Source organism: Natrix helvetica (assembly GCF_964273705.1).
Source record: "Natrix helvetica genome assembly, chromosome: 1".
Lineage (NCBI taxonomy): Eukaryota > Metazoa > Chordata > Lepidosauria > Squamata > Natricidae > Natrix > Natrix helvetica.
The window spans coordinates 248,825,584-248,969,762 of NC_138548.1; the positions used below are offsets into that span (position 1 = coordinate 248,825,584).

The 144,179-nt window shown below is 40.4% G+C and overlaps 3 protein-coding genes and 1 long non-coding RNA gene across 7 annotated transcripts in view; 2 read left to right on the forward strand and 2 right to left on the reverse strand.

The window, feature by feature from the left end:
• Positions 1-570: 570 nt before the first annotated feature.
• QRICH2 (glutamine rich 2) lies at positions 571-64,633 on the reverse strand (the record flags this gene model as incomplete). The annotated part of the gene is made up of 24 exons (XM_081963212.1): positions 571-769; positions 5,342-5,470; positions 5,872-5,959; positions 9,103-9,262; positions 12,829-13,032; positions 15,025-15,126; positions 15,367-15,432; positions 19,753-19,874; positions 24,508-24,672; positions 25,580-25,654; positions 29,683-29,805; positions 32,245-32,490; positions 35,139-35,253; positions 37,621-37,721; positions 40,780-40,874; positions 42,314-42,488; positions 42,629-43,084; positions 43,229-43,522; positions 43,626-44,306; positions 44,706-46,109; positions 49,056-49,157; positions 49,965-50,036; positions 52,416-52,520; positions 63,947-64,633. 24 exons carry the CDS (start codon positions 64,631-64,633, stop codon positions 639-641), a joined length of 5,898 nt encoding a protein of 1,965 aa, XP_081819338.1. The 3' UTR covers positions 571-638.
• A 13,405-nt stretch (positions 64,634-78,038) lies between these two features.
• PRPSAP1 (phosphoribosyl pyrophosphate synthetase associated protein 1) lies at positions 78,039-104,024 on the reverse strand. Of its 3 annotated transcripts, none has more exons than XM_081944058.1 (11): positions 104,015-104,024; positions 102,632-102,743; positions 98,678-98,730; positions 97,009-97,075; positions 91,803-91,975; positions 90,416-90,531; positions 88,026-88,081; positions 85,210-85,355; positions 83,858-83,928; positions 82,725-82,871; positions 78,039-79,949 (listed from the first exon to the last, which is right to left on the reverse strand). In XM_081944058.1, the coding sequence occupies exons 2-11, from the start codon at positions 102,712-102,714 to the stop codon at positions 79,791-79,793; spliced, it is 1,071 nt and encodes a 356-aa protein (XP_081800184.1). In that variant the 5' UTR covers positions 102,715-102,743; positions 104,015-104,024; the 3' UTR covers positions 78,039-79,790. The 3 variants fall into 3 exon arrangements, with proteins under 3 accessions (XP_081800184.1, XP_081800183.1, XP_081800182.1); XM_081944057.1 differs by lacking the exon at positions 104,015-104,024 and adding an exon at positions 103,232-103,848; XM_081944056.1 differs by lacking the exon at positions 104,015-104,024 and having other exon boundaries at positions 102,632-103,850.
• A 46-nt stretch (positions 104,025-104,070) lies between these two features.
• Positions 104,071-107,495, forward strand: LOC309387543. Its single transcript, XR_014174621.1, has 2 exons — positions 104,071-104,359; positions 105,473-107,495. It is a non-coding gene; the product is annotated as an uncharacterized lncRNA (long non-coding RNA).
• A 31,907-nt stretch (positions 107,496-139,402) lies between these two features.
• SPHK1 (sphingosine kinase 1) overlaps positions 139,403-144,179 on the forward strand; it is a 42,754-nt gene continuing 37,977 nt past the window's right edge. Inside the window, exon 1 of one of the 2 annotated variants that reach the window (XM_081937918.1) lies at positions 139,403-140,133. In XM_081937918.1, the coding sequence (XP_081794044.1) occupies positions 139,719-140,133 (415 nt within the window). In that variant the 5' untranslated portion in view covers positions 139,403-139,718. The remainder of the gene's footprint in view (positions 140,134-144,179) is intronic. The other variant, XM_081937917.1, reaches the window with a different exon arrangement.

The window sequence follows — 144,179 nt, forward strand, 5'->3', positions numbered from 1 at the left end:
GAAGAGTCTCGAGGATTTCTGAGCTTTCCAGAAAATCCTCAATGGATGCAAAATCTGCAAATATGTAGATATTTACATACTGATATTAAGCCACCCATGAAAGGCCAGAAGGCAGCCCACTTCTGAGATAGAGATAGATAGACAGGGATGATAGGCCCAGTCTCTCTTTCTCTTTACACAGCAGAGAAAAAATTCTCCGACTACACAAATGGCTTTCTTTTACATGGCCATTTTTATATCTGACTCAGACACAAAGCAACAAATAGAAAAGGGGGACAAGCTTATACTTAAAATCAACTATTCTTTAGCCAGTTTATATAGAGGATTTTGTACTAAAGTTGAACTTCTCGTGGATAAAATGAATGAACTGCAAACTCAATGGAACAATGCAGAAGGAAGCCCCACCCCACCAGACCCCACCACCTTCTACACCTACCCCTGCTCCACCCACTAGCAGATTCCTCCAGGGACATTACCATAGGAAACAGCAGAGACTGCAAACACTATGGGCATAGCCAGAGGGCCAAGGGTCCATGGCAGCAGAAGACTGCATCCTCCTCCTTTAGAATACTCTTTATTGTCTAGCTTCATCAGTGAGAACCACATTCTACGCGAGTGCAAAACTGGCTCCTCTTGGGTTAGGTAGACTGTTCATCAGACCGTTGTCTCGAGGCAATCGTCATTCGGACCTCAATTGTTTCTCTGTCCAAATTTCCAGGCTCTTCCGAGTTCCTTAACGGAGAGGCAGACTTGTCTGTTATTGATTTAGCTGAAACACACAAAACAGCCACATCCAATTTACTGTCGGTCTTATAAGAAGTGGCTGAGCCAATCGGCAGAGTCCATTTTCCCTGTACAAACGTCTTTCCTTCCCGTGATTCCTAGGCACAAAACCACCTTAATTTGACATTTTCCGGTCCCTGCCCTTAAATGATGAAAGAAGAGACTTCAGTTTGGCGTCTCTAGTTAAACCTGGCAAAGCCTCTGGTCTGAAATCCTGAAAAGCTTCTGCTAGTCAGAGGAACCAAACAGAGTGAGAAGAAGCCCTGAACTGACGAAAGAACATTTCCGGGCATCCCAGACTTCCTAGGGTGTCATTCTGCTTGCAAGCCATTTTAACTACTCTGCCGCACTTGAAACTTGCCTGTCTCTTAATTCCTCTGATGATCAGTGATTGAACATCTATTTTGGTTTGAAAGACATACTTGAAGATTTAACACACAGGGAGTCCCTGACTTACAACAGCCCATTTAGTGACTATTCAAAATTACAATGGTAATTGTAATAAAATGACAGGATCCTTTTCCAGTTACAACCTTTGCAGTATCACCATGGTCCTGTGATCCAAATTCAGATGCTTGGCAAACAAAGGTAATGGGGGAAGCCAGACTCACTTAACAACCGGGTTGCTAATTGAACAACTGCGGTGATTCACTTAACAACTGCGGCAAGAAATGACGTAAAACGGGGCAAAACCCATTTAACAAATTCTCAGTAACAGAAAATTTGGCCTCAATTTAGTGGGTACTACACTCTAGTGTGTACTTGGTAAAAGGTAAACATCAGATTTAGCTTGGGCTTAAATAGGGTAGGAAGGAAGGCTGGTTGCCAGATAAATGAAACACGAATCATGCCTACCATTCTGCCCATATCTTTGACCATGTGATTCTCACTGCTGGAAATCTGTATACTGTATGGGTAGTCCTTGACTTACAGCCATTTGTTTAGCAACCATTCCAAGTTACAATGCAACTGAAAAAAAGTGATTTATGACCAATCCTTGCACTTATGACCATCGCAACATCACCACGGACACCTGATCAAAATATGTGCATTTGGCAACTGGCATATTTTTTCGATGGTTGCAGCATCCCTGGCTCATGTGATCACCATTTGTGACCTTCTCAGACAGCTTCCAACTTGGATGCTTGGCAGCTTGTTTGCACTTATGACAGATTGCCAAGTGCCTCACACTTATGTGATTGCTATTTGCAGTCTTCTCTGCTGGCTTCCATAGAAAGTCAATGGGGAAGCTGGCAGAAAATGTTGCCAGCTGCTGAAGAATTCACACACACCCCATTCATAAGGAGGGGGTAAAAATCCTTCATAGGGCTACACAAACGAAGCTTCAAAATTTGTGATCCCCACTTTGTTTCCCCAGCCCAGCGTAGCAGTTCCCTTCTGTGCACAGAGGGATAAGGATATAATCTAAAGATTATGAAGATGCCCACTTAATTTCTCCAGCCCTGCACAAGAGTTCCCTTTTACACAAGGAGAGGATGCTAACTCATGTGTTGGGCTGAAGAAACAAAGCAGCATTCTTCATGATCCCCCAGTTCATTTCTCCAGCCCAGTACATGAGTTCCCTTCTACACAAGGAGGAAAGAGGAACCAGTGCACTGGGGTGGAAAAACAAAATGCGGATTGCAAATATCTCCACTTGGTTTCTCCGGCCCGGTGCATGAGTTCCCTTCTGTGCATGAGGGGAAGCGAACATCTGTGAAGGGCTGCCGAACCAAGGCTTGGATCTACCACAGTAGGTCTTTTCCTGCCCCACTTGACACATCTTTCTCTTTGTCTGCTTAATGATCACAACTGGGAGGGCTGGGATTGCGGTCATCGAGCAATGTGATCACATGGATATCTTGCTCAACAATTGAGATTTTGATCCCAATTGTGGCTGTAAGTTGGAGACTAACATAATCCTCTTTAGCTGAATATTTTTCATAGCAGAGGTTTTTTTGTGTAAGGTTACATTAAGCTTCACTGCCATTCATCTAGTAGTTTTAATATTACTGTCTATTAAAACATGGATCAGATGTCAGAAATACTTGTCAATTTCATTTTGTGAGCCTCTATAGACCTGCAATTGCTGTCACCTTCTCTTGCAACACACAGAATCCCTCTATTGCTGCAACCTCTTTTATTTTTAAATGGCATCTTAAGGATGATGCCATTTAAAAGATGCATCAAAGTTGAAAGCCTTGTGACTAGCAATTCATGTCCAGTATAGTTCTCAGAAGGAGCTGAGATTTCCTGTGCTAAAGCTGCATTTGTCCTTTCTAGCATGACCAAACCAAGTAACATAAATGAACCCAAATGATAGTCAGATCTTGTTTCTTGTTCTCTGTGAGTGTCCTATTTCCCAAATGCTGCATTTATAAAACAACATCTATTTATATAGTAAGATCTGTACAACCTGATTTACACTTAATGTATTTTTTATATGAAGTAACATCTGAGAAGCAAACTTGTGTTGGATGTTTAGCATTTGTGGGCAAGCTATAGAAATCCAAGTTTCTCATTAGCGTGCTTATTTTCCCTCTTTCTATTCGAGATAACATGCATTTGCTTTGTATGTTCCAATGTATTATCAATCTGTTCCTCCAGATGAGTTGGATGACTGCTGCCATATTGGGAGAGTAATCCAAACATCTGGAGGACATCAAATTTAGGAAGATTGTTATCAGAGATCTATTATCCTTCACATGTAATTATTTGTGAACCAGTCCATATTTAACCAGTATTCTACCGGATCTTTCTTGAATACAGTTAATAATAAAAAGTATGACCAGGCCATGCTTGAAACAGTGCAGGAAATAAATTTTCCAAGATTGAATATAGGTCAGTCACTGGGTCTCTCAGTTACTGGGTCGCTCTCTACTGGAATCTTTTCTATTTCATTAGAGAGAAGTTCCTTGAAGATGGACTCCAGCACGAGTCTGAAAACTTGGAAGAGTAAACCTCTGGTCCCGGTTACCGACCCAGATTCAATCTTGCAACATTATCCTGGGACACATATAATTGCCTTCATTCGTGATAAATTTCTCCATCCTTATCTGGGAAAGGTGAAAACACTTCAATGGCAGGTTCTGTTCTTTTTCTACATTAGTCACTGGGAGCATTGTTTTGGAATGAAAAATCACCATAAATTCTGGAAAGATTCTTCAATCAGGCTGCTGCAGTGTGATTCCTTAATGACTTAAGTTTGCATTTGCATCTCAGATGTGACCATTCAGCACCTCAGTGCTACCAAGGGGAATTCTCTATAATGGACAGATGGGTTCGTGGCCATGAAGACTGCAAAGAAAGGTAGAATCACTCAGCTGGGAAGAGTTTTCTCACAAAAACAATAAAAGGCCTACTGGGCGTGGAACAGCTCATCAGTTCTTAACTACCAATTTCATTCCCACTTTTAAAAACATTTTTGAAAACAGCAGCCTTCCCCAAAATGATATCCTCTACCAGTACTGGATCGCAGCTCCTGTTATCTTCCGTTTTGAAGCTTTGGGATAAAGCAGTTATTGCAGTCCAACAGAGTTGGAAGGTCAGGACAAGGCTGGGAAAGTATGCTTTGTTTCTGTCCGGCCCATAAGGGACTCTGTACTAAAGAGATGATGTCCTGAAGACTTTCTCATGCCTTGCAGATCCACTGCCTACATGAATCATAGACAAAAAGAGGGGTTCCTGTGACTGGGTTTCTGCAGAAAGGCAGAGGCTCAATGCTTAAGTAGGATCTGGCAGTTTCCTGGGAAACTAACCTCATCTCTCATGGGAAATGGAGGAACATAAACATACTAGTGAAAGCTGCAAAAGAGAAAGTTGCAGTCTGGCTATTACTGTATTTTTCAGAGTATAAGACGCATCGGAGTATAAGACGCACCAAGGTTTTGAAGAAGCAATTTTTTTAAAAAAAGTAGGTAGGTAGATGGATAGAGAGGGAGAGAAAGAGAGAGAAATACAGTAGGTAGGTAGGGAGAGAGAGAGTAGTTAGGTAGATAGGTAGATAAAGGGATAGAGAGAGAGAAATAGAGAGATAGAGAAATACAGTAGGTAGGTAGGGAGAGAGGGAGAGTGTGTAGGTAGGTAGGTAGACGGATAGAGAGAGAGAGTACTTCAAGCATAACAATTTACTTTTTTTTTAGTGAGGACTGTATTAAATTTTGAGTTTTGGTTCACCTCAAATTTGGAGATTTCACAAATCCCACTTTCACCTGGCTATTATCACTGCCTCATTGTTCAAAATTTTTAATTTTATGAAAGATCACTAATTCAATAGCTCTTTGCTTTTCTCAAGGAGATCTTGTGAAGTGTAATTCTGTCAAGAAAGGAAAGGTTGTTTGGAGTCCTCAGCAAGTGTTACCTGTACAATGCCCATCCTACAGTGATAAAATTGAATACAGACCATCTCTCAGGAACTTCCTTTGAGCATCATCACTGCTCTGCTTCCCTCGGCAATTATTTCATAAACAGTTCAAGGAAATACTCTCTAAGAATTTCTGGGTGGGCTTCAGGCATCATTTCCATTTCTAATCAAGCTTGATTCAGGATTGTAACATACCTGACATGTTGCCCAGAGACACTTTTGCAGTTTGGGGGCGAGCAGGAAGGTTGGCCAGGTCACTGAGCATGGGGTGCTGCTGCCTCTGTGAGGAAGACCGAAGGAGCTTGCTTCTTGTTCTTGGGACATCTGATAAAAGAAGTGTGAAGGGAGGCATCAATGTTTTGGACACAGATGAAGTTACATCCCATAGCAACTCTAAGAAATCAAACATGCCCACCTGTGAAATTGCTGTGTGTGTCTCAGGATCAATTCCCCACCAGAACAAACACAGAGATCTGCTCGTTCTATAGGTTGGCCTTCTTCCACCTGAATTCCTCCTAGTTTAACTACAACTGCTGTAATTTCTCACTTAAGATCATGATGTCTACAACATTTGGGAATCAAAAGGCTCCAAGTTGGGGGATACTGCTATAGACATTATTACTTGACAGGAAAGTACAGTGCCAAAATACTTCAAAGTGCCTGGGATAAAGAGAAAGAATTGACTAGTCTACTCAGAGCATCTGCAAATGGAACACAAAACTCACATTCTTTTCCAGTTATTGATGGAAGATGTGTATCCATACGTCCTTTGTAAATATGACCATCAAGACCCAGTATATCTACTTCTTCGTGCTGGAAGTAAATGCAAACACAGAATAAATTTCAGCTGAACCTTGCTCAAGGTTAACCACTTTTTACAAGGGTTTTTACTTGTAAAGCTGAAGAAAGCTTGAAAACCACACTCTGGTGACCGGATAGACTGTTGAAACTTAGAAATTGGATTTTTTTTCCTTAAAAAAAATTCACAGGCAAAACACATGTCTTGTCCCTAATCATTGCCGCCTCCCATCTGCTGCCTCATTTCCAGTTCTGGAAAATTGGAAGAGGCATGTCAGGTTTCTCAATTGCCATTCAGAAAGCCAATTCTATTAAACTATACAGAGCAAAACAAGGGGGGATTTATGCCCCTTGAAGTAAAAAGATACATGCTACTATTGGGGACTCTACTTGTGTGGTGGCAGGGCAGGAGCAAACATGGAAATCAAAGAAGTGTGGCTTAGAAATTAATTGAACTTATTGAATATTTCAATTCATTGTGGTCCAATTTTGTTTCTGAGCATAATTAAGCAAGCCGATCCCCTGTTCTCTTGTTAACCTGAGGGTTCTATTGAGTGATCAGCTCCTTCCACACACAAAGGATATGCCAGTCACAATTTTGGAATGTCCCTGACAACACGGGGGGGGGTTCAGCCAAATGGTTCAACTTCAAAACTTTCTCCAAAGAAGAAACTGCAATTCCAATTGTAGGAACAATCACTTTGCCCTAAGTGTTGATGTGGAGAATTCCATCTCCGCAATCCTAAATTGCCTTGTTTCCTTTCTTTCCAAACTTCTCACCTAGCAGAATCCTCCTCTGACAATCGCCAACTTAACTTTCCCCTCCTTCACTCGGGAGTAAAAAGCTAATGCCTCACAGTGGAATGCTGCCTGGCATATAAGGTAAGTGGGATGAGTAGTGTGTGCTGCACGAGGTCACAAAAACACAGCGAGGGGCTGTAATCAAGAAAGCACCCAGTAGATTCATTTTCACTTTTTCCAATCTGCAACCTCCCTCAGAATTCTTAAATTACATTTCCCTCCATCTCTAGCTGACACAAACATGGGGGGAATGGCTGCAGGATTTGTAGTTATACCATGTGTGTGTGTGTGTATCTATACATGTCTGTGTTATACCAGATGGGAAGGTTTTCAGCTGCAGCTAGCATTATTGGAGTCAGAACAATCGACTTGTATTAGCATGGATGACTCTAGCAAAGATGGCCAAGTTGTGTTATCGCATCTCTGCTAATGGAGGGGAATAAAAAGAAATTGCAGAGGAACATGTGGCTAAAAAGACTTTTGTTCTTCAGTTGCTTTTGTATTATAGAAATCTCAAGAGACAGGTAACAAAGTATATCCATTATCTCAAAGAAAAGACCAAACCACCAACCTTGAAGTTAAGAGCCTGAAAGGGTAGACTCTGAAAAACCCAGTGATGTTGTTATTGCTGCTATTCAGAAAGGCATTATATTCTTTCTTCTCCAAGTGCTTAAATAAGGCGAGAAATTGTTGTGAAAGACTGACAACCTTGTCTGACCAAACAGTTGGCTGGCACTGGATTGCATTTCTCACTTGCTGCCCAAATAGGAAGCCTTGGAAATTTCCCCTTCATGTACTCTTCTGCTTTCAGTATTGCCGGCTAGGGTCGTTCATGTTTGGTTTTTTTAAAAAAAGAATCCTACACCCTGTTCTGCCCCTTCCTATTCTCCCTCCAACACAGACACAAAAGAAAAGCTGATGAATCTTGAAATAAGCTCCTGAAATAGACCTGTTCTGATTTTCTCCAAAAGAAGCTAGCAAAACTTTTTAGCAAAGCATCTGTTAGTGGGGCCCCAATTCTCAAGGAAAAGAAAATGTCTCCAATCACAAGGAAGGACTGAACAAGAGATTTCTGTTCAGATGATCTGCAGCAGACTTTGTATTCCTTCATCCTGCAGTATCTTCTTCCATTACACTATAAAACTGCCAATTTAGGTTCCTTTAGGAAGACGCAAACTCTGTCATTTTTAAAGCAGAAGCATTAATATCCACTAGCTAAACGATATTGCTTTTAATGGGCCTAGCGTAAGTATGACTAGGTCTCCATTCAACCATCGGTTAAAACAGAAAGGGTAACTGTGGACATGAAAATGACAACGTAGCCTATACGTAATGCAGCGCAGTTCACAATGCCCCATATACTCTACTGTAGTCGATGTAGACTGTATCTAAATAGAATGAGGTCTTGAGGGAGGTGCTGGTGGAACCACGCCTCAATTGCTACAAAAGAGGCAAATTCCATGCTTAATACAAATAAGATTTATAGGGCTCCCACCCTGAGGCACTGTAAGAACATAAACAATGGACAAAGAACACCTGTGGTTTAACCCTGCTGGGCTTTTTCTTACATTAGGCAAGGGCTGGGTAGGCTACTATCATCTCTGTATTGCTTAATTACAACCATCAACATCTGCCTCCCTTGTCCAGTCAGTCTAAAGTTGCTAGGAATTGTATTCTAGCAACATCTGGAAGGCCACCAGTTCCCTAGATCAATAGCAGACTCTTCCCCAGGTGTATCAAAACTTAATGGCTAACAAATAACCTCAAACAAGTTGCATCCTGCTCGTGGAATGAGCACCTCGGGAAGGGAAACTGTCAGGCACTAAACGACAAAATGTCAAACCTGTACTACAGGTAGTCCTCGACTTACAACAGTTCGTTTAGCGACCGCTCAAAGTTGCAACAGAATGGGCCGAAAAAAGCAACTTAGAACCATTTTTCACACTTACAACCGTTGCCGCATAACCATGGTCCCATGATCAACATTCATATGATCCCCTTTTGTGACCTTCTACAAGCAAAGTCAATGGGGAAGCCAGATTCACTTAACCACCAGGTTAGTGACTTGACAGTTTCAATGATTTACGTAACAAATGCGGGAAGAAAAGCCATAAAATGGGGCAAAACTCACTTAACAAATGTCTCAACAACAGAAATTTTGGGCTCAGTTGTGGGTCGTAAGTCGAGGACTATCCATATTTACACCTCCTCTTAAGAGTTCCATGCCCCTTTGGAGGGCAAATCATGCAAAGGAGTTAAAGGCAGTGCTTCAAATGTGATTGTCCAGCTATAGGTCCGTGCCAATGTCCATCCACTCTCTCCTGCTCTCTCTCTCTCTCCACCTGGCTCCTCATTACCTTCATCATTGCCAGCATGGTGCTTTCCTCTGGCTGGATAGGGGGAATACTCTGGCTGAACTGTTGCAGTTTCACATAGCGTCTGAATGGATGGGTGAGGGTATGGCTGCCTCCACAGTGCCGAGGTACATTCATGTAGCTAAAGTCAGCCTCCGGAAGTCTCTCTCTGTGAAGAGGTAAGGACCCATAATTCACACGAGGCAAAGTCCAATAGCCCTGTGATCCCAGAAACCCTCCCCCCCCAAAACAACTGCTTTGTTTCTAAAAAATTAGATTCATTTTGGGACATTAGCAGTCGAAGGGAGGGCAAGAGAGGCACTGCAATTAAGAATTAGGACCAGAGGTGGTATTCAGCAGGTTGTGACCAATTCTGGAGAAATGGTAGTGGACATTTTGTGTAGTTTGGAGAACTAAATACCACCTGTACCATCTACTCTCTGCCTCCCGAGTCCCAGCTGATCGGGAGGGAATGGGGATTTTGCAGTAACCTTCCCCTGGAGTGGTGAGGAAATGGAGATTTTACAGTATTCTTCCCCTGCCATGCCCACCAAGCCATGCCACACCCACCAAGCCACGCCCACAGAACTGGTAGTGAAAAATCTCTCTCTCTTCCCTCCGTCTCCCTCCCTCTCTCTCTCCTGGAGGCAGCGAAGATGAAAAGCGGGCCTGTTTTTAGCCTCCTGGGGCATCTGCGCACCCCGTTTTTCACATCCCCCACCTTGAGAACCTCTCTGAAGGCCAAAAGCGGGCTAAAATGGCCTGTTTTTCACCTCCCCCACCTCCAGAACGTCTCTGCAGGCCACCAATGTTGGCCTTACCTTCCAGTTCAAGCCTGCAGAGCTTGGGAAGGTAAGTCCTGTGCTTGGCCGAAAGATGGAGGCCGGTGGGTAGGCGGGGCAGCCTCCTGCGTGGGCTAGATTAATGGCTTTGGCGGGCCATATGAGGCCCGTGGCCGTTGTTTCCTTGCTCTAGTGTAAGGTTTGGGGCCTATTTGGTGTCATGAGTGATGTGATAAGAAGTCTTTTCCCAGGCTTGGACATGTAGGAGTCTCAAACGTGTCCTATATGATCACGAGAAAGAACCCAATAAACTGTCTTTTGTGGTCCTAAGAAATAAGACCGGGACAGCAGCAAAAGGAAATAAGACACAGAGTTTAGATTAGTTTTGTTTTTGAGCAGGCTCTGTTATGTTTGCCCTTTTTAGAAGTGAAAAGGAAAGTCTTGAGGGGGGGGGGGATAGATCCTCAATTGGGGCTCCCAACTTAGAGTTTGCTAAAAGGATGGGGATTAGAGAATCAGACTTTTAGACCTTGATTCTTCACAGCAAGAAAAGTGTCCTAAGATCTCCATAGGTCCCCTTTCTCATATCCTCCCATTATGGCATCAGAAGTGCCACAATATCTAGAACGTGGCTAAATCTTCCAAAATGCAAAAATGGACAATGAAACCCACATAATATTTTAAAATGGTCTCATTCTTGCGAGACAGTTAATACAACATGATATTTTTTTGTCCTCACATAGGAAGATGTGAAATAGCAGCTATTTTTAATGCTAAGGTCTGTGAGGTTTTGCAGTGGAGCCCATTGCTGGAAAAAATAGATGGATGGATGACCCCATTTGCTTTCTTCAAGTCACAAGTCAGCTGTTTCAGAGCTTGGCTCTCTCAACAGAGACACAGCCCCAGTCTCTACCACTTCACTCTTTCTCTCCTGGTCCAATCCACCCATTTACTGCTTGCTAATCATATAGGACTCCCTTTTGGCCTATCCCTTTTCCTAAAGACACCAGGAAACATTAAGCTTCTCCACAGAAACCCTGGGAACCGATTCAGTGAAACACTTGGTAGAGTACATGACAGCAGCCTGCTGGAGCATCATGTGCCTTGCTTCTGCCTTGGAGGACAGGAAAGCACATAAAACATATGGAACAAACAGAAAGTTATTTTCACAAAGCCACTCTGGAAAACAGTTTTCTAGACAGAAAGCAGAATTTCAAGTAGGGAAATAAGACATGCAGCAGTAGCAGGGTTAAACTAATATTAAGGTAAAGCAGAAATGCAAGTTAAATTGCAAGGTTGGATAACAAGAAATTTGATTACAAAATTCTTGTATCTCACTATAGACAAGAAGTCTAGTCTGAGCCAGACTTAAGCCTAAGCTAGTTTGGACATTATTTTCAGATTTGGATTTGCATGTATAGGAGCCACTTTATAGACATCACCGAATACATTGTACCCTGATAACAATCAAGTCTGACTTGTTTAGCAAATCTGTGAAGTTTTGAGCCTGATTTGGGATTGCAAATGATTACCCAAGCAGCAAGTCCAACCACTAAAAGGCTCATTGTCTGATTACAAACCTACAAAAATGTAAAAGAAGCACATGAAAAGATTGCTTTAGGGTATGGCAAAATTCCTACACAGAAGAAATTTATGTAAATATTTCCTGCTAATTTCGTGATGCTAAGCATACATATGGAATGCGTGGCTTCCTTCCATGTATACAAACAGAGATGATGTACATACAAGTTGAGATAAATTTCTTAATGGAAGCTCCTTTGCTTTATAGCACTTTTTCAGTGTACGAAATATAAAAGGGAATAGAGAATCTTCTCAACAAATAAATCCTTCCCATCAAATTCCAGAAATTGTAATTGCTTACAGCTTCCTTTTGCAAACCTTTCCTCACTCAAATAATTTTATACGGTTATCTAATTTAAATAGAACCCTAATTCCAAGGTCTGAGTAAAAAGTCATTTCTTGGACACACTTAATCAATTCAGCTTTAAGCAAAAGCCAAGGAATTACTGGCCCCCCCTTCTAAATCAGGGATCCCCAGACGGGGGGTCTGTGCCCAGTACCAGGCCATGGTCCATTGGGAAGTGGGCCATGCAAATGGCAGATGAATGTGAAAAGCTCTATTTGTGCAAGCGGCTTGAGTGAAACCATCCCTCCGTCACTGCTGGTCCACAGAGTGGAAAGGTTGGGGACTACTGTTCTAAATCATTTTAAAAATGCAAATATTTGCAATGCAGAAAGTGGCACCATTAGCTTTTGTGACCTGGGTTATCATATACTCTTTAGCCAGCATTGCAGTATTAAGGCAGATGATTGCTGCACAATATTTCCAAATTGATTCAGAAGAAATGTTCTGGAATGCATGAATGCTGTAGAGCACTTGCCTGCAATTCATTAAAGCATCTATGTTTTTTTCCCTAGGATTGGATAACTCCTGGAAAAGCACATAGCTGCTTTAATGAGTCACAAGCATTCATATATTCCAAAATACCTCATGTGAATCTGATGAAATGCATTGGTTAACTCTAAATTGAAGGTGGTCTTTTACCGTGTCCGATTCTTGGCCTATAAGTTGATTTGTCCAGATTTATCGACATTCAGGTGGGATATTCAGAGCTCGTTGAGAGAAACATCATCATGTACTTCTTTAAAATTGTTATTCCCTTTCCAATGTGCTGCTTTTATAATTTCCTGCCCTCTCTGCTTTCCTGGTAAGTTTGGAATAGGAGTGAGGCATGACTGGCTATAAGTAGGCAGAAATGAGTCTATTGTTCACCATAACAGTGCTAAGGAAGGGCAGGGCAAAGCTCCTCTGATCTTCTGTTTTCATGAGTGAAGCACCGGGATGATAGATTGATCAGAGACCTGCTTTGTTTTCTATATTTCTGTCTAGCAAGATGAACAGTTTGCTTTATCCCATAATCCCTACCGTTTGCCAAAAGGGCTTGAGCCAAGATACTGGGACTGCAGGGCTTCCCTGATCATCTGAGCGTTGACCCTGGCAGCTCCGCCATAATGACTCTGCACCTTCTGTATGTCCATGAGCATCTTGGAATGGATGCGCCGTAACTTGTTCAGACTAGCACTCTTCTCCAGGGCATCAAAACGAACACCCGGTCCTAATTTCAAATTGCTACAATACAGAATAGGGAAGAGGTAGGAAGAGGAGAAATGGATGCAGCCAGTGCCAGAGCAAGGAGACAGCAACAGCCAAAGAGGGAGGATGGGTGGGTGGAATATGTTGTTAAGCAAGGCACATGCACCCAACATCTTTTGCTAGCATTCATATAACAGGCAGCACTGAAATCTACACAGTGGTGCAGAATACATTTGCCATAGATAACTTTCTGGGGACCACAAACCTCCCCATTCATATACATGCTTTCTATTCTCACACATACCATGTGGCCCCTTGCTCTATCTCCCATGTGCATACAAGTCACAACAAATAAATTAGCACCAATGGGAAGATTTATTTCCTAATTCTCAGGGAAGGGGAATCAAGCAGGCTAAGGCACTGGAACACTCTAAAACACACATATGCCACGGGGCTTTTTAAAAATGCCAGCTACTGTTCAAAACAAAATTAAAAGAAGATTAGATAGATGGATGGGTGGGTGGGTGGGTAGATAGATAGTTTGCATGAAGAAGGGAGATGAAGGGAGGCTATTGGAAGGGTCCTAGAGGCCATTTTCAGCTAGGAGTTCCCTGCCCTTTATTAATATAGAACTCCATAATCAGCAAGAGTGAATTAGATTTACACAACTATGAAGAGACTTTAAAGTGAATATTCTTCCATGGATTCATTCAACTAAGATGTATGCTATTTGATCCAGCCATAGGTTTTTTGGAAGCAATTCTACAGATATAAGAAATCTAAGAAATGAAGAGACATTTTGCAACTAGATGTTCACTTCCCATTTTCTCCACTGCCATTGAAAATTTTACAGCAGTAACAGAAAACATTTTAAATTTCACTATAGATAGTCCTTGACTTACAACCAGTGGTGGTATTCTACCAGTTCGCACCGGTTCTAGTGAACCACTAGTAGCGTTGAGCAGTTTTCCCCACCCACCCACCCTTTCCCTTTCCTGTCCTGTATTTTCCTGTTTTTTAGCACAACGATTGTCGCGTGTCAGCTATTTTATTCACCAGTGCTGACATAGAACTTAAGTTTTTAAGCTTAAAATGGTAGGTTTTTGAACGCTGTTTGCACGCGCATTCACCAAACCGGTTGTTAAACCAGTTGCATCCCACCACTACTTACAACTATCTGTTTCACAATTGCTTGAAGTTACAGTGGTGCTGGAAAGGGTGACTTATGACCAGTCCTCACACTTACAGCCATCACAGCACCCTGGTATTGCAATTGGAGTGCTTGGCAACTGGCTTGTATTTATGATAGTTATAGTACCCTTGGAACACATGAACACATTTGCAACTTTCCTAGCCAGTTTCCAACATGAAAACTCAAAGGAGGAAGCCAGATTTGCTTAATGACTGTTTAAGCAATCTAGGAGGCACAATGGCTCAGTGGTTAAAGATGCAAAGTTTGTCAGCTGGAGAGCTGACACCCCAGGTTTGAAACCCGAGCGTTGTGCAGTGAAATGAACTCCCATTCCTCCCATGTTTAAAAGCATGCAAATGCAAGCAGATAAATAAGTACCACTTCGGTGGAAAGATAACAGTATTCCATATACCTTTGGCATGTAGCCATGCTGGCCACATGACCACGGAAATGTCTTTGGACAACGCTGGCTCCTCCTAGTCTAAGAAACAGAGATGAGCACCATCTCCTAGAGTTGGATATGACTGGATAGAGAAAACTTTTACCTTTAAGCAATCATTCCTAAAATTGGGTATGGGCACCTGATGACTCACTTAATGATTGGATCACTTAGCACCAGAAATTCTGGTCTCAACGATGATTGTAAGTGGACTACCTGTACATAACGAAGGTTCCATTCCAAGAACATCATTCAAGCTGAATGGATACTTTGTACTTGATATATTCACTCCTCCCTATGGATTTCTACTCCAAATCTCTATCACACTCAGTTCCTGAATACAGAGATGAAGAAACTGCAAGAGAAGAAAATACAGAAGCTCCTATCTGCATTTTACTTGCGGTTCAGTTGCCTGATTTGTTCCATTTCATAAACCATATACGGCCGGAGGGATTGATGAGCAGGTAAACCTGGAACAGCTGGGAGAGTCGTAATTCGCCTGTCAAGATAATACGCAGACCAGATAAATAAAGGAGGATACAGAACAAGTGAAAGAAGAAACAGCAGCTGCTCCTGGCCTAACACCTTACCAGCATTTTATTAGCTCCTCAGGAGATAGATGGACATAGGCAGCAACTTGCTGAATAGCTGAATCTACTGCCTAGTAGAGGTGCTCCTATACTTGGATCTAAACAGATTGATTACTGATCTGATTTGAAAGCGTCAAACAAAGACTTACGGGCCAGGCACCACCATCTCTAAGGGTCGGTCACAAGAAATGCAGTGGAAGTGAGCCAGAAGTCTCCTGTTTGAGAACAAAAAAGAAATATCAAATCAGATGGGAATGGAATGGTTGGAGTAGAGGGTAAAAGATATGTTTGGCAACAGCAGGAGCATGCTTCTTTTTTTAAACCAAAAGGCCACAGAGCGGGGGATAAACGCAGCCTAGCATGTTTATATCATGCAGAGGCATTTTTAACATACCCATCAAACTGAGTCTTTATTTCCACAACAAACAATTCCACTTTAAAGAAGCCAAGTAAAGTAAAACAAACATTCATTCGGCAAGGATTCAGAGTTCAGTTGACGAAAATTCATGAAAGCATCGTGGAAATTCTCGCCAACTATATGTTAAAAATGCCCCTGGGGAGTGTTGAACTATGAAATTGCTGCAGTATCAGGAATTACAGCATATTCGAAGAGGAGAGGGCAAGACAAAGAAACAGGCGGGGCTGGGACTAGAGCTACATTTGACTTTAAATTATATTTTATTCAATTAGTTAAATGCAGTTAATAAGATTACTCTCCGTGCATTTAATAATTCCCCCATACCATCTTAAAAATTGCAATAGTAATTTTGAAAGGGGTCAGGGGATCACAGGAAGACTTTAGAGGGAGGACATCTGATACAAGAGCCTCAGGCGGTGCACCATGGGTAAATGCAGTTACTATGAGGGAGAGAATAAAAGATGTCCCTGAAAGGATGTAAAAATCTGGCCACTGTACAGGTAGTCCTCCACTTAGGACTCTAATTGAGCCTGGCCGTTATGTTCTTAAGTCAAGATGGTTTTAAAGTGGGTCACCATGTGATAGGACTCATTTTTACCACCATTTTGGCAGTTGTTAAGCAAATGCAGCAGTTGTAAAGCGAACCCATTGTTCCTTATTTTTTTCTGGCAACTGTAAGTAAACACCGGTTTCTTGAAAAAAAACCACCATAAATCGTGGTCAGGTGACTGTGGGGTGCTGAAAATGGCTGTACGTATGGGCAGGTTGCCAAGTGCACAAAATGTGATCCCGTGACCACAAGAGAGAGAGCAAAGTCAGAACTTCAAAATCAGGTCATGTTCCTTTTGGGGGGGGGGGGGCTGGAGTGTCTGTTGTAACTTCAAATGTTTGCTAAGCGATAAGTTGAGGACTATTTATCTCCACAGCCAGTGAGCTGCAGATAAAATAGCATCATCCAATTACATTTGACTAAGGAGAGATTGCAAAAGGATTTCATGAATGGAAAGATGATCTGAAATATGATGATAGTTTGTTTGGGCTCAGAAAAAGAAAAAGGGAGGGAGAGAGAGAGAGAGAGGGAGAATTTCCCTCTCCAAAACAAGGAAGATTTTTTTTCTCTTCAATTTGGAGAACTCCAGACAAATCCTTTATGGGGGAGCTGTGTGGGGTGCTTTCTCCTTCCTGTCCCAAATGCAGTGAACAAGATCATTAGCTTTCTTCCACCTCCCTTTCTACATAATGTTTGATCCACTCCAAAAACCCAAGTACCAACCATCCACAACATTACCAGCTATTAAAAACGATAGTGGCAGTTGTTAAAGTGATCATCTCTTCTAGATCTGGGGAAATTGTAGCTGCTCAGATGTTACTGACCAACTCCCAGGAGCTCTCCCAGCATGGCCACTTGGGAAGAATACGGGAATTAGAGGTTAGCAACCTCGGGGAGGCCACAGATTGTCTATCCTAGACCCAGCTCTGAGCTCATTCTTGCTGTTTGGGAGCAAAGAGATTTCCAAAATAGTCGAGACTACATCACCCTTCACCCTCCTAGTGGCCACCCCCTCAGATTGGATTTCAGCTCCCATCATTCCTTTGGGGGGGGGGGTGGCAAAGTCTAATAATAGATTTCTCACAACTTCGTGTGAAAGCAACTGTTCTTGTAGACTTTCAAAGTTTGCTTTGACAAAACAAAGAGGGGTCTTTCCCGCCATACTGTACCAGCTGCATTTAATCCATATCTGTTTTCTTTCCAGGATCCAATCTGGGTTGGTCACTGGGACCAGAGGTTTTGTCCTCTGGGCTTTTGGGACTCATGCTGAAGCCCATCCTCAGGGAACTTTTCTGTGACACAAAGAAGTTCCCTGAAGTTCCCTCTAGCATGAGTCCAAAAGCTCGGAAGACAAAATTTCTGGTCCTGGTGACCAAACCAGATTGGATCCTGCAACATTATCCTGGGACATGTATATATATTTGCCTTCATTTGTGTTTAGTTTCCTTTTCCCCCTCCTTTTCATTGAAGACCGACTTATCCACTGCATCACTGCCTTGCAGGTTCCTTCTGAGGAAATAAGATCGCTATGGTGACCTTCCTATCCCAAACAGGACACACCTTCACCTAAACCCTCACAATATGCTCAGGGATGGGATGCGGGACCCTGACTCAGGAACTGGCACTGTCCCCAATGCTGCGTGAGACAGATCTGAGCAGAAGACATTCCAAGCCCTCCTTTTCTATGAAAAATGTCCTCAAGAGAAACTCTCCCCAAAGTCCAAGGGAAACATGCTTCTTGGCGGCCAGTGCCTCCGCCCCCACCCCCTGTGTTTGCATCTTATTTCTTCATGCCTTCACATATAATATCTCTCTGATTTAATTAAAGGAGTTCAAAGCAAGACGCCAGGACAGGCAGGACAACTCCTGGGATGCAATACAATACAATAGTAGAGTTGGAAGGGACCTTGGAGGTCTTCTAGTCCAACCCCCTGCCTAGGCAGGAAACCCTATACCGTTCCAGACAAATGGCTATCCAACATCTTCTTAAAGACTTCCAGTGTTGGGGCATTCACAACTTCTGGAGGCAAGCTGTTCCACTGATTAATTGTTCTAACTGTCAGGAAGTTTCTCCTCAGTTCTAAGTTGGTTCTCTCCTTGATTAGTTTCCACCCATTGCTTCTTCGTTCTACCCTCAGGTGCCTTGGAGAATAGTTTGACTCCCTCTTCTTTGTGGCAATCCCTGAGATATTGGAACACTGCTATCATGTCTTCCCTAGATAGGTAGACAAAGACAAAGATGCCAAGATAGGTAGACAAAGAGATTCTGCTGCATCTTATACAATGGACACTTAGCATAGGAGTTAGGTGTATTATCACCTAAGAGTATGTAGCAGGAAATGCTGATTTGCACTGCTAAAGTAATCACATTCATAGCCGCTTCCTCCTCCTCTCCCCCTTGTCAATAAGCTGTGCCAAATGGGTCACACAAAGCACAAGTGCCCTCTGGTGGTACAACAGAGTGATTGCAGCTTGCCATTCTAAATGAAAGGACTGCAGGTAATCCTCAATTTATGAGCACAATTGGAATCCGAACTCTGGTTGCTAAGCAATTGTTAAATGAGTCACGCTCAATTTTTCAACCTTTTTGCCATGGTCATCAAGTAAATCTGGCTTCCCTCATTGACTTTGCTTGACTGAAACCCGCAAACGGCCATCACGGGTGCCCGGGATGCTGCAATCATCATACATTTATAAATATATGGTAGTTGCCAAGAATATGAATTTTGATCATGTGGCCAAAGGCACACTGTAATGGCCAGTGAGTGCAAGGACCAGTCATAAGTTGCTTTTTTCAGCGTTTTTGTAACTTTGAGTGGTTTTTAAAAGAATGGTCGTAAATCAAGGATTACCTGTATTGACTAGGGTGAAAGTCTGGGAAAGCAAGTAAGAGTTCAGATAAGTGTTCTGTAGCTCCAGGTTTGAGGGTAACATGTGTCCGGCTGTCATACTTGTTAGCAAAGAAAAGTGTATTCTCTTTCAAATAAAGCTCAATTCCTGATTATGTGAACATATCCCTGCAATTTTTCTTGACCACCGAATGGAAGATGGTTGCCTCTATTTTATTCTGGGATGGTTTCCAAAACTTACCTATAATCCTGAGGTTTCCTATCAGCATCAATTCCAAACACTAACCCCTCTAAACTGGTGATTTTTTGGGGGGGAGGGTAGGCATAAATATTGTTATGTTCATGGCAGTGGCTTGGAAACATTTATATTTTCTGCAATAGCTCTATTTTTGTTGTTGGACTGGGGTGGAGATGGGGAGCTTCCTTTAATTTTCTCAAAATGCACCAGGTACTGGGAGATGCTGAAGGGAGATATAAATGATGACTCAGCAGATTGACATTCTCCTCAAATAAAGTGCCTTTTGGCTCAATGTATGCAGTATCAGGGATTACAGGCTGCGTGCAAAGATCCATGGATGCATTTCCTTTTCTTATTTTTAACCGTACCACGAGTGTAGGATAGGAAGTAAACGGCTGACGGCTGTTGCCGCTGAACATCTGCCCACTCTTGTACTGGGCTTTCTTAATGCTACAGCTGTCTTTCTCTAGCCTCTCTTACCTTCTGATCCCTGCAGCCTCATCGCCTTCATCTTGTGGAACTCTTTGCTTCAACTGTTTCCGAATATCTTTCCAACGATCCTCCAGCTGCTGCCTGAAGGGATCCAGTTCCAAGCGGTCCAGCTGTTCAGAAAAAAAATCCAGGGATTCTGGGGCTCAAGGCAGTGAGACCAAGGCTGGATTAACTGTCACACCGTGTGCAATACAGACTCACAGGGACCTATTAACTTCAGGAGAATCCAAATAGCAATGTGGGCCATTGCTCTTTCCTGAAATATGTACCTATAGGTACCTATCAACTCGTAGCAACAATATTTTTGCTTTCAAGGAGATATTTGTTTGATATGCGAAGGAAGAGTTTTACTTCCAACGCAGGGGCAAAGTTCAAGCACGGAGTAAAAAGTTTGAAGAAATATGCAGTTGAGTTGGAAAAAAAATAAAAGAATAATGGGACTCAATTTTCATCCTTGAAATATTTGAAATTCCTCAGCTTTGAAAAAAGGGCAGCTAAAAGGAAACATGGTTGAGACATAGAGAATCAAGCATGGCCTACAGAAAATGGAGAAGGAAAGATTTTTCTCCTCATCTTGCTCTTTTTCTGCTCTTTGCATAACTTATTCTGAAAGTGAAATTCAGACACTTGGCAACTGACTCATATTTATGATGGTTGCAATGTCCTGGGGTCCTGTCATCACTTTTTGTGACCTTTTGACAAGCAAAGTCAATGGGGAAGCCAGATTCATTTAATAACTGTATTACTAACTTAACAAATGCAGTGATTCACTTAACAACTGTGGTAAGAAAGGTCATAAAATGGGGCAAAAACTCACTTAACCACTGCTTCAGTGAGCAACAGAAATTTTAGGCTCATTTGCGGTTATAACTTTTTAAGCGACCATTCAAAGTTACAATGACACTGAACAAGGGACATTACAACTCCTCCTTAGAGTTCCAGACCTTGCAGCAAGCTGAGGCCACATGACTGCATTTCCTGCCAGCTTCCCACAAGAAAAGTCCAATTGAAAATCTGGCAGGAAGTCAGAAGTTGTGATCACACATGAGATCCTCACTTAATGAGCCATGTGATCCTTGTTTAACAACAGCAACCAGAATCGCTGTTTACTGCTGGGGTTAAGTGGCATGGTCACATGACACCATGCTTTACAACTGCACTGCTTAGCAACCGTCCCAGCTCCAATTACCGTTGTAATCTAGGACTACCTGTAGACAGAAGGTAACTCTTTGCACATAACATAATTAACCAATGGAATTGATTACCATGAACTTCTCATTGAAACCACTAGGATATATTTTGCACATGTTAGGAAGGACATGAAAAGGGAATGAAGCAAAGTATTTCATTCCTTTATTTGCACATAGACCAGCAGCTTAAGGCAGACACACTGATTTTTATTTCAACATTGCCAAGCTTGTGGAACAGAAGACCGTTGTAGATCATCTTCAAATCTCTCTTAAGGAACTAGGTAGTGGAAACAGCAGTGATGTCAAAAAGCCCACAGGCAAATATAAGAAGTCTGGGAGCTAATGTAGGCATTAGGTCTTGGCAATCACTATTCCCTAATAGAGGACAAGCCGGCAATGGCTCCTGGGCTGTAGAATCTGACATTTGGGGAAAGTGGAGCACTTATGGAGTGGGTTAAAATCAAAGGCAGGAAGACTTCAAACACATTCAGCAAACAGAAAGGAGGACATCTGCTGTTCTGCTGGCACCCTGTTCTTCGTATTGTGTGGCAATACAAATTTGGTGCTGTTCTCTCTATAGGCTTGATTCTTTAAAGAACATACCCTTTGCTGGTGCTATATCAGCATGAAGATAAAACAATGTAACATAGATTTTCCCCCCCTATCATAAAAATCAGCAGGCATCCATTGCCATGTATATTTTATATGCTTCAAAGACTTATCCATGATTTAAAATGGAAAAAAGATGAAGAAGGAATAGCTAAAAGCAAAAATGTTTCTCAAATACAGAAAGATATAATGAATGCTGTTAGTATAAAATGCCTTTAAGTAGTCTATTTTTACTTTTCTCTTATTTCCTGCCTTAATTAACATTGCCTAACTCCCAACACAATAGCATAACAGATATGTGTGTATACATTTGCATGACCAGTACATATAATATTAGCCAGAAACAGTTAACTGGCTTCTTTTGAGGGCCTGAGCACAAAAATAAAATGTCAGCTTAAAACTTCTGTGCCTGGGATCAGCAAATGGTTACAGGAAGGATTTATCTAACAAGTTAAACAGGCTGTCCTGAACTGGGAGAATCCTTATCTAATGCTACTGCTATTTTCTTGTGCACATACCAGTATATGGGAAGCTGATTCTTTAACATTAGTTATGTCAGATCTTTACATTTATCAAATCTGGATCTCATTCCTTTCCTTACTTTTCTGCTGTGTCAGTGGCGGATTTCTGATCCTTTTCAGGAAAACTTCCTTAAGAATGGACCAGATAGTTATTATACATTTCTTCCTTGAGGCTTGTTGATACAAAACTGTGAAGAAGTCAACTATTGAACTTTGTTTAGGTCCTTAGTTTGCATAAGGGGAGATTTATCATTGGTATGATACTTCCCCCACATGTTCAAGTAATGCTTTCACTGCTCCACAGGTTGAAGCTTGTTTTGTTTATTTTAAGAAAAGAATACAGCCCTTTCCAAAAGAAGACACCTAGACCGGCATTAAACATCATTAGAGATACGTGAATAGGAATTATTGCAATCCTCTGCAATAGTTCCATTGGGTAGATTATGTCGCCTGGAAACAGTTGCTCCTTGAAACAAGCGTCTCTCAGGACTCCATTCTGCCTGCAGCGCTCTTATCAATATGAATTTGCCAGGGGAGATAATCAGGAAATCTGGAGCTGGGTGTTATAACTATGCTGATGATATCCTTTTTCTCTGTAACATCTTCAGGTATTAGTCAAGCTCTATAGTTGGTAATGGCTAGATAATGGACAGTAATAAACTGAAACTGGGTCCAGAGTTATAGGTTCAGAGAGGTGGGTTGAACCACCTTAGTTTTCTAGATTGAGACAATAACGAATAGCACCTTTCATTAGCTTTGGCTGACGTACCAATTTTGGTTGATTCACCAAATTCACCCTTAAATGACGCATATTAATAACTTGATCCCTGTGACGTACTATGTATGTGGCTGCTTTTGTATCTATCCTAGAAACTTCAGTGGTTCAGCACTCACCAGTTAAATCTGTCAGGAAGAACTCAAAAGAACCACATTATACCTGTGATAAAGACATTGGACTGCTTACCAATTTGCCTTTGGGTGAAGTGTGAAGGGGTATTATTATCTTATTATCTTTAAACCGGTATATGATTCAGTTCCAGCTTCTCTGAGGAAACACCTCTTACAAGATTCCCCAGCCCTATCCACTCCTAGAGATTATTTTGGAAGTTCATTTATAATTGCTTAGGTCAAGTCTTCTCTCTAGCCCCTCAATTCTCTGGAACACATTCCCTGCTGGGTTATGGGACGTAACAGCTTTGCTTCCTTTCAAAAACACCTAAATACACCTTGTAAATGGCTTTTAATTTTTATTGCTAGCTTTCCCTAATGTCTTGAATTTTAATTCCAATGTTACATCTTACTATAAGCTACCAAGGGACTTTGGTAGTTGGCAGTACAATAAGTTTAATTAATTAATATATGAATAATAGATACGTGGTTGATTTGTTTCTATATAGTTTTTCCTTGGTGTTCATACCACAAGAGGTTCTTAATTCTTTTACTTTTTTTCTAGATTGTGATTTTATTAAATTTTTTCTCCTGTGCTTTGCATTTCTTTATATTACTTATTTACGCTGGGATCATATTTTCTGCACGAAAGCCTTCTACAAGGAAGCAGAGAGAACGGCTGATAGAATTAGTTCCAGAAACATTTCATGCAAAGAGGTATGGAAAACACTAGCGGAATTGTTCCTATAAAGCTACTCTTTTTATTTTACTGCTCCTGCCTTTCTATTATCCATGCTACAAGTAGTTTATGATAGAAAAATTTTCAATGAAGCCTCATAAATAGTAATAAAATTAACACTTTCTTATTATTTTTGTAGAAACAGGATAAGCAATTAGAGCCAAAGAAAGAATAAAAAATAACAATGTAAATGAAGCAAAAGACAGGAAACTAATATTCTTGATTTGTTGCCTACACAATAAAAGCATAGGCATTGAGAAGATCTCCCTGCAGAGGCTTCTTTGCCACTAGAGAAAAGGATCTATTTCCCCCTTTTCTTGTCATAGCTCATATGGCAGGAGTAGCTGAATAATTGGAGGAAAATAGAGGGCTCATAATTTTCATCTCAGTTTGTTTACAACCTCTTTCAGCTTCCTACTCTCTAGTGGTAGTGAAGCCAAATCCTCAAATTCCCAGCCAGAGATGTTAATTCCCAGTGCATCTGGGAAACACCATATTGGGGAAGAGATGTGTGTGTTAGTGTTCTTTAGATCAAAACCAGAATTTTCACTGTGTCTAAAAACAAGCTAGAAATCAGAATGCAGACATAATGTGCTTCACATGATGTGCTGGTTATAGGGGAAAACACAAGCAACATATTCTACCAGCTATACGTGTTGCTGGCCAAGGAGAAAAGGACCAACATGTCTCTAAGGTGCTTAGCAGCCTCATTGCACATCACAATATGGACCACTAGCACAAGTACTTCTCCTGCTGACAGGATTGCAAATGGCTAAAAAGGTTACATCTTGCTTACCTTGGAGTCCATTTCAATCAAGAGTTTGTCCAGCATTTTCTGCCAGTCTTGTTCTTGCCCAACCATCTTATTGAGCAGTTCCTGCATCATCTTATGTAGCTGTTCTGTGGTGGCATCAAACTGGGTACGACTGACCTTTGCCGCAAGGGCAGTCTTATCGGCTTTCTGAAAATGAAGAGCAAGGACAGCGATAGATCTTTGGTCTCATTGACATCTGAGGATCTCTCCCTCTTCTACCTTCCAGAGCCACAAATTACATGAAGTCCAAAATAGAACTACTGCTACCAATCTCAAAGGATGGTAAATACAAGTAATCTTCAGTTAATAACCACTCATTCAATAACCATTCAAAGTTACAATGGCGCTGAATGAGAGGTGGTTACAGCTAGGGTCTCCCAGCAAACCGATGGACAGGTGATCACAATCTGGGTACTTGGCAACCAGCTCACAGTTACGATAGTTCCCACATGATTTGTGACCTTTCCTGCCAGCTTCCCAGGAGCAAAGGCAATGGGGGAAGCCAATAGAGAAGGTCATGAGTTGCTTGGGCAAATCTTCCCCACTTGGATACTTTTCCTGATCCTTGCTGCACCTGCATACCTCCACAGCCATTCATACACTGGCCAATCCTTTCTTTCTTTTTTTCCAACCAACCCAGTAGCAGCCATTTACCTGCCTGCCAGCCTGCTTGCAAGCCCCTAAAACTTGCAAATTCCTGCTGGCTTCCCCACTGACTTCGGTTGTTGGAAGCCGGTAAAAAGTTGTGAGGAGATGCTTGCTTAACAATTTACAATCCTTGCTTAACAGTGGCAACTGGGACTGCTGGGATTACCATCACTAAGTGATGCATTCACACAACACTGCACTGTACATCTGCATCACTTAGGAATGGAAATACCAGTCCCAGTTGCCATCGTAACTCAAGGATTACCTGTATTAGGATCACCATTCAAAACAGAGTATAAGCTTGCTATTTGTGACTGCCCCACAAACTCCATTTGTAAATAAAACTTTCTCAGGAGTTCCCCAAGTATTCTATATCCATTGTATGTCAGTAAGTCAAACTGCTTACCACATGGATTTCCGTCTCTAGGGAATCTTTGTCAACTTTTTCATTTTCCAGTTTCTCCAGTGATTTGTACAATGCCTTTAGAGAACACAAACCAAAGTGAAATGACATTATTACCAACCAAAAACTCCTATAAGTTTTATCATCACCACTATTTTTACAAACAATCTGTAGGCTTAGATATTGCCTATATTCTACCACATAAAAGAGATATTAACATTCTCTAGATGATGTAAGGACACATCCCTGTTGCTTTTGGGCAACACTATCGAAGTGGGCTTGACATTTCCTCCTTCCAGGATGTTTTTTCAACTTCCTAGCCTTGTGCTGCCCCGCTCCCCAACCCCCACATATAGCAAGAATCTACAGTTGTTTGTTCAACTCCCCCTCCCCTCCAAACAGGTCCTTGGAAAGCACCCCGTTGCACAGTTCAAGATTTTGAGTTCAGCATGGCAAGAGTCACTGGGTAACCAAGTCCAATGGGAACACACAAAGTCCAGGAAAGCAGTCCGCGAGTCGAACGAGTTAAGATATACGGCATGAGCACACAACGCACAGAAATAGGCACATTGCTGCAGGAACACTCAAGTCCTCAGGGTGGGATTAAGTAGGCAACACCAGTGTAGTCTTTCATGAGAGGTAAGGCTGTGTCCTCATGAGTAGTCTAGCTGACCAGTGTTGTACCTATCTCCTCTCTGCTTTAGGTATCCTTGGATCAGGAGGAGGTATGGACTCCACTTCCTCCTCATTGCTAACTGGTGGCCACTGCTCCCGGTCTTTGCCTGGAGCCTCCTGGCCATCTTGCTGTAAAACTGTGGCTCACCTCACTCAGCCTGAGCCTGTGGCTCATCCGATTGACCCAGCTGAGGCTGCTCCATCAGGTTAACGCTCCCTGAGCCCCGATCCTGACCAACACTCGGCTCTGTGCTTTCCTCTGCCGACTCAAACTCACCCTCTTCTTCTGAACTCGCGTCTGGAGAGGGATCCAGGGGCAGATCCATAACATAGTTTTAAAATCCCCTAGTGGTTGATTCCCCATTCAAGTAGTCCTATTTTTCTGTAGGTACTCAAGATGTAGCCAAAATGGTTTCAAGATGCCCCAACAGTTTATATCTTTCATATCCTGTTAGTGGTTATAGTGTACACCAATTTCAAAAGGCCTGTGTTTAACCAGTGATGTCACTGAAGTAAACAACATTCATGTGATTCTGGTGTCATCAGGTCATGACCCCTGCTGGATATGACATGTTTAATCTAATCCCATCAAAAAGAAGAAGAAAAAGCTGCTAGTCAAGCCTAGAGTGAATGATTAACTTAACCCTAGCTCTAATTCTATATGGATTCAAATCAAAACTATCTTCTGTTATGTTGTGTCTGTTACGTTATTAAACAAGTTATTCTTTCTGTCTTTCTGTCCTCTCAATCAAAAAATAATTTCACTGAACCATTTCAATCCCAGATTTAAGCAGATCAGTCCATCAAGTTGGCATTGACATGGGCTGTCTGTTATTGTTGGTAGCAAAGGCAAAACCCACAACAATAGTATTTATCCTGGCAGTTTTATCTGTGGCCTTTGACACCTTTCATCACAAAAGTTTAACATCTACTCTAACTTCACTGAAACTGAATTGGGCACTTACAGTCTTATATTTCCCATCATATTTTTTCTGTTATTTCTGTCTTGGGTTTTCAATCCTTTCCTTTATCAGCGAGTGTCCCTCAGAGTTTGGTCCTAGTCCAAATTTTATTCATTTCTGATACTTCGTTTTCATTTCTTCTTTAAAGTTTAGCTATCCTATCTCTGCTGATGACAGTCAGGTGTATTCCTCAACCCCAGTCTTGGTGTGGAGAATCTATTGTGGTCTTGCCTCTCCAAGCGCCTGAAATGTCCAGCTGGATGTATTCTCCCCAACCTAAATTAAATATGGACAAGGCTGAACTTATTGTTTTTTCACCCTGACCATCCTTTCTTCTGCCTTTCACTTTTTGAGACTACCAGGTACTGATGTATCTGCTGGCATATAAGATCTGGACTTCTTAGCGATGTTTCATCAATACAATTACAAAATCTTGTCACTTTCACCATATGAGTATCCAGAATTCCATCCATTTTTTTCCTAAGCATTTGCTTCATGCCTTGGTAGTGTCTCATTTGAATAATTGCAACAGCTTTTTGGCTGATCTTTCCAAATCTACTCTCTGCCCTTTGGTTCAAGTCCAGAAAAAGGCAGCCCATGTGGTCCCGGACCTCCCTGGAGTCACCTTTATTTCTTCCTTCCACCAATATTTATATTGGCTAGATCTTCAGAAGCACTAAAAGTTTAAACAGCTGGTGCTGATTTTCCAGGCTGTGTGTATAGGAACACCTACTTATTTGAACAACTTGGTAACAATTCTTGCTTCTGTGTGCTTAGTTCAATCATGCAATCAGGGGCACTAAGTTTTCCCTCAGGTCAGAGTAGTTGTCTCACATCTAGCTCCTTCTCGTTGGATTTGACTCCCCCTTAAACTATGTTTGGCTTTCAGCCTCCTCAGATCTAAAATGAAATGCTTTTTTTCTTTCAGTGGCTCAATAATACTCAATACTGATTTCAATTGCAGTAGCCTTGGGATTGGATGTTTTAATAATTGTTGTCTTTTGATTTTAGTTTATACCATTGCTTACTTACGTATACTGCTTATACTTATGCTGCACTAGGTATACTATATCCCCTTAAATACTAGCCACATGTATGTCAGAATAATATTTTTCTGCAACAAAAAGAAAGCTATAAAGAGACAAGAACTTCATGCCTTAATATTTACATCTATCTATATATTATTAAGACTCTCATACCCACATCATTGGGCAACAGTTTTTGAACCAAGATACCTCAAATGGTCTAACTTAAAGAATGAGTTAAATCTGTGACTCATGATTCGCATAGAATTGAACTTTGGAAAATTCTTATAAAACATTTCCTGACATAAAAATGATCATAAAACAGTGTACGACATACTACAAAATTTCATAGGACAGTTCCTTCACTGATGTTTGATAGTGTTATATAGTTCAACATGGGTTATTTTCAAGGCAGATATACCTTTGAATAAATTCCCAACTTTTCCAATGAAGACATTACATTAGTTCTGTTGTTGTTGAAGACACTGAAGAATCTGATAAGGAAATATTTCTGAAAGAATGACCCAATGGGTCACAGGTTGCATAGAATAAAATTCTCGTGTCTGATTGTTTATAAACTTCAATTGGGCAAAATTGTTATAAGGCAACAGTTTTCAAAACATTGTATCTTAAATGGGCTTAATTAAAAAATGAATCCAAAATCCAGGACCCATGAGTCCAATGGGACTGAAATTTGGCAAGGTTGTAGTCACTTCAGTGCTCATGCACTGCTATGCTACCACACATCCATGGTCAACTGTGGTCATGTGATCATCCTTTCCAACATTGCCTGCCAGCTTCCTACAAGGAAAGTTAGCTGCTTGTGGTTATAGGTAGTCCTTGATTTACAAAATTTCATTTAGTGACTATTTGAAGTTACGATGGCACTGAAAAAGCTGACTTGCAACCATTTTTCACACTTATGACCATTACAACATCCCCATGATTACATGATTAAAATTCAGATGCTTGGCGGCTTATATTTACAATGGTTGCAGTGTCCTGGGATCATGTGATCACCTTTTGTGACACTCTGATAAGCAAAGTCAATGGGCTAACCAGATTCACTTAACAATTTGTGTTATTAACTTAACAACTAGAGTGATTCACTAACAACTGTGGCAAGAAAGGTCAGAAAATGAGGCAAAACTCACTTAACCAATGATTCACCTAGCAACAGAAATTTTGTGGTCAAAAGTCAAGGATTACCTGTATTCTGTTTCTCTGTTTAGGTAAGGAAATATCTCTGAAACAATGACCCTATGGAACACATGTTATCTACTATTCCTTCTTTCTCGGCTATTCTGGCTAATAACTAATTTAAGCTTTATTATACAATCTTCAGCAAAAACAGAACTGATATCCACTGCATTCAGAACAGTTTCCAAGAATTTCTTGTCATTTTCTTGATCCCACCTGCTAACTTTGACTCAAAGTTACGTACACTGATCTCTTTCTGTTTCTGGTGATGATCTTCAACAAGATTGCCAGTAGTGGCATTCAGCTTCTCACAATCTTCTTGGACTTGCAGGATAGTACTCTGGATTTGGTTGAGCACCTCTTCATCCTGATCGGAAAAAAGCATGAATACTAAAATTAACAAAAAAGAAAAAGTGACGGCTTTATTATCCCCCCTGTTCTATTTTTCAGAGTTCAAGCTTCTGCCTTTGGGCAACTTGGAGTAAATAATGAAAGCTCAATCCATCTCTTCATGACAAATAGGGAATCCTGCAAAGAAAGTTTGCTCCAAAAGTCACCGGGAGATATTTTATTAGACTATAACAAAATAAACTCAAGATATATGTGGAATAACATAAATGGATCTTTATTATATAACAGGCCCAGACATTGTCTACAACCTGGGCCCTGGTTTATTTTTACTCATGACAATCAGCTGATATATATATTTTGACTTCCCATTAAAAGGTTGGAAGAAACAAAATGGGAATCCCCTTGACATAGTAATAGAAGATAAGATTCATATCCAGGACACTGACATGCTCTTTGGGTACGACTTATTCTCACAACTTTTAGGATTAGATTTATATGTGACAACCTAAAAATCACACTGGTCTGAAACTGAGGGAAACTCCATTGTTAAATGCTCTGCCAACATCCAAGTTCAAGAAGCACATAATACTAAAAAGTAATTATGTCAGACTGGGGTTCCTGCATTCAACCTTCAAGGCACCCTTGGAAGACTTTCTAAGAATAAGAGAGTAAAATAGAAGTTCACAAAAATGCAAACAAAAAAAAGCCTCTGTGTCCTTGGAAATAGGCTGCTTGAACAGACATGTCTGCACATAGTTCTAAAAGACTGATACTGTTTTAGAACAAAACCAGAAATCTTGTATAAGGCTGAAATTTGTGCCACACGTTCTTCAACTAGTTTCAATTAAAGATAAAATTGGAGACAAATCAATGGGACAAAAGCAAAGCAAAGCATAACCGGCTTACTAATGGAGTATTTTAGGCTGCAATTCCGAATATCAACAATCTTACTGAACGTCATGGTGTAACATACGTTTTAAGATAAGCCTGGCCAAGGACATGAGACTGCATGAAGTTAAGTTTGGATTCTTATTTTTAAAAAATGAAATTGTGTAAAAGTATTCAGTTTAGTCCGGAATAAAACAATATACTTAAACCCTAGAAATGATCCTTAGAAAGCAATTTTGGGAAGTTGGGAACTTACTAGTTTCAGTGGGTAAAATATTAAAACCACCTGAAACAGGAAGACACTCATTAGGCAGAGTATGATATTTATAGTTCCTCTTTAGCAAACTACCAAAAGTAATTTCTATATCAACAATATTGCAGTTGTTGTGCTGTTATCATGAAATATGAAGTATGTTTAAAACAGATCTGCTTCCATTTCCCCCACACAAGAAAATATGCAACATGTTGAACTTGTGACTTCTTGAAAAAGCCTCAAAGGGAGAAACTACTTAGAAAGCCTCACTAGTTACAGCCATGGCTGAGATTTATTAAGAAATCATTGTTTTAAAAGCATAGCTTAACATGATGTATGGACCATGTCAGTAAATAATGTGATCTGAAAGGTGAATGAATCTGCAAAACATTTCCCTCCCCACTAGCAAGCACACAGCCGTTGTCGTTGGGGTAAAAGCTTGTGATAAAGCTCAGAGGGAGAGACTACGTTCTGCACACAAAAGCTCCCAGATTCAGTTCCTGGCTTCTCCAGGAACAACGGGCAAATACCTACTATATTTTTCGGACTATAAGACGCACTGGAGTATAAGACACACCATGATTTTGAAGAGGTAATTTTTTTTAAAAAAGTTTTTGCACTCTACAGGCCTCCCAAACCCTCTGCATGCTTCGTTTTTTGCAAAAAAAAAAAAGGGGGGGAGGGCATGCAAAGCTTTGGGAGGCTCTTAGAGTGCTCGTGGGGGAGACCCAAAATGAGCAAAACCAAGCAAAAACGGGCTGTTTTTTTTAAAGGGGCAGGCAGAGGCTTTGGGAGGCTTGTAGAGTGCTCCTGGGGGCTGGGGGGGGGGGGAATGGCATGTTTTTCTTGTTTTTTTTCCATCCCCAGCCCTCAGGAGCACTTTGCAAGCCTCCCAAACCCTCTGCACTTCCATTTTTGCAAAGGGGGTGGGGTTTTGGTAGGCCAAAAATGGTGTATTCAGTGTATAAGACACACCTAGATTTTCACCCTCTTTTTTGAGGGGAAAAGGTGCGTCTTATACTCTGAAAAATACGATATATCTGGCACTCTTAGAAAACATCACCAGGCAATACTGAGCTAGACAGATCATCCACACCTTTACAAAGATCCAAAGGGTTAGGCTTCCCAATCCAAATTGTGGCCCAAAGCATATCAATATTTGTCCATCTTGCAGAGGACTACCATGTTCTTGGTTTTAATTTAATTTAATTTAATTTCCACATCACCCATCTCATCTGAGTGGGCAGTTTCCAAAGCTATCCTGTTGAAAACTGAAAAGAAGAGCAGCCTGAGCCATCTTCTTTCTGGGCTTACCTGACGTAGCTTGGGTTTCTTCGTTTTGCTTTCTGCCTGCCTCAACATGAAGTTGTTGACTGAGTCCTGCAGCTGCTCGTAGCGCTTGAACAACTGGCTAACCTTCTCACTGACATCTAAGCTGCAGGCTGCACACGTGCCTTGGACTTGAGCTGCACCAGACTCTGGGGTGGGTGGCATGCTCATGGACAGCAAAGTTGACGAGGATGACATCATGTTCTCTATGACAGATCTAAGCTTGTCTAACTGTGAGCAAGTGAGAAAAGCAGGAGTTTGGTCTTTTGAAAAGGAAATCCTAGTTTTCATCTCTAACATATAGTGGTGACAGGAACAAGCTCTTAGTTGGGTCTGCAATGGTCAGATTTCACAGACCTGGGACATGCACAATAGGAGTTTTTTCAGGGAACGGGGGAGGGAGACCTCTGTTAGTCCCAGAGCCCTAAATTGTATTCGGGTCTTTTCCCATGTAAGATTGAGATTGTCTTGGCAACATTTCGGCAAGATCTCACTTGCCATCTTCAGGCTGCTGTCGGCTAGGCTTAAAATGCGAACAGAGCTGCCGTCTTTCTGTAAATCTTGGTGGGAGGGGATGGGGTGCTCGTTTTGTTTCAGGAAGTGGAATGATTGGTTGTGTGGTTGTATCATGATTGGTAGATTGGTGCTGATTGGTGCTGGCTGTGTGTGCATTGTTGTTTTGTATTGTAATGGCCTGGGTGGTGGGTGGTGTTCGTTTGTTGACTATATTTAAAGTTTCTAGAACTTCCCTGAAAATAAATCCCAATTCCAAAAGTCAGCTTCCACTGATGTTAATGAGAGTTTCCCACACAGATTTTGTCCATGGGAGAAATAGGAAATAATAGAAGTTGGGGAGTGATTTAAGACTTAGTGCAGGGAAGAAAAGGTCTGCTGCTACCGCTGAACCCCCCAACCCCCCTCCCACTACAACAATGTGGAACCTGAGCAAAAAAAGTTTTGTAGGCAGCTAGAAAGACCTTCCAGTGGGCAAGGTTTGACTCTGTTTAACAGGTCTTCTCCCATAGGCATTTGTAGCCAGCCACGATGACACCCAAATGATGAAACATGTATTATGGTGTTATAAAGTAAGCAATTTTTCCACTATATTACTGGAGAGGGGGAAATGGGGGTTCCCCACCAGACTGAACTGAATATCTAAAGGATAGCCTCAATTTGGCACTCTCCAGATAGGCTGGAGAACAATGTCCACTTCCCTTGATGGCTAAGGTTAGTAGAAGTCATAGCTTACATCAGTGGTTCTCTGCGGACCCCTGGGGGGGCTGCAATATTGTCACAGAGGGTCCACAAAGGCTCAAAAAATGTTGTGTTTAATGGTCTGTGGCTGCAAAAACTATTCAGTGGGTCCATGGTGAAGAAAAGGTTGAGAATCACCAGCTTACACCATTTGGAGAGTGCCAAATTGGATGCACTAGCTATAACAAACCAATATGTTTTGCAAACAAGCAGGAACAAAAACGCCTGGCTTCTTGTTTCTTTGATATGAAGACATTAGCAAATGAAGCAGTTACTCAACTGGGAGCTACAGATTATCCTCCTGCTAATGGCTGCAGCTCAAAAGCTCATTCAAGGAATAACTCCATGGGTTTGGTTCTAAATCAAGAAATAAAGGCTCTGCAAGGCAACAAAGGGCAGACTAGTTGGGCAGGAATAACCACAACACTCCAGCCAGAGGTTTCTTTCTGAAGCAGAAAAAGAGGCAAGGACCTATTTGATAAACTTTGTTTTCTGTATGATTGTAATCCTGTAAAGTTAAATGCCAGTCCAGAGATTAAAGGAGGGAAAGCTGTGTCAATTTCTTTAAATTATTATAAAAATAACATTCCCCCTTTGCTGAGCCTTCCCACAATTTGCCTATTTCCATCAGTTGTCCTTTTCAACCTCCTGATAGTACAAGTTACAAACTCATGGAGGGCTCCAGATTCCAGGAGCTGATTCTGAGCCACATCTCTCAGTTAGAAGCTACTCATAATGTAATGGGACTTTGGGCATGTTGTAGATGAGCTGAATCTAGTGAGGTAATCACCAGGAAAGCATCATTATTCCTATATCTCGTTACTGCTAGCTAATTGTTAATTGCAAGATGAATGCTGAGCTGAAAATCATTGTTCCTGAAATAGAGGCAGCTTTGCTTCATTCGGGTCTTATTTAGAATTGCTTGTGCCATCCATTCATTTTCTATTGGAAAAGCATCTATGCAGACCCCATCAAATTAGGAAAAATTCCAGGGGCTATTGATGGCCAGGAACAAAGGAAGGTAAGACCACAGCACTGTGATGCTTTTTTCAAACTGTGTAGTTACTCCTACACATTTTAGACTTTTAACTCCTCAAACAGAACTTGATTTAAATCTCTGGATATGGTCAGACAGTGCATACATGTCAATTACTAAGTTAGGTATTCAGGAAGCCAGTAACTCTGGAAACTAACCATGGTGCCTGCATAAACTAAAGCAAAAGATGAAACATCAAACTTGGTTTTCAAATCTTGGATTGGCTCTCAAGCCTGATTTTTTGTGTGTGTTTACTTCATCTCCTGTTTATATTTCAAAAGCTACTCACTGTGAATGTGTGGACAACATTGTGAGTTTTGTCCACACTCCTGACTCATTTATTAGCTTGCAAGTTCAACATTCTGGTCACTAGCTAGAAAAGTCATCAACCAATTCAACACATTTTCATTAACAAAGGATTTGTCCATAATGTGTAGGAATAAATACAATTTCTGGAAAGGACACAGCAGTCTTACACACACACACATACACACACACCATGTTTTTCCCAGTTACTTGGGTTCTTTGTTGTTGTTTAGATTAGCTAAAGACATTGTGATCGCAACACATCCTGAGTTCATTTGCTGACCTGCTCCTGGAGGTAATAGGCATTGTCTGTCATCGACTGCTCCAATTTGGCTTTCCCCGTATCTTGTTTCTGTCTCAGTTCCTTTAGCTCTTTCTCTATATCTTGCACTGTTGCTCTGCACCATAAAACCAACAAAAAAGAAGTGTCACTCAGCAAATTATTTTTTCTTTTGGAGCAGATGACATACATATGTGTACTTTGTCCACTACAGAAATTAATACATGGTTTCCAAATGTAATCCTGAAGCAAGGGTAGATCGGCAAATTTGCCTTGTTTCTCCCCTTCTCTCGAGGCTCCCTGCAAATAGGATGGAGGTGTCCTTAACGGTTTAGCGATGTTCACCTGGAAATGCAAAATGCTTTCTATAAAACTGCGTGGGGAAGTGAGCAGGGCAGATCATCTGCAGGTTAGAAACTGAATCAAATAGTACCTCCACAGGCTTTGAGTCAGAAACCCTTCTTGATTTTTTAAAATCTTTTGTTTCTACAACTATATCACAGGAATCAATTCCCCATAGCAAAACACCCTCTACTGTGATAAGCACCTGGTCACAAGAGCCACATGGTACGATCTGACCACCACAGTTCCTCCCATTTGGGGGCCAAAAGAGAGGGAGCTATTGCTCATGCCATAACTACCTGGGATAGCAGACCTTGTGTAAACAGATCTTTATGCTGAATATACTTGGTAAAATGCATGATTTCTAATAAAAAACATTTTCGCATTGTACCTGCATATATGCCACCCAATGTAGTCAAAGTTTCATAATAACATACCACATTTTGGCTCAGTTACATGTTGCTCTGAAAATGGAAGTGAGCAACATCCATGAATTTCATAATCTAGGTTTGGGGTTTCAGTTCAGGAAGCGTACCAAGCAAGGAAACCAGGGGGTGGCTGGAAAAAAAAATTATGTGACTGGAATAAAAATTCCCTTGCTGATCTCAACTAAATTCCAAACCTGGCTCCAATTTCCCCTCTCTAAAAACTTTCATTTCTCCCCTCACCCCCATGGAAGCCCTTATAGAATGTGCCTTTAAATGAGAAAGAGCCCAGTAGAATAGTTGGCTTCACACATCAGAATAGACCGCTGTGTTTCTTTGTAGTTTACATGCTATCAACTAAACCAACTAACACTTATTCTGTAAGCCATGGTTAGTTGGTTATTTATTTATTTGATTGATTGATTGATTAATGTACCACTCTTATTTTGTAGAAATAAATGTTCCCTTCTACTATTTTTCTTCAACATCCATGCCTAAGCCAGAACTAGAACTCCTGATCTCCCATTTTCTAACACACTTTAATCAGAAAGCCCATTTGTGTATTACAACAAAAGCACAGGCTGTTAACATATTCAAATCCATTTTCACACTCTGCAAGGTATACTAACAGTTTTATAACTGACTTGCTATATTTAGTTTATTTTCAAATATGTGAGCACCACTGAATTCTTATAATGAAGGACAGCATGGAAAAGTTTAAAATGCTGCTTTGGTACCATTAATCGATAATGCTAAAAATTACACTACAAAAACATTGCTTACGCATCACTTCTCTCCAAGGCACCTGCAGAGAATGTGTAAAAAAAATCCTAATAGTAATTGTGGCTACACAACCAAAACTCTGAGTGGAGAATCAATCGAGTGATTCCCATTTGATTATTTTGACCTGTGGGCACTCTTGCAACCAGCATCATCAAGGGTTTTATTTTGGCTGGTTTTGAAAAAGCAACTGAAAAGGAGACCACTTCCAATATCTTTCTGAGAAAAAAAATATAGATTAAAAAAATCATTAATATATGTTTTCTCATGAATGGAATTGAAATCTCTGCTAGACAGGGCTTTTCTGTTTGTATCAGTCAGAAAAGCCATAGGAAAAACAATGACATCCCCCCCCCCAAAAAAAATCAAAGAAATATGACATCAGAATATTTGATAATTGAGAGAGCCAAATAGTATAGTGGTTAAGACTACAGGCTAGAAACCAGGAGACTCTTAGTTTTAGTCCTGCCTGAGGCACAAAGTCAGCTGAGTGATCTTGGGCCAGTCACTCTCTCTTAGTCTTAGCAAGGAGGCAATGGCAAGCCACTTCTAAAATCTTGCCAAGAAAACTTCAGGGACATATCCAGGCAGCACCAAGCATCAAGACTAATTCAAAGCATCTCTGCCCCAAATCGGCAACAAAGCATCAAATTAAGTTTGAAACAGCTTTGTGCACTTTAATTTAAAAAGTCATTCACTTCGTTGGAAATGATAATTAGGTTGAGGTGTGCCATGTACTTTTGTAACCTTTTAATATTTTCTTACACAGTTTTTCAGAATAAAGATCTCTTTTCCTCTTCTTCCAATAGCAAGCACAATATGCATATGATAGATTGTCTGCCATTACTATATTTAGCAAAATCTTAAGAGCATCAATGAAACAAACATGCTTGGCCCATCAGCAATATCATCTGTTCCACTGCTTTTTAGTCTTTTACCTGAGATAACCAACTTGCAAGGTGATCTGACTAGCTCCCTCTATTTTCTCTACCTCGTCTCCCAGCGGTTCTCCTTCAATTGCATTCTGAATCCTCCTTAACTAGAAAGGAAAAGTAATTTTTAGAAGTCAGGTTTGCCACAAACAACTGGAATTACAAAACTCCTGTATGGAATAAAACATCCGGTGGGAGAAAAGGGGCAGCACAGCTTTCTTTATTGCAGTGAAGAGGTATTGAGGCAGATAAATGTATCAGACTCCTCATAGACTCAATTTGCCTATGTAGAAATAAATGAAATATTATAAATACTCGAGGTCGGGTAAAGCTTTGGATTTGATCTAAAATAGATGCTTTCAGATCTCAGCATCTGTCTATGATTTATTAAAGGAGTTGTGCAGGATTGCTGGACTGCGAGTGAAGTTTCTCTGTAGCAGCAGCAGCATGAATTTGGAAGAGTCACATAGCTGATTTAATAAATTTTTGACTGATGCTGTGTTCATGTTCCAGTGCGTTTCAAAACACCTTCTCTGAATCAGAACCAATGCACTGCACAGCTCCACAGAATACAACTGTTCCACAGCCAGGCAACCTGTAGATACAGTATGTTGGATTACAATTCTTAGAATGGCTAGTCAGCAAGGGAATTTATTCCTAGCCATCTGGGAGGACATCCAATGAGTAAAGGATGATGGTGACCTATTCTAGAATGCCCAACAGTTCAAATACATGCAAAATGCTTAACTACAAATTAGAATCACATGCTTCCAATTCTGCTAGACTGAAGATACAACACTTCCATAAAAGTAGTTTTTTACAGCTCCCCCAAGTTTGGAACCAATCTGCAATCATCTGCCAACACAAGAGTCAGCCAGTGTTCTTTCTCTTTTCCTTGAGGTGACTGAGTGACCAGAAATACCTAACCCCATCTCATAATCCAATCAATGTCCATTCCCACCCCTTAAAGTATTATCAGTCTCAAAAATATGCTTGCTTTCACTTTACATAAAAAGAAAATAAATTGCTAGGATTCCTTTCCCTGAAATTCTGTAAGGGAAGTTATGACCAGCATATTTATTTTTTTAAGACTAGGAAGTGGAGTCAGGCAAAATCTCTTGCCAAAGGAGAATGGATTATCTGCAGTGGTGTAATGAAAAATGCCAGCCTTGCTGTGATATCTAATAAATCTGTAATGGTAAGTGAAAATGACCTTCGGAGACAGGGAGAAGAGCTATGGCTTAAAGTAGGAGTGTAAACTTGTGGCGTCATATTGTTGTCATGTGACATATCGCTCCTTTTTTCCACTTTGCTAAACCGGGGGTGGACATGGCCAGCATGTGACGCATCTTGCCCATAGGCCACAAGTTTGATACCCCTAGCTTAAACAATGGTAAACAAAATTTGAGACTGAGAGAAGGAAGGGTGGTGAAAGCATTTCAGAAGGGACCTCCTTAATTTTGGGAAGAGCAAAGTGAAGAAAGGGAGAGTTACTTTCAGGCTTGCAAAATTATATTAACACAACCTTTCAATTAAGGCAGAACTAATAATTATAGCCATGCTTCTTATCTGGGCTATCTTGGAATGCTAACAAAATCAGAGCAGTTAAAAGCAAAGATGAACTAACCCAGCTCTCCAAAGCAGATAACATAAACAGATCAATCAGGTTTTAGGGTGAATATTCTCAACAGTTTTCATTTGGAATAAAATGGAATATTTATATAGCCTGTGACCTGCAAGGCCCAATGGGAAAGCAAAGAAAGTGGAAAATTGGACAAGGCAAGACCAGCTGCCATCTGTCCTCAAAGTCTCACTCTTGATGCCCAAGGGCAACAGCAGAAGCCAGAAAAGGAAGGCGAAAATCAAATATGTTGTTAGATGACCTATGCAGGAGATTCCAGCTTCAGTTTTGGCATCTCCAGGCAAAGCTGGGAAAAACTGAGAGTTGCTTCCAAATGGAGCAGACAATATTAAAATAGGTAAATTCATGATCTCGCTCAGTATAAGGTCTTATTAAAAGGACGTAATCACTTAACATGCAATTTCTACTAGACCAATATTTCTGGCTAATCTGCTCTGACTGAAATGCTGTTTGAGCATTGCAACTTTGGAAGAAGCTGTCTAGTACAGGATTAATAACCAAAAAAGAGGCTAATTTTTAAAAGAAGGAGCCGTAATCAAAAGCAGCATCTGGCTGCATAGAATGACATCACATCACAAGGCACTGAGGCACTGCAGAAGGGGTGGGATGGCTTTCACAAAATCCCTGCAATCAAGTAGCTTTCTCTGACATGCTGTAGTTGAGTCATAAGCCCAGTCCATATTTTTAGAGACCCAAAGCTTGAACTGATGATCACTGCAATATCTTCAAATAGTAATCAGGATTTGACTTGACATATTCAGCAAAATGCTGTCTGTGCTTGGTCCCAAAACCAAACATTTAGGCATAAAAACACCTCACCTTCCATTAAAAGGGGTCACAGTTCAAGACTGGATAATAAAGCCAAAAATAATTACAGGGAGCTTCATAATATATTTAGGATAGAAATTGATCTATTGATTACAGATACAATATCCTTTAAAAAAATATTGTAACAAAAGATCCCATTAGTTTTAAAATAGAATTCAATGTAATATGAATCAATTACAGATAGTCCTTAACTTACGACTACAATTGAGCCCAACATTTCTGTTGTTAAGTGAGACATCTGAGTAAGTTTTGTCCCATTTAATGACCTTCCTTGCCACAGTTGTTAAGTGAATCACTGCACTTGATAAGTTAGTAACCTGGTTGTTAAGTGAATCTGGCTTCCCCATTGACTCTGCTTGTCAAAAGATGGTGATCATACGACCTTGGGACATAGCAAGGATCATAAATATGAACCAGTTGCCAAGCACCTGAATTTTGATCACATGATCATGGGGATGTTACAAAGGTTGTAGCTATGAAAAATGGTCATAAGTCCCTTTTTTCAGTGCCATTGTAACTTTGAACAATCATTAAATGTACTGTTGTAAGTCGAGGACTATCTGTACTCAATAAAGCACTTTAAACAGTGAGTCATTCAGCTGCAGCCCATGTTCTAGATAGCCTTCTAAAGCACCATCTCCTTAGAAAATCTGAAAACAGCCATTCTCACAGCCAGATGCTCCTTCTCCACTTACCACCTCTTTCTCAGATTTGAAGTCTTCTTCCAAGGAACGCATAGCATCAAGTTTTTCTGACAGATTAGGTGGGATGGTAGCAAAGGTCTTATAAACTATCGAGAAATAAGGAGGAAAGAAGCAATGAATATGGTTCAGGTAGATCTTGCAACAAAATAATATATAATCAGCTAGGCCCAGGCCCACTGTCCCATTCCCCATCTTTTCAAAGTTCTGTTTCCTTTCCCACCTCTGTTTCAAAGTAGTAGCATTCTTTATGATTTCAGAACAGGTTAAATCTTACAGCTCATCTCGATAGCCCTAGAAATATAATTTCCTCCCATCTTTGAGATGGGAATAAGGCTGGTAGTGAACTACTTCAGTGGTGGGCTGGCAATGAGACAAAAGCTATGCTGTGAGGCCCCATCTTAGATAAAATGTTAGTGCAGTGTTCCCATAAGCAGCAGGATGGATGGAAGAACTGGTTTTGGGGCTCCTTTCCTTTTTATCAATGAGATTCAACCCTTTAAAAGGATCCTGGCCTTTTGTGATTAAAAGACGCTGACCTCACCTCCTTCTGCTCCCACAAAATATATGCAATGATATATTTGATTGGAGATGACAATTTTGCTTTTCAAAAAATATCGCAAAGGTGCTTTTTAAAGAGGCAACTGGACTTTCTGGTTGCTTCTTGAAAAAGCACCTTTGGGACAACCATGACCTGGATGACTGAGAATCTCCAGACACTTCAAAAATACTTCAGCAATCTATAGGTCAGTGATGGTGAACCTATGACACGTGTGTGAAAGGTGACATGCCACAACACCTTTGAGGATATACCAGTGTTTACCAATACCCTACGTTTCTCAAAAACACACCCCATTCTTGTGTGATTTTTGGAGGCCATGTGAGAATGGTGTGCGCTCCTGTATAACCTCCAGAAGTTGCCTATGCTCTTGTACAATCTCCAGAGCACTCCAAAATGTTCTGAATGGGGAGTGCTTTTGTGTGGTTTCTGAAAGCCGCAGAGGCCATGGAAGAGCATTGTCCACTGCCACTTCAAGAATGAAAGCCTTGGGGAACCAGGAGCAGCTTCACATAGGCCGCAGGGGCCTGTCAGCAGAAAGAGATCAGGTAAGGTAAACAAGGCATGGCAGATCCCAGGAAGTGCCATATTGCTGGGGCAACCGTGGCGATTTTGAATGGCAATGGGGGTGCTAGGGCTGAAGTCAAGGCCCGGGCCTTTATTTCAGGGTCAGCCTCAGCCCTACCACTGAATGCCGCAGTTTTGGATGGCTAAATGGGGCAGGGGAAGATAATTGCTTTTCTTTAGTTTGGGGTGGGAGGTAGGACAGGATGGCATGCCAGCAGAGTCAAATTAGGCATTTCCTGAATTTTTGACATGCCCAGCCCAAAAGGTTCACTACTACTGCACTTGTTTTATTGATCCCTCCCTCTTCTTCATATGTGTTCTTGGGGTATCAGATGAGCTTCAAGGAAAGAGGTATATATTATGACACGAGGTGAGGGGGTTACATATATATGCAGTCCATACGTGCATCGGTGAGGAAGTCCTGTAGCCTGCGGAGATCAGAATGGCCACATTTGTAGTAGTCCAGCATGGCGATCTGGTCTCTGAGAGTTTGGTAGAGGTCATTCAGCTGGGAAAGGGAGCGCAGGGCATCCAGTGTCTCCGCATAGCGAGTTGGAGCCAAATTGGTCAAAGGAGTCTCAGAATATCCCATAGGAGTGGTGGAGGGGAAGAGGGGTGCAACTCCAACCCCTAGCATAGGGGGCACAGTTAATTGGCCTGCTGGTGCAGCAGGTAAAGCAGGAGGTTGATATCCAGGTGGAAAAAGCCCAGGCCCACCAGGCTGGCCAGGATATCCAGTTGGGGCTCCAGGATAGAATCCAGGGGCACCAGGATATCCAGGTTGTGTCCCAGGTAATGCTCCAGGATAGACTGGCTGAACCCCAGGGGCACCAGAATACTCTGCCTCAGTCCCAGGAGCACCAGGTTGGGCCCCAGGAGCACCAGGTTGGGCCCCAGGAGCACCAGGTTGGGCCCCAGGAGCACCAGGTTGAGCACCAGGAGCACCAGGTTGGGCCCCAGGAACACCAGGTTGAGTCCCAGCAACACCAGGATATGGAGCTTGAGCCCCAGGTGGCCCAGGATAGAGCCCAGGTACACCAGGATAGGGGGATTGGGTTCCAGGAATTGCAGGCTCGGCCCCAGAAACAGCAGGCTGGGTTCCAGGAGCCCCAGGATAGGGGAATTGGCCTTCAGAAACTCCAGGTTGGGCCCCAGCCACACCAGGCTGGGTCCCTAGAACACCAGGATATGGAATCTGGGCTCCAGGATAGGCTCCAGGTATCCCAATATAGGGTGGTTGAGCCCCAGGTTGGGCCTCTGAAACCTCAGGATATGGAGCTTGAGCTCCAGCTGCCTCAGGATATGGAACCTGGACACCAGGTGGCCCAGGATAGGGGCCTTGGGCTCCAGGACCTCCAGACAGGGCCCCTGGTGCCCAAGGACCACCAGGCTGGGCCCCAGGTGCTCCCGGATAGGGTGGTTGGGCTCCAGGACCTCCAGGCTGGGCCCCAGGTGCACCAGGATAGGAGATTTGGCCTTCAGGTCCTCCAGGCTGGGTCCATGGTGCTCCCGGATAGGGTGCTTGGGCTCCAGGACCTCCAGGCTGGGCCCCAGGTGCACCAGGATAGGAGATTTGGCCTTCAGGTCCTCCAGGCTGGGCCCCAGGTGCTCCTGGATAGGGTGGTTGAGCCCCAGGACCTCCAGGATAGGGTGCTTGGGCTCCAGGACCTCCAGCCTGGACCCCAGGATAAGGGCCTTGGGCTCCAGGACCTACAGGCTGGGCCCCTGGTGCTCCCAGATAGGGTGGTTGGGCTCCAGGACCTCCGGGCTGGGCCCCAGGTGCTCCTGGATAGGGTGGTTGGGCCCCAGGCCCTCCAGGCTGGGTCCAAGGTGCTCCAGGATAGGATGTTTGGGCTCCAGGAGCTCCAGGCTGGGCCCCAGGTGCTCCCAGATAGGGTGGCTGGGCTCCAGGAGCTCCAGGCTGAGCCCCAGATACCTCAGGATAAGGGATCTGGGCTTCAGGAGCTCCAGGCTGGCCCCCAGGTGCTCCAGGATAGGGCGGTTGGGCTCCAGGAGCTCCAGGCTGGCCCCCAGGTGCTCCAACATAGGGTGGTTGGGCTCCAGGAGCTCCAGGCTGGCCCCCAGGTGCTCCAACATAGGGTGGTTGGGCTCCAGGAGCTCCAGGCTGGGCCCCAGGTGCTCCAGCATAGGGTGGTTGGGCTCCAGGAGCTCCAGGCTGGGCCCCAGGTGCTCCAGCATAGGGTGGTTGGGCTCCAGGAGCTCCAGGCTGGGTCCCAGGTGCTCCTGCATAGGGTGGTTGGGCTCCAGGAGCTCCAGGCTGGGCCCAAGGTACCCCAGGATAAGGGCCTTGGATTCCAGGAGCTCCAGGCTGGGCCCCAGGTGCCCCTGTATAGGGTGGTTGGGCTCCAGGAGCTCCAGGCTGGGCCCCAGGTGCTCCAGCATAGGGTGGCTGGGCTCCAGGAGCTCCAGGCTGGACCCAAGGTACCCCAGGATAAGGGCCTTGGACTCCAGGAGCTCCAGGCTGGGCCCCAGGTGCTCCTGCATAGGGTGGTTGTGCTCCTGGAGCTCCAGGCTGGACCCAAGGTACCCCAGCATAAGGGCCTTGGGCTCCAGGAGCTCCAGGCTGGATCCCAGGTGCTCCTGCATAAGGTGGTTGGGCTCCCGGAGCTCCAGGCTGGACCCAAGGTACCCCAGGATAAGGGCCTTGGGCTCCAGGAGCTCCAGGCTGGGCCCCAGGTGCTCCTGCATAGGGTGGTTGGGCTCCAGTCTGGGCCCCAGGTACCCCAGGATAAGGGCCTTGGGCTCCAGAATCTTCAGGCTGGGCCCCAGGTACTCCAGCATAGGGTGCTTCAGCTCCAGGGGCTCCAGGCTGGGCTCCAGGAACCCCAGGGTAATGGACCTGGGCTCCAGGTGCTCCAGGCTGGGCCCCAGGTGCTCCAGGCTGGGCCCCAGGTGCTCCAGGCTGGGCCCCAGGTGCTCCAGGCTGGGCCCCAGGTGCTCCAGGCTGGGCCCCAGGTGCTCCAGGCTGGGCCCCAGGTGCTCCAGGCTGGGCCCCAGGGGCTCCAGGCTGGGCCCCAGGTGCTCCAGGCTGGGCCCCAGGGGCTCCAGGCTGGGCCCCAGGGGCTCCAGGCTGGGCCCCAGGGGCTCCAGGCTGGGCCCCAGGTGCTCCAGGATAGGGTGGCTGGTCTCCAGGAACTCCAGGCTGGGCCCCAGGTGCTCCAGGATAGGGTAGTTGGTCTCCAGGAGCTCCAGGCTGAGTCCCAGGTGCTCCAGGATAGGGTGGCTGGGCTTCAGGAACTCCAGGCTGGGCCCCAGGTGCCCCAGGATAAGGGCCTTGGGCTCCAGGACCTCCAAGCTGGGCCTGTGGAACCCCAGGATACAGAGCTTGAGCCCCTGGTATACCAGGATAGGGAGCCTGGGCCCCAGATAGTCCAAGATAGGGAGTCTGGGCTGCAGGATATGCCCCAGTAGCTCCAGGAAAGGGAGCCTGGGCTCCAGGTGCCCCAGGATAGGTCCCAGGTGGTCCAGGAAAGGGAGCCTGTGCTCCAGGTGCCCCGGGATAAGTCCCAGGTGCTCCAGGATAAGTCCCAGGTGCTCCAGGAAAGGGAGCCTGGGCTCCAGGTGCCCCGGGATAGGTCCCAGGTGTTCCAGGAAAGGGAGCCTGGGCTCCAGGTTCTCCGGGATAGGTCCCAGGTGCTCCAGGAAAGGGAGCCTGGGCTCCAGGTGCCCCAGGATAAGTCCCAGGTGCTCCAGGAAAGGGAGCCTGGGCTCCAGGTGCCCCAGGATAAGTCCCAGGTGCTCCAGGAAAGGGAGCCTGGGCTCCAGGTGCCCCAGGATAAGTCCCAGGTGCTCCAGGAAAGGGAGCATGGGCTCCAGGTGCCCCAGGATAAGTCCCAGGTGCTCCAGGAAAGGGAGCCTGGGCTCCAGGTGCCCCAGGATAAGTCCCAGGTGCTCCAGGAAAGGGAGCCTGGGCTCCAGGTGCCCCAGGATATGCCCCAGGATATGCCCCAGGTGCTCCAAGCTGAGGTCCAAATGGTCCTGGAACCCCAGCAATGCCTGGCTGTGCTCCAGGGACCGCTGCTCCACTTGGAGCCCCTAGTGTTCCTGCCTGAGCCCCTGGTAATCCAGTTGGTGGACTTGGGCCTGTTCTCTGGATAGCAGTGCCAGGCTGAGTTTCTGGAGTTTTGCCTTCTGGTGAGGTCGAACCAGTTGGAGAGTATTGGACTGGACTTGTATGCTAAAAGAAAAATGGAAAGGGGAATAAATTTAATAACAGGGGAAAGACAAGGAAAAAAACATTATTAAAGTACTACATAGGAGGCAAGATTAGCTATATTTTTTAAAGTGCAATTTTCTTTCACTCACAATATTATTATAGCTCTAAATGATTAAACAGTGCAGGTGCATACTTAGAGAAGTATGGATTTCAGATAGAATTTGGCATGGCTTTTGATCCTTGGTCACAGATGCATAAAACTGAGGGTTCAGACCAAGAAGCAGAGTCCTTGATCAGCCTGGCTTACTAGAGCAGTCCCTTTACTACAGCCTCACTCATTTTTTGCAGAGCTGTTGTGAGAATAAATTGCTACCCTAAACTCCTCAGTGGCAAAGTGGAATAACGATGTGAGAAGATGTCTCTCAAGCAATATATTTTCATGTCTTTAATTTACCCAAAGCTAAATGGCATAGTAATAGTCACACCAATCAAAGAATCTATTGATTTAAATAGGTGACCTTTTCTCTAAACTATCTAGAAAACTTTTGAAAGGGCAAGAAAATTACATCCCCAATGAAATTCTCTGTAAATGCTCTGTTACTCAGTAGTATCCATTAAAAGTCTCCATAAACTTGTATATATCCACAACATAAGTTGCATCTGAACTGATGATAGAAGGACAAAGTGCATTTATACACATTCATCTATACATTAATGTTCTCCGTATAATAAATAGTTGTCTTTGAACTCTTCCCTCAAGAAAGCAAACATAATTTCTAGATATAACAGCAACTCAGTAGGATTATTTTTATTGAGGAATATAGCAACTATAGAAGGATATACTTTTACAAGTAAAATGAGCAATAGAGAAGGAGAATTAACATTGTATGGTTTAGCACTGTATAGTTAAAATTCAAGAGAATACGCTTGATGATACCATAGAAAATGCTTGAATTAAAATAAGATGGGAAAAACTAAACCATGTTTAGGGAAGAAAAGCCAAATGCATAGGTATGGAAGAGGTTTTATATTGCTCAATAGTAATAACTGCAAGAGGGATCTTGTCCTAGTGGACAATCAGTTAAATATGCACCAGCAGGGTGTTGCAGCTGCTAAGAAAGCCAATACTGTCCTAGGCTGCATTAGAGAGGTTCAGAATCAAGAGTATATGAAGTGTTAATACCACTTTATAATACTTTGGTAAGACCATACTTGGAATATTACATCAAGTTTTGGTTACCATGATAATAAAAATATGTTGAGACCATTGTAGAAAGTGTGCAGAGAAGAGCAACAAAGATGATTGGGGGTCTGGAGGCTAAACATATGAAGAATGGTTGCAGGGATTGGGTATGTCTAGTTTAATGAAAAGGACTATGGGGAACATGATAGCATGTTCCAATATATAAGGGGCTGCCACAAAGAAGAGAAGGTCAACCTATTCTCCAAGGGACCTGAAGGCAGGACAAGAAGCAATCAAAGGAAATAATCAAGGAAAGAACCAGCTTAGAAGTAAGAAGAAATTCCTGACAGAACAATTAATCAGTGGAATAATTTACCTTCAGAGGTTGTGGGTACTTCAACAATGGAGGTTTTTAAGAAGAGATTGCACAATCATTTGTCTGAAAAGGTATAGGGTCTCCTGTTTGGACTAGAAGCTCTCCAAGATCCCTTCTGCTATTCTCTTATTATGTAATAATGTTGTATATACTATTGCCTGACCAAATAGGAGATGAAACTTATGCTTCCAAAATGAAAATTGTAGTTATTTTAAAGAAACACATAGTAGTATTGATGAGGAACTTTATCCCAACACTTGGGATACAGATCCCAACATCTGTAGGGAGATGGACTCCATCTAGTATGGTCCTTTCAGGAAATTACTGGTTTATCTTTCAAAGGGAAGAAGACAGGAGGATAAAATTTCCTCAACTTGATATTAACCATTAGGATTATTTCACTGGGGAAATTATAGTATATTCTGGGGAAGTTATAAGATATATTCTAGGGAAAGTAATTATAAATGAATGAAAAAGTAACTCAAGTTGAGAGGAAGAGCTTTAAAAAACAGCATGCATATAAGCAGTATAAAGGAACTGATTACTATGGGGGGGGGGGGGAACGGGAATTGTAGAAGTATGGAGAGATATAAGGGAAGGTAAAGGTCAGACTAAGCCAAGATTGATAAAGAATTCTAAAACCACAAAAAGTCTTTTTTTAGGTATAGACAAAACAAAAGAAAGAGAAAAGAATTATTGCAGCAACTGTTGGATAAAAACTGCAAAAAGTACCCCATCCCTTAAAAAGGGAGATAATAAAATGTGAAAAAAAACAAAGCAAAAAAACGAACAAACCGAAAACAGTTCAGTTCCTACTTTTGGTTCAGCCTTGACCAGCAAAAGCACATTTATTCCTTCACGCAAATACAAAGAGCAGGTTAAAGAGGTAGGGTTGAATGTTGAGACTGATAGAAATATATTAGGGAATATCTATTTCTAATTAGTTTAAATGTCAACATCCAAATTAATCTTATTTTAGAGTATTAAAGCAATTTGCTGACAGCCAGAGCAAACCATTATGTATTGATATGAGATGTCTTGGAGAAATAGTGAAGTGCCAATTGACTGGGAGAGGACAAATGTTGTCCTTTCATATCTCTCTATAAATTTTGGCCATTATACTGTACTTACAAATTGTTGGATGAATAATATGGAAGGTTCCTTCTTTCTTCAAGAATTAAGGAGGAGAGAGAGATTGCACGGCCCATGTCTGATAACTCTTTCATATGAGAAAGAGCAATTAAATTTGTAATGTACAAGAAAATAGGCAACAGTATCAAATATAAAACTTATTTTGGGATTTTTTCTTTCTCCAAATGTGGTACAAGTTGATAACCTATATTTATTACAGCTTATTTTTGCATGAATCCATTATGGAAACATGACATTCTAACTAAACCATACTCACAGGAGATGGGCTCTTGCCCTTCACAAGGATATCTTCAAGAACTTCCCACCGTACCATTTCCTCTGGAGATGGGAATTGGTTTAACCTTCTCTCTAAATCTTTCTAGAAAAGAATCAAAACCAAAATATATGAAAATCATCCTCTCTGTCCCATACATTGTTGACCATCATTCCTTTTTAATTAGGAATTTGGAAGCCCAGGGAATTACTTTAGATAACAGCATCAAATTAGGAAGTAAATCATCCAGCAATTAGGTGCTCCAGGACTTATTGTCCTTTTCTTCTCAGTTCCTTGTTCTTTTTTTGTTAAATTTAATTTAAGACCATCAGCAGGGATTATCATCACAGACATCCCTGAAAGCACATATGTCATGATGTCATGACTCAAATATGCAACACATACTTTTGTCAGTTGTAATAATGAAAATGGCGCCAATTCCAAAATCATATCATCGGTACAATGACATCATAATAAGAGAAAACATGGAGAAGATTATCTGAATGAATGACAGTCTTGCTTTGTTAGGACCTGCCAATGTGCTGGGACTTTGCCCAAAAAATGACTATGTAGCAATTCAGAGTGCTGTAAACAGTGAACCTGGAGATCACAAACAAGATGTGGACTTTCTCATGCCATTAATTTGCTGCAGAAGCACTGGAGGGTGCTGTCACAGTTCATCTGCATGAACTCTGGCAGCTTTCTATAAAGTGAACCTGATAATGCAAGAGAATAACAATGCCAAGCTTGTACACTAAAAGAGCTTCAGACCAGGATGAAAGATATACTAACACAGAGCAACTGGGGCAACTAGATAAACTGCTTCAGATACTTCAGATTCTACACAATCACCGGGGAGGGTGTGTGTGAACGTGTACAAAAATTACTTTTCTATAGAAGGTAAGAACATACCAAATCGTGATCCAAGCTACTCTGATCACTCAGGCAAACATTTAAACGATCATCAAACCCACGAGGATCTAGCTGCAAAATGAAATAAAAGCTTGGATTACCCTTTTTATTCAAATGTAAGATGTGATTATGAATAAGTACTAAACATGCCATAAAGTAAGTTAAATATCACACAGGGAAAATTCAAACAAACAAAGAATTGCTAAGTCAAAGTAAGTGGCTCTGGGGGCCATTTTTTTCTCTAATAAGTTGTGGTGGGGAGAGTAAACATCTTCAATCCCAGAGTGCAAAGAAACAAAAACAAGCACAAGGAGATAAATTGGTCTCAAGGAACAGCTCTAGAGTACAGTTCATTTAATATTACTCAAAAGTATAAACAACTACCAATATAAATAGTGTCTAAGAATATAAACAGTTCCAAGCAGGGTGTTATTTTTCTGTAAAATTATAATGTTCAGGTTTGATAAATTCAATATTGACAGATAACATGGGAATATTTTAGGCATTGCTCCGATGACTCTCATCACAATTGGTATAACAACAAATTTCTTTTTCCATAAGGGTTCAATTTTGATCTGTCAGTCCCAGTTTTTGTAAATTTTTTCAATTGTTTTCCCTCAATCCTACCGGTAGTATTTCTGTTATAGTGAACTAGACTTTCTTCTTTTCAAGAACTATTTTATATCAACCATGTTATGAACAAGATGCATGTCTGTTTGGATCTTAAAGTCCCATAAAATTTTAACCTGGTCATTTCCCAAAACCTCAATATAATGGTCCCAGACATTTTTACTATAACTTGTGGCAAAAGTTTCTAATAAATAATTTAAAACTCTGCTTGTAGTCACTTTGTAAAATTTTGCTGCAGCCCTTGATCACCAGAAAAGCAATATTTTCACCTTCATGCAATTAGTTGACATACCTTAAACAGCTAAAATAAAGCCTCACTTTCCCTTTTTTTATGCTCCTGATCTTAACCATGTGGATTTTTAAAATCCACTTTTTTTCAGTATCCTTCAAGTATTGGCCATTCGTTTGTCCTTCCAATTAACAAATTCATTTTCATTTTTTTTTCTAGATTCAGCTTTCACCTTTGTCATTTTCAAGAGCTTTCCTTGACTGACTTCTTTTAGCAAGGGTTCTTGGCTTTACTTACAGCCAATGACTGCCACATGTAGTCATTATTATTATGGTTGGTCCCATAGTCAACCAAATGGTTAGACTGGATTTTGCATTTTTATTCACCCCTGGGGTTTTTCCCAAAATCCTGGAATAGGCAGATATTATTCGATGTTGTTAAAGGTGGTATTGCCCAAGGCGCTTATTGTTATTGTTATTGTTGTTCATAGTACTATTAATTAAAGTACTATTTATTACATTATTTTCATAAAATAAATATTTGAAACTCAGTGAACAATATGAAATTTCATGAAGGAGGGGAGGAACTGAAGAGTTTGGGGGTCTCTGACCTACAGTTGTTCCAACAATGCAGTATTGATAAAATAATTTCTTTTCAATTTTCAGATAAGGAAATTGGGCACTTACACACACAGACACAGACACAGACACACACACACCTGTTTAGGGACTTGATCATTCAGGGCTGTTGTAGGACAGCTTATGTCCCTCACTACTTTTGCCAAAATGTGCATGTATACCCTGTCCTAGTAATTTCTGGAAAAATCATGAACTCAGTGGACAGGTCGTCCTTGACTTATGACCAAAATTGAGTGCAAAATTTATGCTGTTAAGCGAGACATTAATTAAGCGAATTTTGCCCCATCTTACAACCTTTCTTGCCACAGTTTGTTAAGTGAATCACTGCAGTTCTTAGTAACCCGGCTGTTAAGTGAATCTGGCTTCCCTATTGACTTTGCTAGTCAGAAGATCACAAAAGGAGATCACATGATCCCAGGACCCTGCAACCGTCATAAATACAAACCATTTGCCAAACTTCTGAATTTTGATTACGGGGATGCTGCAATGGTTGTAAGTGTGAAAAATAGTCATAAGTCACTTTTTATCAGTGCTGTTGTAACTTTGAACGGTCACTAAATGAATGGTTATAAGTTAAGGATTACCTGTACTTCTTTGTATGAATTGGCCCCCTGTGATTTCAGGTGTAAAAAACAAAACAAAGCATTTGAACTGTTGCTCCTACCCTGCTTTGTAAAACTTTTATTTTTTGTTGAAAAGTAAGAGAATTCAACCTACCCTTGATCTCTATGTAGGAATTAAGCCCAATACAGCTGTTCCTTATATGTGTTTACATGTGCATGAATGTGTGTCTTCATTTGGAAGTGAGTGCAGGCAGTACCTAGCCATACTACCAAAGTGGTAAAATCTAGATCCCTGAGGTTTTAAGAAAGAGCTAAACAACCAAGTCTTGAACATATGCAGTCAACTCCCAAAGGCTTGCAGGGCCAACAGAGCAAAATAAAAGCTGCTTACCACAGCTAAGTGCTCCTTGATTTTTTTTACTTCATCCTCCAAGTTGCTTGTGGCTGATTTTCTGTTGCTAGTCTCATCCACTAAATCTTGTAACACAGACATAACCTACAAAAGGAAGAGAGAGAGAAAGTGAAAGGTGAATTTATTCACTCCTCTAAACCATTGATTAAGGATGATCTCCAGTTTAGCCCCTTGTCTGTCTCATGTTTCTGAGGTCTGAAACCAAACAAACCTACTATGGGAAATCTATGCTTAGAGCTGACAAACTAACCATAATTCAAAGCACTTGATAGGGGACTGTATGAAAGAATGCTTTTCCTCCAAGCTAAACTGCAGCAAAAGAAGGAAAGGAAGTCAGGAAAATGCAGATTTTTATTCTTAAGGAAAAATGAATGCATTCTCAGGAGGAATCTTGGTTTCTGTATTGATCATTCTTTGGAAATTAATGTGAAGTTACTGAAGGCATCAGAAAGTATTCCACCAAATGCTAGTTTTGAAGGAGAGGCCTCTGATTCCTCTCCAGAATCAAAATAATTCTTAACCAAATAAGCAGAGAGAATATTCACAGCAGCAACATATTTGAATTAAGTTCCCCGAGTTCCCTCTCAGTCAAAAGGGAATAAACACCAATAGGTGTTTCTCCCTTAGGGGAGAACAGAATGTTCCAATTGCGGTAACAGGTCTTGGAGGGAGAACAAGGAAGCCACTGGCAGCTGAGACCAACAACATTCACTGAAGATGAATACTTCCATCCAATGTAATCTTCAAATAGCCCCATCATACATTGTTGTTGTTGTTGTTGTTGTTGTTGTTGTTGTTGTTTACTTTATTCATTAAACATGAAACTCAGCCAACTGAACATTCAAAAATGCATTACAAATACCAGTGACTGGTGCTAAAGGTTGATACGGTTTGCTGCCAGCTTCCTAGGTACTAACCAAGTACCTTCTTAAAATATAAGATGTTCCAAGTAGCGCAGTTTTTTGCAGTTCCACTGGTGTTATTGCAGGAAGCTGCAATTTGTGGATGTATCTTGTAAAATTCTTGGACATGGTGCCAAGTGCCCCGATGACAATAGGTATCACTGTTACATGCTTCATCCATAGCCGTGTAGTTTCGATGATCAGGTCACGATATTTCATTATTTTTTCTAGTTGTTTTTCTTCAACTCTGGCATCTCCAAGAACAGCAATATCAATAAACAGTTCATTTCGGCCCTCTACAACAGTGATCTCTGGCGTGTTGTGCTCCAAATGACGATCTGTTTTTATTCGAAAGTTCCACAAGATCTTCACCTTCTCATTTTGGATAACGTTTTCCACTTTATGTTCCCATGACTTCCTGGATGCAGGTAAATCATATTTTTTACATAGTGACCAGTGGATTAATTTAGCAATTGGGTCATGTTTAGCTTTGTAATCAGTTTGTGCAATTTTGCTGCATTCACATATTAAATGTGAAACAGTTTCAACTTTGCAAAGTCGGCAGTTTGGGTTGTCAGTGGATTTTTGTATCTTCGCATTCATGGCATTAGTTTGTAGTGCTTATTCTTGAGCAGCCAGTATTAAACCTTCCGTTTCTTTCTTGATAGTTCCCATCTTAAGCCATGTCCATGTCAAGTTGTCATCACATTTTCCTTCAATGTTTTTCAGGTGCTGTCCATGCAAAGCTTTGGTTTTCCATCTATTTAATCTGTCATCCAGCTGTTTTTCCTTATATTCTGCCTTTGTTTCTGTTGTTTTTATGCTGTTCTCCGTTTTCACAGCCTGCAGCAATTTTTCTGTACTTTGGTTCACATAATCATTCAAACTTCGTTTTTCTTCTTCTACAGTTTGATGGATTTGCAACAGCCTCCTGCCCCCTATTTTTCTTGGCAGGTACAACCTGTCGATGTCACTTCATGGATGCATAGCATGGTACATATTCAAAAGTTTGCATGTTTTCCGGTCTTAACTTTTTCATTCTCTAGAACCTTCTCAACCTGATGTTCCCAGTGGTTTTTGCTGTACTCAAATCCAAACTTCTGGCACAATTTCCAGTGAATGATTTAGCAACTTGGTCATGGCATTGTAGGTAGTCAGTTTGTGAAATTTTGCTGTACCCACTGATCAAATGGTCAACTGTCTCATCTTTCTCATTACAGAGGTGACATTTGCTGAATGTTTGCCTTCATGCAATTTGTGGCTAAGGCTTGTTCTTGAGCTGCCAAAATAAAGCCTTCTGTTTCTTTTTTCAGTACTCCTGATCTTAACCAGTTCCAAGTTAGTTTTTGGTCAGCTTTGCCTTCAATACTTTTCAAGTTTGTTCAATACTTTTCAAGTATTGGCTGTGCATAGCTTTGCTTTTCCAATTTTCAGCTCGCTCCTCAGTTACTTCTTTCTTGTATTCAGCTTTCGACTTAGTTGTCTTCAAAAGGCCTCCTTTATTTACTTCCTTAATCATTAGTTCTTCATTTTTCTGGATGTAGTCATTCAAGCTGTGTCTTTCTTCTTCCACAGTCTGCTTTACTTGTATGAGTTCTCGACCACCCTCTGCTCTTGGTAGATATAATTGGTCAACATCACTTTAAGGGTGCAAGACATGATTCATTGTCATAAGCTTCCTTGTTTTTCTGTCCAAATTGTCCAACTCCATCAGGATCCAGTCAATTATTCCTGCAGAGTATCAAATCACAGGTATAGCCGAGATATTTATTGCTTTTATGATGTTTCCTCCACTCAATTTGGACTTTAATGTCTTGCAAATTCGTCAAATGTACTTGGCTGAAGTTGATTCCTTGACTTTATTATGCATTAGATCAGAGGCCTCTAAAATCCCCAAGTACTTATAACCTTCTTCTGGTTTTACTGCCCTTATCATTTCTTCATTCTCAAGTTCTATTCCATCATCTTCTATGACCTTGCCTGCTTTGATTGCTATTGTTGCATATTTGTCAATTCCAAACTGCATGCCAATGTCTTGGCTAAATTCTTTTGTGCTTTCAATTAATGAATTCAGTTCAGCTTTTGTTTTACCAAACAGCTTCAAATCATCCATGTACACCAAGTGCGAAATTTTCAATATTTTCTTTGCAAGTTTGTATTCACAGTTCACCTTCTCCAAAATGGTTGTCAGTGGTAGTATTGACAGTATAAAAAGTAGGGGTGAAAGGGAATGCCTTGTTTAATTTCAACTTCACCCAGTTCATCTCCATTATCCATAAACTTTGTTTTCCAGAAGTTCATTGAAGTTTCCAAGAGCTTTTGTATGTTGCTGCTGATGCCAAAGATTTTCAGGCATTTCTTGATCTAGCTATGGGGAACTGAATCAAATGCTTTCTTATAATCTATCCAAGCCATGAACAGCTTGGTTCGTCTTTTCTTTGACTTCTTTAGGATTAGCTTGTCAATCAGTAGTTGATCCTTTGTTCCTCTTGAATTTTTGCAGCATCCTTTCTGTTCTATAGGAAGCAAGTCATTTCTTTTCAAGTATCCATAAATTTTATTTCCAATGATGCCAGTAAGGAGCTTGTATGTTGTTGGCAAGCAGGTGATTGGCCTATAGTTTCCAGGGTCCTTTTCTCTCTTTTTATCTTTTTGGATCAAAAATGTCCTTCCAGTTGTCATCCATTCAACATTTTCAGGTGTCTTTAAGATCTGGCTCATTTGGGCTGCCAATCTTTCGTGCACACTTGTAAGTGCCTTTAGCCAGAAGCTATGTAACTCATCTGGTCCAGGTGCACTCCAATTCTTCACTTTTCTTGACTGCCTTTGCACCATTTCTTTTGTTATTTTCACACCTTCCATTTTATGTACTCTAACAGAATCCTCAACCTGCTTGATCCTTTTTGCATTTCTGTTGTGCTTCTTCTTGTTTTCGCACAAGTTCTTCCAGAATTATTTCTTCTTCTTCTTCTTCTTCTTCTTCTTCTTCTTCTTCTTCTTCTTCTTCTTCTTCTTCTTCTTCTTCTTCTTCTTCTTCTTCCTCCTCCTCCTCCTCCTCCTCCTCCTCCTCCTCCTCCTCCTCCTCCTCCTCCTCCTCCTCCTCCTCCTCCTCCTCCTCCTCATTATTATTATTATTATTATTATTATTATTATTATCATCATCATTATCATTATTATACGATTGTATCACAGCGGCCAGTTGTTTCACTGGATTTGGCATTGATTACTAGTCGGGCCCCACCCAGGGGCCTAGGACGCCATAACGTATTTTCATAATATACGTGCAGATCCAAGCAGTGCAGCTTTTTGCATTTGACTGATGGTGATTTTGTCAAGTTTTAACTGTTTTAAATGTAATTCCAGTGCTTTTGGAATAGCACCCAGTGTGCCGATTACCACTGGAATTACCACTGCTGGTTTGTGCCATAATCGTTGAATTTCAATTTTTAAGTCCTGGTATTTCGCGATTTTTTCATGTTCCTTCTAGTCGATCCTGCTATCACCTGGTATTGCGATGTCTATGATTGTAACTTTATTTTTCTGAACCAGTGTGATGTCTGGTGTGTTATGCGCCAGTATTTTGTCCGTTTGTATACGAAAATCCCATAGGATCTTGACCATCTGATTTTCGGTGACTTTTTCAGGCTTATGTTCCCACCAGTTTGTTGTTGTTTTAATATTATAATTTTTGCACAAATTCCAGTGGATCATTTGTGCTATGAATTGTGCTGCAATTTATAATCAGTCTGCATGATTTTTTTTACAGCAGCTGAGTATGTGGTCAACAGTTTCATCAACTTCTTTGCAGAGTCTGCATTTGGCATCATCAGAGGATTTTTCGATTTTGGCCTTAATGGCATTTGTTCAAATAGCTTGTTCTTGCGCAGCCAGGATTAGTGACTCTGTTTCTTTCTTTAATGTACCTGTTGTTAACCATAACCAAGTTTTTTCACTGTCCACTTTATCTTTTATTTTTTCCAGAAATTGGCCATGCAATGCTTTGTTCTGCCAACTTTCCATTCTTGATTTTATCACATCTTTTCTGTATTCTTGTTTCATCTGTTGGGCCTTCAGTAGATTTATTCTTTACTTCGATTAATAGATGCTCTTGACTTTCTTTTAAATAATCAGCCAGTGCATGTTTTTCTTCTTCAACTATTTGCTTCACTTGTAATAATCCTCTGCCACCTGATTTTCGGGGCAGGTATAGTCTATCAGTGTCACCGCGTGGATGTAAACTGTAGTGCATTGTCATTAGTTTCCTGGTTTTTCGGTCCAAAATGTCCAAATCAGCTTGTGTCCAGTTAACTATACCAGCTGTGTATCTTATAACTGGTACTGCCCATGTATTTATGGCCTTGATTGTATTTCTACCATTTAATTTAGATTTCAAAATTTTCCTAACTCTGTTGGTGTACCCTCTCCTGACAATAGTTTTTACTTCTCCATGTTTGATGTTATCCAACTGCAGAATGCCTAAGTATTTGTAGGCTTCATTTTCATTGCATTTAATTAGTTGGCCATTGGGCATTTCAATTCCCTCACATGCAGTGATTTTGCCCCTTTTTATGGATACAGTGGCACATTTTTCTATGCCAAACTGCATTGAAATATCGGTGCTGAATACTCTGACTGTGTTTGTCAGTGATTGGATTTCTATTTCTGACTTTCCATAGAGTTTCAAATCATCCATATATAATAAATGCGAAATTTTTTCAGCTTCTTTGGCTGTTTGGTAGCCTAATTTCATTTTTTAAAAGATTACTGATAGTGGGATCATCGTGATGATGAAGAGAAGAGGTGAAAGTGAATCACCCTGGAAAATTCCTCACTTGATATTAACCATTCCGTACTTCTCATTCCCTGCTGCCAACTCAGTTCTCCATTGTTTCATTGCCTTTTCAGTGAAGGATGTAATATTTTTACTAATGCCAGTTGTTTCTAAGCATTTTATGATCCAACTATGTGGCAATGAGTCAAATGCTTTTTTATAATCAATCCAGACCATATTCAAGTTCATTTTTCTTTTCTTACAATTTTCTAATATCATTTTATCAATTAGGAGCTGATCTTTTGTACCCCTACTCCTTCTTTTGTTGCCTTTTTGCTCTACTGGCAAGATGTTGTTTGTTTCCAAATAATCCATAATGTTATCTGCAATAATGTCTGTGAGTAATTTGAAGGTTGTTGGCAAGCATGTTATTGGTCTGTAGTTTTCAGGTATTGTTCCTTTAGTTGCATACAATACCTGAAAACTACAGACCAATAACATGGTTGCCAACAACCTTCAAATTACTCACAGGCATTATTGCAGATAACATTATGGATTATTTGGAAACAAACAACATCTTGCCAGTAGAGCAAGATGATGATGATGATGATGATGATGATGATGATTATGTTAGTCTTTGGTGAGATTCACAGCCTAAGTTGTTCCAAGTAGGGTGGTTTTTTGTAGAGTCAGAATGTTCAAGTCAGGTAAATTTAGAATTTTCAAATAGCGAGATAGCCCTTTATGTATTGCTCCAAGGGCTCCAATTACAATTGGGACAACACATGATTTCTTTTTCCACAGTCACTCAACCTTAATTTGCAAGTCCCGGTATTTTGTGATTTTTTCTTGCTGTTTATCTTCAATTCGTGCATCACCAGGTATTGCAGTGTCAATGAACCATACTTTTTTCTTTTCAATTATTGTTATGTCAGGTGTGTTGTAGGCCAAGTGCCTGTCAGTCTGGATTCTGAAGTCCCACAAGATCTTGCCTTTCTCATTATCTAAAACCTTCTCAACCTGATGGTCCCAGTGGTTTCTGCTGTACTCAAATCCAAACTTTTGGCACAATTTCCAGTGAATAATCTTAGCAACACGGTCATGGCGTTGTAGGTAGTCAGTTTGTGAAATTTTGCTGCACCCGCTGATCGAGTGGTCGACTGTCTCATCTTTCTCATTACAGAGGCAACATTTGCTGTTGGGGGTAACATGTTAAATTTTTGCCTTCATGCAGTTTGTGGCTAAGGCTTGTTCTTGAGCTGCCAAAATAAAGCCTTCTGTTTCTTTTTTCAGTACTCCTGATCTTAACCAGTTCCAAGTTCGTTTTTGGTCAGCTTTGCCTTCAATACTTTTCAAGTTTGTTTATTATTGTTGTTGTTATTCTTGTTATTCTTGTTGTTGGTATTATTATTATTATTGTTATTGTTATTATACTTTATTCATTAAACATGAAACTCAGTCAACTGAACATTCAAAAATGCATCACAAATACTATTGACTGGTGTTAATGGTTGATACGGGTTGCTGCCAGCGTCCTAGGTATCCACCAAGTACCTTCTTAAAATATACGATGTTCTGAGTAGCTCAGTTTTTTGCAGTTCTGCTGGTGATATTGTAGGAAGCTGCAGTTTATTGATGTATCTTATAAAATTCTTGGACATGGTACCAAGTGCCCCGTTGACAATGGATATCACTGTAACATGTTTATTATTATTATTGTTGTTGTTGTTGTTATTATTAATAATCAGAAATCTTGAGAAGAAAAATGAAGCCTTGAGAAATCAAAACTATACTGTCAAAAACTATATATATATTGACTATACATCACTGTTTTTTCAAATGTGGGATTCTGCTTTTTTACATTAAATTAATTTAAATTAAATTTTAAACATACAAGATTTTTGCAAGATTTAGAAGCCCAGCTTCTCTTTTGATATACTCCAGTTTAACCATTTTAAGAAATCCTTCACTGGAAGAATATTTTGCTATGCGTTCTGCTATCCCATAGATGCAGAAGCGCTACTAACAAAATGTTACTTTGGAAGGAAAAGGGGTTTACTTAGTTGGTATCCCTACTTCGTACATCACCCCTTTCTCTCCCTAAATACTGTAGTGTTTCTACATCACTAGGACAGCAAGATGATTTGAAGAAAAGTTGGCTGCAGCCAGATGATCACACAGCACAATGGCATAGAGACAGTACACCAGCCAAAGCAATGGATTTGCACAGAAGGCTATCTAGTTTTCATTAGCAACTCAAATGAGCCACCAAGGCATGAATTAAAATTTTAAAAACTAATTATTTCATCATGTGAGCCAGGAAACTAGAAAAAAAAATAAGCCAACATGCCTGGAGGACTCAAGTTAAAGAGAAGGAATTCTGCTTTGGTCTACAGTAGAGATGAATAACCTGTAGCCTACTTAGTTAGACTATAACTATGTCTCATATAAGCCATGTTGGCTAGATCTAAAAAGAACTGAGGATTTTTAAAAAACACAGATAGAGTTACTGATTGCCTATGTCCTTGACTAAATGAAATAACCACATTTCTATCTATATCCAATAGGGAATTGGAAGACGACAAATCTTTTGATTTTTTTTTCTCACTTCAATGCATTTGTTACATAGGAGTCTATTAACAACCAAAGTTCCAGCCATCTTATTAAGAAATCAAGTGCAGACATGTCTTCCCAGAACTTTGCTTGCTACCACTGGACATAACATTTGCCATTCATTAATTCAATGTTCACACAGTGAGGTTTTGCACTACCATGACTACCCAATTTGAATATAGATACAGATATAGATATATAGAGCTGACTTTTTCTATATCTTTTCCCACAACGTAGAACTTTTCAATGTACACCCAAAAGCCTTGTAAAGTGGAAACTAAGCTTCAGCTTGCAAGACCACTCACTTCTTCGGGAATCAATTTCACTGAATAGAATTTGGCTCAAGGATAATGAGGTTACTCAAGGTGACTCCTTTCTGAAGTGCCATGTAAAGACTTTAATTTGCCTGTGCAATTACACATCAATTTTTTCTTCTGAACTGCACTAATATTACTAATAATTACTATTATTAAAATAGTAAAAGTAAAAAAAAGTAAAATGATTGTTGTTAATTAATTAATATTACAGTAGGGCCTTGGAGATATTATACAGAAGATTTCTAATGGGAGAGATGATTTTTATATTCTAGAGTGCAGAAGGAGATGTTTCTAGACATCAGAACTAAGAACAGTTCCTAATTTGTTTCATTTCCACATTCAGAAAAACTAGAATTTGTACTGCTGATGGATCAATGCCTGCATGTACCATAGGAGGCTAGTTAAGAAAGCAGAAAACAGCTGTATCTTCAGGAGATAAAAAAATTGCAAATGTAGTTCTTGTTTAGTGACCACAATTGGATTGGCTATTCAGTCATTAAGAGCAGCAGTCGATGAGTAAAATCACAACTGTGCTCATGATCTTATTTCAGCTTTGATTTGTAGATCTGCAAAGGTCGTACACTTACTTTTTCATTGCTGCTGCAATTGTGAATGGTCTCTAACTGAAGCAGTTCCTAAATGAGGACTATTTGTAAGGCTGTTTAGGAAAACTATGGTTTCTACAAATTAAAACCACTGCCACATTCTGCCTAATTGTAGGACTAGTCCTGCAAATCCCTACTCAGAGTGTCTCCCACTACTAGTGATATAAAATTCTGGGATTTCAGCACCAAAAAAAATGTGGTATTTCTAAACAACAAGAGGAGGAGCAACTTCCTTATCCATCTCACCTGGTTCATCAGGGCATACTGACAGAAGTCTCTAAAACATATGGAAATTTCCAACAGATGGAATGCATTGCTATAACTTGGGTAGTGACCTGTTACATGGCTTCTCTCCGTGGGGAGCCATTCTTGGAATAACTTAAGCTTGAGGTTAAACTATTTTTGATTCAGCAGTTCTAATTAAGAGAAAAAGATGATTAGGGAGGATAGGGGTGAACAGGCATTACTGGCATTCTCCCAGGTTTATCCCTGCAGAGTTATTCTTTAATTGTAATAGATACCTGCCTGCCTGATTTGAATCAGTTAGATTCTCAGTCCTCAGGCAGAACAATCACGTTTAGCTAGATAAACATTTAAATAGTTATGCAAAAAACAACAAAGTTAAAGTTAACACAATCTGTTTTTCAAAGAAATGAATCCACTTATCATGCTTCTTCCCATACAATTCATATTTTGAGAAAATATGTTACCTCAGGTTTTTTTTTTGTTGTTGCCTTCAAGCCAGTGTTGTTTCTTTCTTTTGTATACAGCCCAGAGTCACATTATCTTATGTTGGGCAGCCACATAAACACGTTAAACAGCACAAGATTGACTGGCTCAAGGTTTACTCATCCTTCCATCCTTCCAAGGGCAGTAAAATGAGGACCAGATTGCTGGTGGCAATATACTGAATTTGTAAACTGCTTAGAGAGGACTGTAAAGCACTATGAAGCTGTGTATAAAGCTGTGTATATTGCTAGTGCTAAATGAAGGAAGGAAGAATGTTTCACACACCTAGCGAAGAGGACAAAAGTCCATAAAAATTTATTCCATAATAAGTGGATTAGCTTTCAAGGCCCAACAAGATGTCGAATTAGTTTTGATTAGCGTGGGGATGAGCTGTCTTCCTTACATTTTTTCTTTGCATGCAAACTTTTTTTTTAAAAAAATAGGACTATTGTTTGTGTTAAATGAATTTTGACTTATTTATAACTGATAAATCATTTATAACTGATATACAATACAATGCAATACAATAGCAGAGTTGGAAGGGACCTTGGAGGTCTTCTAGTCTAACCCCCTGCCTAGGCAGGAAACCCTATACCATTTCAAACAAATGGCTATCCAACATCTTCATAAAGACTTCCAGTGTTGGGGCATTCACAAATTCTGGAGGCAAGCCGTTCCACTGATTAATTGTTCTAACTGTCAGGAAATTTCTTCTCAGTTCTCAGTTGCTTCAGTTCAAATAATTCTTGGTGGGTGTGGCAGGGGAAGGATACTGTAAAATCTTCATTTCCTCCCCACTTCAGGGGAAGGTTACTGCAAAATCCCCATTTCCTCCTGATCAGCTGGGACTTGGGTGGCAGAGAATAAACTGGGGTGGGACCAGCCAGAGGTGGTATTTACCGGTTTTCCGAACTACTCAAAATTTCCGCTACCGGTTCTCCAGAACTGGTCAGAACCTGCTGAATACCACCTCTGCTATAAACGCAACTTTTCCCAATTTCTTGCCTCATGGTTCTGGTTCTTTCCTTTTTACTTCCAAAAGAATGTCATTCATAGGAGTGATGGTGGGGGTTCTTAGTTCATACTGTTTTTATTTTTTTCCAGCAAATGAAAAACTTCAGCTTACTGCATGCCAGAAAACATACACTGGCTTTACAAACTAACGTTACTAGTATATTCTTAATTCAAGAAAAGAGTTGCAGTGTATATGAAGCAAACATCAAGCCCAAATGGAAGTGATATCAGAAATGTGGAACCAGGGAGCATGATCTGATAGCACAACATTTTGTTGTGGTTCATACAACATATACAACATATGCATAAACAACATACAATATACATATACATGCAGATTATGTGATTCTGGAATGTCCCAGTGGGATAATCACAATGTGCTTTGAAATACAGTAATGTGTATTATTAAAGAAAGCCATTATGCATCCCTTGCAATTAAGGTCCCAATGCAAATTGACAGCTATGATTTAAAAAAAAATTATATATGTATTTGTTTGAGAGTCTATATAAAGCTGCATTTTGCTAACATTTTAATTACTTAGACTGAAAGTTCACCTACCTGGTTGATTCCATTCTCATTGGCTTCAATCTTTTTCTGCATCTGCATCATTTGCCACATGTCAGATACAGCTGTGCCGAATCCACTTTGAGCCTTCTCTATCAGTTCAGTCCCTGAAGGAAGCTTCTCCAGTCCAGCAATCTGCTTTTCAACCCCTATGAGGTCTTTCCCCATTCTTTTCACTTTATCCTGCACTCCCTGAGTTTGATCTTGCACTCCCTGGACTTCATTTTGTATTCCCTGAATTTGATTTTGCACCCCACCGATTTGATTTTCTACTTCTTGGACTTGACCTAATACCCCTTGGACGTGGCCTTCTATCCCTTTAATCTGACCTTTCACACCACGGAGATTGGTCTCCATCTGCTTTAGTTTCTTTTCCAAGTCAACAAGCCGAGAATCCGGCTCCTTGCTCAAAATGCCTTCCTTATCCTCCTTCTCTTTTGATAATGCCTCTTGGCCTAATAAATCACTAGGTCCTGCCTCGATTGCAGCAGAAAGCAATGCCATATCTGGCTTGGTTGGAGGACCTCTGTCTATCTTCACATCTGCTTTGATATCTTGAATGTTGAGGTAGCTGATGACAGCATGTAAGAGAGCGTGGAGGGCATTGAAATTGATAACGCCAACCTCCGGGGTCCCTATGGAGAGATCCGCCAATTCAAACAATGTGACTTTGACAGACATTTTGGCAACAAATTCTGAATGGGACAATTGCTTGAAAATTTCTTTTAAAAATAAATATATAAAATCTGCTTTCAATGTAGCTATATAAATCTGTTGCTCATATACGGATTCCTACAAAATGTAACCTTCTGGTTAGGAAAGCACTTCTACCATTAAAGCATCTTTCTCCTTCTCAAGAAAGATTCTTTTCTGCAGCAAAAAAAGAGCAAATTTGCATCCTAAAAAAGCAATCTAGAACTATTATTACTATGCTTTTCCTCTAATATTCTTAAGAATATTCTCTTCTTTCACTAACGGGATCCGATTTACAGAAGCCTTTCGTGCACCCGTTAGTTAAAGCCGGGACAGAACAGGGCGTCTCTCGCTCCTCCTTGCAACCCGAATCTTCTCCGCCTCACAATCCAGCCCTGTTCCACTTCTCACATTCCATTGGTGGCGTAACAAACCTCCCGACTCGGGGATTCGCCGCCGTAGCTGCCCATGTGCTTTTGTTTACTCCATCGCCTCTGCTGACTGATGCAGGTCGGGCGTTCGTGGTTGCTAGGCAACTCGGGACGGTTATGCGTTAAGTTACGGCCGCGAGCCGTAGGGCCTTTTCGCCCAAAGCCGCGAAGAAGGGTCCGATGGGAAATTTCAAATGTTAATGCGAGTGGGGCGACGTTTAGCTTTCTCTGCCACAGCAGCCGTCGTTTCCGAGGAAAAGATTCAACTGAGATTAAATGCGGACACCGTCGCTCACAGTTATACATACAAATATAAAGAATATATCTCATATATAATCAAAGGGCTTTATTTTCCCCGCCAGAGCGATGTTAAAATACTGTAGAAGCGGGGGGGGGGGGGGGCAACCTCTGAGCCGTGAGGTGTTTTTTTTTTCCTTCAACCGGGCCGGGGAAACGGCGGGCGAGCGCGCATCCCCACTTACACGAGCAGGCGCGCTCCATTTGCATGAGCGGCAGGCGCGCGGTCAACCGCTGGTAGTGCAAATGGAGCTGTGTGCCCGCTTGCCAGCCGCTCGCGCGGAACCATCCCCTTTGCCCCTCCCTCCCCCGCTGGTCCGCAAAGCCGGAAAGATTGGGGAACTCTGTTCTAGCAGGCAAAGAAAAAAGAAAAAAATTAAATCTCGTGATTTACAAGGCTAGGCTAATGGCCTTCCTTCTACCATGGGGTCCCCAATCCCCCCCCCGCTCCTCTCCGGGCGCGCGACTGAGTGAGCGCGGGCGCGCAATTCCATTTGCACCCGCGGTGGGCACTCCCGTGTGCGTGAAGCTCCTTTTTGGGGAGTGATGCTAAGGCTAAGTTAGCCAAAGCTATTTTACAGCTTCATCCCGCCAACTGCGGAAGGAATATATCCCCAGTAATTGTTTGCTACGATGTTGTCTTTGTCTGATCCCCATCTCCTAGCTCAGGCAGTCTATAGTTTTCTTTCACTTCTCCTTCTTTTCCCCTCTCGTCTCCCACCTTCCCCTCTCTAGTTGCTGGTACAGTTGGGAATGACATCGGGCTAGTACTAAGTGGTTATTTTAGGCTGCTATGAGGATACCCTGCCTGTCTTAACTGCTTGGGCAATATTCCTAGTTTCCATCGAGGCATCTGTCTGCATGTAGCAATAGCAATAGCACTTAGACTTATATACCGCTTCACAGTGCTTTACAACCCTTTACAACCCTAGACTAAGCAGTTTACAGAGTCAGCCTATTGCCCCCAACAATTTGGGTCCTCATTTTACCCACCTCGAAAGGATGGAAGGCTGAGTCAACCTTAAGCTGGTGAACTGCCAAACTGCAGCTAGCAGTCAGCTGAAGTAGCCTGCAGTACTGCACTCTAACCATTGCACCACCTCGGCTCCTATTGTATGACTTTGCTGGCCCCTGCTGCAGACAGGATTCTTCAGGAAAGAGAACTGTGTTATGGCACTTCTTCATTGCTGTTCAGTCATCCACTAGGTGCATTGACATTTTCCCATTGGTTTTGTTACCAAAGGGACTTCCCATCGCCATTAAAAAAAACAAACTCCTTTTATTACTTGAGTGAAGTGGCATCATTTTGCTACTCTCTTCTGGCTCCCTGGCCATAGGCTACCTCCTGATGCTACTGGCCAGGAGGACACAACTGAACCTGTGGCCAGCACTGATATTCCCGTTTGACAAAATCAGTGGAGTTTGTTCATTATGGACCACTCCTTCCGCTTCACTCTGCCCCTGTACTCTTGTCAGTCAGGATGGGTCCAATCCTACAATTACAGCAGCAAGAGCAGTTCCATTTGCATGCTGAATACTAGGGCAGAATTGGGCTGGGCAGTTGGGGCAATTTTGCATTGCTATATTTTTCTGCTGGGTCAGCAACAAAGACTTTGGGCATACTTATTAGAACTAAAATAAACAAGCTTCCAGATGCATGACCACTTGAAGGGTCTCATGTAGTACCAGAAAACTTTGAATGGAGCCACTCCTGAGGCCCTCAAACAGGGACATCTGGGTCAAGAAAAGTGAGGATGGAAGCAGCAAAAACACAACACCTCACCTATGTTAAGTGTGATATGTGTAAAAAAGGAGGTTAATCTCTGTGCAGTTGTGGCTGCCATTTTGAATTATTTTTTATCCTGGGCCAGACATTCCTGTTCTAAACGTACAAATAATTTTTTTGACTGACAATAAATATATTGAATGAAGAATGATACTAGTTATATTTTATTAAATGTGAATGGACTATATTTACCTTTAGTCTTTATTTGGAAAGATTGACTACTTGGGCAGATTTACTCTTTAAAGTCAAGGAGTACCAGTAATTGCGAAGGGTCAACCACTGCAGGCAGGATTAAAGTAAGAATACCTATTACTGGGACTCAGAAAGTGTCCCTTCAATTTGCTTGTATGAATGCATGTCTTCACTTGCATTCATACAAGCCACTTCACTGAAAATATAGATTAGAACCTTATATCAAATCAACTTTGCCTATAATTAATATATTTTAAAAGTATAGGGTTGAGATAAATGAGAGCAGCTGTAAAGCATGCTCCTCCCTTCCTTTCCCAAATCTTCAACTATGTCCCTCATTTTACAATGGTCAAACAATGGTGTGTGATTTAATGTGTTTTGTGAATCTAGCTAAATGAAGCTACGAGGTTTTCCCCTGTTCTATATATGAACCATCATTCTTTTTATTCAGACATTTTGGGAACCAAATGCAGAGGGAAATATGGATAGTTCTTCTATTTTAAGCAGCTGTGTATACAAGAAAATTTCAGAAACCAACATTCAGCAAACTGCAATGAGAAAAGTTGTCAAATAAGACTGGATGTGTTTGGCTTATTTACCAGCAGGATGACACATTACAGCATCTGAGATGTTTTATCTCGTGATCCCTTTACATTCTTAAAAATGATTGAGGACCCCAAAGAGCTTTGATTTATGATGATTACATTTATTTTAAAAAATATTTTATTAGAAATTAACATAAATTTTAAAATATTTGACTTCGCAGATCCCCTGAAAGCCAGGGATACCCAGGGGTCTCCAGACAATACTTTGAGAACCACTGCTGTAATGTATCAGTGTGGACAATAAGCCAACCACATATGGTCAATCGGAGTTAAGTATGGCTTTTACTCGGCTTTTTAAGAGCAGCCTGCCAAATTTAGCAGGTTAAAAATCTCACTATCTTTAAAGTATTATTCACCGTCACTCCAATAGATTCATTTTTAGATGCATGGGCTCAAGCTTTTTTTTTTCCTGGGTGAAAAACATAGGAGAACATTGCAAGAATTAGGTATGGTATTCACTGTATGTTGAATAATAAACACAACACTGAATCGATTTGGAAGAACTTTATTGATCATATAACAGTTCCATAATTGTATACAGTTTGTACCTATGTAAGGTCAGTATCTTGATGCTGGAAAAGAAATATTAGATTTTGTGAACATTTTCTAACCTACAATTGGATATCTTTGTAATAAGATGTGGAAGAGTGGTGGCTTCCGATAGCACCGTCGGCGTTGGAGGACGCTCCCTAGAGAATGCCAGCCCCGTGACTGAGTATAAGCTGCTAGAACAGTGTAAATCAGCTGTCTAGCGGCTTGAAAACTCCCCCCTCGGGAAAAGAGGGGGAGGTGAGTAGCCGGGCAATTTGGGTAGAGCTCCCTGGGATCCCCAGGGGCAATTCTAGGGCACGAAGGGTGAGAGCTCCCCAGAAGCCCGACAGAGCTCCTTGTCCGGGACGCTTCTGCTTTCACAGAAACGAAACGTCACGACCACCCCTGCCATCAATGTTTCAATCTACATTTGAATGATATGCAGGCAGAGCAAAACAGGAGTGAATATAACCGCAAGTACAAACCTTAATTCCGATGTAATATACTTCCTTCTGTGAAGACAAAGGGACCTAAAAGGAAGATGGCGCCTGAATAACAAAGGGTGTGATGAAAGTGAAACTTAAAAAGGACAGCACTTGTTAAGTGCCTGCTAACGTTGTTAAAAGACTCAAGAGTTTAAGATGAAAGAAACCAGTATTAGTTAACAAATTTGGGGGAATAGGTGGACTTTTTGGACTTAATAAACTGGCTGTTGAAAAGTTTGATTGAATATTTGGAAATGGCTTCAAAACAAACAAAACTAAGCGTTTCCAAGAGCGCTGGAAGCTCCCCAGCCCAGACACAGAAATTACAATCTTTATTACCCCCAGTAGAAACACAAACTCTGACACTTGAGGCTCTTCAAAATGCATTAAAGGACCAAGCCGTTGTTTTGGAAGGAAAAATTGCAAATGCTTTTAAAAACGTGTCTGATGAAATGTCTGGAATTAAGGATTTAATCCAAACTCATAATCAACAGATAGGAGAGGACATTGTAGATGCATTTAAGGGCTTACTTGGTTATGTAACATCTATGGATGAGAAGGTGGAAGAAATCAATCAATCTAATATCAAGTTGGAGAATAAAGTTGAGGAGGCACAAAATAAAATCAATGTCAGAGGCAGAGGTTACAATGATACAATATAGAACAATGGAATTTGCTCTAAGAATAAGAGGTCTGAAAGAACAAGATGTGGAAGAGTGGCAACTGTCTTCTCTACTTCCCATTGAAACCAGACATACTCTCATACCACAGGACAGATACTTTACCATTTGACAGATATGTAGTACTGTGCAAAAGTTTTAGGCAGGTGTGAAAAAATGCTGTAAACAAAGAATGTTTTCAGACATATAAATAATGATTGTTTATGTTTGTCAATTGTCAAAATGCAAATGAGCGAACAAAAGAAAAATCTAAACCAAATCAATATTTGGTGTGACCACCCTTTGCCTTCAAAACAGCAGCAATTCTTCGAGTCTTGAGAGACCATTCTGGGAGGAGTTTGACTCTGTTGCCCCCGAGGATCTGGACAGGTTGCGTGGACGGCTGCGACCCACCACATGTTTAATGGACCCGTGCCCCTCCTGGCTGGTACTGGCAGCCTGGGAGGTGACACGAGGCTGGCTTCTGGGCCTGGTGAACGCCTCATTGGGTGAGGGATACTTACCAACCGCCTTGAAAGAGGCGGTGGTGAGACCCTTGCTCAAGAGACCTTCGCTCGACCCAATGGAGCTAGCTAATTACCGTCCAGTCTCCAACCTCCCCTTTTTGGCGAAGGTTGTTGAGAATGTGGTGGCGCAGCAGTTTCCACGACACCTGGACGAATCCGACTATCTAGACCCACGCCAGTCTGGCTTCCGACCCGGGCACAGCACTGAGACAGCCTTGGTCGCGTTGGTTGATGATCTCTGGAGGGCCAGAGATAGGGGTTGTTCCTCTATCCTGGTCCTATTAGACCTCTCGGCGGCTTTTGATACCATCGACCATGGTATCCTATTGCGCCGGTTGGAGGGGATGGGAGTCGGAGGCACCGTTTTGCGGTGGTTCGGCTCCTACCTCTCCGACCGGAAGCAATGTGTGTTGACAGGGAGGCAGAGGTCGTCCCTGAGGCCACTCACTTGTGGGGTGCCACAGGGGTCGGTCCTCTCGCCTCTCCTGTTCAACGCATATGTGAAGCCGCTGGGTGAGATCATCCGTAGTTTTGGGGTTGAGTACCACCTGTACGCTGATGACACTCAGCTGTACATTTCAACCCCAAACCACCCCAACGAGGCTGTCGAAGTGATGTCCCGGTGTTTGGAAGCCGTCGGGGTCTGGATGGGGGACAACAGACTCAAGCTCAACCCCTCCAAGACCGAGTGGCTGTGGGTACCGGCACCTCGGTTCAGCCAGCTGACACCATCGCTGGCCATAGGGGGCGAACAACTGTCCCCTGTGGAGCGGGCGCGCAATTTGGGAGTCCTCCTTGATGCCCGGCTGTCAATGGAGGACCATGTGGCAGCCGTGGCAAGGGGGGCGTTCCACCAGGTTCGCCTGGTGCGCCAATTGCGCTCCCTACTGGACCGGAGTGCCCTGCGCACGGTCACTCATGTGCTGGTGACGTCTCGCCTCGACTACTGCAATGCCCTCTACATGGGGCTTCCCTTGGGATGCATCCGGAGACTGCAGCTAGTTCAGAACGCAGCCGCGCGGGTTATCATGGGGAGTACACGTTACTCCCACGTAACACCTCTCCTGCACGAGCTGCACTGGCTACCTGTGGCCTTTCGGGTGCGTTTCAAGGTATTGATTACCATCTTTAAAGCGCTCCATGGCATAGGACCTAGTTATCTGCAGGATCGCATCCTACCACACACGTCCCTGCGACCTATCCGCTCACACAGGGAGGGACTGCTCCTGGTGCCGTCCGCTAGGCAATGCCAGCGGGCGACACCTAGGAGTAGGTCCTTCTCTGTGATGGGCCCAACCCTCTGGAATGACCTCCCCCCCGACATTCGAACTACCACCGACCTCCGTTCCTTCCGTCAAAAGTTAAAGACTCACCTATTTCAATCAGCTGGCCTGGCACTCTCTTAGTTTTATCTCCCGGGGATTTATTTTAATGGGGTTTGGGTTTTTAATTGGGGATGTTTTTTAGGGTTTTAGAATATATTTATTTCTTGTACAGCCTATCTCCTCCATCCAAATGTATTTAAGTGTTTTATGATTGTATTTTTATCTGCATTGACTGTACACTACCCCGAGTCCCTTCTTGGGAGAGGGGGCGGTCTAGAAATCCAAGAAATAAATAGGTACACTTGCACACAGTTTTTGAAGGAACTCGGCTGGTAGATTGTTCCAAACATCTTGGAGAACTAACCACAGATCTCCTGTGGATGTAGGTTTTCTCACATCCTTCTGTCTCTTCATGTAATCCCAGACACACTTGATGATGTTGAAATCAGGGCTCTGTAGGGGCCATTCCATCACTTCCAGTACTTCTTGTTCTTCTTTATGCTGAAGCTAGTTCTTAATGACTTTGGCCGTATGTTTGGGGTCGTCGTCCTGCTGCAGAATAAATTTGGGGCCAATCATACGCCTCCCTGATGGTATTGCATGATGGATAGGTATCTGCCTGTATTTTTCAGCATTGAGAACACCGTTAATCCTGACCAAATCTCCAACTCCATATGCAGAAATGCAGCCCCAAACATTCAAGGAACCTCCACCATGCTTCACTGTTGCCTGCAGACACCCATTATTGTACTGCTCTCCAGCCCTTCGACGAACAAACTGCCTTCTACAGCCAAATATTTCAAATTTTGACTCATCAGTCCAGAGCACCTGCTGCCATTTTTCTGCACCCAGTTCCTATATTGTCGTCCATAATTTAGTTGCTTGGCCTTATTCCCATGTTGGAGGTATGGCTTTTTGGCTGCAACTCTTCCATGAAGACCACTTCTGACCAGACTTCTCCGGATGGTAGATGGGTGTAATTGGGTCCCATTGGTTTCTGCCAGTTCTGAGCTGATGGCACTGCTGGACATCTTCAGATTTCGAAGGGTAATAAGCTTGATGTGTCTTTCATCTGCTGCACTACGTTTCCTTGGCCGACCACTGAGTCTACGATCCTCAACATTGCCTGTTTCTTTGTGCTTCTTCAAAAGGGCTTGAACAGCACATCTTGAAAACCCAGTCTGCTTTGAAATCTTTGTCTGGGAGAAACCTTGTTGATGCAGTATAACTACATTGTGTCTTGTTGCTGTGCTCAATCTTGCCATGACATGAAACTGTCCTTCACAACCTCACTTTGGTAGCAGTTTGGCTGTTCCTCACCCAGTTTTAAGCCTCCTACACAGCTGTTTCTGTTTCAGTTCATGACTGGGTTTCAACCCAGTGTGACATTGATGATCATTAGGTATAATTGGTTGATCATACACCTGACTATAATCCTACAAAATCCCTGACTTTGTGCAAGTGTACCTATGAGAATTGATGCTGTTTTGAAGGCAAAGGGTGGCCACACCAAATATTGAATTGATTTAGATTTTTCTTGTTCGCTCACTTTGCATTTTGAACATTGACAAAAATAAAACAATCATTATTTTTTTCACACCTGCCTAAAACTTTTGTATGCTACTATTTGTTTTAATAACAGTGATTATGTTATTATTGTGTCACTGCTCATGCTGTTATTCATTAGTTTTAAGTTTTTTTCTCTCCTGTTTGCTGCCTGGAGTCATGATTGCAAGATGGGTGTCTAATATACATATTGATGTAATAAATACATAAATTCATGCTAAATATTTGTTTCTTAATGATAAGGAAGTCCCTGCTGAATTCCGAGTACAGTATGATCAAGAGGATTTCTTTGCCATATTTGCTACTTCTCCTAAGTGTTCATCAAAGCAGCAGTGCTCCACTTCTAGCCTGACTGACTGTAAGGGAGATGAAGCCATTTGCCATATATAGCATGTCAAAAGAAACAGGGTATGTATTTAAAAGGACACTGTCCACCCACTGTGAGAAGCAGCAAGACCAGAATGGAACATATACTTCCAGAAATGATCAATGTAGACATCTGTAAGACTAATTTTGTTTTATTTAAGTACAATGACAATAAAGTTTATACTTATACTTTTTTTCCTGAACCAAGTTGAAGATTCTATGTGAGGCCTCTGTGAGAGATCGTAAGTATCAAGGAGCTGTTGGTTTGCACCACACTGAGGGTGGCATTCAAGGCATGTGGAGGGCGGCCATTTGGAAAGGAAATCTGCTTTTGAATATCAGAGCAAAGGAAAAATAAATTCTCCTTGTTTTCCTTTCATAGGCTTTTCCATTGGCATATCCCCATACCATCTATTTTTCTGAGCCCCATGCCAGCCAAAGGCAACTGCTTTTGACCCTGTATGAACTTACTTGGAAATCATAGTTGAACTTCCACATGAGAGAATATGGGTAGGACAGAGTTGGAAGCAGTTTGAGACATCAGAATTATCTGATTCCATGAAATCCTATGCTTAAAACAGCATCTGAACACCAGGATTCCCGTGTGTCCTGCAGATGGCAGCACACCACATCAAATGGAGCTCAGAGCTAGACTCAAGTATTGTACTCTTACCTGCCAAAATAAACTCTGAATCTCTTCTTGTTCACACACTTCACCCTTGCCTTGGTAAGGTTCTAAACAACATCAGTTAATGGGAGAGAAGAGAGCCCAAAACCTAAGACCCAGAGCTGCACTGACTTCTTAAAGACCTGGGTACAATCTGTAAAGGATCTCCAAGAGGTACTGCAGCTGAAGGTAAAAATGAATTCTTAAATGCACGAGGAACAACCAGTAACTTTTGACCTTATCATTCATAGTAGACAAAACAATTTACAAGCCTCTTTTAAGTCTTCCCAGATCCAATGTTCTCTGGGATATACAAAAGTTGTATCAAAGGACATAGGTAGAGTCTGCAGTCCCTTCTCTGGTTGACTGGAAGTTGCAAATTACTATCGGTATTATCCATGACAATTTAAAGCTAAGCAGCTGATAGATTGTCTCCCCCATTAAAAAACTGAGGTAAGATCCCATATTTTTAGTAAACCTGTAAAAATGCATCTTTTTGCCAGGTCTTTATGGGTCCTTTTAATATTCATGTTTTAACTGTTTTTATCTTTTTTACTTTGAATTTCCCAGCCACTGTTTAAATTGCTAGTTATCCTGAGGGATCTTTTGGTAAGGTGGCAGATAAATCAATTAATCAATTTGACCATTTAAAAGGGATGTCATTTAATATCATGTTCAATATTATGTAACTGCACTAGCTCAGACACTGGAAAGGGTAGAATATTCAAGACATTTGCCTAACCATTTGAATGGAGATTCTAAGCACATGAAACTGTGTGGGCTAGAAGGATTTGGCTCCTTCTCTCGATGTACACAAGTGTACTCAAAAAGTCATAAAAATACTACATAGTGCTATGCTTCCCTGCTTGCATGTTCTTTCATTCCAGAACTGAAAAGATAAAGTGTTTCTGTATATATTTATTAGAAGATGATGAAAAGGTTCGAGGCTTTTAGCAGCAACCATGTAAAATTAAGAACAAGCTGCAATAATCAGGCTTGATATATACTGGATTCATAAAAATTCCTACCAGATCCCTAATAACTGAACATATGGACATAGCAGTAGCTTGTTATACTACCCACAGCATCATCAGCAGGCTTCAAAAATATGAAGTCACTTCTCAGTGAATAAGCATTGCAAAATTATTCTGAATGTAACATCTCCCCTTCATTTATGAAACTACTTTTTAAAACTATCATGGTGCACCCACAGAAGACAAAAGAATATTTCTTCAAACTTCATATTTAAGTGGAGAACAAAGAACAAGTGGCACTAAAGCTAGCATTACATGAAATAGGCTAGTTCAATTGCATCTACTTCTGTAAAGACAGTGGGCACTCTACTAGATTGAAAATGATTTCAGCTTTCATTTTAGAGCATTTCTACATGTTCTATTTTTAAATTTTGCTTTGAATTGAATATGCTCAGCCCCCCAAAAATTGACATTTCACATTGCGTTAGATCTAAATTGTACTTTATCATGCATTTGTTAGCTATGAATCTCTTACATACGTATCTCCATGTTTTCCTTCAATTTAGCACTTGTATTACTGAAGCACTGGGTTTTGTGAACTCAGTAGCTTATGCTTGGGAAAATGAAGCATAATATTCAAGAGTATTGCTCTTTTTGTTGTTTTGGAAAGTTACCAATTACAGTCACTTTAATGTTAATTAAAATATAATGGCCATCTTCTCTTCAAAATGATTAATATTTAATTTTTCAGAAGCCCTATGGTTTTGCTCCCTCTTATTTCACATTGTGTAGCCATAATCAATTTTCTTGTGAGTCAGAATATTTCAGAAATCAAAATCACAACCTACTTCATCTTGTCCCACAACCTCAATTTACATCAGTTTAATTAGGCACTAATTTAATTTAAGCTGCTCCCCCTCCCTTTACACTTATATGAAGTGCGAAACAAAAACAAGGCAGAAGTATGGAAAGGAAATATTTGTAGTACTAAAGACCTAATAGTGAATTTGAATAAAGATATTTTAAATATCTGATTAAAAAGCCAAGGAGCACTTGCCTTATAAAATTGTCATTATCGGACCACTAGCTAGATTACAAACCAAACCCTATCTCATGCCTTACCATTGCAGCTCTGGTATCCATTTAAAATAGGATCTTGCACTTGGTTTTGAGGATAATAACTTAGGAAGGATATACTGGGAAAGATAAAATCATCATCAGAAGATTTGGTTCCTGTAAGAGATTGAGGTCTCCAATACTATGGGAGAATTATAACATCTAAAATCAAGCTTCTTAAAAAGTCATGAACTAACAAAAGAATTCGTTCAAAAGATAGCTTAATAAGAGGCAGAATCTTCCCATGAATTCAGGGCGGTATAACAAGAGAGGCGTTTCTTTTTCATCTTTATTTAAAACCACCAATAAAAAATTTCCACCAGTTTAAAAGCAAATAGATTTCTGTGCTTAATAAGGACATATTTATACTGTCTCACAAAAGATAAATGCCATGCCTGATTTGTTTATGCTATTTTAATTCTAATAAGTCATCACTCTTGCTCTGGAATCTATGACCTGAACTTCATGTCCCTGACAATTTGCTTAAAGCAGATCAAAATCCCAAATATTGTTTTAATGCTGCAGTATTTGAATAGATCTATATTTTTACTGGGCTATACATGGATGGCTTTGATTGTTGTAAAACAGATAACAAACATGCAGCATAAATCTCCATTTGCTTGAGTTTAGAAATCACATTTTTGGACTTAACAGTTCAGTCAATGCTGTTTACCCTTAAAAAGTAAAGATTTAAAATCAAAAGAGTTTGAACTTTGAACCTAAAGGCCAACCCATGAAAATCACAGCAACGGATTAAACATGACTTTTCTAAATCAGTCATCCCTTATGATTTATGAGACTATCTCAAAATATTGCTTTTTACCTCAGAATATTCTGATTTGTTAACCAGACTGAAATAAGAACAAGATGTTTCCATGTTGAGATTTACATATCTCTGCACTCATGAGAGATATGTAAAAAGGTAGCTAAATTGTAAGCTGGTATATATATATATATATAAACAAAGGGATTTGTTTGCTGAACAGCCAAGGCCCTTCCTGGACTTCCAGTCTTCTTTGTCCCTGAATATGAATTGAAAGTTACTTAAATATGCTTTGATGGATGGAAAAAAATTAAGGGAAATTAAGGATAGTTCCCTTTTCTCAATAGTAAATGAAGACAGAATGCTACATAATCTTGCCTATATTTTTGTAAGTCATGCAGTGAAACCTTCTGAGAGAACATGAGTTATTTTTGGTTAATCTGACTAGAAGATTATGTCAGATCTCTTCTGGCAATCACTGAGTTGATTTAGAATCACCATCCCACCATTAAGTTAAGGCACTTAATTAGTTGTGCCAACATATATTGCTTGTGAAACTGGGATAATATTTCTGAACTTTCAGCATTCTATTATAACTGTTCACCATTGCTATGACTGTGCTTTTGATATAATTAGTGAATTAGATACTCTTAAGATTCATATTTACCCATGTTTGGGGACTAGTTTGGCTATAGCAAAGAAGAATCTTTTTCTTTCTCTTCCTTTAAAGTAGGAATATGAGAACAATACACCATAAAGCAACGAACAATATTTCCATGATCATGAAGACTCTGACAATAATATATAAGATGCTCTAATACCATTAAGTGAGTAACACTGTTAATAAGAAAATCACACTAATGGGAAAATTAATAACAATATTAATGAGATAACAAACAGTTGATTTATACCTTGCCTGGTATTAAATTCTAAAAATTCAGTGAAAAGAGAACACTTGATTTCAATACGGTCAAACTGAGAAATGCTTTATATAAGGGGTTGAGATATGAAGAGCTCTTTGAGCAAATGGGCTATGAACTAAATGATGGCTGCATGTATACTTTTTAGAAGTTTGATGTAATAACAATATTAATGAGAAAAGATACAAAAATGCATCAATAATTTATTGAAGGCAAGCCTTCCCACTATTTTAATCATTACATGCAAGATCCAGATACCCTATTTGAGGCATTTCTTATAATGATCAAAGCTGCCAAAGAATACTAGTCAAAAGGAAAATTTGCTAAACCAAAAAGACAGAAAATAGCAAATTTAAAAAGACAAAGAACTGTTCAAGTTGAAGAGGCCAAAATGAATCGGAATGGTTAGAAGAGCAGCAAGATAAGGAACACTAGGAAATGCAAAATAATGACCAGGTTATACAATGACAGTTCCAATACAGTGTGTCCAATTTAAGTGTGAAAGGGTACAGAATATTGGAGCAGATACAAGAATCAATAAATCCCAAAAGAAACAAAACAAACCAATCCAAAAAAACTATAGATTAAGGAAGCTGAGTAAAATTTGGTCTGGTTTAGGCTTATGTGCATTGTGGGTAGCATTTTTCTCAAACCTACTGCAACAGTAGGTTTGGGTTGTTGGCCTATGCAGGTAAGTATGATTTAGACCTTTTCAAACAAAATACAAGTTGAAATAAAATAGCATTAAGAATGGGTGGCTTCATGAACTTTTCTGAAGAAAGTTAATGTTCTTATATTTTAGAAAATTCAAGATCTGTTCTGTTGAAAAGGGAAATCATGCTTCCCTTTTGCTACCTTATATGCAACTCAGTCTTAATTCAAACAACTTGCAATAGATATTAAGATCTAATGTTCTATTCTGAAGCTCTGACGATATGCAGGAATTAATCAAGCAAATTCAAAGCAGAGAAGAGAGTTCTGAAGTGGAGGAAATTCAAGAGATGAAATTTTGGCGTCCTAGGAACACATACCAGAAGAAAAAAAGGAAACTTTGTGGAAGTAGATAGTTTCATTTCCAAGCCAGAAGCTAATGTCTAAAAATGCTCAAGAATCACTGCACTGGAAAAGAGGCTCAATCATCCCAGCCAAAGGCCTTAGTGGTAAAATGCTGCAGTGTGTGATTGCTAACTTAGTGTTCTAAAAATCAGAGTTCATTTCACTAGGTTAACCATTCTATATCAGTGAATAAAAATGTGTATGACACAAGATAGGGTTGCAGAGTTCTCCATATCTTCTAACTAAAATATCCCATCTTGTGCCATGCACAAAAACAGAGTACAAATTCCATTTAACTCTACATTTTAGAACACACTGTAGTAACCATTATATATAAAATTTCTATGCTTCTCTTTCAAGCTGCTGGACAGGATTACAACATATTCTATGTAACAAAAAAGAGGTAGCACATTCAACTTTTTACCTCAACTTTGGAATCAGATAGCATCACATTATGTTATTGTTGATGGAAATGAATCGTTGGAAACCATTTCATAAAAGAAAAACTTGCTGCTACCATGATGTTAAAATTGTTCCAAAGATGGCAAGGCAAAAAATATTTTAGTGTGATGTGAGGATATGCATGTAGAGTAAAACTCAGTGCACTTTAAAGTCATCCCCCAATTGCCTCTCATGATACACAAGATATAACAAGAGCAAAAAGCCACAATTAGTATAATTCAAATAGTTTAACAATATATTCCAATGCCTATCTGCACCCTGATCCAGTCTCCATGCGGGATTTGTGAACCTCAGCTCAAAATACTCAGCCCTGTTATGTTTTTAAAAATACACTATGAACTTTATGGCACTTGCTCATATACATATTGTTTTCCCTTCTCTTTGAGGAAACTGATGGCAGAATGAGAAAAAATAAATTTAATCATCCATGGTAATATTGCGGAAGAGGTAAGCCATAGACTCCCCATTGTGGATTCGACGGATAGCTTCAGAAAGGATCAAGCTGATATCCACAGTCTTTATCTTGGGACACTGCAGTTTTTGTACTTCGTGAGGAACTGTATTGGTGACCACAACCTATCAAAGTATAGTAAAAGAAAAAAGCATCAGAAAACATGGTTGAAATATCTATTTAGAATCCATCCATGAAAAATATTGTCTAAGAAAAAAATCAAACTAGCAGCTCTTTAAAATTATCATTGGGAAACAGATTATTTATGTACTGTATTTTTCAGAGCATAAGATACTCCGAAGTATAAGATCCACCTAGTTTTTGGGGAGGAAAACAAGGGGAAAAAATCTGCCTCTGCTTCCCAGCAATTTGCCTCTTTGCAACAAACAGCAAACAGTACAGAGATATACACTGTTATGGTGTTACATTTCAGACTATACTTGTACAGATGCTGTTAAAATTGATATACTTTCTGGAAGTATAGTTATTCTCTGCTATTTAAAAGAAGATACAATAGCACTGGGCCTCTTCGGGTTAAGCATTTATTTTAAAAAGCTTCTTCATTTTGCTAAGTTGTCTAGAACAATAATAAAGCAGTTTTTAAAAAAATAAGTCTAATAATTTGAACCTTATATAGGCATTTATAGTTATTGACTTACCTCCTTGCAAGCAAAAAGCAAACAGCCTGATGAGCACAAGAAAAAAATATCTCCCTCTGCCTCCCAGCAATTTGCCTCCTGCAGCAAACAGCAAGTTTCACTTTCAATTTCAGCAAGGGCCTCCCAATCATCAGCTGTTTCAGGCTGCAGGGATTGCCATAGCCTATTGCTGCCTCTGCAAGTCCCATTTTTCCCGTTTACTGCAAGGAGGTAATTGCTGGGAGGCAGAGGCCAAAGGGTGGGGCCTGGTGGGGTAGGTGGGGCTACATTCAGTGTATAAGATGCACCCAAATTTTCACTCTCTTTTTTGGGGGAAAGGTGCATCTTATACTCCGAAAAAATACTGTGTGTAAGATTTCATCAGACAAGAAGGAATTATAGCTAGATTTGAGATTAAAGTATTGGTGATGTCCCTTGCCACAGTTTGAAATGCAGTTAACAGAATTGCAGTATGTCGTAGAAAATTAAAAATGAATTCGTTTTGGATATAGTAAGAGAAAGTTAATCTATCTGTTGCATCACCAGTTGTTACTGGTGCAAACAGAAGGGTAAAATACAGGTAGTCCTCGACTTATAACAATTCACTAAGTGGTCGTTCAAAGTTCAACATCACTAAAAAAAGTGAGTTATGACCATGATCACACCTATGACCATTGCAGCATCCTCATGGTCATGTGATTTACATTTGGATGCTTGCCAACTGACTCATATTTAATACAGTTGTAGTGTCTCGAGGTCATGTGATCACCTTTTGCAACCTTCCGACAAAGTCAATTCACTTAACAACTATGTTACTAATTTAACAGCTGCAGTGATTCACTTAACAAATGTGGCAAGAAAAGTCAAAAAATGGGGTAAAACTCACTTAACAACAGAAATGTTGGGCTCAATTGTGATCATAAATTGAGGACTATCTGTACAGGGTCTATAAGTCAAGAATTTGATATGGCATCCTCCTCTTAGACATGATAGTCCTGGAATCACCATGCACTGAAATGAAGAGTAAAATAGATCTGGAAGGATTTGGTGCATATTTATATATGACGTGGTTTATGAAATGACTTTAAAAAAAAAACCTTCAGTACGTATTTCCTTGAAAAGGGAACAACTTTCTCTGACCCAAGAGTGGTCATTATAGGACCCTCTGCTTGACTGGTGGCACCTTAGTATAGCGGCATGGTGCTCTTTATTTTCACAGGGCTAATATTGTCTGTCAACTCTATAATTGTCTGCAACATCTGACATGTAGCTTTGTGTGTAGATTAAGTTGGTAGACACAATGCACCACTATATACCCTCTGTATTGCTCTGTTATATTTCCTTCTTGAAGAAATGCTGCCACTGGCAACCGCTTCCTCTCCTCCTACACCATTAATTCAGAAAAACAACTGGAAGGCACAACTTTTCTTTAAGTGAGGAAAATTATACACAGATCAGAAAGGACAGATTATTTGGACAGGAAGGCATCAAAACAGAACCCTTTGTTTCCATAGTCTGGAAACATTCAGCAATGAATTATGGCTATATGGAGAACAAACAGTGTTGAAAAGGAGAAAAGCAAGGACCTTAACGCACAAAAGAGAGACATATTTTAAAAGAAACAATAAACCTTAGGAGGTCTCCTGTCTGAACATTTTGTTTTCAACTATTACTTTTTCTGAAATGACAGACTAATGACACTTAGTTTCCAAATTCAACTTATCCTTTTATCCCAAGAAAGCCTGCTCTCTGCCACAGGTTATTTATTATAAAAAGGGCAGAATGAAGTGAATGCAAGTAGAAACTGCTAGAATTTCTCTTTGGGCTCTGTATACACACAGTAGCAGTGTCCTCTATGCATTGATATCTGCTAATTGCTAATAACTATGGGATATTTAAAAACCAGAACTCTTTAGATAAGAGGCTCAAAACAAAGCTGCAAACAACACTTTCCCTAGAACTGCTAGCAAAGTAAAGTAGCTAGGTGTACATACACCTACAGGCAGAGACAATTGGGAACAGTTGAACTGAACTTGAAGTAGTTGGATGAAAAGGCTTTATCTCTTTCAAATGCTTTGTATGGCCTTACTGTGTGTTATATATACATATGTTCATGCACATACTCAATTAGATCCCCCCTCCCAATAAAATATGTCCTTTTATCTTAGGGAAGGGTTTTTTTGGTTCTAGTTCTGCTTTGTGTTCTTTGTTTTGGGGAAAAAAGACATTCAAATTATTAGTCCATTGCCTACAGAAACTTGCCTCATCAATTGAGGACTCTTCAATTAGACGTGGGGCATCAGCAGACAAGAGACCATGAGTGGCCATGATAAAGATCTTGTAAGCACCACGCTCTTTCAGGATTTCTGCAGCTGCCACAAAACTTTCAACATCATCAATTATGTCATCCTGAGAAGAAAAGCATATCCCAGTTAAATTCTGGGGAAAGGATAAAAAAAGCTATGCTCTTGCCTCAAATGCTTTAGCACTAACGTAAATTCAAAAAGATCTGAAGAATTAAAAGTATTTGCCTAATGTTAATCCGTCCATTTTTTTCATCCACAAACATTTTAACAAGTATTTTCTAGCAGCACCAGATAGATTGCATTTTAAGATGTAACATCTTTCCCCCCAAAATATCTGAAAGTCTGTTTAAAAAACAAACAGATAATCTTCAAAAAATTAAATTAAACTTTGATTGCATTGTTAGTGATCTCTCTCTCACAAAATACACTACCCTGATTCACAAGATTCACAAAAGAGCTGCCTTGATTTAGAAATACACTATGTTCTAGAGACCACCTGGAATTTCTGTAATATCTTTGGAAAAGGTCACCATGTTTTGTGGTGCCTTCATATTGTGAGAAATTTTTAGCCAGGTTCTGTGAACTGACATATCTAGTGTCAGGAAGCCAGATTTAGCTACAGTACCACTGAATTTAATAACATAATGAAACAACATACCAAGTTTGTATAATTAAAATAGATATTAGATGCTTTCCTGCTGAAACTTGCTATAGTAATATAGAATATTATTTAATCTTAGTAAGACATAAGGTCAAATCTATCAGTCATTCCCTCAGAATAGGAAAATTATATACTGATAACCCTTCAGAATTGTGTTTTGTTTGCACATTTATCAAAACATACAGATTTCAGAAACCAATACTATGTCCTATTACAAACAGGATTGTGTGGATGATGTAGAACATCTGTCTTTAATTAAGCACAGCAAAAGTGAAAAGGGATATTGCATGACTGCTTAAAAGTGTCAGCATAATCAATATTGGCTTTGAGCCCAGAACTAAAATCCAAGCTATATTCAGATATAAATAATTAAGCAGAGTTCAAACTGAAGATGTTCACATTCATTCTCTCGCCTTTTCATTCCTTACCACAATTATGGCAATTCTACCTCCAACATCTCCAACTACTGTTATGGGTGGTTTCTCTTTGGCCATCATCACTATGGGAGGGAAACAAACCCAGAACCATAGATTTATTGTACAGCATGGATACATGTTCTTGCTTTGTAAATTAATGCATAGCATAGTGTTTTACTGTAGTGTTCCTTCTGCATCATTAAAGAGGTATCTTTAATTATTTCCTTAGTGGTTACAATTAGAATATAACCAATAAGGAAATAATTAAAGATATCTCTTTAGTTGGACTGTAACCAATACAGAACCAATTATTGTATATGTGAATTAATATACATACATATGTAGATAATATATTACAAGCTCCCTACATGAGATAAATATCTTTCTATTTCAAACCCAAATGAACTGAGCATTAGTTTGCCTATCTGATGTTTTCAAAAATTACAACCAAAGGCTGAAATGAAACAGTTGGAATCAACCAGACTTGGGATCACTGCTAAATGTTAAAAAAAATCAGACAAAATAATCCAGACATATAGTGAAGTAGCTGATATTGTACCATTCCAAATGTGATTTCATTCAGCATTATTATTACTGTAGGAGGCATTTGTGCAGGCAGATTAATTCTGCGTCAGTGGATACTTGGCCATGCCCATTTGTGGTGATAACCTTCAATATAGATTTTAATTACAAATGAACCCAAATGCAAACTAGCTTCCATAAAATTAGCATTTCTGTTTACAATACATGGATGGCTACCTACCACCTAAAAACAATAATTTGCTAAACAGAAATTTACTAATGTTTTACTGTCAAATGCTGCTTCATTCATAATCTTCCAACACCAATAGAAGCGAATAATTTGCTGTTAAATTTCAGCTGATTATACTGCAATTCAAATCATAATGCTAGCAGTAGTAATTATGCACATTTCTTTACGTATTGCAATATGTACTGTAAAAAATGGGATACTACTTAAAAGTGCAAACCTACCCAATGTTTAGAAATAGTATGTTTCATTTTTACATGCTCACTGAATTTATAAAGGATTTCACTGTAGACATTTTTCCAGGCATAAACCAAAAAGAAGCAATAAATGTTATTAGAATCCTACTTCTCAATATGCTATTTCTATACTTGGATAGGTTTAATCATACAAACCCCCACTTTCAACATGAAGAAATGCAGCGTAAATACAGATAAATTCTATACTTGACAACTTGACTGTTTAGCCAAATATAACAAATTTCAGATTGTCCCCTGATGTATAATTGTAAAGAGAAAAATACAATTTGACAATGTGAGTTGACAAGTTTTGTTTGACAAACTACTGTGTACAAATATAGAAAAATGTAACAACATACAGGGTAGCTCCAGGCCAGTGCACAATGTAGTATTTTTTACTGTTGGAGGAGAGTGCCGTCCATCATCCATGTCTTGCTCTGTGCACTGAGCCTCTCCATGGATAACTGCCAGGCCTAACCGCAGTCGCTCAGCATAAGACTGGGCCCTGTGTAAGTAGGAACCAAGTATTAGTCAAGGCAAGACTTTCTCTCTGAGAAGCTCTAAAGATATATTCACTTACCCATTTTTCAAACAAGATGAAGCTTCAGAAAGGAGTTGTACACGCTTTTTCATCAATTATTGATGAAAAGAAAAATTATGCTTCCTTTCAGCAAAATAGTACAGATGCTTTTGGCCCTTTGATTCCCCCCTCCCCCATAAGCATATTTTTTTCTATTAAGTATATATTATTTGAAAAATGCTTTCTAAGCACAAGGCCTTCCAAAGTCACAATCACCCACCAAAGTTCTTTTAAGCATTCATGGATGCACGAAAAGTGTTTTCATTTGTGAAAAATGGGGAGGGGGGAGCTATTATTTAGCCTACTGACTTATGCATAATCTAAGCTTTTAATTTGGTGACCTTAATTAAAAATTTCTACCCTGAAGAGGCTCAGTGCATATATCCATTTAATTCTAAGTATTAGAGATCCAGCTGTATATTTCAACCCCAAACCACCCCAACGAGGCTGTCGAAGTGATGTCCCGGTGTTTGGAGGCCGTCGGGGTCTGGATGGGGGACAACAGACTTAAACTCAACCCCTCCAAGACTGAGTGGCTGTGGCTACCGGCACCTCGGTTCAGCCAGCTGATTCCGTCGCTGGCCATAGGGGGCGAACAATTGCCCCCTGTGGAACGGGTGCGCAATTTGGGCGTCCTCCTTGATGCCCGGCTGTGAATGGATGACCATGTGGCAGCCGTGGCGAGGGGGGCGTTCCACCAGGTTCGCCTGGTGCGCCAATTGCGCCCCCTACTGGACCGGGATGCCCTACGCACGGTCACCCATGCGCTGGTGACGTCCCGCCTGGATTACTGCAACGCTCTCTACATGGGGCTTCCCTTGGGACGCGCCCGGAGACTGCAGTTAGTTCAGAACGCAGCCGCGCAGGCTGTGATGGGGAGTACGAGGTACCCCCACGTAACACCTCTCCTGCGCGAGCTGCACTGGCTACCTGTGGTTTTCCGGGTGCGTTTCAAGGTGCTGATTACCATCTTTAAAGCGCTCCATGGCACGGGACCTAGTTACTTGCGGGATCGCATCCTCCCACATACATCCCTGCGGCCAATTCGCTCACACAGGGAGGGACTTTTCCTGGTGCCGTCCACTAGGCAATGCCAACGGGCGACACCAAGGAGTAGGGCCTTCTCTGTGATGGGCCCAACCCTCTGGAATGACCTCCCCCCCGACATTAGAACCACTTCTGACCTCCGCTCCTTCCGGCAAAAATTGAAGACCCACCTGTTCCGACTAGCAGGCCTGGCATAATTACAACTGTCCCTCCTGGCAAATGTATTATATCTGGTTATTTTAGGGGTTTTTTAATTTACTGCGTCTATTTTAGGTGTTTAAACTCATATTTATATTAGCTTTGTACAGTTCTTTTAATTGCATTTTAACCTCCTCCATGTCAACTGTACATATTTAACTTTTTTATTGTATTTTGTTATATTCTGTATGGACTGTACACCGCCCCGAGTCCCTTTTGGGAGAGGGGGCGGTCTAGAAGCATCAAATATAAATAAATAAATAAATAAATAAATAAATAAAATTTTGAGGGGCATTACTGTATTTTTCAGAGTATGACGCACCTTTTCCCCTCAAAAAAGAGGCTGAAAATCTGGGTACATCTTATAGACTGAATATAGCATTTTTTGCCTCCCGAAACCCCGCCCCCTTCACCAAAATGGCTGTGCATAGCCTTTAGGAGGCTTTCAGAGTACCCCTGGGGGCTGAGGAGGGCAGAACCTCCCCCCAGCCTCCAGGAGCACTCTATAAACCTCCTAAAGGCTATGCATGCCCTTTTTTTTGAAGAAAAACGGGCCATTTTTGAGAGGTCTGCAGACTGCAAAAACTTTTTTTTTAAATTTGCCTCTTCAAAATCTTGGTGCGTCTTATACTCCGGTGCGTCTTATACTCCGAAAAATACGGTATTTGGAGAATGATGCCCTAAAAGTTGGAAGTCACCAATAGTTATTGGCATACAAAATCCAATTTCTATGGTTGTGCATCAACTCAGATCTAAAGAGAAAAATATAATTTGACAATGTTAGTGGATAAGCCCATGGTGAGTCTCAGGAATTCTGTGCTAGCATCTTTTTCAGAGATTGTACAAAATGTTCTGAACCACATTTGGTCACTGAATTTTGATCTCTGTACGATCCTACTAGGTGGAATTTTGTAGATAGGAATTTTTGTAATATAGGTATTCTTTGCTTAACTATCTGTTACTTAGCAGCCATTTGAAGTTACGACAGATCCCCACAACCCAGTCCCGGAGTTCCAATGGCCGCACATGTCCCTGTGGACATGTGATCACATTTGGGGCGCTTGGCAACAGACTCACATTTATGACTGTTTGCAGGGTCCCATGTCACATGACCACAATTTTCAACGGTTTCTGGCATTTACTTCCAGTTTCAGCAAAAATGCTCTTTGGATAATATAGATTCATTTATCAACCAATGCATTTGATTAACAACTGTTGCAAAATAGGTCGTAAAATTGGATATGGCTACATGGTGACCTACTTAATGACCATCATGACTTGCAATCATAATTCTGGGCTCAATTACACTTTATACGTCAAGGGCTACCCTATTCATATCTAAATAAATACCTCTTAGCAGCATCAGGACTCTTTGCTACTATAACTGCATTCCTATAATCAGGAATCTAAAAGAAAATGGAGAAAAGGTTTTGATTTTAAAGCAGTTTGGTTCTGAAAGTAATTCTTTTTACAAGTAATTATTTGTTACTATGTGACTGGGGAAAAATCATTTAAGGACTACCATACTTGGTAACTTTTAAATAAATGCCGAATCCATTACTATAAAGTAATTACACTTCCTTTTTATTTAATTGTGCAAGGAATTACCCATTATAATATGAGAACATGAGGCTAGCTTGTCTGAGAATGTGAGGCCAGGATGGAGATACCATCATGTTAATATGAAGCAGGCATGTACACAAAGAGGATAGGAACCAGGAATCTTGTCAAAAATATTTCTTCATGAGATAATTAAGAACAAACCAAATTATTAAGGATCAGAGAAGAAGTGATAATGCTCAGTCACTCTGAGATGGCGAGCAAATAAATGTAATTCATATATACATACATCTATACATACATACATATCAGCAGACAGCCAAGGGAGATTGGGGGTTTAACATACAGATTCCCCCATCCCACTGAGCGTTCCCATACTTTGTTGTAAATCAACAAAACGAGCTTTGTGGAATAAAAGGGATTCTGAAAACTGCCCAATCTTTGAATCATCCTGGATTCAGACATGGCAGTTTCAGTCTATCTAGCAAGTGCCTGGCAGCCTAGTTGAGAAGGATGCTGGTAATAGGGATGAATGTGTGTGTGAGAAACTACAGGTTTAATCATTAGGTCTCCATTTATTCCACCGGAACTTGACATGCCTCAGTGTTTGGTTGAAAATGATTTCTGTGTGTTCTTCCGTATTTCCTGGCTGTTCAATGTGTGTCTCATATGCTCGAGTCACAACTGTCTAGAAAACCCAGGTACAAAACATGGGTAGTTGCAAAATCTGCATGTCTCTAGGCTGCATGTGTGAATGACCATAACTTAAATTTGGTAGCGGGTGTAACAATATTCAGCACTCACAAACTTGTTTTTTTCATTATCTGTACTGAGAGATAATATAGATATAGATATGAAAACATTATCTTCTAATACCGTGTTTCCCTGAAAATACGACATGTCCTCATAATACAGCCATGCCACATTTTTCAGGTGGGCAAAAATATAACCCCCCCTGGACAACCCCCCACCTCCGGCCAGGCACAGCACCACTCACCAACCTAGCAGAAGGTGCCAAGCTGCGGGAACCTGGGGGGAAGCAAAGGTGATTGCGTTGCTTGTGCCTTCGGGATACCGCTAGGTTGGTGAGCAGCGCTGTGCCCAGCTGAAGACGGGGGTTGCCGTGTGGCTGCTCTCTTGCGAGCCGGGCACAGCCTCATGGGCGAATGGCTGTGTTGTGCTGTCACAGCAGTGCAACACAACAGCCATGAAGCGACCACGCTCACAAGCAGCCACCAAGCACAGCGCCATTCACTGACCTAGGGGTATCGCCAAGCCGCGTGAGCGCCTCCTCGCTGCTGCCCGGCTCCCGCGGCTTGGCACCGTCCAAATGCCAGTGAATGGCATTCTGCACGGCTGGAGAGGGGGGTTGCGCGAGCGGCTGTTCCGCTCTTGCTCGCCTGCCTCCAAGCCTCACGATGCATGGCCCAGCTCTCATTACGGAGCCAGGGCACTTCTGCCGCCGCCCCCATCCCGGCTTTTTCTGCGGCTTCCAACCCGAGTATTTCGGCAGTGGCCACTCTGGGTGCACGCTCTATGGTTGTACGCTCTGCAGGCAGCTGGCCCACATCCATAGAGCGTGCGCCCAGAGCATCCACTTCTGAAAGACTCGGGTTGGAAGCTGTGGAAAAAGCCAGGCTGGCATGGCGGCGGAGGCGGAAGTGCCCTGGCTCTGTAATGAGAGCTGGGCCATGCATCGTGAGGCTGGCAGGCGGGCGAGCAAGAGCGAAACAGCCGCTCGCTCAACCCCCCTCTCCAGCCGTGCAGAGCGCCATTCACTGGCATTTGGATTGTGCCAAACCATAGGAGCCAGGGGGCGGCGAACAGGCGCTCACACGGCTTGGCGATACCCCTAGGTCAGTGAATGGCGCTGTGCCCGGCTGCAAAGGGGATTTGCCGGGTGGCTGCTCATGAGCCTGGTCGCTTCATGGCTGTTGTGTTGCACTGCTGCGACAGCGCAACACAGCCATTCGCCCATGAGACTGTGCCCAGCTCTTTGGGAGCCTGCTCGCAAGAGAGCAGCCACCCGGCAACCCCAAAACAACAAACCCTCCCCCTATAATAAAGCCAAAGCCAAAGCCATATTTTGTAGGTAAAAAGAAAATAAGAACCTGTCGTATTTTCGGAGAAACACGGTAGAACAAAGGTTATGACTTTTAAGAGATCAAAATCCCTTTTACCTCTTCCTGTATATACTGAAGCAAGAAAGGCGATGCTCTCAAGTTATCCACAGGAAAGCTAAAAAAACCCTGTATTTCTTTCTGATGAAGATCCATAGTGATGATGTGGCTTAAACCTAAAAACCAAACAAATATAAAATATTATATATACAACTTCCAACAATTACAGAGGGATATATAATTATTTATGTTGGAATTAACTAAGATGCTTACTATCAGGATGGACTTAAATCACAAGGCAGGAAATCTCATTTTAAAGTTTAAAATCACATTTAGTTATTGAAGAAAGATTCTGTAATTATAATGTGCATTCCTGATGTCTGTTATAACCTGAATACACATTCTTCACTGTTTCAGGAAAGATTCATACTCTAAAACCCAAACAAAGGATATTTAATCAAAACTTTTTCAGATTAAAAGAAAGTGATATAATGATTTTAGCACCAAAGAAGTTGATTAACATTGAAGTCATTAAGAAATGAACTAGCTCCAGTTCAATTATTTGTGGTTACAGGTAGTCCTCAACTTACAACCACAAATGAGCCCAAAGTTTATGTTGCTAAGTGAGTTTTGCCCCATGTTATGACCTTTTTTCCAAATTGTTAAAATAATCATTACAGTGTTAAGTTAGTAACAAGGTTGTTAAATGAATCTAGATTCCCTTTTGACTTTTCTTATCAGGTTACAAAATGTGATCACATGACCCCAGGATACTGCAACCATCATAGAAATGAGTCAGTCGACAAGTGTCTAAATTTTGATCACATGACCATGGAATGCACAATAGTTTTGTAAAAAACAGCCATAAGTCACTTTTTTCAGTAACTTGAAATGGTCACTAAATGAGCTGTTGTAAGTCGAGGACTACCTCTATTTGGAGGATATTTTTCTTATGATATACTAACAGAATGACCATCCTTAGCCTTTTCCATTATTGATAAAAAAGGAACAGCTGAATCATTTGCATTTTGTGTCTCTTTCTTTTTTACACACAAATATAGGAAATATCACATCAGGGCATAAACAAGGAAGGAAAAATCACAGACTTCTATAAGATATTTTTAACACAAAGATGTCATACGCTACACACACACACACACACACACACACAGAATAAATCACAGAATCTTGGAATCTGTGATAGAAACTTCTAATCCTCATTTACTAGTGAGTTCGTTACTATGGAGTCTCTTTCAAAAATCAGTATGAGTGATTCTAAACATGGTATCTTTTTAATAATTGTTCTGATAGCTTTTCTGCAGAAAACTATTCTTATAGTAGAAGGCAAAACTCTACAAAATCAGTTACTCTTGTCACCATCTTTGGGGACAGATCAAACATCGCTTATATGAACTGCTAGAACTAAAACCAATGTTGCCTCATTTACCTGCTTTAGCCAACATAGAAGCAAGGAGTTTACAGACTATTGAGCCTCTCTTCCTCATTTTGCTTTGTTTACTATAAGGGAAGTAGGGGATTACACCTGTGATGGTTTTGGCACAGGATGTTTTCAGTGCATAAACCATAATCAACAGTTCCATTACTGCAGTGTTCACATCTCTGAAAAGGTAGAAAATACAAATCAGTTATCTCTGGTCCATAATCCTACAATATTAGATATTTTGTCAACACTATATCATGGTTTGCCAAATAGTCCATACATAAAATTAAGGCACAGATTACAAATCGCAATAGCTGTGGTCACATATGGTGCCAATCTGAAATAAATACCCCTTGGTTATTATTCAGTGTGCTGTGTGAATTCAGCTACATTTAAAAAAAATCATTTAATAACATCACAACAAACTAGTCAGCTTTTTTATCTTCACTTGACATTTTCCCAACTATAGAAAAACCTGGGATTCTATAGAAACCTAACATAAATTTCTGTATATAAAAATGAGTACAGTAGATAAGCAGTTTTGAAAAATAGTTTGTAAATCATTACCATGTTTCCCCGAAAATACGACAGGGTCTTATGTTTTTTTGACCCACGAAATATGGCCTTGGGCTTATTAAAGGGGAGGGCTTATTATTTTCGGGTTGCCGGGCGGCTGCTCCCTTGCAACTAGGTTCCCAAAGAGCCGGGCACAGCCTCAGGGTCGAATGGCTGTGTGGCGCTGTCACAGCAGCAACACAGCAGCCATGAGGTGACCAAGCTTGTGAGCAGCCGCCCGGCAACCCCCCTTTCCAGCCAGGTACAGCACCACTGACCGACCTAGCAGTACCCGGAAGACACCAAGCAATGCGAGCGCCTGTTCGCTGCCCTTCGCCTCCCACGGCTCAGTGCCTTCGGAATGCCCTTAGGTGAATGAATGGGGCTCTGCATGGCTGGAGAGGAGTGTTGTGCAGTGGCTTTTCCACTCCCCGCTCGCGGGAAGGGCACCTGTGCTGCTGGCGCCACCCGTTTTTTTTTTTCAAAGCACGGATGACGGATGCCGCTCTGGGAGTACGCTCTATAGTTGTGGGCTGCAGATCGTACAATCATAGAGCCCCATTCAATCACCTAGGGGCATTCCGAAGGCACCGAGCCACGGGAGGCGGAGGGTGGCGAACAGGCACTCGCATTGCTTGGTGCCTTCTGGGTACAGCTAGGTCGGTCGGCGGCGCTGTACCCGGCTGGAAAGGGGAGTGCAGGGCGGCTGCTCGCAAGCTTGGTAACCTCATGGCTGCTGCATTGCTGCTGCGACAGCGCAACACAGCCATTCGACCCTGAGGCTGTGCCCGGCTCTTCGGGAGCCTGCTCACAAGAGAGCAGCTGCCCAGCAACACCCCCCCCTTCAGCTGGGTACAGCGCCGCTGACCGATTTAGTGGTACCCCCAAAGCACCAAGCAACGCGAGCGCCTTTGCCCCCACCTTGTTCCCACGGCTTGGCTCCTTCGGAATACCGCTAGGTCGGCGAGTGGTGCTCTGCCTGGCCGGAGGGGGTGATTGCCCAGGGGGCTTATTTTCGGGGGTGGGCTTATCTCTGAGGGGGAGCTGGACCTTGCAGGGATAACGGAGACCTGGTTGGGCCACGAGGGTGGTTTACCCCTCGTGGAAATGTGCCCACCAGGTTTCCGCGCATTCCATCAGCCTCGGGCCCTGGGTAAGGGTGGTGGGGTGGCGGTAGTTATACGGGAAGGTCTAGAGCCGAGGGAGTTCACTGTTCCTCAGATATCCGGGTGTGAGTCCCTTGGTGTGAAATGGGGCCCAGGGAGGCAGTTGGGTTTGCTGATTGTATACTTGGCTCCTCGCTATACATCAGCGGCCCTGCCCGAGCTCCTCGAGCTGATCTCGGAGACGGCGGTTGAGATCCCCAGGCTTGTGGTTATGGGGGATTTCAACCTGCCGTCGACGGGAGCAGCGTCTGAGGTGGCTCGGGAGTTCATGGCTTCCATGACAGCCATGGGCCTGACCCAGTTAATTCAGGGCCCCACACACGAAGGTGGCCACACATTGGACCTTGTTTTTGTATCTGAGCAGTGGACGAGTGATCTGGGTATAGGGGACTTTGTTGTTACACCCCTGTCATGGTCGGATCACTCATGTCTCCGGCTGGACTTCCCTGGCGCTACCCCCCACCGCGAGGAGGCGGGACCAGATGGTCCAAGCTGGTACCGCCCCAAGCACCTGATGGAGCCGGATAGGTTCCAGACGGAGCTTGGGCCATTACCTGTAGCCCTGACCCGCGCTCGGTCGGAGGACCTAGCGGCCGCCTGGAATAGGGCGGCGGCTGGGGCCTTGGACCGGGTTGCGCCTTTGCGACCTCTCCTGCGGCAGCGACCCACCCGGGCTCCTTGGTATACCGAGGAGCTGAGGGTGATGAAGCGCCATAGGAGACGTCTAGAGAGCAGGTGGAGGTCCTCACGCTCCGAATCTGATCGAACACAGGTAAGAGCCTATTTACGGACCTACCTTGTGGCATTAAGGGCGGCCAAACGTAGATATTGCGCTGCTCTTATTGCGTCCGCGGATAACCGCCCTGCCGCCCTGTTTAGGGTGACCCGCTCCCTCTTGTCACAGAGGACGCAGGGGGCACCCTTGCAGGGCAGAGCAGAGGAGTTTGGGGAATATCTGCAGGATAAAGTCGCTCAGATCCGGAGCGGATGGGCCCCCCTCAGTGGACCAGACGGGCCGCCAACAGCGAGTCTTGTGAGACCATCCTGGGAGGAGTTTGATTCTGTTGCCCCCGAGGATTTGGATAGGTTGCGTGGACAGCTACGACCCACCACATGTTTAATGGACCCGTGTCCCTCCTGGTTGGTACTGGCATCTTGGGAGGTGACCCGAGGCTGGCTTCTGGGCCTGGTGAATGCCTCATTGGGTGAGGGATCCTTACCAGCCGCCTTGAAGGAGGCGGTGGTGAGACCCTTACTTAAGAGGCCTGCACTCGACCCAATGGAGCTAGCTAACTATCGTCCAGTCTCCAACCTTCCGTTTTTAGCGAAGGTTGTCGAGAATGTGGTGGCGCAGCAGTTTCCACAACACCTTGACGAATCCGAGTATCTAGACTCACGCCAGTCCGGCTTCCGACCCGGGCACAGCACAGAGACAGCCTTGGTCGCGTTGGTCGATGATCTCTGGAGGGCCAGAGATAGAGGTTGTTCCTCTATCCTGGTCCTATTAGACCTCTCGGCGGCTTTTGATACCATCGACCATGGTATCCTATTGCGCCGGTTGGAGGGGATAGGAGTCGGAGGTACCGTTCTGCGGTGGTTCGGCTCCTACCTCTCCGACCGGAAGCAATGTGTGTTGACAGGGGGACAGAGGTCGACCCCGAGGCCACTCACTTGTGGAGTGCCACAGGGGTCGGTCCTCTCGCCTCTCCTGTTCAACACATATGTGAAGCCGCTGGGTGAGATCATCCGTGGTTTTGGGGTTGAGTGTCACTTCTACGCTGATGATACCCAGCTGTATATTTCAACCCCAAACCACCCCAACGAGGCTGTCGAAGTGATGTCCCGGTGTTTGGAAGCCGTCGGGGTCTGGATGGGGGACAACAGACTTAAACTCAACCCCTCCAAGACTGAGTGGCTGTGGCTACCGGCACCTCGGTTCAGCCAGCTGATTCCATCGCTGGCCATAGGGGGCGAACAATTGCCCCCTGTGGAACGGGCGCGCAATTTGGGCGTCCTCCTTGATGCCCGGCTGTCAATGGATGACCATGTGGCAGCCGTGGCGAGGGGGGCGTTCCACCAGGTTCGCCTGGTGCGCCAATTGCGCCCCCTACTGGACCGGGATGCCCTACGCACGGTCACTCACGCGTTGGTGACGTCCCGCCTGGATTACTGCAACGCTCTCTACATGGGGCTGCCCTTGGGACGCGCCCGGAGACTGCAGTTAGTTCAGAACGCAGCCGCGCGGGCTGTGATGGGGAGTACAAGGTACTCCCACGTAACACCTCTCCTGCGCGAGCTGCACTGGCTACCTGTGGTTTTTCGGGTGCGTTTCAAGGTGCTGATTACCATCTTTAAAGCGCTCCATGGCACGGGACCTAGTTACTTGCGGGATCGCATCCTCCCACATACATCCCTGCGGCCAATTCGCTCACACAGAGAGGGACTTCTCCTGGTGCCATCCACTAGGCAATGCCAACGGGCGACACCAAGGAGTAGGGCCTTCTCTGTGATGGGCCCAACCCTCTGGAATGACCTCCCCCCCGACATTAGAACCACTACTGACCTCCGCTCCTTCCGGCAAAAATTGAAGACTCACCTGTTCCGATTAGCAGGCCTGGCATAATTACAACTGTCCCTCCTGGCAAATGTATTAACTGGTTATTTTAGGGGTATTGTTTTTAACTTATTGTGTGTGTTTTAGGGGTTCAAAATCCTATATTTATATATATTGCTTTGTACAGTTCTTTTAATTCCATTTTTAACCTCCTCCATTCCAACTGTACATATTCAATTTTTATTGTATTTTGATATATTTTGCATGGACTGTACACCGCCCCGAGTCCCTTTTGGGAGAGGGGGCGGTCTAGAAGCATGAATAATAAATAAATAAATAAATAAATAAATAAATAAATAAATAAATTTTTGTCCATGCGTAAAATGTGGCAAGGCTTTAGTTTCAGGACAGGTTGTATTTTCGGGGAAACACGGTAACAAACTTTTGCAATGCATATCCAGGCAAGATTTAAGACCATGTTCTAAGACATAATATTTTGTATACAATTAATCAAATTATATACTTAATTTGTAAATAGTATATTTGAACTAAGAGGACATCCCAGAACAGAGGTAGACCATTTAATACTAATAGGCACCAATGTGCTCCTGAACCTGTCCTCTCTGTTCCCTCAATACAACTGGTTTTAATTTCTTTTAAAGTTACTTGTGGTTTTTAAAAGTGACATTGACATCTCTCAAGGCCAGACTAAGCTGTCTTATCCCACAATGATGATGAATTTAATTAGCACAATTATTAACATTGCAGTAATCATTAGCAGCAAGGATAAACTGTAGTGGGGTTGGGAGAAAAGTGTTTGCATGTGTTAATTTGTTAGGAAATTTCTTACAGAATCAGTATACTCAACAGCAGTTCATTTATCCAAGAAAATGCATTTTAGCCTTCACAGTTGAAGGACAATGTACAAAACTCTCACCTGGGAATTGTCTGAATGATAAATACATCTTGCCCTCGGACTGACTCTTTTATTTCAACTCTTGTTTCTACAGAGAAACACAGATAATTAAACAAACTGTCTAACATATCCTTAAAACTACTAATAGCAGCACCGAAATACAAGGGTTGGATAGGGTTAAAAAAGAATCCATTTCAAACCTATCCTAATCTAATGAAAATAAAACATATCCTACAGAAATGAATAGCATTTGAATCTTAAAAAGAAATGTGTTATTATATATTAAATTTAAGGACAGAAATTTTTATACCACAAGTATTTGTTGATGTGAATAAATTCTGTTCCCTTTGCCAAGCCATTTCTGTCTGTCTATCCTTAGCTCTAGCTATTCTCCACCTCTTTCTAGCTGTTTGGAAAGTTGTACTATAGATTCCACTTCTGAAAACCAACAGTGTACAGTTAACAGGTTGAACAAAATTACGGAAAGCCAGATTCAAGTCCACTCTTAGCAAATGGCTGTTGCAGAGAAAAGGAAAGGAAGGCTAGAATGCTGAGTATATCATTTTGAGCTCCTGGTGGTTCTAATGCAGTTAAATAATAGTAATAAATAAATCCTAATTTAAAAGGCTTTTGAACAGAAGATTTATCACATTCATAATTCTTCTGACAAGACTTCCCATTATAGCAGGAAGAGAAATATATAATTTATCGAGCAGCTTCTCAAAGCAAACCTACACACATTAGTTAGACTACATATACGCCATTACCTCCAGGTGCAATGATGTAAGGTTTTCATTGTTTTTTTAATTCCTATATAGATCTCTCCTCAGTTTATCAACTTTTATACACAACAGTAGCATCATCACATAGTTGGCATGCTTCTGCAGCTGAGACCAAGACCAAGAAAACATGCAGCTGTAAAGATGGGTGCTGGGTGCACATTCCAAATCACACTGCCCATCAAATCCAGCGCTCTGCACAGCCTCAATGTCAAGACACCTTCCATTCAAAAATTCTGATGCAGCTAGATCAAGTCTGAAATATTGATAGTAGATACAGGAAGACCTTGCTCTGTTTAGCAATTGTTGCAAGTTATGTCTTTGCTGAAAAAATAATGTGACTGTTCCTCACATTTATGACCTTTTCAGTGTCCCTGCATTCACAGGATCACCATTAGCATGCTACACAGCTAACTTCCAATATGCAGAAGCTGGCAATAAAATCGCAAGTCACAATCACTTGATGTCTTGCTTAATGATGGTGGGTTATTGTTTTAATGTATTATTATTATTATTGTTATTATTATTATTATTGTAGACTAGATTGGTCTGGTCAAGTAGTTTTTCTTTTTGTGAGTTTCTAAATGCAACAAAGAATGACCAGCTTGCATATGCTGTCGCGTTTTAAATTGTTTATGTTAGATACTTGCTCTAATTACAGTAGTTTCCACCAAAGTCCTCTGTTCCAGCGGGAACAGAGGTTTAATCCTATTGGTCGAAGGGTCTGACAGCTCCCTATAAAAGGGCTGCTGTCAGACTCAACCTTCGCTGGATTGTTCTCACTTGTTGTACTTAATAAAGAGCTGTTGTTACCATTAAGCCTGTGTGTGCCCATCCATTTTACCCAATCTAACAGTTTATCTGATTGTATCTAAGCTTGTATCTCACATATTTTTATTCTGCTAACATACCTCCATTGGTTTCTTGGTATACCACAGATTTTCCAAGTTCAGCACCAAGGCGCCTGAAAAAGAAGTATTTTCAAGATTTAGATTCTGTACAATAGCTTTAATATGAAACTGTTCATTGTGCAATTATTAGAATAGTAAAACTCACCTATCTACAAAAATTAAACTTTATTTATATTCTATGAACATTGGAAATACAAATTTAAATGAAATCAAGGCAACTTTTTTCCAGCATACTGTTCCACCGATGGCACCCAGATTCTTATGGGAGTCCATAAACACAACCTTTGCCATAAAGAACTTGTGTTTCTAGACAACTCGTATTGGTGCTGATATTATCTCTGATACTTGAGATAACATAGAACAATTATTATTCCTAGCCACTGATCTGGTTTGCTGCTGTGTAAAGAAGTTACATTCCTTTTGCCACCTAGCCCAACATTAACTTTATATTTACATCAAGTTAAATTTAGTTATTTAAAATATTTAAATCATAAATCATAATAAAGCAGTACAGAGTAAAACATGAATATCATTTTCAATAGTCATCTTGCAATCTTCCTTAATGACTTTTAAAATTTGGCTTCTGGATGTTGTAATGCATTGATGAAACAATTTACAGCTTTCTAAAAATAAAAAAGAAGAGCAACTATGTAATTATGAGCCACCTAAAGAAACTGATTTTGTACCAGAGTCCTAGTTTAACACTACATTCATTTCTAATTATATTATATCTTCAAGTAAAAACCTCCAAAGGCCAACAGGAATTACTTTGAAAGGAGTTAAGAAAATGTGATGTATTTATTTACAACGCTCTGCGCTTGCAAATATGATGTTCCTAAATGAAATTCTGAGCAAGCCTTATAATTTTAAGTGCCTTGTTCATGCAAAATTTCAAAAGAAAGTTAAGTCAGTAAAATGTAAAATGTATTGATTTACAGGCTAGGACCAAAAAGTAAAGAAACAGACTAATTTCTGTGGTTACCAAAAGCTGATCCTGAGATACAGGAATCTTATTATTGCCTATTTATCTTGGGTAAGAGATTCCTGTGGCTGTTTGTGCACCAAACCCTTTTAGATAGACAAAATGTATAAATTATCTTTCCAATGATTTTTTTTTGTTTTCCTCTTCACCCAAATAAATATTTAATAGCAAAGTAAGAGGAAATAAATCTAAGATAATCCTTTCTGAAAATATTAGCATAAAATGTCCTTATTAGAGAGAAATATTGCTGAGGTTGTAATATTTGAAGAACAGAATGTCATATTTAGAGAGAGAAAATGGTATATGGTAGTTTTGTTCTGCTTTTTAATCGCAACATTATACAGTATACATTTTAAGTCTTCTTTCATTTTATTTGAAAAACTTCATACAATTAAGAAACTAGAAACTAGCAATCTACTCTAACATTATTAATGTAGAAAGCATACAGAGTAGAGAAGCAGCTTGCACTGTCCAAAATACAGTAAGTTCTATTGGATATAATTTAGGTCTCCTGTTGTGGCCCGGCAGGAGCCGTTGGAACTGCCACCAGACTCCGACAGCGAGAGTCCCTATGAGTTGGCTTTGAAGGATGTGGAGGACCCTGGGCAGGGTTCTGACTCCGAGCAGGGATCAGAGAGGCTGGTCGGCCACCAGGAGGCACCTGAGGCATGGAGAAGTGGTGAAAGCCAAAGGGAGGGTGCTCTTGATGTCAGGCCTTGGAGCAGTGGGGAGGAGTCACGGGACAGTGAGTCAGACATCAGCAGTGAGTTATTGAATGCTCGTTATAGGCACGCTAAGCGGCGTCAGGAGCAATTGCGCAGTTACTGGAGGTAATTGCTCTCAGCTGCTGATAATTAGACTCCTCTCCAGACTATAAAAGGACTGCTTGTGGACATGCCTTTTTGCAGAAGTCAACGCAGGAACTATTGTGGAAGTACAGTCTTGTGAGCGTGGCAGGCTGGATAGCTGCTATTGCGTATCAATGCTGGAGGGTTCTGAAGGTCTAGTCGTGTTGGATTGCTGCCAAGGATCTGTCTGTCTGTACAATAAACCATCGTGAAGTATCTTTGGCTCGGAGTGTGTCTGTGTTGGCGGGGGAAGAGGGGGGGTCAGAACAGTCTCCCTATTCTTTTTATTGGATGGGGCTTTCCTTCTTATGATCAGTAATATTTTGAGATGATTAATCACAAGTTAAATTTACAGCATTTGAGGTTAGAGAACTTGAATATTGAGAAGCCATGTTTAGTAAAAGGCAAAATATAGAACTATCAGTAAAAAGAGATGGCTTATATACAAACACTTTTTACTATTACTAATACTAAAATATTAATTTTATTCTGATGTTATATTAAGAATATTTCAAGGGTTAACAATATTACAGCAACATTAACATATTGTCAGTTTCAGTGATACATATAAAAAGTGTTTTGGATGAGGTAGGTACGATATTTTTCATGAAGGGAAAAATCTTTCAAGGGCATGCTAATATAGCTTTTGGTGAAGTTGCCTATTCAGCTGTTTAGGAAACTGACTGAAGATCAGCTAATGCTAGCAAGTTTCCTCACTAGTGGATTGCAGCAACATTGCCTCCTCTGACAATCTTACTAGTCAAACTTGGGCTGCTAATTTATGAAGCTAACCAACCCAAACCCACTCAATATGGTAGACTTTGTATAAATATATATAGGAGAGCATCAGGTTCCTTACAGTATTAAAAGGGTTACCTTTATAAAGTTCAGTTCTCATCATTAAATGAGACAATGAAGAGTTATCAGAACAAATGAGGTGGTATAACAAGAACTGGCATATTAACCTCCCTCTCTACAAGGAAGAAATTAAAGAAGCAAGCCCCACTGAATGAAACTGGCAATCAGATCATAAAAAACAGCTATAGGAGATAGTTCAGAACTGTAGATATAAAGAAAAATTGAATAGAAAAATTCAGAATGAGTAAAGGCTAGAAAGGTATTAAATATGAAGAAAAGGTTTTCCAACATTATTACCTAATAATATCTACTCAATGCTGTTTTCACAAATTTTGATAGACAATGTATGAGAGAGAGAAAAACCTTGAAACAATATATGAAATCAATCCCGGTATCTACTTATTTCCAATCTCAAAAAATAATAATGCACATGCAATATTTTAAACTTGCATATAAGAAAATAAGGCTCCAAATATATGGCATAACTGTGAATATTGTATGTAAATGTCAATATTAAAAAAATAACAAGTATATCATAGGCTTTTCTAATGCAGTTATGTTGTCATGTTGTCGACTAATATTTAATCAGTAAAAACTGGGGCCTACAGAATCTTTATCAGTAAGGCACTCAGCTTTGACTCTTGAGAGCAGAGCAAAAATGTTGCTTCTAATCTTGTAAAACCTCAGAGATACATTAAAAAGAAATGCCATCTCTTCTAGCTCCATGGCACCTTAAAATTAATATCATTATTACCCAATAAAATTTTTAGTTGGCTGTCAAAATCAGCCACTGAACCATTGGGTGGGCTATGCAAAGGCCAAACAATTATCAATAGTACAACCTAAATGTAGTAAACTATACAAAGAAAAAAAGCAGTTAAACAATATATTTAAATTGCCCAGCAATAATATAAAAATACTAAATTGATTAACATATAGACTAACGGTTTTATTTCTCAGCTGTATGAATGGAGCTAAAACATGCACATAAATATATGACTGCTTACTGTCTATTAAAGTCCAATCTAAAACATTTAAGACACCAGCTGCAATTTAATAACTGTTACAAGACTTTGCTTCTTTAAATGAAAATCAGTAAGATTCTTCAGTTTTGAGTAATACACATTCCTGAATTATACTGAAAAACTGTGGTAAACCTGCTTCTCCTTGGCAATTACTATAAGAGAATTTACATTCCAAGGACTAAAACTAAAAGTCATGAAAAAAGAATGAGAACACACAATGCTAAAAATGATAATCACTCACTCAGTGATCCTCTTGGCCAGTTCTGTGCAGGCTGCTGAGGAATTTGCTGAGAAGACCCGGTAGCCACTTCTGGCTGCATTCATTGCCAAAGAATCATGCAACCCCCTTCGAACTCGAGAGTGAGAAAACACAGATTTATAAGGTAACAGCAGTTTCCTTGGCATCCTCCTCTTTAGTTCTCCAAATGCTAGCCTCACCAATACTGCACTGAGATAGTGGTGGCGGTAAAAAGAATTCTGATTAGGAAAGACTCGCCCGTTTTCCAATTATTAGGGTAATCAGAAAAAGTTACATTCAAAGCAGCAGCAGAACTTAAAACATTTAGGTAAGGGAACAGCCCTTCAGTAAGACATAAAACTATGGAGTCAAGGCTGGGCGTTTGCCTCCAGGAGTCAGGAAGTCTTAAAAACAAATCGTCACACTGATTATCAACGTTGAAAATATCACAGGCCAAAAAAGTTGGTCAAAGAGAAAAGGAGATTTTTTTTTATGTTTATTGCAAGAGAGAGAGAGAGAGAGAGAGAGAGAGCGAGCTGAGAGGACTGTCCTCAATACGATTAAGGCAGCGAAGGCAACCAGCAATGCAATTTGGTTACATACCAAACAGGGAAGACAGACACAGGAGGAGAGCCAATTTCTCTAGACAAGAGGAATAGTTTCAGAGAGGGGAGCGGAGGGGTGCCTGGCAGTCCCAAAGAAAGTTAGTTACAGGTAAGCAGGCAGGACTGGATAGGATCTTCCCAGTGGAGACTCTGCGGGGCAAACAAGGATATACCCCCAATCCAGGGAAGCTGGAAGACTGGGGATGGAGGAGAAGCGAAAGGGACTTGGTGGAGTGGAGCGGATTGAGGAGTTGAACCTATGCAGCTGATTCAGAGGACCCAGAGACGCCGTTTTGACTGAGGCGAAAGGAATGGAAAACCTTTTGCCCCACTGGGAAAACAGAGGGAGCCAGACGGGGTGGGGGGAAATGGAGAGTGGGATTAAAAGACGGACAGAAGCCGAGACAGGTTTCGGAGGGAAGTGGTAGGGAGAAGGCGCGGAGACAGACACACACGCGCGCAGAAAGAGCAATAGGATGAGGTAGGACGGGGGATTCTTGCAGAGGCAGCCCCCGGGCAAAAGTCACTTCGGCGGACGTGTGAACTTCGAGCCTCCCTCCCTCCCAGCGACTCTCTTGGCCCCGGGCTCGCTCTCAGCCTCAAACTCAGCGAGGCTCAAATCCGCCAGCATGCTCAGAAGAACACCGAGACGCCGCGCTAGAGCGCCCCCTCCCGCTCTCAGCGGCCATTTTGTCTCAGCGTTTCGCTGCTCTCGCCTGTAAGACGCAGACATATTGAGTGAGGGCAGAGAGGGAAAAGGGTCCGTCGCTAACCTACCCACCGCTTTTCCCCTTTAGCGCACGGGCAGACTTCGGTCGACTCACCTCTTAAAAATTAAAACGCCGGCCCACTCAGTTTACGGTTTCATGCACCTTTTTTTAAACCGTGGATTCTTTTCCATCAATAAAGATGGTTACCTGTCTTGGCGGGCCAAGTAACCGTTAACAGGGGAAATCTCCTTGGAGAGGAACTTAATGGTCGTTGCAACGGAAGTGGGCGGAGTTAGAATTTCGTGCTTGAGGTGCGTATGGAAAAGCGCTTGGTTATTGCCACTTGAACTTAAGAGGAGACGAGCCTCGGACAAAAGGCTCTGGAAGGTTATTTGTTGCAAACCTGAGCCGCCCATGTACGTATGATAGATATGTCTGTATGATAAGATATGTTTAGTTTACTTTACTTTATTGTCATTGCACCTCCTACAACGAAATTAAATGCCATCTTCAGTATACATTATACCTATAAAAATCATATATATATGATAGATATGTATGTATGCGCCTTAAGGTTGCCAGGTGTTCACTATTTGAGCGGACAGTGCTTTTTTCACATCATGTTCACTATTAAAATAGTGGACATTTTTTTTATTCAAAAGCTTTATGATGAAATGGTACGTAATCTAAAGCTGTACAGTCTAAGAGAATAAGGATAGGAGAATCGCGTTTTGTCTTTTTTTTCATAAGTTAGAATGAGACAAAGATCGAATATCCATTGAACTCGATTCTCCGAAAAAAATATTAATCATACTCAATTGTTTCACAAGACATTTAATAAAAGTATATAAAATTATTTACATACTATTTTTCTTAACTCACATTTACCTATTATTTTTATATTATACTTTTTTCTTAGTTGGATAGGTATGTTTTGGAACACTTAATAACATATCATCATTTGAGGTTCAATGAGTACTAGCCTCAATATGTAGAGCACGAATTTGTCAAACCAAAGATTTTGTTGAAGCATTATAAACATAAAAGTTAATCATTGTTTTCATGTAAATACTATTTTGCTGTGTTCTAATTAAATCACCATGTAAGTAATATTAGGTTAATCTTTAGTAATAGCCATCAGTTTAATTAGTTCTCAGTATAAAACACAAATACATAGCTTCAGTGAATTTAGCAAATTCTACGAATTCGTGAATTCACTGTTAAATTTGAATTAAATCTAAATAAGTAAATTATTGTTCACATAATAATGTATAATATTATTTAAATATATCAGTTAAATAATCCATTCATTATATTGAATAGATAATATGTACTTTATATATTTTGATAATTTGTATACATAAAAATATATACTTTATATTATACTTTATATTTAACATATAATTATTAAAATCAAATAACAATTATGTTTGTATAAATTTAGTTAGTTACATTCAACTGATGAGATTAAAATAAAAATATATTATAAAATTATGTACAGTTGTTAACATTTTTAAAATGTATTGTAGTTTGTGTCGACTGACCTAAAATGGCGTCGAGTGATGAGAGTGAAGCGGCGAGATTTTGAATTCTTTAAAACGAAAGAGAGGAGTGTGGAAATATACCAAAGACTGGGAAGCTACTTTTGCATGGATTACCAACAACGAAAGCGACAGAACAAATAGGACGGCCAATTCGTTTTTCATTGTTAAAGACTCCTCTTTCAGTGAGAAAGTGACTGTAGCTGAAATGGCTGAAACTTACCATGGGATCAAATGCCATATTTCTTTCCTGGCTCAAGATTGCGGTATTAAGTTAATGAAGCAAATTTTTGATGATTCAGAAATTGTAAAAAAGATGTCTTGTGGAAGAACCAAATCATCAGCTATTGACAATGAGGTTTTGTATCCTTTTTCTATTGATTTGGTTCTCAATGATTTTAAAACTGGAATTCCGTTTTCTCTCTCCACTGACGCATCAAACAAGGGAAATCGCAAAATGTATCCCGTTGTTGCACCTTCTTTTACTTGTGAAGAAGGACTGTGTGTGAAAATTTTAGACTTTTATGAGGATTCTTTCAAAGATTCTACATCAATAAAAAATCAGCTGTGTTGAGTTCTTAGTGATAACGAACTGGAAATAAATAATGTTTCAGCTTACTCAGCAGATAATGCATCAGTCAATTATGGAGTGAACAAATCTGTTTACCAAAAATTATTGCTGAAAAATGACAATATTGTAGTTGCTCATTGCAATAATCATATTTTACACAACAGCGCAAAAAATGCAGTAAAGCAGTTATCTTTTGATATCGAAAATGCAGTGCTGAAGGTTTTTGCTGAATTTTCGAATTCTGCAAAGAAACGAGAAGAGTTGAAATCATTTTTTGAGTTTTACGTTGATTAAGTTTGTTTAAAGCGGTCGAAAGACTTCTTTTAAACTGGATACCTCTAAAATCGTATTTTATTTCTCTTGATCTGATGAGTGCCATAAGGTTATCTGGAACCTCATTTCGGATCAGGAAAATGAACTCGCAAAGGACAATGAACCAACAATTTCAGAATTGTATTTATATTTCACGCACTTCTTCATGTCAATAATGCAAGACACCCTACTGAAGCTGGAAAGCAAGTTTTTTCTTGCATGTGATCTTCACATTATCATCTGTAAGCTGCGTGATTCTTTGCAAAAAAAATACAATGAGCAGTTTTTTGGAATGAAAGTTTTATTTGCCTTACGTAAAAAACATTTGCCTGAGAATGCCGTGCTAAAGTTCAAGAAAGAAGCCATCAACGTGTATCAAAGAGCCATTGCGTACCTAGAAAAGTGGTATAATTTCACCGATTCAGTTTATGAGACGCTAAGTTGTTTCAATCTAATTGATCGCAATAATCCTCCAACTTTAGAAGAAATGATGAACATCTGGTTATTATCACCATGGTGAGAAGAACTTCCACCCAACACTCTCTTTGATGAAATTTCTGCCTTAGAAGAAGTTTATGTTCATCTGCAAGGCGATTCATCCCTTGAAAAGTGGACGTACTTTTTCAAGAAAGAGCCAGCTCCGAGCTTACTGAAACTGTTCCAGTATTGTGCATCAATTCCGTATCAAATGCAAATGTTGAACGAATTTTCAGCGTCATGGGAAATTTGTGGACTGACGAACGTAACAAACTGCTTGTACCATCAGTTCGAAGTGAACTTTGTATATTTTTTAATATTTCTCAAAGTTGTACTGAAATTAAAGAATGATTCCTTAAACACAATTGATCAAAGCTGTGCAGTCAAATAAAAAATACACACGACAGCAAAGTAAAATGTAATTTAATATTTTACATATTATTATAATATATTTGATGTTTTGAATTTTAAGTAACGTTTTGAAGTGATTATTTTAATACGTGTTAAAATGTTTGTAAGAAAATATATAATTTAATTGTAAAATTTTTATTTTTTTTACTACTTAAACCCCGCCCCCCCGCTTGTCCGCTATTTTTTGGAAGCAGACCTGGCAACCCTAACAGTCTGACTAAACTGCCTGCCCCCCCCCCCTCCCAAAAATGACCACGTGAGCTGTCACTTAACAAGATCGTTCTGGATCAATTTAACCATGACCGTAATTTAGAAAGAAACTACTAACTATTTTGAAGATTTGATCTTGGTAGCAGCTCTCAAGAAGTGCAATGACAAGGGCTGCCAGATCTGGGCTGCAAAAATGCTGGCGATAGTAGGCTTTTTGAATAATTTTGCTACCAACTTGTGGTTGTCCACATCTTTCAATCTTTCAAATCTGTTGACCCTATGTAAGGGTTAATGTGCAATGCTCCCTGAGGTTTTCAGTCTGTTCTAATAGTTGTCATGAGTCGATTTATTATTTTATACTGCTTTCCAAATAATTGACAGAATTCATACTCTGAATTATTCTAGATACCGTAGGTAACTGCTCTATTTTTAGCCATTTTAAATCAAAATATGATAAAATACATTTAGCTGAATTAAAATGCAACAATGATGCTGCAAATGAAGCACAACCTTTACATAACACAACAGAATTGTTCTGGCGAAGGAACTCATTTGATGAAGACTATAATTCTAAACAGTTTTGTGATAATTAAAAATGTAAAACATCAATAACTTAAAACATCTGGTTTTAAGAGTTTTAATATGATTTATGGTATGACAGCATATGCTTAAAAATGAGCATATCGTCATAAATGCAGTGTTTAGAATGTAAAGCTACTGATAGCTGATTGAAAAGTAAAATGTATTTTATTTTACATCATCCACTAATTAGGTGTTGTGCACAAATGAGAACAGTTTTTGTAACAGGGAGAAGGAGAGAAGACTTTCAAATATATTTATTCTCTTACCCTCAAATAAAATACATTTAAAAAGCAAATGCTAGTATTTCAAACATCAGTATATTCTTCTTTGTGGAAAATAAAGTTATTTCATAGTCAACCTTTCATAGTCAGCTTGCTAATGTCATATGGTATGTCCTGAAATCTTCCAGCATTTGTTTTGTTGTGAAATAAACCTGTGTTTTAATTTTATCTTCTCAGATATGTTAGAATTAGAGGTAAGGAATGGGCTGCTGGGGTGGCAGCAGCCCATTCATAATACCCACAACAATACACAGCAATACTTTTCATTTAATTACCTGATCATCAAATTAATTTGGTAGTAATTAGCAGCAGTGGGAAGGGTAATCTCTTAATAAATTACCGGAGCTGTAATTTGTATTCTCATCATAATCAATTGCATCTATCAAAATTGCAGGCAGGAAAGTGCTCTAATATGAGCATTTTCCTGCTTGCGGTTCTTGATAGATGCAATTGATATAACATAATGTTTGCACTTATTTTTTGGTCTGGTTAATACATAATGCTAAACAATTATAGAGTTAGCTTACTTTTCCTATGCAAATCAGACCATTGAACAAACCTTGATAAAAATCCTGGCTCAGGAGATTTCTGGTGAGGAAATGGTAAACTGATATCCCACAAACAGCAGGAAACATTGTGGTTGAAAATGGCAGCTGGATGCTGGATCTGGACCATTGAAATCTCTCTGGAGAAAGGAGAGAGCTTGAGATTGCCCATATATACACTGGACAGCTGGGGTAAGGGTGGTAAGTAAACTGCAGAAACTGAGGTTTGCAATTGTTTTCAAACAGCTGATATTAGGTGTCAACCAAATTCATAGCCCTCAAGGCAGCTTTTCAAGGTTCAATCAAACCTCAATCATTTTGGAGTTTACTTTTTTAGGTTGCTTTTGAAAGATTAAGGGCCTTCAGAACTGCAAATGTGCTCATATTAAGTTTTTCTTTCAATTTTAATAAAGTTTTAATTATAATTCTGGCTTTTCCAAAAAGTTTTTAAATATGCAGCAAAAGTGCTGATTTGAAATTTTTTAAATGGATTAAGAGTCCAGATTGACTTGATTTAGGGCTTTGAAATTACAGTAACTATAAGAATCCTTCCTGTGGAAAGTTATCTATGTTTGTACTTGGAATTGATAAGGTGACTTAGAAAACTGGTCACTAGAGGGCACCAGAAGGAAATAAATTTATCAATAAATTATTTAAGATAAATCTATGATTATTGGACTCCAAAAATAAGTTATCTGCTATTATTGAAAAAATGAATGATGTCACTGAAGAGGAACAAGTTCCATTGGATAAAACAAATTTATTTGAATGTGGATTTGAAAATGACAGCATGTAAGAGATGGAAAAAGATGAAATAATGGATATATAAAAAATTACATTTGCAAATGAGACTTGTTGATTATTTATCAGTTTAAAAGACGTAACTACTAAACCAGAAGAATGATGGAAATATTCTCCTTATGGATTTATTAAAGGGACTTGTTGAAGTTGTCATTGATTTCTTGAGAACAGAAAGAATATGAGCACTGTGATGTGGATAATCTTTTAATACTTTAATTACAAAAAGAGCTTTTAAAGAATATGAAAAGAAAGCAGATGTTGGGAAATTGTTTGAGGGGACTAAAGATTTTCCGTAAAAAGAGGGGAAAATATAAAATTGTTTTATTTGATCAAGGCTAAAATAAATAGATTGCTAGAAAAGGAGATATAAAAGTAAAAGGAAGCATTCAAACTATTTATTAGATGCTGTGGTTATTTCTGATAATCCTTAATAGACTTTTACTGGCTAAGATGGTGTGATGAGATTGATTTATAAAGAAGGGTATGAGTTATGGGACGAAGATAGGGGTTAGTTTTATTTTAAGAGATGGTGATATGCTGTTAATGTTGATTAAACTTGCTGAGGATATAGAAAGTGTTTTTGTTCTCTTTTTCTTTATTTTTTCTTTTTCTGCCTTCTGTGTATGTGTGCGCGTACACTAGTGCATAGCATTAGTTTAATGTGTATAACATAATTTTAATAAAAATACAAATCACTATAATGTGTGAATCCATTCAGTATTTGCTGAAGGGTGGGCAGCAATATGTACATTTTGCAGTGTATGCTTACTCTAAAGTGTACTGTTCCAACTAATTTAATTCCTAGCTGAAATTATTTTATCTGCAGGCTTTCTACTGTAAAAAGCAAGTTCCCAGATTTGTGGTTGCTGTCTAAGTCTAGCAATAAATTTGAAGAAGATCTGCATAATCTGTTCTTTCAAAGGTTTTCTCTGCCAAATGGTTGTTGACTAAATAATTAACACTGCCAGACCATTGCTCTGAACGGAATGAGACAACTCGCCAAAGGACAACTTGCTGTGGGGACAATTCAACAATTCAATTTAATTATTTAATTAAAAATATTTTAATTTTTGTCATTCACATTTCATTTTGTCCCTCCTTTGGCATCCTTTCTTTAATGAGTCTATTCTACCATTTCTTTGATATCAGTGTAACTCTTGTCCCGGCGTGCGTTGTCCTGGGGTAAGTTGACTATGGCAAGTTGCCCTGTTCCAAATTCTCACTATGACTTAAACTCATCTCATACAACACACTATGGGACATTTAAATAGAAGCTAGTTCAGCTACTTGGTACGCTGGGTTAACTTTTATTATTAAGGATAGCCCAGGGATGGCTGGTGCTGATGCTAATCTTGTTGCTAATCAAATAAAAAAAACATATCTCACAGATGGTCAATGGCTAGAAGTTCTTTATACAATGGATATAATTAAAAGAAAAATAGTGGGAAAACAAAGAATACACAAAAATACTTGGTTTACTACATTAAGTGATAGAATTCCATGGGATCTCTAGTGTTGCACATTATACAAAGAGCCTCTGAACAGCAAAGCCAATGCACAGCATCTTCCCTCCCCCCCCAAAAAAAGATTTCTAAGAATGAATCTGCCAGTAGGAAAAATGGGTTCTCATCATCTGACCTGTAGGACAGTTAGATAATCAAGGCTCTATCCAATCAATGTGCCATGTCAGATAAAATGAGCAGCCAAGTCAAATGTGTAACTGACTCAATTTCCCCAGCTGGGAAAGAACAAAGGCAAACTTGAATTGGAAATGTACATAATTTCTAAATAGTTTTATTTATTAACTGAATTTAAACCGAGAGACAGTTGCTTTAAACTAATGATTGGGCACTGGTGGGATAGGTTTTCATTTTTCTTACAGTGTCTTTTAGCCTCCCTGAAATTACTTTAGAGAATTAGGAGAACTAGAGTCTAAGTGGAAAAATACAGACATATCAGGGAAGTGGGAAAATGCTAATATTAAAGAGACCCTCTTTGGACAAACTGGAGCAGTGAAAACCTCAGAGGTAAGCTTTCAAACAGGATACCTGCAATGATGTTATCGTAGGCAGTGCAGCTTTCCTAGTTTGATTTTCCATGTTGGTACTCCTACTGTAAGAAGTCTCTTCAATATCTGGCCAACATGCATAATGCTTCCTTGAGGAAGATTTTTACAGCTCTTTCCAACCATACCTTTCATATACCTTGAAGGCAGATTTTGTAAATTTCCAGTGGGACGTGTGTGTGTACGTGTGTATGCACTGCGTTAATGTAGAACACGACACAACAATAAACATTGATTGATGGTATACAAGAGATATTGGCATGATCTCAGATGTCACCCTGTGCTGAGACCCAGTTATTGTTATCTAATAAAACCCTTAACCAGTTGGCCTACTTTTTGATTAACTGCTGGAACTAATGTTCATTTATTCCATGAATTAAAGAAAATTATTCCATGGCTATATATGTGATGCAGTACATAATTGCCTTTCATTTGCATTTTGCATAATTTGAGAAACATAGTTTGCAATGAAGCAGCTTCAGCAAGATTTGATGTTCTTCCTGGCAGTTATTAAAATTTTGTAATGAAAAAAGTACATAAGATAATCCAAATAAATTTATATTACATGTTTTAAAACTCAATAAATACAAAGCCAAAAATAAGGAAATACAACAGAAACATTAAACTTTCAGGGAATATTTATTTTAAGTAATTCTCTTTCAGAAAAATCAAAGAATATGAGAAAAACTTGCATAGGGAACAAAACCACCTTTTTGAATTAGTAGGAGTACATTCTCACGGAGAAATTTTACATTGTCACTGAATAAATATAAGCATCTTGTGCTTCATTTAACTTACAGAGGAATGTAATGCTCTGAGTAACAACTTGACATTTTTACAAGAATGTAAGTCAATGTGTACCCTGTTTCCCTGAAAATAAGAACTCCCTAGATAACAAGCCCAATCGGGCTTTTGAGCGCATGCGCTAAAATAAGCCCTCCCCAAAAACATTGCAACACAGCAGCAGCCATGAGGTGACCATGCTCGCTGCCTCCTGCAGCTCAAAAATAATGAGACCTCCCTGAAAATAAGGCCAAGTGCTTATTTCAGGGGTCAAAAGAAAACAAGAGCCTGTCTTATTTTTGGGGAAACACGGCAGTTCTGACCTAAGGAAAGCACAGAACAAAATAATAAAGCTGTATATTAGAATAGGAAAGCTATAATACTCTATGGCAGTGATGGCAAACCTATGGCATTTGTCAGGGCACGCGAGGCGCTGCCCTGTCAGCTGGCCAGCATGCATGCGCGTGCTGGCCAGCTGAGTTCACCCTTTTTTAAAGCCGTTTTTCACCCTCCCCAGGCTCCAGAGGCTTTATAGAAGCCTGGGTAGGGCGAAAAGAGCCCCCCGCCCCCCGGAGGCCCTCCGAAGGCTTCATGAGCTTCCCTGAAGCCTCCGGAGCACAAAATACTGGCCCTATGGGCAAACCGGAAGTTCGGGAATTGACTTCCTGTTTGCTCGGAGGGTCGTTTTGACTGCCCCGGAGGCTTCAGGGAAGCCTCTTGAAGGTCCCTGAAGCCTTCGGAGTGCTTAAAACGACCCTCCGAGCAAACCGGAATTCACTTCTGGTTTGCTCAGAGGGTCCTTTTGAGCCCTCCGAAGGCTTCAGGGAAGCCTCCTGAAGGTCCCTGAAGCCTCCAGAGGTCTTCTGGGGGGGCGGGGGAGGCTGTTTTCACCCTCCCCATGCTCCTATAAAGCCTCTGGAGCCTGGGGAGGGTGAAAAAAGCATGCAAAGGTGGGAGGTTGCGCCTGTAGTGCACGCATGCACACTGGGGGGTTGCACATTGCATTATGGGTGCGGCACGCCCACACATGACCCCCCTGCGCTCCACCCACTTATGGCACGCGAGCCAAAAAAAGTTCACCATCGCTGCTCTATGAATTAATGACAATAGCTGAGAATTTGAATGTTTTCTTTGCTCTTAAACAATTCTCCTATGATCATGGAGACAGCAGCCAGACTGGGTTGCTCTGTCCAGTAACCAATTGGACTGAGTCTACACTTGTGATATCATCGTGTCCTGGTGACTCCTCCCAGTTTAGACTCAGTCCAACCTGGACTAGCTGTGAGAATTGGTCTCTCCTCTTAGTATTATTCTAAATTGTTCTATTTTACTCCATTGGCATTTTTCAAAATTATTTTTTTGATTGGAAATCTTTTTTTCTCCTACTCTGGTTTGAGCGGGAGATTCAAATTGGCCTTCGGGCTTCACCTCAGACTGACTGACAGCCTTGAGATCACGAGTACGCTCTGGGATGCAAACCAGCCATAGTCAGCATGGTGCTGACTCCTCAGCTCACAAGCTGTGGCTCTGGCTCCCTTTATTTATTTATCAGCACAAATACAACACAAATATAAAAAGGCAACATTAAAAATAAAAATATGGTTTTCTGCCTGGATGGTTTTCTGTAATGAGCCGAAGGACAGAAAGGGGGAGTAGTGAGCTCCCTCCCATATTTGGGCATACCAGGGGTTGTAACACAAATACACACACACACACACACACACACACACAGACATATATATGATAAAAATGTAATAACTAGCAATAATTATAATTTAAAAAATAGAGGAGATGCTTTTACACAAAATTAAAAGGCTTAACATGCTAACATATGTAGATTACCATTACCTGATTCAGCCCAGACAACCTGTTTGATTATCAATTTGAACATTTAGGCTAGCTAGCTATTCCAACAGTGTGGCAACAAGTAATAAGATAATACAATAAAGCCAAAAAAAAAAGTAATATTTTAAATCATACCTTTTAAAATACACAAATATCCCTCTACCAGAGACTTACATTGTTTGTAAGTCTTCAGTAGAGGAAGGAAAGCTACCTGGTATGGAAAGGCAAGTATTATTGGCAGGAGCCAGGCCGCTAGGGAAAGCTGTTGTACAGATGGGCTCATCCCCCATTCTTCCAATAATGTGGTTCTCCCAGCCCTAGGAGACTGCAGGAAGCCCATCTCTGCTGCTACAGAGGTTAATATCCTCATCCAATATCCTCATACTCATCCAAGGGGTAATGTTACTGGCACCTGGTGCAATTCTAGGGCTAGTGTTATTTGGTCTGTTAAAACTGTTCCAGATGGCCAGGCTTGCCGCTGTATTTTTTGCTGCCTGCAGTTTCCATCTTCAAAAGGCAGACCTTCATAGAGTGCACTGCAATAACCAAAGATCATGTACTAAAGTGATCAGGCCATCCCTGGGAGTTGCAACTGCGAAGTGAGATATAGGTAACTGAATGCATCCAATGACACCGGGGCCTTGAGTGATACAGATGAATCCAGGACCCGAACTATGTATCTGCTTCTGCAAGAGGAATATAGCTCCAGGTACATTCCCAGACTTGCAAGCTGCCAATTCACAGTATCTCTCTTTTGCTGATAGTTAACTTAAGTTTATTACTGAATAAACTGAACATTTGCGCTCTCTTGCCCGTGTCTTATGAAATGGAAAATAAGTTCCAGTGACTTTAGATTTTATAATTAGACAAGTTAGCTTGGATTTTCAATGCAGAATTCCAGAACTTCTGTAATTGCATTGTGCCATTGGTCTTAATTTTAAAAAGCCATCACTATTTATCTTTTTCCCATAATCAGGAGGAAGGGTGGCCTTCACATAATCCTTCAAGCATGTACATCGCCTGATCTAAAATACTGATATAATTCACTCATAGTGCATCCATTCAACTGTGACATGACCATCTTGTGACTCTAAACTTGTTGATACATTTATACAGAGAAAAAATCAGCAAACAAATGGAATATGTTTGCTGGGATTTGCCAACTGTGTTTGTTCTTACGCGGCCAGTTGCCCTCTGTTGTTTGTGGCTTTACAACAAGCAGTGATAACCCTCGTGTCTAGCTTGAATTTTTTGCTCTTAGTTTGTAAGCTCACAGAAGTTGCTTTCATTTCCAGATCCTTTGGCATTGTTGCTTGTTTGGAACAGAGAAGTTTCTGTGCCTATGTGCTACAATAGTGGCACATGTCCTCATTAAAATATCTAGAAATTCCTGTTCTTTTCCTGTAGAACTTTCTTTTCCATCCACTGTGGAAGGTTTACTTCTGCAAAATGCTGATATTAATGAAAGTTGTCATGGCTTCAACTGAAGAAGGAGCACATCACTGAGAAGAACCATATTTATTGCAAGGTTCTTTGAGTGCCTACTTTAGCAATAGCACTTAGACTTACTGTATATACCGCTTCACAGTGTTTTACACTTCTTCTCTCTAAGAGGTTTACAGAGTCACCATAATTCCCACAACAATCTGGGTTCTCAGAAGGATGGAAGGCTGAGTCAACATTGAGTTGGTCAGAATCGAACTCCTGGTAGTCAACAGTAAGTTAGCCTGCAATACTGCATTCTGACCACTACGCCACAATGGCTTTCTTGTTTATTTGCGACAAGCCCACTTAAACAACTAGATAGCAGAACTCTATTCAGGTTTTGTGTGACATGTTGAAGGAAACTGAATCTCCTCAAAAACAACCAGTGAAAGTCCCTGAATCAACTTAAGTCCATTTGCATTCTGATATCTACAGCTTTTTTTAAAAAAAAGCACATTCCTCTTCATCCTTTTTCTCATAATCTTGGGGGGGGGGAGTCCTTCATGCATGTATATTGCCTGACCTAAGAGATTCATGGGTATTTCATTCAGGATGCATCCATTCACCTGTGACATGACCATCTCAGGACTCTGAACATGTTTGATCTATTTGGGGGAAAAGGAGCAGCAAAAGCCAATAGAACAAGATTACTCAGATTTGCTGAGTTCTTGTGCATTTGGGCTTCTTGCGTTGTTTGTAACTTTGTTCCCTGCATTCACAGAGCATCTGAAATGGGAGATTTCAAAGAAGTACCAAAGAAAATAAGAAAGTTAATCAGTTCACACAGCTTCACAAAAATGAAAATGACACAATACTTCCAATTTCAGTGTGCATCTTCCTTTTTACAGTGTGTTGATATTGATAACTGGTAACATGCCGACAGGCACTGGTAATATGTCAGTATTCATATTGATTAAACCACTGTGAATCCTGATGGAACTACAAAGTCGCATCAGTTTTTCTTTTTCATGGAAAAAGGTAAATTAAAATATCAACAAATTGTACATGTTCCATGCAGGGATAACATTCAGAAGTTCCTCAGGAACAGAGGAAATTAGATGTCCGTAAGGCTCAGATACTATATTATGTACCATTGTTCACTGACTGGATTCACACAACTTATTAAATCATTAGAAAAAAAAAACCAACCCTATATCAGGGCCGGATTTAGATGAAAAGAGGCCCTAGGCTAGGCTATTCCACTTATGGGACCCTTTCACCTCCCATTTTTAAGTTTGTAAATTACATGAGAGATAATAAAATACATCATTACTGTGATATATATCAATATATTAAATGAAACATGTTGTAATTGGTACTAACCTGTATAAAAAATGTGGCACGGAAAATAAATAAAAATAAAAGGCCCCACTTGATCTTCAGGCCCTAGGCTGAAGCCTAGTTAGCCTATAGGAAAATCCGGCCCTGCCCTATATTTTAACTCAGTTAAAATAAGACACACACATTAAGATTGAGTAATTATTCCACTTAAACCCTTCAATTATTTGTCTTCCAAATCCCAAACTAAATGTATAGACTAATCATTTAATTCCTTTGGTATAATTGCAAAAGTGTTGCCTTTCTTTTTCTCTCCTCAACAACACTCTGATTCACAAACTGACCTTCTGCCCTGTTTTTTTAACCTTACCTCCAGCTAGAATGTGCTCTTGTCACAGTGATATGTGACATTCTTCTTTAAATCTTTCCCGGGGCTTCTATTCTGGGATGCAGAAGAAATCCTTCTTTATTTCTGCTTGTTTGTTTGGAGTATTTCTATATAACATTAAAATACAATGACAGAAGTCTTGATCTTCAAAGCTCTCTATTGCATACCCCCATATATTTTTTTGGCTAGCATTATACAGCTGACTAAAAGCTCCAGCAAGCAACTCTCCTGTGATTCACTTGATCGGTTAATCCTTGGAACTCTTCACAAAATACTTGGAGATCTGTATAACTCCGTTTTGTCTTCAAATACCTTCTCAAAACTTAACTTTTAATATAATTTTTAATACTTTGTTGTAGTTCCCCCATCAAGAACAAGACCTAGGTCTACTTAAGAATAAGTCTATGTAAGAGAAAATAAACACATGTCATTTATGGAACGCTTTCAGTAGAGCAAGAATATTTGCTACTTCACATTCTTCCTACAGCTCAGGGAAAATCTGCTTAAGAAGATTAAGGGACAGGAGGAGGAAGAAATGAAGCACACCAATAGGTTGCCACAAAGAAGAGGGAGTCAAACTATTCTCCAAACCCTATACTGTTTCAGACAGATGGCTATCCAACATCTTCTTAAAGACTTCCAGTGTTGGGGCATTCACAACTTCTGGAGGCAAGCTGTTCCACTGATTAATTGTTCTAACTGTCAGGAAATGTCTCCTCAGTTCTAAGTTGCTTGTCTCCTTGATTAGTTTCCACCCATTGCTTCTTGTTCTACCCTCAGGTGCCTTGGAGAATAGTTTGACTCCCTCTTCTTTGTGTTAACCCCTGAGATATTGGAACACTGCTATCATGTCTCCCCTAGTCCTTCTTTCTCTTAAGCTAAACATACCCAGTTCCTGCAACCGTTCTTCATATGTTTTACTCTCCAGTCCCCTAATCATCTTTGTTGCTCTTTTCTGCACTCTCTCCAGAGTCTCCACATCTTTTCTACATCGTGGCGACCAGAACTGAATGCAGTATTCCAAGTGTGGTCTTACCAAGGCATTATAAAGTGGTATTAACACTTCATGGGGGAACCCCTTGATCTGTGATTTATAACGGGTTGAATAGAATGCAGAAAGTCACATGTAGATTTATTAGTCTAATTTTACTATGTGGAAAAGAGATTCTGACGTACCCCAAAGACTGTTAGGATAAAAACCTGAAAGGCAGTTACTCTGTTTTATTGTAAATCTAAAATCTGTCTCCAGTAGTAAATTGAACACACAAATCCCTTCTGAGTCAGAGAGGAGTATATCCCAAAGGAATATCACCAGAGTAGACAATTCTACGGATTTATGGACAGGTCAGGGGACAGGCAGGAGTGTGCAAATCGCATCTTGGTGGTACCCATAGCAGTAACCTGTCATGACTGCCTTACATTGTCAGCTTTTAAGCAGAAAGGAGAGAGTAGGAATAAGAGGTAGCTAACACATTTTAGAAATAGTACAAAAGGAAACTTTCTTTTAGAAATGCTTAGGGAAAGCTATTGTTGCTTGAAGGAAGCCTTAATTCTTAACCCCAGAGCATTACTCACTACAGAATAATGTATAAATTACTGAGCTCTTTGAAGAACATATTGGTTACAGAGAATTGCTTCATTCAGTGGGTTATAAGGACTCTAAGTGTTCTGTATTTCTTTAATCTGTGCATTGTTTTGTCACACATTCCAAGTTATTAATTAGACAAGGAGAACAAACAGATTTTCCTCATAGTCTTTCTTACCAATTTAGTTTCAGGACATCACGATCTAGGAATGCTTAGCCAGAGCAATGATTCATGCCAATTAGAAAAAGGGTAAAGAATATATTTTTTATTTATAGTAATACTCATTATATTTCCTGTAGGTATAGAACTGTGCCAAGAAACAATTTTAAAATATTTTCCTTTATTTCTTCATTTTCTAAAGTCATCCATTGACCAAGCGATTTGGTGTATCTTTCAAGAGGAGTAAAAAAATACAAACACAGGAAGGAAACCATCAACCACTCCCCAATAGCTGGTGAAAGAGTTGTTGCAATTTCAGCTTAAATATTTGATTGCTTCACTTTTGCCTTAATCATAATTATCTCAAACTTTCTACATTTATTTCTTCATCCTAGCCTGATAAATATCTATGCTTCAAAGTAAAAACCTACAGCAAACTCTAATGAGTTAAAACTATATATCTAATCTGGGCACCAGGTATTATATTCAGATAATTTCTTATCAACAGTGTACCTGTTCCCTTCCTTTAGGACAGAGGTAAGTATTATTTCCTTTACAAAGCCTATAAAATCCTCCTTTTCAGTCTCTCACATTTATAACAGCTGATCCTCATCCAGAAACATCATGCACAAGGAAACCTTAGAAATTATTCTGAAGCTCCAGAGAATAGAAGCACTTCCCGACAGGTTCAAGTCTTTATGATGTTGTTCCTCTATTTCTCCACCCCCTTCTGCCTGGATTGCTTCTGTCTTCTGGGAGAGTCCTTGGTACCACTGTAGTTTTGAAAGGCTTCTTGTGTCCAATTAATGAATTCCTTGTGTTCCTTGAGAAGTTGGAGGATGAAGTTTTGTCTGTGGTTCCTTCACCTTGTCTTCCATGCTCAGCTGGCACTTGTAGCATGGGCAATTTTTGTTGCCTTAAAAGAGTAAAACAGTGTGGTACTTCTTTTGCGGGTTATCAAAATAATTTCTTTATTTCTTAACAGCCTCACTGCTCTCATCATGAAAAGAAAAAAAAATGTAAAAGGAAAAAGCTGAGCTAGTTGCTGCCTCACCGTGGATGACTCTGCTTAACTGTTAAAAAAAGCCTCTAAAAAAGCGCCCTCTACTATGAGGCATGAGAACTGCATGCCTCATCTAGTCTGACTTTAGGTGTTTTATGATCACTCGAGCAGAGTTAAGCAAGGGTTAAAAGCCTAAAAATTCCTGACGTAGTTGAGGCACGCAGTTCTCCTGCCTCATAGTAGAGGGAGCGTTTTTCGAGGCTTTTTTTAACAATTAAGCAGAGTCATCCATGGAAGCCAGGCAAAGGGCCATGCTGTAGCACACACACTTTCCCCCAGCCTCTTTCTTTTGGAAGACTTGGATCGGCTCCCCTCCGGCTTCTCTGCCTCTCCTCTCACCCCAGCCTGCCAGCAGGAGGTGAGTGGGTAGGCTTTATTGCATTCCAGGCATTTCCCACCCAGACAGCAGGCTGCATTTGCAATGGTGGAGGTGTTTGGGGAAGGCAGCAGGGGAATGGGGGGGGGGGGGTGGCAGAGGAGCTGCTTTCAAGCCACTGGAAAAGATATCCAATCCAACTTTTTTTTGAGAGTGAGTGAGAGAGGAAAGGGGGTAGGAGAGATAGTCCAATCTAACTTCTGTGTGTGTGTGTGTGTTTGAGAGAGGGGGAGGAAGGAGGGGAAGGGAGAAGAAAAAGAAAATGAAAAAAGGAAACTTATTTCGCAAAGGAGAAGAACAAATGCTGTCGTTTTAAATCGGAACTGAGCATGCCTGGCTGTGGAATTCTGGGAGTTGAAGTCCACAAGTCTAAAAATATTTGAAACCCACCACTGTGTCAGTGTCTCACCAGCCATAAACCTAACTGCACATCACTAGATCAAGCCATTTATAAAATGGTGTCTTTCTACCATCCACCAATCAAACTAAGTACATCTGTCTCTAATATCAATGTGACAACTCCCAAGTCTAATCTGGCTGCAGGACAATTCCATAAAAGACCATTGGTCAGACCTCAACTAATGTTTTAATGCAAAAATAATCCCTATATTTACAGTATAATACTGGCAAGGAAGCTCTGTAAGTATGTACATTTTTTTCAATTAAATATGGTTTGAAACTATATTACAGGTTTTTTCTTTATTATTAAAATATAATTCAACCTCAATTATTTGTCTTAATGTTCTTTTTATCCTTGGGAAAGGGAAAGGGGACACGAGAAGAAATTGGGGAATCAGACTTCTTTGAAGTTTGCTTCTGCTTTTAGTCAATTTTTACCATCATTTCTTACTTTATTCTGAGATTGTTTAACTTTTCCTGAGAAATTGACATATAATTCCATACAAGTCCTATAGAGCAGGACTTTCAGCAGCTACAATCTCATGTTATCTGACATTTTGAAGTGATCAGTCAGCATTCTCACCAGTGATGCTAATAAATTTGTTCATTAATTTCTTTGAAGGCTAACTTGTGACAATATTTCCTCTGGGATAAAAATGAGGAGATAACCTGTGCTGGCTTGGTGATAGAACTTAAAACCTGGGTAATTTTTGAGGATAGAATGGAATAAGAAGGCATTAGTGACTCAATTTAGATATGTATTTTCTGGTTGTTATCTCAGGCCTTTAATTGCTTTGGACTATTGTATCTTATTGTTTGTTCAATCTTCAACAACTTAACAATTCTTAACAATCCCAAAATGTTTTCCCCCCCCTGCACTTTGCATAAGACGGTTTGCACGCTTACTCCAAAAGTGAATAGCATGATGAAGGTGTATGTGGTTAAAATCATTTTTAAAAAATGATTTAATCGGCGATTGTGAAAGTAACCTCAATCTTCAGTTGAAGAGTGCCACAAAGGCTTTGTTTTTTCTGTGGCAGTTTTTTCTGCATATCCAGTTCACAATGAAATTACATAATCAGCCATCCCTGGGAATCTTCCTCTGACTAGATAACAACATTTGTGAGTTACAAACAAAAAGAGAGATATGTCATCATGAGCAGGGAAGATGTACAAGGACTTAATTATAGTAGATAGGTTAGAGGTGATTAAATGACTGGAACATTAAGAGAAAAATTTTACAGTATTTTTTTATTGAAAACTGCAATTATAAAAATAAAAATAATACTAACTACAAAAAAAAAACGTAAGAATAAAGGCCATTTGTGAGCTGGGGAAGCACTGCAGTGTGGGCCTGTCCCTGTGCTAGGCCTCCCAGGACCTCCTCTGCCTCTGAGGCACCCTATGCTCCATTTTACAGCCCGTATGGTTGCCTCATGCTCACAACAGGGAGAGCAGAGGTTGGAATCATTCAGCAAGACAATCATATGGACCCTTTGTCCATTTTTATCTTCATTTTTATCTTCATTTCAAAATACATTTTTCGAAGTCTTTAAGACTGTATTTAAAATTTCTTTCTCTAAGGAGAAGGAGACTCACCCAGTACATGCAATAACATCTTTTTTTTAAAAAACAAAGTTTTATTGGTTTTTTAAAAAAATATCAGGGAAAAAGGTAGTGGAATGGTTACAAATTTTGGCAGTTGCAATGTGCGGTAGGTGCCCCCTCCCTCCATACTCATAATATACATTTACACAAAATTCATTACTAAATAGTAGTATATAGTCAGCATATAAGTTCAATTAATAATTTCGAACAATTTATGTCAAGCAGATTTTCTTATTCATTTTTGTGATCTGAGTTTTCTCGGTATTGCCCCATCTCCCCCCGCCGCCAGAGCTCCGGCCCCTCCCGTGTCCTGTATGTCTGTTGTAGGATCATCTGGTTTTTCTAGGAGAGCTTATTTTTTTCCATAAAGGCCTGCGCCTCTATGGGTGTATTAATTCTAACTCTTGTGTCCTCCCAGAATATTAGCATACCTTCAGGCATCAACCATCTGAACCACACCCCCTTCTGGTATAGTTTCTTCGCTAACTGCGAATAGCTTTTTCTTTTCTCCCTCACTTTCTTGGGGATCTGTTTCAGAATGGTTATTTCCCTATCTTGGTATTTCAAAGCTTGCCCCCTTTGTGTACTCAGAATTTCATCTCTTGTACTTTTTCTGAGAAATTTAATGCTAGGTACGTTGTGTGTTCTAGCATAGGCTGAGTTCACTCTATAAACCAGATCTAGTTCCCACCCCATCTGTTGTTTCTCTTTCTGAATGTATTCAGCCAAAATACTTGTCATAATGTCCCTTATATCTTCATCATCTGTCTCCACCACATTTTGAAATCTAAGGTAAAAGGACATTCTCTCAAATTCTATTTTCATCTGTTGGGTGTCAAGTTCTTTGTTCCCCTTCTGCACCCTTTCCATCCCCTCCCTCATCTCAGCCGTCCCACCCTCCAAAAGATCCAGTCTCTGTGAGTTTTTATTAATTTGGGCCTGGTTCTCTTTAATTTCTTCTTTCATCTCTTTTAATTGTCTTTTTATTTCCTCTTGTCCCTGTAGAAGTTGTTGAAACATTTGTTGGAATTCAGTCTCTGTGGTTCTAGGTTGCATCAAAACTGTTATCGTTGATTGTGTACTGGGACTGGATGTTGTAGATGTTGGGGCAGAGGCAGCAAAGCCAGGTTTCCCAGGAGGTGGTTTTTTACGAGACATTGTTTGTAAAATAAAGAGTTCACTCAATACAGAGAGTGATCAGTCAGATAGGTAGAACAGCCAGGAGAGTCCAGGGGATTAAAGGTCCAAGCAGAAGGTGATTTTTCTAGTTACACTGGCAGTAAGGTAAAGTTTTTCAGAACAGGGAGTCCAAAAGGTAGCAATCAACAAGAGATTTATCTGAGTAGCACGGAGACAAAGACCGGAAGCCTGAAGTTTTAAAGGTGGAGTCAATTTTCACAGTTCATAAAGACAACGGAAGTGTGCCATCTTGCCCTGCCAGCTTCGGGTTTAGAGGCATAACAAAGTTTTCAAAGTTTCCAAAATTTCCAGATCATCATTGCATTGTAGAGTTAAATCCAAAATTCGCTTTTATTAAGAGCGTGACATCATTGGTTGACTCCCCCCCTCCTCCTTCCCCTGGGGCTGAGAGCAAAATTGTTTCAAGCCGGCTGTACGAGGGGGGGGGGAAATCCCCCTCCCTCCAGCCGCACTTCTCCAGCCAAGCTGAAAGAAAAGTTTAAACTGCTGGCAATTTCTCCAGACTAGTAAAGGGAATGGAAGGGAGTTTTTGCCTCACCGCACTGCAGCTGCGTCCTTCTACTTGTTTATTCTTCCGTCAGCCTCGCAGCGAAGACGCCGGAGCGTCTCCCCATCATGCTCCCCAGTGCCTGGAGCGAGGCTGGGGGCCCCCCTGGCTGCCGCCGATCCAGGGGATCCCCTGCGGTGCCGCCCCTCCGGCAGGAGCCTCTATGGGGCGTCCTGTGCCCCCCAAGGAGTGGGGAGCCCACCGGGAAAGCGTGGGGCGAGCAAAGCTTGCCTGTCGCCGTCAGCCACCGGAACCGGAAGTCCTACATGCAATAACATCTTGTTGTTCTGAAAGGTGTTAATATTTCCAAAGCAATAACAATTGCAAAGATGATTAAGAAATGAAGCTTGGTCAAACATTTGGTCCAAAAAAGGCGGTGTTATGAGTTTGATCTTGGAATCCCTTGAATCCCAGCTGCTCGACTCATAAACTGAAACCTCAATTTTTGTGTCTACTCTACTCAAAATATACATGGACTTTCTAATATCTTTCTCAGGAGAATTCATCAATAAGGATCCACCATCTGGTTGCCAATCTCTGCCATAAAAACAATCCTGCTTCAGCAGGGACATCTAGCTTACTGTGGCACTCAAAGTTTTTTCAGGAAGAGAAGATAAAGTATGGATGAATATATCATAATAACTGAGGAAGGCAATAAAGCTCTTTCATTCAAAGTGTTGAAGATATTTTCCGTACATGCATGAGGCTGTGTATTGAGCACAGCAGGCAAACTGGAGCTTCCTGTTGACCTTGGAAGGAAAGAAGATAAAAAATAGGTGCTGAGTTTTTTTTTCCTGTAATGTGAAGGGAATCAAAATATGGGTACAATAAATAACAGTTTATGTGAAAAGTGTTGGTATCAATAAAAAGGACAGGCCTGATATCTCTTTAGAAGAACAGTATGTTGGATCACAGTAAGATCATCCCATGATGTAATCAGATCCTATATTCCTGTACTAAAGATTGGGTCATGATTTATACTGCTTTTGTAAGTCCTGTGTATCATTTCCAGAGGATACTATATATAAACTATAGCCTGAGGAATTTCTGTGGTCTTTTGATAAGGAGTCCACTGATCTCTGTAATTGTGCATGCTGATAAAAGATATGTTGTTAAATCTTTCATCAATAGCTTTGCTTTCTAATTTAGGTGACTATTTTCCCCAAAACACCTGGTATGGTTAGCAGGATCAAAAAGTCAAGAGTTGGAGAAATTCGCTGCATTTGGCACACTTTTACCATTTTTGCAGGCTGAGACTTTCTCATTTATGATTCCCACTTTGGAGGAAGAGCAACTCCTAAGCCAAGCTGAAGAAATGAAGTGGGGATCCGAGACATCTAAGTTTTTTCTTCAGGCAACAAAGGATTTCCACACACACCCTGCAAGATGGACAAAATATTCCTCGTCCTTGCCGTAAGTTCTACATAGTAGAAATTTACTGCAATCATAAAGAAACAGGAGTCCTAAATTAGTGGTCTCCCTGGTAGTTTGGATGTAGTGTCTTAAAAAGGAGGAGAAAATCTTGAGAACATCAAGAGGAAATTCCTTAGTGCCGGAAGCTGATGTCACGGTGACACAACAGTCAATCTTGGGGCTCCGAGACTGCCGCCGAAATTCCAGCCGCAGGACTTTTCCGTTTTCCTGCCTTTTACTTTTTGGACTGTTTGATAACTAAGTTCTATTGTTCCACTGTTTAGGAGTCTTTTTTATATGTACAACATTTCTCATTTGGCTTTTTATTTTTTATTTTCTCTTAATAAGGCAGAGAAAGCAATACAGAGAGGGAAAGTTTTGGATAAGTAACACTGCCACCTAGAGGCTTTGAAACTTTGTTTCTATTTTTCGTCTGAATGTTTGGAAAAGGTTGCTCTCCAAGGTTACTGGCTCAGCCAGGACTGATAGGAGAAGAGTTATTTACACAGGTGCTCACTCTGAAATTTTCAGTCCTTGAAATTCTGCCTGGAGAGAATAGATAACAACTGTAAGAGTAAGCCTGGAGTGATCTTGAAAGGCTTTCATTTTATGTGAGAGACTTTAACTTTACAAGAGGCCTTGAAACTATTTCTTTTTCTTTTTTTTGCTGGTGGCAGTGTTTACTTCTTTTTGCTGTGAAGTTGGGTTCCATATTTGGTTGTTTTTAATTTTTGTTTTTTTTCAATTGGATTATGGCATAGAAAAGACTGAAGATTTTTATTCTCTTTTATGGTTTTTTCTTTTTTCTTTTCACATTTTTGATAGTAGATTTACCTACTATCTCCGTTTTCCTTTCTTGTTTTACTCTTGGCTTTTTTTTCACAGAATCTTCTTCTCTTTTCCCCCGGCCTTTTTGTTTTCTTTTTGTTTTCTTTTTTTTAACCTTTGATCACCTTATGGTCACTCTGGATTACAATTGACTTTTATACCAAGTGGATTATAATATAATTTTTTTTGAAGATGAGTAAAACAATAATAACGACCAGCTCTGCAACAACAACACCCTCCTCCTCACCAGCAGGAGGACAAAGATCAAAACAGACAATATTGCAACAGGAAAAAGAAAAGGGAGAGAAAGTAGTTACCTTAGAGATGATTATGCAAGGAATTCAGAATTTGCAAGTAAAAACAGATACCATCGAAAAGAGAACAGAAAACATGGAAAAAATAATTGAGACAATAGAACAACGAACAGGAAACATTGAACAGCGAACGGAGAACATGGAACAAAAAGCAGTTAAAACTGATGAAAAAATGATAGTATTCAACAAATGGTGTTGAAATATGAAGATAGACTACAAAAAATTGAAGAAAAAGGTGACCAAAGAGAGAAGAAAATTGGGGAGATTCATAATAGACTGAGTATGGTAGAAAAAGATAATATTGGAATACTGAATTGGGAGATGGAAAGGTCAGATTTTTTTTCTAAGATTCCAAAACATAGAAGAAAAAGGTGAAAACCTGTTACAAATAATGATAGAAATCTTGAGAAATGTCCTCGAGTTAACCAAGAGAAGATGGCCAATGCTATAAATGAAGCATTTCAAGTTTATACAAGATATGCAATGAGAAATGACTTGCCAAGGAAGTTCATGTAAGGTTTACCAAGAAAGCAATTAGGATGCAAATACTTCAAAAAGCAAGAGATAGAAAACTGGAGTACACAGGCAAGGAGATTGTAGTTTTAAAGCAAATACCAAGAAGAGTGAGAGAATTGAGAAGAGAATATCAATTTTTGACTAAAATTCTACTCAAAAAAGTTGTTAATTACAAATGGTTGATACCAGAAGGTTTAATGTTTGTATGGCAAACATTGTCCTTTGTAAGGACAAAGATATAGAATAGATTCAATTGAAAAAGCAGAAGCATTTTCTGAAAAACATCTCAGAGGGAAGGCTGAGGAGACTGGACATAAAGAATTGGTGACAGAATCATGAGCGGTGTCTTCAGCTTCGACTTGAAAACAAGAAGAAGCAGTAGGTGGGATCTAGATAGTAGAAGGTGCTGTAGGTGGCGTGGACATTAGAAATCTATGAGAACCTAGAGCCACCAGAGCAATAAATCCTATGTATAAAACATAAATATGGAAGAGAAGAAAATGATCTCAATTAACATAAATGGGCTTAATTCAGCAAATAAAAGAAAGAAAATATTTCACAAACTACGGAAACTAAAATTGGATATAATTTGTCTACAAGAAGTGCATATTCAAAAGCAACATGAATACTTATTAAGGCAACCAAAGCTGGGGAAAATGTTTACTTCATTGGCAACCTGTAAGAAAAGAGGAGTGATCCTTTATATTAAAGATACAATCCCAGTGGAACAAATTTATACAGATGACGATGGAAGAATTTTGATGGTGGAAATTATGGACAATAATAAGAAAATGCTCCTAATAGCAATCTATGTGCCTAATGATAAGCAAGATGAATTCTACAGAAAATTACACAGGAAAAGAATGGATTTGTACTACTTAAATATTTGTATGATGGGAGATTTTAATGGAATTGTAGATAAGAATATGGACTATAACTCACAAAAAACAACAAAGTCAAATAGAAAGATACTCTGTAAATCCTTTTTAAAAATGATCGATGAGACAGGTTTAAAGGATGTTTGGAGAGAGAGCAATCCTACTAAAAAACAATATACGTTTTATTCAAACAGTCATTTATCTTATTCTAGAATCGATATGATATGGGTAGCGACTGAATCGGCCTACATCATACAGGAAATTGAGATTGAAACAAGTGCTCGGGCAGACCACAATCCAATGGTAATTAAATGGAAAGGACAAAGAAAAAGATCTAGGTGGACATTAAACAACACTGTATTAAAAGAGAAAGACTTTGTACAGAAAATTGAAAAGGAATTGGCCTTTTTCTTTAAAGAAAATAGAAAAGAGGAGACATCAATGCAGAACCTCTGGGACACAATGAAGGCCTATACCAGAGGCCTGATAATTGACTATACAAGGAAGAGAAATATAAAGAAAAGACAAACACTTAAAGGACTTGACAATGAATATAAGGGTCTTGAAAAAGAATTATAGAACTCCCCACAAAAGAAGGACATTAAAGTAAGAATGGATACGATTAAACACAAAATTGGGTTAATGGAAAAAGAGAAATTAGCCCAAAAAATTAGGGGTGCTGAACAGAATTACTTTAAAAATGCTATTAACCAGGCAGATGGTTGGCATCCAAACTGAGAAAAGAGAGAGACTCAAAGAAGATACTGCAGTTAATGGATGATCAAGGGCAAACCTGTTATGGGAATGAAGAGAAGAAAAAAATTATACAAGATTAGTACTGTAAACTATATGATCATGAGAATACAGAAGAGGCAGGAGTGAAACAATACTTACAGGAAGCCAACTTACCCCAGCTACCCAAAGAAATTATAACAATGCTAGAAGGCAAAATAACTATGATGGAGCTAACCGAAGCACTTAAGAAACAAAAGATCGGGAAGGCTCCAGGCCCAGATGGGCTACCAGCAGAATTTTATAAGACCCTGCAGGAATCGTTGTCTCTTCCATTGTTAGAAGTTATGAATGAGGTGATGTCAGAGAGGAGAATACCCAAATCATGGTCAGAAGCATATATTTCACTTTTACCAAAGGAGGAGGCCGATTTACTACAAATTAAGAATTACAGACCAATCTCCCTGTTAAATTCAGATTATAAATTGTTTGCTTCAATATTGGCAGAACGACTTAAAAAATACTTAAGTAGTTTCATTTACTCTGATCAAAATGGGTTTCTGCCAAAGAGACAGATTAAAGATAATATGAGGATAATCTTAAAATACTTTGGAATATTATGAGGCACATCCTGAAAACAATTTGCATTGATGTTTTTGGATGCTCAGAAGGCATTTGACAACATGAATTGGTGCTTTATGCTGTTACAACTGGAAAGATGGGGTTTGATGGGAAATTTACTCAAGCCATACAAACTATATATTATAAACAAACAGTTAAGATAATGATAAATGGAGATTTGACAGAGTCTATTGAAATAAAGAAAGGGCAAGACAAGGCTGCCCATTATCACCATTACTTTTTGTCTTAACGTTAGAAGTTTTAGATAGAAATGTCAGAGAAGGAAAAGAAATAAAAGGAATGAAAATCAAAAAGGAAGAATACAAGCAACAAGCATTCGCAGATGACTTGGTCTTCATTCTAGAGGATCCATTAGAAACAGCACCTAAATTGATAGAAAAAATAGAAGAATATGGAAAAGTAGCAGGGTTAAAAATAAATAAAGACAAAATGAAGATCTTGACAAAGAATATGCCAACAAGACAAAAAGAAGAGTTGGCGGAAACCTTGGAGATGCAAGTTACGAACAAAGTTAAATATTTGGGGATATATTTAACAGCAAGATGCAGCACTCTTAAAGACAACAACTATTATAAACTCAAACAACAGATCGTGATGGACCTGAAGAAATGGGAAAATCTACAACTTTCAATGATAGGGAGACTATCTACAATTAAAATGAATATTCTACCTAGAATTTTATAACTGTTCCAGACTATTCCAATTAGACTAGGGAAGGAATATTTTGATGACTTAAATAAAATAGTGTTGAAGTACATATGGCAGGGGGGGAAAGCAAGAATAAAACTAAAATTGTTACAAGGTGCAAGAACAGGAGGAGGATTGGGCCTGCCCAATTGGGAACTATATCACCAGGCAGTAAGTTTGATGGGGGTTAAAGAATGGATAACACTAAGGAATACCAGATGATTGATTCTTGAAGGACATGATCTATTGTTGGGATGGCATGCCATTTTATGGTACAAGGGAGCTAAAACATAGGGGTATTTTAGAAGACATTACCTACAGGAGGCTTTGCTACTAAATTGGGAGAAGATTAAAAGACAATATTATTTAAAAATTCCAGTCTAGCTATCAACTATTGAAGCCTTTTCATACGCAATAATATACAAAAAGGAACAAACAGTTAGATATGGTGAAATATTGAATGCAGAGGGTGAACTTAAATCTATGCAAGAACTGGAAAAGGAAGGTATAAAGATGAATTGGTTTTCATATGTGCAAATACAACCTAGATATGACAAGGACCGTAAAGAGGAAAGTTTTTATGATAAAATGACCGAGTTAGATAAAATTTTGATGGGTACTGATGAAAAAGTAATTAAAAAACTTTATGGACAGTTTCTAGAGGTTAAGTTAGAAGAAGAGCAAGTTAAAGGAACTATGATAGCTTGGGGGGGGGGGGGAAATTTGGGCATGGGATTGAATTAGAGAAGTGGCAGAAATTGTGGTCCCAAAATTACAAAATGACAATGTCAACAGCATATAAAGAAAATTTGTATAAGATGTTTTACAGGTGGCATCTACCCCCGACGAGAATAGCAAGAATGTTCAAGAATAAATCAGAAAAGTGTTGGAAATGTCATAAGACACCGGGTTCATATTACCATATGTGGTGGACTTGCGCAGAAGCTAAAAGATATTGGACTAAGATCCACACATGGTTGGAGAAAACGACACAAAAACGTATAGACTTTAAATCAGAGACTTTTTTATTGGGAATTATACGAGAAATATATAATAGTGACTTGAAATACTTGATTATAAATGTTTTAACAGCAGCTAGAATTGCATTTGCAAAAATTTGGAAAAATGAGAAAATACCAACGCAGGAGGAAACTATTCAAAAAATTATGGAATGTGCGGAAATGAGTAAATTTACATTTGAAATTAGAGAACAAGATGATGAACAATTTTACAAGGTTTGGGATTTGTTTTATCAATGGTTAGATAAAAAATCATGGTAATGGAAAAAGTGGGAGAACTTTTTATATTTTAAGAATAATAAAATGACATATGCAATACTACAAGGGTTTAGCACTATAATGTTGTATGTATGATTTCAATATAGAGAATATTTTGTTTAAAATGTAGGAATACTAATTGGAGTTGAACTATTGATGCAAAATGATGTTGTATGTAAGGATTCAATATTCAGAACATCTTGTTTAAAATTAAGGAATAATTACAGTTGAAAAATTGACAATAATAATGTACTTAATGAACTCTAATGAACAATTTGTGATTCGATATATAATTGTAAGTGATGACCATGGGAAGGACACACAAAATCTTGTAACCAAATGACACGCTATATGAAATGGAAGAAGGTTGTATGTGTTTGTTTTTTGTTCGTTTTTGTTTGTTTAAAAATAATAAAAAATATTTTTTAAAAAGAGGAAATTCCTTTATATCCACAGAAGATCCCATCACATATAAAGTAGTGTATCCTACCTTGAGAAGGGGATATGTTGCATTTGCATGCCACAGCCTCCTTTCCATTTCCTTAGTTGCTGTCAACGGATGAAGGATGTAAAACATTGATGGGAATTGGTTTGGGCTGAGGAGAAGAATGAAAAGCAGAAGGAGGAGGGTGGGATGTGATGCACCCCAGAAGTGGGTTGCCAAATATTTTACTACTGGTTTGGGCGCGCTCACACACCTGCTTGCGCACAAGTGCAACGCTTCTGCGCATGAATAGAAGCATCCGGGCAGGTGGGAGGAGCCTCCCATTGCCGCTACTACCGGTTCGCCCAATCCGGGCCAAACCGGCAAGCAACCCACCTCTGATGCTCCCAAAGGAAAATAAATGGTTTCTCCTTTTCTCCAGGCATAGAGGACCTTCCCAGACCCTCAGCCTATGCCTGTGATGGCAAACCTATGGCACACATGCCAGAGGTGGCAACATAGAGCCCTCTCTTCTGGCAAGCGCACCGTTGCCCAGGTTAGATCTCCGTGGCGTTTCTTTTGTGAGCTTCTGTTTCCCTGCAAATGACGAAACAGAAGCTTACAAAAGAAAATGATCTTACCTCTTGATATGCTGCCAGTGTTGGGATGGTCTTTGGGTCTCTGCTGCACATGTCTGTATGTCCGCACACATGTCTGCACATGTGCATGTTCTTGCATGTGTGCGCACAGGCCTGTGCATGCACATATTTGCATGTGCGCACCATTCAGTTTGGGCATGCACGTGCTGTTTGGGTACTCAGTGTCTAAAAGGTTTGCCATCACTGGCCTATGCAACAGGTTCACAGCCTTGGGGCTTTGCATGTACATGTTCCTTGGTCCCTGATACTTATTGCATAATATACTGGTATCTTTACTAACCCTGAAGAATTCCAAAGGGAATTGCACATTCCTTTCTAAACTGGTTGCCCTACTTGAGCCAATATAGATGGTGGGTTGCATAATGTCTCCAGAGCTTCCTCACTATTTGTTGTTTCAGAACTAGAATCACCTTTGAGATGTCATAATACCTGACTGAAAATGCATCCAGGTTTTTCTACAGTCATAATGATTTATATGGATTACTATGCTGCGGAATGCTGCTTGAGCATTTCCTAACTCTGACAGGTATTTGTTTTATTGAGTTGCAAAGTGCACCGTTAGCTATTTACATAAACAGCAATTTGAGAACATCTACGATAAACATAAAATCATAAAACAAAACTTTGTAACTGTGAATCAAAACAAAAATAAAACAAAAGATGCCCCCCAAACAGAGGGATACATTCTGGAACAGCTCCATCTTCAACATGTTCCTGATTGCAGTCAAGGATGGCATCCATAGGAGAGTGAATTGGTATTGAAAAGTGGTCCTTTCTGCTTTCAACTTCTATTTTCCAATGATGGGAATCCATCATTTTTTCTAGGCCAATTCAGCAGCAGTGCATCAAAACCAGCACTTCAATTGCACCTAGAAGTTAATTGGTGGCCATTGCAGGGCCCATACGATACATGTAATATGTTCCCAATGACAGGAATGAGATGACCACTGCATTTTGGATTATGTCAGCTTCTCATGGTCTTTAAAGGCAACCCTATGCCAAGTACCTTGGAGCTCTCCAAAGGGCATGAGGCTGCTGTAACATTTTGCCTAAAGCAAGTAGCAGGAGAAATTAAACAGAATATTGCATGACCTCAAGGAGAGGGAAATAGTCCGTGTATATGACTTCTTGCTTATGACCTCTGATATATGATTGGGGAAAATTTCAGATTATAAAATCAAAAGTTTTAAACTTGTCACTTACTAGCATCACAAAAGTCTCTTCTTGGTTAATTATTACTCTTACCTTTCAACCTTCTACGTTTTTTTAAACCTCCCAACATGGTTTTGGGATTTCCTGTTAAATTCCCATTCCAATATTACCTAAATCCCTCCCTGATTAGCTTTCTCAAGCACTGTTAAGGTAAACTAGAGCCACTACTGCTGAGATGAAAAGTTAGTTATTTCTCAGCTTGCTGATCTGCTGCTAATTGAGGAAGACAAAGAGCATATAGTTCAACATTTCTGACTTTCCTTTCCAGAACCTTTCCATATAAAGAACTTAACCCCTCCTAGTTTCAGATATGCATACTGCATTGGCCTGCATAAAAAGCAAGCATAGTTGTCATTAGCAATAGTACTTAGACTTATATACCACTTTACAGTCCTCTCTAAGTGGTTTACAAAGTCAGCATCTTGCCCCCAACAATTTGGGTCCTCATTTTATCCATGTCAGAAGGCTGGAAGGCTGGTGAGATTTGAACTGCCAAATTGAAGGAAGCCAGCAATCAGCAGAAGTAGCCTGCACTCTAACCATTGCACCACCGTGGCTCACAACAAAACACTTTTGTTAATTGTAAAATTCAAACCACGGAGTGTTGGAAATGAAGTCTGTAGTCCCCGAATTCTTGGATACAGGATCTCCCAATGTTACCACTGAAGTGATAATTTCAATATAACCTTTGAAGGTTAATATATGGATAGTATCTATATACTAAACTAAAACTTTTTTTTGTCTGTTAGCTTTACCTGTGGTCAACTGTGCCTTACAGTATGGGCTACTTTCAAGGCGGATATTTCTGAATATCTCCCTGAATTTTTTTAAAGCTTTCTAGTACATTAGAAGGTCTACCATTTTGAAAACATTGAGTTATCTGATAAGGAATTTGGTATTTGGTAATTTCATCTTATAAGGCAAAACGTCATTTAAAAAATTCCTTGGTCAACTGCTGATGAATTTTTAGGAACTTTGCCAGTGACTGGTAATGAATCCGGTATCACTAAAATGATAACCAAATGGATTATGGATTATCTGGTATTAAGTACAATTAATTCAGATAGTTAAAACATATTTATATTTGTCAGCTTGACCTTCCCCCCCTAGTCCTGGGCCAGTACAACTGTTAATGAGAGCAAAGCTATTATTTTCTTGTGCAATTTTGCAGCTCTCCAGAGCTTGTGGGTGGTTTGTTTGCTCACTGGTGATAACACTTGCTTCATTCTACCTCTTGCCTCTGGGTTTAGTGTGTTCTAGGTGTCCGCCCAGAGTAGAATGCAACCATGTTGGAAAAAGCCTTGGTTGCAGAATAGCCAATCTGCTATCATTTGCTTTCACCTCCCAGCTTGCAAAAGGATTTGAACAAGTGTGGAATATAGCACAAAAGGCAATTTTGCAAACAAAAAACACCCACTCAGATTAGATACTTTATTTTTGAAATGGATCAGACAATTACTGTAACACAGTATGAATTAAACACATGAGTGTACAGGGTAGATGGAGCTCAAGCTCCCACATACATCCCTGCGGCCAATTCGCTCTCACAGGGAGGGGCTTCTCCAAGTGCCGTCCACTAGGCAATGCCAGCGGGCGGCGCCAAGGAGTAGGGCCTTCTCTGTGATGGGCCCAACCTCTGGAATGACCTCCCCCCCGATATTAGAACCACCACGGACCTCCGCTCCTTCCGACAAAAATTGAAGACTCACCTGTTCCGATTAGCTGGCCTGGCATAATTATAACTGTTATAACTGTTACCTCCTGGAAATATGTTTTTAACTGGTATTTTAAGGGTATTGTTTTAAATTCAATTGATTTTAGGGGTTTTAAAGCCATATTTATATTCTTGCTATACAGTTCTTTTAATTCTTTTAACCTCCTCCATATTTATTTATTTATCTATTCATCTGTTTATCTATTTAATGAATTTTACTGTGGATGATGTATTTGCTGTGTGGACTGTACACCGCCCCGAGTCCCTTTTGGGAGAGGGGGCGGTCTAGAAGTGCAAATAAATAAATAAATAAATAAATAAATAAATAAATAGATGGGTAGGCATTATTTTTTTATTTCATTTTGTATGAAGAGAATTTTTATTGGGGATCTGCTGTAGTTCTGAACGTTACAAGTAGTCCTTGACATATAACCACAATTGAGACCAGAATCTTTGGTCCTTGAGTGAAGTGAGACATCACATGACTACTTTGTTCAAAAACCGCAATCCTGGGACTCTTGGTTGCTGTCATTAAGCGATCTCCTGGGCCGTTACATGGGGTGAAAGAGCTGCCAGCTAGAGGGACTTGACCTGCATGAAGCTGAAACCCTCTAGCAGGTACGGTAGTCCTTTTGCTCTCAAAGAGTTGGCCACTGGAGGAACTCTGTCATGTGTGAGGCCAAAACCTTCCAATGGGCTGCTTTTTTGCTTTCAGGATTTGGGCACACAATGAAAAGATATGAAAAAGCCTCTATTGGCAGGAAGTTCCTAAATGGCAATTCTCAATTGGCCTCTGCCTCACTTCTCACAGTTAGCATACTTCAAAGATAATTTAGGAGCCCAGATCTAATCCTAATCCTAGGCCTAAAGAATGACACATTTTATAATCTATTGACCTTTATTTGACATATAAATAGGTAAAGAGTTTTATAATCTTTTGCCAGAGACTTATTTGGCTTTACTTAATACTCAAATTAAAAAAAAAACACCTTCTTGATTGCAAAACAAAGAGACACACCTTCTTCATCTCCCAGCATGAGGAATGATACAATTTTGGGATTATGCACTGAGAGTTTGTGGCTGTATATAGTTTCTACAAAGCAAAAAATAAGAAATACTGGTTTAAAAAAATAATCAGAAAAAAAACCCAAATAAAACAGGAAACACTTGCTTTTAAAAAAGGCTAAAGGCAATTAGATTTTCTGTGTTAAAAATGCAATGACTTTTAAAAGAAGAGGAGGAGGAGGAATGTGTTCAGGGTATAAATAGCATAAAGTCAATTCTTTGAATAAGAGAAACATGGAAGGATTTTTTTTTTAAAAGAGAGAATTCAGGCCGATTTAAAGCTCAGGAGAGCTCAAGCTTTATCCTCTCCTCAACATGCATTCCAAAGCAACCAGCTGAATCTATCTACCTTTGAAATCAGAAAGCAGTTGAAAGTAACATCACATCCTGGTCTTAACCAACTGGGTGTGGACTGCGTTTTTGGATTTAGCTTGGCCTAGGATGTACCCAGTTTCTCAGTTGAAACTGATTGTCCATGTATTGTGAGATTGAGTTTTCATAATGTCTTCTGATTGCTGGTGGGTGTTCCTGGAGGTGCTCTGCTTGCCTTTTGTCAATCTTTAACTAAATGCCTATACAAGACTTTAACATAGTGGTTGTTAAAGTCATTATATTGCATGTTGTAGATGACTCTTGTTTTTTTTCTCTTCTTCTTAGGTTACTGCAGTGTTGGGTTCCTACCGATTCAGCCAAACTGGTAGTGGTTTGGCAGCCTGGGTCACTAGAACTGGAAGCGACCCAGGCCTGCCATGCTCCTGAACTGGTTTCCTGGGTGGCGTCTTTTCAGTCCTGCGCATGTGCAGAACAATTTTAATTGCCCTGCGCATGCAGCTTGCATCAAACACAAAGCGCGCACATGAATGAACTGGCAGTAGTGCCTGCCGTAACCCACCCATGGGCTACTGGGTCTTTGGACTTATTTAAGATGGTTTGGATGCCGTAGCTCAGTGGCTAAGACACTGAGCTTGTCAGTCAGAAAGGTTGGCAGTTTGGTGGGTCAAATCCCTAGCGCTGTGTAACGGAGGGCACTCCCGTTACTTGTCCCAGCTTCTGCCAACCTAACAGTTTGAAAGCAATTAAAAAATTTAGTCATGTTGGCCACATGACCACGCCTAGCGCAAGGGGAGCCTTTACCTTTACCTTAAGATGGTCTGGAGGGTTTTAATTGGTTTGTGCACTATGGTGATGCTGTATAGTTGTAATATTTTGGTTGTTTCTAAAAAGTTTTTGATGTATGGTACTGTTATCCTTTATGTAACCTGGTAGGTTGTGTTGAAGTGGATTAAGTGTTTAGGCACTTTTTAATTAAAAAAAGTATTTTTTTGAAGGATGTTGTATAGGTGGTCTGTTTTCTTTTTCTAGTGCTCTGTTTTTTTGGGGGTTGTCTGAATAATGTTCTTACATTGCTGGGTTATTATTTTGGTAATAGAATACTTAGTTAGTGTGGGATATTTTTTGATAGACTTGCATTTCTAATTTGTTGTTATTTCCTCTGCAGATGACAACATCCAGGAAGAGTAATGTGTTGTTTTTGTTTTTTTATTATGACAAAGGTGTTGTTAATATACCGAATCCATACTTTTGGTTGTATATGTGGGAGTGCAGTGTTTATAGTACTCCCACACATACAACCAAAAGTATGGATCTAGTTTGCAAATGATATCTTCATCATTTAAAAAAGGGAAGAGAATATACACGAAACAACTGACATATTCAAAGGAATAACTTTCACAAGGAAAGAAGAAAATAACAGGTCAAAAACATCTGAGAAACAATCAACCAATTAGTACAATCACATGGCATCACTGGAGCACAAAACTAATTAAATGTTTTACACTTGAATTATGACAACAGCACCAAATATAGGTAGTCCTCGACTTACAACAGTTTGTTTAGTAATCATTCAAAGTTGCAACGGCACTGAAAAAAGTGATTTATGAACACTTTTCACATGTATGACCGTTGCAGCATCCCCATGGTCATGTGATCAAAATTCAAACGTTTGCCAATTGTCTCATATTTATGAGGTTTGCAGTGTCCCAGGCAGAGGTGGGTTGCTCTCGGTTCGGCCCGGATTGGGCGAACCAGTAGTAATGGCAGCAGGAGGCTCCGCCCACCCACCCAGACCCTTCTGCGAATTGGTAGTAAAAAAATTGGCAACCCACCACTGGTCCCAAGGTCATGTGACCACGTCTTGCAAATATCTGGCAAACAAAGTCCATGGGGAAGCCAGATTGACTTACCACTGTACTGTACTAATATAATTGCAGTGATTCACTTAACAACTGTCGCAAGGAAAGTAGTAAAATAGGGCAATGCTCACTTAACAACTGCTTCACTTAACAACATAACTTATGGGCTGAATTGTGGTGGTAAGCCCAGACTACTGTAGGCTCAAGCAGCTTTTTTTCTGGGATGTTTTTAACTTTACTTTCTGGCCTATGGATCTGGGAAGTCATGGACAAACCAAATCCAATCCTACTTAGCTTTACAAGATCAGTCAAGGTCAACTAGAAACACCTGCCCTAATTCCCCTGGAACTTATTCGAGTCTTCTGGACACACAGTTGAGGACCGGTCGGAGTTTTAGGCCAGGGGCCCAGCAAGGTAACTTTTAAAACGAAATCTTTCGCGCGCATAAGAGCAGGCTAAAACAAAAGAAAACAAAACGCGACCGGCTTCTGAAAGCGCTGGGAGTTCGTCATGAATGAATCCCGCTTCCCGCCATTCCCGGGAGCGGCCTGCCGATGGCCCCAGAGAGCAAAGCGCCAATCTCAAAAGCCAACCCTCCGCCGCTCATTGAGAAGAAAGTCCCGGAGCAGCGTTGCTTTCGCTCGCCTCATTGGGCTCAGCCTTCGCTTCGCGCCGGGTCGCCCGCTCCGCTCCTGGCGGCTCTGAGGCGATGGAAGGAGACACGGGCCAAGGCGCTTCCGAGGAAGTTTTGCTCTCGGGCGTCTTTCGCCTCGTCCCTTCTCCGAAGGCGAACTGTGCCCTGAGCCTCACGAGCGGCGCAGAGCTGCTGGTGCGCCGGCTGGACTCGGCTGGACGGAGCAGCAACGCGGGCAGCGCGCTCAGCCTCTCCACTTGCGTGGGCTGCTACGCTTTCCAGGGCAAGAGCGCCTCGCAGCAGCCGGCGGCCGCTTACTTCTCCGTCGTTTGCTACCCTTTCAAGAAGGGCTGGTGGTACCGCGGGGAGTCTCGGCAGAAGGTGGCGAAGACCTTTTGCGTCCTGGCGTCGCAGGACGCCGAAGAGAACCGGCATGTTGCCGAGACCTGGGTGAGGACGATCCGAGAGCTCTCGGCCCCCCATCTGGAAGGTGAGCGAATCGGGAAAGGCAGAAGAAGGGATGTTAGACGGAGGTTCCTCTAGCTCAACCCTAGGTTGATTACAAGGGTTGCGAGGATTCCACCTGAATATTTTTATCCCATTGGATTCAGTTGGGTTTGTTCCCGCCAGTGCCTAAAATTGCAACCCCATCATAGGACTTGGGGTAAATATCTTGGCTCACCCTGGGTAAAAGGGACAGGACCGACCCTTAATTTTTGTCCAAATGGATAAAGCACTGTATATATTTTTTAATGTATATACAATTGCTGAAAATTAGAAAAGTGTTATTTTGTCTTTCAAAACTATCCCATTCATGTCCAAATATGCTTTTTCAAAAGGCAACTGAATGTGTTGTTTCTCTTGAACATGCTTTGCTTCTCATCTAAGAAGCATCTTCAGGCGTTTTCCAGGAGAAAAACAAAAACAAAAAATCCAGTTGCCTTTTGAAAAAGCATCTTTGAGACAACCATGACCTGGATGACTGAGAACCTGGATAGACATTTATCCAATTCATGGGAAGGGCGGAGGGGGGAAGAGAGGTAGGTCCAACACTCTTGTATTACCTTAGTCAAGGATGTTTAAAACAAACCTCTTTTTAAATTAACTTTCATCAGTAATTTGGCACATTTTGCATATTATCAAACATTAAGGATGCTTTCAGAGAAAAGTTTATGTGTGTATTACTTGGTACATATGGGATTTAAGGCTGGAGCAAAGATATTTTTTATATTTGTAGTTTTCACATGTGTTCCTAAATTTTATTCTTTTTTTTTTCAAACTCCCCCCAAATCCTTTAAGATGTCATTAGAGCCATCTAATTTGGAAAGCATCTGTATTTGGAAAGAGTCTTCTAATATGAAAGTTTATATAACCAGTATGCAAATGAATGAATGTGCCAATGACATGACGTGCACATGTATGTATGTGAAGGCAGGATAAATATGCATGCAACAGCATTATGGTCATACTGTATATACTTGGCATCACATATTGATTCGAGTTTTGAAAATTAAAAAAAAGTGATCTTTGTAGCATGGCCTTCTGTGAGTTAGAAGTAAATCCCATTGATCATGAGATATATTAACATTTGCATACTTGAAGTAAATTACAAATTACAAAGAGTACCCATATATAATGCTGTTAGCCTTTTGCAAGGCATTGAAGTTCTGCTTGTTTTCCCCAGGCATTTGAGTCAAGGTAGATGAACTCTACTACTATTGTTGGTCAATAAAGTTAATAGTTTGTCTTTAGGCATTGGAGGTAGATGGGGTAATGTTTTATATGTTTGTTTTAACTTTGTAAGCCACCCAAGAATTATTTGTGTGTGATTGGCAGCTTTATCTATATTACTAAAACTCTTGTTCCTATAACCTTTAACTGGGCAAAATGGTGCTTTACATTTTTTAATCAAGATCCCTCAAATGGGTTGATTTACAGAATGCATCCAAAATCTGGAACCAATGACTCACATGGAATTGAAATTAGGCCAATTTTCTAAAATTTAGGACATAAAGTTAATACAGAATGTTTAAAAAAATCCTGTGGTCAGCTCCTGATGTTTGACTGTGCTATATGCAGTTCAACGTGGGCTATTTTCAAGGCAACAATATCTCCCTGAATTTTTAAGAATGTTTCCAGCGAAAGCAGTACCTTAGAAGCTCTGCCATTGTTGAAAACATTGAGAAATTTGGCGTGGGTACTGTATATCTCTGAAATTATGTCCCAATAGGTCACGGGTGTTCTGATAGATAATATGAATAAATACATTTGGGATTGTTGCCCTACTCCTGAGAACATACATTTAGGAGAATTATGTTTTGGTTGAAGAAAGGTCTTTTGACTGAAAATCAGCTACAAGTAGATTCACATCTAACTAAACTGTATAGGATAGCACCTTAAAGTTCATTTTACTTAATGAATGAATGTGATGCAGGAAAACAAGAACAGTAATTTAGGTACAGATATGCAGTTATAGGGTAAAGCTGGTATTAAGCCACCTATATCTTTGGCTGCTATACAGCTTTGGAATGGGAGCTTCCACTTTCTCTTAGTCTTAGTGGACAACCAGCTAAATATGAGCTAGCAGTGTGCAGGGGCAGCCAAAAAAGCCAATGGTATGCTACATTACATACCATTATCAGAGGGATACAGTCAAGATCAAGTGAGGTGCTAATACCACTCTATAAAGCCTGCATCCAGTTTTGGTCACCACACTATAGAAAAGATGCTGAGACTCTAGAAAAAGTGCAAAGGAGAGCAACCAGGATGATTAGGGGACTGGAGACTAAAACATATAAAGAATGTTTAGAAGGACTAGGGGAGACATAATAGCAGTATTCCAATATTTGAGGGGCTGCCACAGAGAGGAGGGGGTCAAGCTATTTTCCAAGGCACCCAAAGGCCAGATAAAGAATAATGGATGGAAACTGACCAAGGAGAGATTCAACGTAGAAATAAGGAGAAACTTTCTGACAGTGAGAACAATCAACCAATAGAACAGCTTGCCTTCTGAAGTTCTGGGAGCTCCATCACTTGAGACTTTCAAGAAGAGATTGAACTGCCATTTGTCAGAAGTAGTGTAGGGTCTCCTGCTTGAGAGGGGGGGTGGGGGTTGGACTAGATGACCTATAAGGCCCCGTCCAATTCTGTTAATCTATAATCTGTAATACTTGCGAGAGTGAAAATGCATGAGTGCAGGACTTGTTGGTGTTCCAGATGTGCTTTATTTTCCAACAGACTAGCCCATCAGGTGAAAGATTTGAAAGGTTAGTTTTCATCTCATCAATCAAAAAGGATGAACTCTAAGGAAATATAATAGAGATAGCATCAAAAGACAAAGGGAATGAGTAACCCTCCCTGCCTTTACTACTGGATATCTATGGCCAGTGATTTTTCCATATCAATTATAATTTCTTACAGACTTACTTCAATTCAATTCAATTTCAATTTATTTGATTTGTTAGCTGCTCCCTCTCCACAAGGGACTCGGGGCGGCGTACAATAAATAAAAACATATATATATATATTACATTTCATTTCACGGAGGAGGTAACAACCATTACAATACATATTTTAAATAATAAAATGAAATTAGAAATTAAAATACCCCAGTTTAAAATTACTAATTTAAAAAGACTGTCAGGAGGAATAAGATGGAACTATGCTTGAGCCAGGCCAGATAATTGAAAAAGGTGGGTCTTGAGTTTTGAACGGAAGGAGCGGAGATCGGAGGTAATCCTAATGTCGAGGAGGAGGTCATTCCAAAGGGCTGGGCCCATCACAGAGAAGGCCCTACTCCTGGGTCTCTAAACTTGAGATTTAACTTGATCAAAAGGCATACATTAAGCTTCAGAGAGAACATGTTTAGAATGGAAGACATGCCATTATTTTTGATCTTAGGAATTTGGGCTAGGGCATGGGTCAGCAACCCACAGCTCTGGAGCCCCATGTGGCTCTTTGATCCCTCTGCTGTAGCTCCCTGTCACCAGGTAGAGGAAAAAGGAGGCCGCACTAGGAGGATACTCTATGGTGGGTGAACTGGACTTCCGGTCGGCTCCAGAATTGAATGGCGGGGCTTCCATTTAGGATCTTTGTGGTTCTTTGAGTGTTTAAGGCTGTCGACCCCTGGGCTAGGGGCAGAATGCACCTCACCTTTCTACTTTCAGAAAGGCCCTTTCTTCCCTCATCATTTTGTAATCCATGCCAACTCTGTGGGACTTGTTCAGGATTTCTCTGGAAAGAACATATGACTGCAATCCTAAGTGGAGAAAATTATCCTACTTTGCCCTTTAAAGAACTTCAGAACTGTCATGCTGGCTGAGCCAAAGTCCATCACTCTTAGCAACATGTTTTTAATAGTAAGTAGATGCATTGTGATTTCTCAAATTGCCCTTGACTTTGTTCCTTTGTCTTTACTGGTTTTTTATAAGCTGAGTTGTTCTTCAAAGATGGAAACTTCTAAGCAAATAGGAAGGTAAATAATAACCAGGAGATCTGTGGCATACTGTAGTTTATTAAAAGAACTGGTCATGAAAC

Bases quoted from the DNA above. Each gene is read 5' to 3' on its own strand.
- PRPSAP1 (XM_081944056.1), bottom strand. From the start codon at position 102,795: ATGCCAAGGAAACTGCTGTTACCTTATAAATCTGTGTTTTCTCACTCT. The intron at 83,929-85,209 runs GTATGTTGTTAC...TCCCTCCCATAG, and splicing joins CACTGGCCTGGAGCTACCCT to TGATGATGGCCAAAGAGAAA. The intron at 79,950-82,724 runs GCAAGTTTCTGT...ATACTTTGATAG, and splicing joins AAGAGTCCTCAATTGATGAG to GTTGTGGTCACCAATACAGT.